Source organism: Ceratotherium simum, chromosome X (assembly GCF_057802395.1).
Source record: "Ceratotherium simum simum isolate JZ-2026a chromosome X, ASM5780239v1, whole genome shotgun sequence".
Lineage (NCBI taxonomy): Eukaryota > Metazoa > Chordata > Mammalia > Perissodactyla > Rhinocerotidae > Ceratotherium > Ceratotherium simum.
In genome coordinates, this window is record NC_141940.1 from 34,718,881 (window position 1) to 34,863,059 (window position 144,179).

The 144,179-nt window shown below is 36.6% G+C and overlaps 1 protein-coding gene across 1 annotated transcript; it reads right to left on the minus strand.

The window, feature by feature from the left end:
• Nucleotides 1-15,196: 15,196 nt before the first annotated feature.
• LOC147911815 (uncharacterized) lies at nt 15,197-112,306 on the minus strand. Its single transcript, XM_087426419.1, has 4 exons — nt 112,163-112,306; nt 99,643-99,709; nt 88,549-88,614; nt 15,197-15,355 (listed from the first exon to the last, which is right to left on the minus strand). The coding sequence occupies exons 1-4, from the start codon at nt 112,270-112,272 to the stop codon at nt 15,197-15,199; spliced, it is 402 nt and encodes a 133-aa protein (XP_087282545.1). The 5' UTR covers nt 112,273-112,306.
• Between the last annotated feature and the right edge of the window lie 31,873 nt (nt 112,307-144,179).

The following is a 144,179-nucleotide window of genomic DNA, read 5'->3' on the forward strand; positions in this document are numbered from 1 at the left end:
GGCTATTTATTAGGGCAATATCTGGAAATACCTTGCCATGGACTCTTAGAACAGGACAGATTTCATATATTTCATTGTCCAAAGAATAATCTAGATACCAGGTGATGTAAAGTGCTCTGACAGTTCCCTGATTTTATTCAAATGGATTTTAAAAGGCACTTCCTTTAAGATGGCTTTCCATTTTACATTTTATTACACATACTTGGACCTGTAAGCAGAGAATTAGTGCAACCTTTTGCATCTCAGTCAGAGCTTTTGAATGCCTGAACTGATTGTTGGATCTCTTGCAACATGCATTTTCTGTACACTGCTGACCTTGCTGTAAAAATCATGTTATGGATAGCATTAATATTTGTTAAGCTCAGTAATGCTCTTACTTTAAGCAGCTACGCTCATCCCCTTTAAAAAGATACCAATGAGTTATACTGATGGTAAAAAAAAAAAAAAAAAAAAAAAAAAAGCATATTACTACACAGCTCAGTATATTTCCTATGCTGTCCATTAGTTCCATTTTTATGTATGTCTGGTTTCTCAAACAATATATACAATCATAAAAATTACACTCTTTTGCCATTTTGCATGAAAATGAATTATTCATTTAGTATGGAATAATGGACAACACTTGGTAGATTATTGGGAGATTTGGGTTTTAATCCTGCCTCTAACACTGAAGAGCTTGTGACACTGAGTAAGTCTTTTCCATCTTATAAGCTTTGTTCTCCTCATTTCAGACTATAGTGTAGTTTATTAAGAGGCATGGGATATGAATCCATCTTATGTGGATTGAAATCCTGGGTCTGATATTTACCACATGTGTGACCATGGGTAGATACTTATGTGTGCCACAGTGGAGATAATAATCTTACCTTTCAGGGTTGCTGGGAGGATTAACTGAGTTTAAGGCAAAGAAATTTGAACACTGTTTGGCACTTACAAAGTGTTCACCAAATATTAGATATATTAATGTAAAAAATTAGGCTATTGGACCAGATAAGATTTATAAAGTCTTCTAGTTTTACAATTCTGTTTCTGTGATTGTGTATTATAAGCTCCTTAAAAACAGGGCCTGTGTGAAATTATTCTCCTATAGCATGAAGCACAGCATTTTCCATATAGTGTATGCTTAAAAATGTTAGATGAATTACATGAAACAAAGTAATAGAAAAATCTATATTAAAGCAAAAAGACAACTCTTTGTTATCTACTATTGCCAGGTAATTTTCACCTATTGGTCTTTCAAAAAATATATAGAATTTTTTAAAAGTTTCTGAAAGCATCGCTACCAATTAAGACAAACTGTTTTAATTTGTTTACAGATTTTCAAATTGCATATTCCAAGAGGGAAATTGATACTCTGTCATAAGTAGAAGTTAGATTGTCTGAGAAGCTGGGCACTTTTAAAATCTAGTGATAAGGACATTCTCTAAGCTATTTAGATAGTTCAAAATTGTAAGCAAAGTACATTTAGAAAACAATATACAATGTCAATAGATGGTAAGTCTGACATTTAAAACTCACTTTATCATTCACAGCCTCCTCCTGTGGATATGAAATTCCTTTGTGCTCTCTTAAAAATTTAAAGCCTTTGTTCTTATAAGTGACTAACTGAAGCTGGATGCTATGCAAAAAGACAGTGAAAAGAAAGAAGTTGATAAGATGATGATAGTTGAAAAAAGTTGACTACCAGGCCTTCCTTTCTCTGCACTCCCGTCATAACTAATATATATCTCTCACGGTAATTATCAAATACATTATAATGACATATGTATGTGATTTTCTCTTTGATGGACTATGAATTTTTGGAGCAGGGACTCTATGTTATTTATCTTTGTATCTCCAGTGTTTATTTCACTTCCTGATACATAGTAGGTGCTCAGTAAATGCCTGTGGACTAAATAATTAAATACTAACAGATAAGTGGAAGGAAAAAAGAATGAATAAACTCACCATTACCTTTTGTGTCTCCCAGAGTTAAGAAACCCTACTTAAAAGTTTCTTTTCAGGTGTTTGTCCTATTTTTTCTTCCTTAACAATTATTTGAATATTATCAGAAAGAGAATGGGTCAGTAGTTGGTATGGGTTCTCAGGACTGGAAAAGTAATTCTAATGATGACAAGTTAGCAGGCTGGAGCTACCAAAGAGGCTGACTGAATTCCTGACTTAAAGTCAGAATCGGACGTTGGGACACAAATGCTTGGGCATCCAGGTCAAGAATGGACTGCTGATGATTTGTTTCTGCTGTTTCCTCAGTGAAATATAATGGAGTGATTGATATTATTGAATTATAAGAGGTTTTGTGTATAGACCTCCTTTTGACTACTCTCACATTTCCAGAACTCACAGACTTCTGTGGGAAACAGAAAGGTAGAATGAATCCAAGATTTCAAAATTATCATTTTTAGAGAAAGAGGGTAGGTACATATAGGACATTAGACTTAAGGCAGGGCACATATTTCTAGTACAGTAGCTCTTAGTAAAATGGGTAATTCAGCCATTTTCCTCCCTTTTCCCCATTTCCTACACGACAACCTGTTTGAATAGCAAATAAACTGTAATTTCTTCTGGACAAGAATCTAGGTCTTAGATTTACTTATATATTCTCCAAGACCTAATAATGGTGCCTTACAGAGCCAGCCCTGATGGCCTAGTGGTTAAAGTTCAGTGCTCTCACTGCTTCAGTGGCCTGGTTTCATGTCTGGGTTGCAGAACCACACCACCTGTCTGTCAGTAGCCACGCTGTGGCAGTGGCTCACAGAGAAGAACTAGAGGGGCTTACAACTAGGATATACAACTATGCAGTGGGGCTTTGGGGAGGAGGAAAAAAAAAGAGAAAGATTGGCAACAGATGTTAGCTCAGGGTGAATCTTTCCCTGCAAAAGAAAAAAAAGAAAGGTTACTTACAAGGTGGGCTTTGATGATGGATTGATTTTAAACCAGGATGAGAAAGTTTAAAGAAAGGCTGCCTTTCATATTTCAAGCAACATGTTAAATTTTACATCTAACCTATTTGTGGAAAGTAGTTAAGGGCACTGTGGCCTGTGCATTCTGAGCTTTGGCAGGCCAGGGTAAGGCATTTCTTGCCTTCTCACCACCCTCCTACCCCTAAGTTATAGCCTTGTTCCTTGTAGGGCAATTTAAGGAAAATAGAGCAGTAACAGAAGCCTCTAGAGAGGAACAGTGACAGATGAGTTGCAGAAGACACATTAGGAGGGAACAGTGACTACAGAGGTGTGGTCCTAATCATTTCACCACTGGTTGTCAATACACAGACTATACGATGCATTACCTAGCTCCTATGTGTTGTTATCACAAATCAAATCTTGAGTAAGCTTTCCTTCATATTGCTTTGCAATTAGGAGATGCTTCAAAATATATCTTAAATGAATGAATGAATAAATGAATGAATGAATAGAGTGCTTACCTTTGAAATGAGATTATATTTGAAGTGAAATCTATAATTTCACTTGAAATAAAATTACCCCTATGAACTATTAAAGCTCTTTTTTACATACTATCATGATTCACCCATCTCACTCCTCATCCCTTCCCTTACTGAGAAAGTAGCTAATAACAAATGTTAGATTGCAAAAATATACGAGGGCAGGAATATGGTCTCTCTTGTTTATCATTGAATCCTCAGTACATAGCACAATGTTCAGTACACAAGAAGTGTTCAATAAACACCTAATGAATTTCGCATGGAAGCTTATCAAATAGTAGCATCTACCCCCTCTTCTTCCACAAAATGTTGCCATTGATTAGTGTACTTGGGACAACAACAACTAACTAATCACTCATTTGTGGAATTTGAAGACAATGTGTAAGATATCTGGTGTTGAGGACTTCCCACTGTCCCTCATATACGAGGACTGTTGTCTAATGCATCTGTTTGCACTGCCATTCTTCCATAGAAAACTTGCTTGGAAAGGCCACTATTATAAGAACTTAATTCAAATATTACTATTAAGATAGAGATCTAGAGGTTTCTCTTTTTTTTTCCTCCATACAATTATCTATCGTTTTGTGATACCATTCCTCCAAGACTTGATATAATATTCTAATATGTTTGGTTTTGCCCAAATTTATGAGTGACATTGTTATTCACTATTTCTCCAAAAAATCAATACTAACCTAGATATTGAGGGAAGAGGTCAAAGGGCTAGTACAGTATCTTTGGTGTTGAAGACTGGTTAAACACAGCCTACATGTAGATTTAACAAACATTAAAAATGCCTTTACCTCAAAGATTTGAACAGATGCTTTACTAAGGAAGACATTTAGATAGAAAATAAACTCATGAAAATATGTTCAATATCATTAGTCAAAAGGGCAATGCAAATAAAAACCACAATGAGATACGACAATGCATCTACTAGAATAACTAAAATTAAAAAGGTGACCATACTAAGTGCTGAAGAAGATACATAGCAATTAGAATTCTCATAAATTGTTGATGGAAATACAAAATGATACCGCCATGTTAGAAAACAATTTGGCAGTTTCTTATAAAGTTAAATATAAACTTACCATACAAAACAGCAATCCCACTCTTAAGAACTTACCCAAAGAAAAATGAAACATATGTCCACAAAAGTCTTATGCATAAATGTTCATAGAAGCATAAGTCATAATAGCTCAAAACTGGAAGCAAATGTCTGTCAAGTGGTGACTGAATGAACAAATTGTGATACATCTATTCAATGCGATACTACTCTACAATAAAAATAGACTGCTGATATATGCAGCAAGACAGATCCTAAGTGAAGTAAACTTGGCACAAAAGACTGTATACCATATGATACCAATTATATGAAATTCTAGAAAAGACAAAACTATAGCAACAGAAAGCAAACCATTGGTTTCTAGGGCCCAGGTGTGGGAGGAAGGGATTGACTGAAAAGAACACTGAAGGAACATTTGATGGTGATGGAATGTTCTGTATCTTGAGTGTGGTGATGGCTATATGACTGTATATACATGCCAATACTCATGGAATTATATACTTAAAACTGGTGAATTTTGTTACATGTAAATTATACCTCATTAAAGTTGGTCTAAAAAATGCTTTGCCTCAAGAGGTTTCCCTCAGCAGCCAGCCATAGTGCTTGAAAAGACTCATCATTAGTCCTTCCCTTTATGAAGTCCTTAAAGGCCTTTGATGAAATGTAAATCATACCTGGGTGATGTCATATATCAAGTTGTTATTCTTTATTAAAAATTTGTAAATTTGTTTTTCCATGTAGCTTTCAGTCGCCTGCAGTGATATATGGGAATGGAACATAGAGATACAATCGATTGGGAAGGAATAGATGTGAGAGGCCAAGAGCAGAGGGGATGGTAATGTGGTGGGGTGGGGTATCATTACAAAGGTTATGTGAAGCAACAGAGTCAGTATAGGACACGACATGATGGGGATGAGAAGAAATTAAATGAGAATGGAAAAAGGAAGGAAAAGCATTTATTGTGCACCTAATTATCAATGCTTTCCAAATTTAATCCTCAAAATAACTTCAGAGCAAATATAATCATCACCAGTCACAAGCTTACAGATGAAGAAATCAGGTACAGAGAGGTGAGATAACTTGTCCAAGATCACAGCCAATAAATGGCAGAGTTGGGATTTGAAACTACAGGTATCTCTCAAAATATGTTGAAAGACATATATGTTAAGTTCTAACCTTATCAATAAAGATGATCAACAGTTGCTACCAAAGATTCAATTTTTGTACTCCTGCACATGCAATTCCTTGTTTTCTACCTAAGTGACTCATGGACTTAAAACTGGAAGTGGCAAATACAATTTACTGCAGAAATTATCTAGAATTGAGATATATGAAACTAGGGAGCTAGCTTCCAATGGATAATTAAACCTAAAAAGTTACTGAGAAGAAGAAAGAGAATGAAAATGTATGGCATAGAAAGACTGTAATCTATGTTATTAGCTCTGGAATTGAATCTAGATCAAAAGAACTTTCCACAACAAACATGAAAAGCCAAGAAAAGCACTTTCCTTCCAATACATGGCCTACCTCAAAAAGTCATTTATTTTAAATTCTTAGTGAGTTAGGAAAAATGAAGGTTATATTTTTCATGAATAACATAAACAGTCTTCAGCTGCTTTGATACTCAGAGTTTACTGTCACCATTTCTAGGTAAAATTACGTGATGTTAATTAATTTTATTTCCTTATCCTGATATTTTCACTCTTTCAAATTTTACATCTGATTAGACACATGTAATTTCCTTAAAAATTTCACAAGTCAACAAAATAACCAAATCATATGAACAGTTGTACACCAAAAAATGATATTATTGCCTCATAAATATTTATCATGTTTAAATTATATTGCAAAACCATGACACACTAATTGAAATTAAGGGAGAGTTCCTATGGTACTTCTGATTAAAAGATATTAACTTCCTTCATTACTGACATTGCCATATTCTAATATTTAAAAATACGGTTCTTTATAAACTAATGTTACATAAACAAAAAAAAATAAATCTTTTAAAATAAAATAAAATAAAAATAGTGTTCAGTTCATTTCCTGACTGTGGGACAAATTTCCAGAGAGGACCCCACTATTGGCTTCCTGCAGGTTTTTTTAAAAATTGTTTTCCATAATCCCAAGCTGTACTGACATACTAGGTCTTAGCATTCTTTGTGGCCTGGCTACCATCTTAGCACTATCTAGAGAGAAAACTAGCTCAATAATCAGGAACTTCAGGGAAGCTGAGTAGCGTACTTCATCAGGAAAAACACGTGAAAAAAGAAATTTCTTAAATGCACAAAGTGCATTTCACAAAGTAACTACAAGATTTATTTAGCCCAAGTCAGGTGAGGTTGAAGCCTCAGGGGTAAATATTCAGTATAAAGCGACTGAAGAGGGCTTCCCAGTGTGCAAAAAAGGACATATAGATTAAAGAACTCAAAATCTTGCATCAAAAACAAGAAGATATAGGGGCTGACCCGGTGGTGTAGTGGTTAAGTTCGGCATGCTCCGCTTCGGTGGCCCCAGGTTTGCAGGTTTGGATCCCAGGCCCAGACCTACACAACTCATTAAGCCATGTCCTTGTGGCATCCCACATAAAAAATAGAGGAAGACGGGGGCGGAGTCAAGATGGCAGCGTAGGCAGACTCTGAACTCACCTCCTCCCGTGGACACAGCCAATTTACAACTACTCGTGGAAAAATTACCCCTGAGACAGAACTGAAAACTGGATAAGAGGAACTCCTGCAACAACGGACAATCCTAACTGGGGTAGAAGAGGCAGAGACTCCCTTCTGGAGAGGAAAAACGCCGCCGTCACAAGCCGCCAGCTTCACGGCCGCCGGGAGCAGCTCACAGGTACGCAGCCTCCCTGGAGGCGCGGGGCACTGAGCCGGGGAGCGCCCCCGCTGTGGGCATTTTGTGGACCCAGCACAATTGAGACCAGCAGCATAATATCTGACTTTGCCTGCTACTAAAGCATTGGGTAGCACCCCCAGAAAACCCGGTTCACAAAGAAACTAAAACTGGCTCTTAAAGGGCCCGCGCATAAACTCACCCGTTCCAGAAAGCATCCTAAAATCACCAGAAAGAAAGGTGCACAGTGCTTCGGTGACAAGAGACTCACCTAATAGGCCCTGAGTGCATCTCGGTGAGGGGTGAGACCTCTCCAGGGACTGGGACATTGGCGGGGGCCATTGTTGTGGCCTGGTGTGAGCGTGCTGACACAGACGCCATTGGAGTTCTCCCTGAGACCTGCTAGCCCAGGGTCTGCTCCACCCGCTAGAGCACCGATTTAATCCAGCTCAGCCAGGGCAGGCAGCCCACCCTAGAGACTAGCCCCACCCAACAACAAGCCCTCAGGCAACGTGTGGGCCTGCATAGATTGGTGACTGGATTCTCTGCAGCCTGGCAACTGAGCTGACTTGAGCGGGGCAGGGTGTGCACAAGGAGCGGGTGGAGAGTGTGGGGCGGTGGCAGAGTGTGTGGGGCTCCCGCCGTGGAGAGACTGGGTCCACTTGGGGAGGTCGGGCACTCACACGGGCAGGACTGTGTTGACTGTGTGTGTGGACCTGTGGGCGGCAGGGCTTCTCAGCCGCAGAAGACTTGTACTTCTCAAAGACCCACATAGGAGGTTTGCTCCACCTTCCAAAACCTGAAACAATTGGGTGCTCCTGTGCCTGAGGGCAGCCCCACCCAGCTGCAATCCTCAGAGAGCTGACAAGAGACCTAATAGGCTAGAGGCTTACAGCAATTGTAAGGCCCTGAGCCTAACAACCTGCCACGGTGGGGGCCTACTCACTTAAAAGAAATACTGCAACACAAATGTGGTATTAGAACTTGCAGCCAACTGTGCTGGGGCTCCCCACACCTGATAAAGAGACTGAAGGGCCCACAACAACTACAAGCAGGTGAGCATTACAACAGCTGGCCAGGAGCATAACTCAGCCTCCCTGGGCGCCTACAGGGAGAGCAAACAGGCCACAGCAGAAGGATACACGTAGCCCACATAGGGGTCACACTGGAACATTGAGAACTGAGGGAAGCCCACTGGAAGCCTCCTAAGCCATCACTTACATAAGGTCACCTATCCAAGAGCAGGAGACGTAGCTGACCTACCTAATACGTAGACACAAGCACAGGGAAAGAGGCAAAATGAAGAGGCAAAAGAATACATTCCAAGTAAGGGAACAGGACAAAACCCCAGAAAAGGAACTTAGTGAAACAGAAATGAGCAACCTACCCGACAGAGAGTTCAAACTAAGAGTGTTAAGGATGCTCACTGATCTGGGGAGAAGAATAGATGGACTCAGTGAGAATGTCAACAAAGAAATGGAAGATATAAAAAGAACCAATCAGAAATGAAGAATACAATACTGGAAATGAAAAACTCATTAGAGGGACTCAAAAGCAGAGTAGAGGATACAGAAGAACGGATCTGTGAGCTGGAAGAAAGACTAGAAGAAATTACCCAAGGTGAACAGGTAAAAGAGAAAAGAATTAAAAAGAGTGAGGACAGTCTAAGGGACCTCTGGGACAACATCAAGCGCACTAACATCCGTGTTATAGGTGTCCCGGAAGGAGAAGAGCGAGACAAGGGGGCAGAGAATCTATTTCAAGAAATAATAGATGAAAACTTCCCTAACCTAAGGAAGGAAACAGACATCCAGGTACAGGAGGCACAGAGAGCCCCAAACAAGATAAACCCAAAGAGGCCCACACCAAGACACATCATAATCAAAATGTCCAGAATTAAAGATAAAGAGAGAATCCTAAAAGCCGCAAGAGAATGTCAAGTTACATACAAAGGAAACCCCATAAGGCTATCAGCTGACTTCTCAGCAGAAACCTTACAGGCTAGAAGAGAATGGCATGATATATTTAAAGTGCTAAAAGGAAAAAACTTACAGCCAAGAATACTCTACCCAGCAAGGTTATCGTTCAAAATGGAAGGAGAGATCAAAATTTTCCCAGATAAGCAAAAATTAAAGGAGTTTGTCACCAAGAAACCAGTGTTACAACAAATGTTAAAGGGACTGATTTAAGGGGAAAGGGGAAGACCACAAATAGGAAAAATTATCTATTTCCACGATTAGAACGTAATGGATACAAATGCACAAAAAAGAGGTTGGATATGATATCAAAAACATAAAAGGAGGGAGGAGGGTAGTTAAAGAGTACAGCTTTCAGACAGAGGTCAAACTAAAGTGACCATCAATTCTGTATAGAAGAAGTAAGGAACAGAGAAGGACTACTAAAACACTGAGGAAAAAAAAAAAAAAAATAAAAAATAGCAGAAAGAACATACTTATCAATAGCTACTTTAAACGTCAATGGACTAAATGCTCCAATTAAAAGGCATAGGGTGGCTGACTGGATAAAACAACAAGACCCATATATATGCTGCATACAAGAGACACACTTCAGACCTAAAGACACTCACAAACTGAAAGTGAAGGGATGGAAAAAGATACTCCACGCAAATGGCAATGAAAAGAAAGCTGGGGTAGCAGTACTCATATCAGACAAAATAGACTTTAAAACAAAAGCTGTAAAACGAGACAAAGAAGGGCATTACATAATGATCAAGGGAACAATCCAACAAGAGGATATAACACTTGTAAATATCTACGCACCCAATGTAGGTGCACCTAAATATATAAAGCAATTATTAACAGACATAAAAACAGAAATAGACAGTAACACAATAATAGTAGGGGACTTTAACACTCCACTTACACCAACGGATAGATCATCCAAACAGAAGATCAATAAGGAAACATTGGCCTTAAACGACACACTAGAACAGATGGACCTAGTAGATATATACAGAGCATTCCATCCAAAAACCGAAGAATACACGTTCTTTTCAAATGCACATGGAACATTCTCCAGGATTGATCACATACTAGGCCACAAAACAAGTCTCCATAAATTTAAGAAGATTGAAATAATACCAAGCATCTTTTCTGACCACAAAGGTATGAAACTAGAAATCAACTATAGGAAGAAAATCAGAAAAGCCACAAATACATGGAGATTAAACAAAATGCTACTGAACAACGACTGGGTTAATGAAGAAATCAAAGAAGAAATCAAAAATACCTGGAGACAAATGAAAATGAAAATACGACATGCCAGAATTTATGGGATACAGCAAAAGCGGTTCTAACAGCGAAGTTTATAGCAATACACGCCTATCTCAAAAAACAAGAAAAATCTCAAATAAACAATCTAACAATGCACCTAAAGGAACTGGAAAAAGAAGAACAAACAAAGCCCAAAATCAGTAGAAGAAGGGAAATAATAAAAATCAGAGCAGAAATAAATGAAATAGAGACCAAAAAAAACCATAGAAAAAATTAATAAAACAAAGAGCTGGTTCTTTGAAAAGATCAACAAAATTGACAAACCTTTAGCTAGACTCACCAAGAAAAAAAGAGAGAAGGCACAAATAAGTAAAATCAGAAATGAAAGAGGAGAGGTTACAACAGACACCTCAGAAATACAAAAGATTATAAGAGAATACTATGAAAAACTATATGCCAACCAATTCGACAATCTGGAAGAAATGGATAAATTCTTAGAATCATACAACCTTCCAAAACTGGATCAAGAAGAAGTAGAGAATTTGAATAGACCAAACACCAGTAAGGAGATCGAAACAGTAATCAAAAACCTCCCCAAAAATAAAAGTCCAGGACCAGATGGCTTCCCTGGTGAATTCTACCAAACATTCAAAGAAGACTTAATACCTATCCTTCTCAAACTCTTCCAAAAAATTGAGGAGGGGAAGCTCCCTAACTCATTCTACGAAGCTGACATTACCCTGATACCAAAACCAGACAAGGACAACACAAAAAGAAAATTATAGGCCAATATCACTGATGAACATCGATGCGAAAATCCTCAACAAAATACTAGCAAATCGCATACAACAATACGTTAAAAAGATTGTACACCATGATCAAGTGGGATTTATTCCAGGTATGCAGGGATGGTTTAACATTCGCAAATCAATCAACGTAATACACCACATTAATAAAATGAAGAACAAAATCACATGATCATCTCAATAGATGCAGAGAAAGCATTTGACAAGATCCAGCATCCATTTATGATAAAAACTCTGAATAAAATGGGTATAGAAGGAAAGTACCTCAACATAATAAAGACCATATATGAGAAACCCACAGCTAATATCATCCTCAATGGTGAAAAACTGAAAGCTATCCCTCTAAGAACAGGAACCAGACAAGGATGCCCACTGTCACCACTCCTATTTAACATAGTATTGGAAGTCCTAGCCAGAGCAATCAGGCAAGAGAAAGAAATAAAAGGGATCCAAATTGGAAAGGAAGAAGTGAAACTGTCACTATTTGCAGATGACATGATTTTATATATAGAAAACCCTAAAGAATCCACCAGAAAACTTTTAGAAGTAATAAACGAATATGGGAAAGTTGCAGGATACAAAATCAACATACAAAAATCAGTTGCATTTCTGTACACTAACAACGAAGTAGCAGAAAGAGAAATTAAGAATACCATCCCATTTACAATTGCAACAAAAAGAATAAAATACCTAGGAATAAACTTAACCAAAGAGGTGAAAGATCTGTACACCGAAAACTATAAAACATTTCTGAAAGAAATTGAAGAAGACACAAAGAAATGGAAAGATATTCCGTGCTCTTGGATTGGAAGAATTAACATAGTTAAGATGTCCATACTTCCTAAAGCCATCTATAGATTCAATGCAATCCCTATCAAAGTTCCAACAACATTTTTCACAGAAATAGAACAAAGAATCCTAAAATGTATATGGAACAACAAAAGACCCGAATAGCTAAAGGAATCCTGAGAAAAAAGAACAAAGCTGGAGGTATCACACTCCCTGATTTCAAAATATACTACAAAGCTATAGTAACCAAAACAGCATGGTACTGGCACAAAAACAGACACACAGATCAATGGAATAGAATCAAAAGCCCAGAAATAAACCCACACATCTATGGACAGCTAATCTTTGACAAAGGAGCCAAGAACATACAATGGGGAAAAGAAAGTCTCTTCAACAAATGGTGTTGGGAAAACTGGATAGCCATATGCAAAAAAATGAAAGTAGACTCTTACCTTACACCATACACAAAAATTAACTCCAAATGGATTAAAGACTTGAATGTAAGACCTGAAACTCTGAAAGTTCTAGAAGAAAACATAGGCAGTACGCTCTTCGACATCAGTCTTAGCAACATCTTTTCAAACACCACATCTGACCGGGCAAGAGAAACAATAGAAAAAATAAACAAATGGGACTACATCAAACTAAAAAGCTTCTGCACAGCAAAGGAAACCATCAACAAAACGAAAAGACAACCTAAAAATTGGGAGAAGATATTTGCAAACCATACATCGGATAAGGGCTTAATCTCCAAAATATATAAAGAACTCATGCATCTCAACAACAAAAAAACTACCAACGCAATTAAAAATGGGCAAAAGACCTGAACAGACATTTCTCCAAAGAAGATATACAGATGGCCAACAGACACATGAAAAGATGTTCAAAATCACTAACTATCAGGGAAATGCAAATCAAAACTACAATGAGATATCACCTCACGCCCGTCAGAATGGCTATAATTAACAAGACAGGAAACAACATGTGTTGGAGAGGTTGTGGAGAGAAGGGAACTCTCATACACTGCTGGTGGAAGTGCAAACTGGTGCAGCCACTATGGAAAACAGTATGGAGATTCCTCAAAAAATCAACGATAGAACTACCATATGATCCAGCTATTCCACTGTTGGGTATTTATCCAAAGAACTTGAAAACACCAATTTGCAAAGGTACATGCACCCCTGTGTTCATTGCAGCCTTATTCACGATAGCCAAGACTTGGAAGCAACCTAAGTGCCCATCAAGGGACGAATGGATAAAAAAGCTGTGGTATATATATACAATGGAATACTACTCAGCCATAAGAAACGATGAAATCCAGCCATTTGTGACAACATGGATGGACATTGAGGGCATGATGCAAAGTGAAATAAGTCAGAGGGAGAAGGTCAAATACCGTATGATTTCCTTCATTAAGTAGTAGATAATAACAACAATAAACACATAGGGACAGAGATTGGATTGGTGGTTACCAGAGGGGAAGGGGGGAGGGAGGAGGGTGAAAGAGATAATTGGGTACGTGTGTGGTGATGGGTTGTAATTAGTATTTTGGTGGTGAACATGATGTAATCTATGCAGAAATAGAAGTACAATGATGTACACCTGAAATTTTTACCTTGTTATAAACCAATGTTACTGCAATAAACAAAAAATTAAAAAAAAAAAAATAGAGGAAGACGGGCACAGATGTTAGCTCAGGGCCACTCTTCCCCACTAAAAAAAAAAAAAAAACAAAAACAAAACAAAAAAAAAACCAAGGAGTTATATTCCAGGCCTATCTTAAAACTTGGGTAGTGGTAGGAATGGTCTGTGTGGGAAGCTATAAGGTAAAAATGAATAAATAGACTGGACACTAGCCAAAGTCCTAATCCAGAGACGCACATACTAACAATGTAGTGTGGGGGCAAATTATTAATTTCTCTGAGCTTTAGTTCTATAATCAGTTAAATGGTAATGATCAAATATAGGATTCTTACAGGAAAATATGGTATCTTAGTTCTAAATCTTTTCCCCCTCCATCTCCATCTCCTTGAAACAAAACAAAGCAAAAATGAGAATGGGGCAAAAAAAACCTATAAACTATATTTTCAGTGAACCTAGGAGACAGAAGAAACCTGCAAAGTCCAAAGAATATTTCAATTCTGAAAAAAGCAGCTGAAACCAGCAGAGCCATATAAGAAGCCCCCTAAGAAGCCAAAACAGGAGTTGCAAGGAAAAATGGGATTTAAGGCATCCTTGAGATGGCAGATCTCAAAAATCATCAGTAGATATACATTTTAAAAGAAAGAGGAGATTACAAGTATAACAGAAATACTCTAATATTAGAAGACTTTAATTCATCAGATTAAGTCCAAGACAGAACAAGTAGACACAAAATAAGTAAATATCTGGCACCCCAACAACACAATTAATGAGGTAAATTTGATGGCTACATACTGAACTCAGTAGTTCAATAATATAGAGTGTATGTTCTTTTCAATTGCCCACAGATGATCCAGGAATATTGACTCTATGTTTTTTCACAAAGACAACATGAATAAATTCTTAAAGGATACAAATGATACAGATATTCTACTAAGATACCATAAAATTAGAAATTAAAATCAAGGTCAGAAAACAAAAGTCTCCTCTTTCACCTATAAATTGATAGACACACCTCTCTCATACAATTCTTAGGTCAGAGAAGGTGTAGAATTTGGAGAAAATAGTGAAAACAACAACACTGTATTTAAGAATCTATGCAATACATCTAAAATAGAGATTGGAGAAAATTCAGAGCTTTAAATACTATATAACAATAAAGAACAAAGAATGAAAAGATAGTTCCAAAAGTTAAAAATAAAAATAACAAAAGAAATGAGGAAAATCTCTTAATGTAATTCATCATAACAATACTTTTAAAGAAAGAAAAGAATATGTGGTCATTTCCATAGAATGTGAAAAGGCACTTGATAAAATTCAATACCATTTCTCAACAAAATTTTAAAAACACTCAATAAAATAGGAATTGATGATTTCTTACTTACTGTAATTTTATATGGCCACAGTTAAAAAGGCAAGCTTCATCCTTAATGAGGAGATACTGAAGGCACTCCCACTGAAGACTAGGGCCAGGATGTCCACTATCACCATCTCTACTGAACACTGTACTAAAGTCATTACCCAACACAAATAAATCCAACTAGTAAAGAAAAACAGAGATGTTAAATTCAGAAACAAAACAGTGAAATTATCACCATTATTAATGCTTTTGTTTCTATACCTGGAAAAACCGAAGATAATGTATTAGATAACTACCATAAACAATAATAGAAATAAAGTAAATAAATAAAAAACCTTCATATATACAAATAAAAACTAGTTAGAATGTATAGAATGGAAGAGTAGGCCAACTTACAACTACAAAAAAGATAAATTACCTAAGAAAATGAGGTAGACTAAAAGTTTTTGAAGAACATTCAATTTAAAATACTTCTAAAGGATACAAAACTAAACATGAACAAAATTGAAAGACGTGCTATAGAAATAGTGATTCAACATCATAATTTTTGCTAAGCCAATTTATAAATATATTACAATTCCAATAAAAACATCAACAGTTATTTTTTTCTACCTTGGTACTAAAGAGTTGATTCTAAGAGTCATATGAAAAACTTAAAAATAGCTGGGCCATGGTGGATGTGTTAAGGGAGCGAACGCCGCGGCTGCTGATAACCTACCTGTAATAATGCTCTCCGCACGGGCGCTATCCACGCAAGGTCGCTGCGCTGCACTCCGTGGCCGCCCACGTACAGTGGCTCAACCAGCCCTTTTTGTCCTGCGACAGTAGCTACTCTGGGAACCACATCGAGGTGGTGGCGCGAATGGCGCAGAAGATACTCGCCAATCACCCGCGGCCTCAGCTGGGGCCGCGCGGTGGCGCTCATGACTTTTGCAGGAACCCTGCTGGAGAGACCGCTGCCGGGGAACAACGTACACCTTGAAGCCGGTTATAGGCTGCAGCTGAAGGAATGGAAGGCCAATGTTGGCCAGGACTGCCCGCATCTCGTGGCCTTGCTGTGTGCTGGGCTCACAGGGAGCACTGGGCCTGGCTGGAAGTGCATGGCGGCTGGGATGGCTTTTGTCTGTTCTTCACACCTCACTGCCATCTTTTTGAAAAAGACTGCTAGATGCTTTACAGGAACAATCTTAATCTATTTCTGGAAAAAATTATCATGAGTTCTAAGATTTTTAACCAATTTCTACCTGCCTAACTGTGACAAACCAAGTGAAGATTTGAGACGTTGAAAGAACAGAATAGTATAAGGCCCCTTCTGAGACATTTTAACCTGCATTCATACAAGGAGTCCTGCAGGGATTATTTGAGAAGTACTCACTCAGAGGCGTTAGGACAAAGGCACGAATGACTCTCCTTTGAGGGGGAGAAATGGGGAGTCCAAAGGCTTATTTCTTAAAAAAATTGCGGAAGAAACTGCATTCTATTAAATAGGAAATATGGTGCTATTTGCTACATTAGGATAAGAGTGAATACCAGTCTCCCATCTATCCATGATTTCATGTGCTACTGTGAATTTATCAAGGCAATGAGTCCGAGTGAAATGATACCAAAAGTGCTCCAAGTCTCAGTTTAGCAAAGAACGTAGCATTAAAACCTTTTATAAGATTATTTCTAAATCTTTTGAAATCTAATTCCTAGGACTTCTAGGTTTCTAGAGTTAATATATTAAGTATTTATTTCTCTGACTTCAATAAGTTGTTAAATATCTTCAAAGTTTAAATAAATGTATGCATTAAAAAAGGAGAGGTGATTCAAGATGGCAGTGTAGGAGGAATTTGAACTAACCTTCTCCTATGGACACACTGAATCTACAAGCTGAGAAACTCCTGCATGTCAGGCGGAATAAGAAAAAACCCATACCGAAGTGGGTAAGAGAGGCTGAGACAATGTTGCCATAAACTGCACCCCCAGCTTGACTCACAATTGGGAGGGAACTCAAAACCCGAAGCTTCTCCTGAGGAGTGAAGGGTTTGTACTTCACATAGGGCACCCCAACATTTAAGATCAGCACCTGAGAAATGAGCCCTCAAAACATTTGGCTGTGAAGACTAACAGGGCTCACACCCATGAGACCTACAGGGCTGTGGGGAGCTGAAGACTGACTCTCAAGGGGCCTGCGGGCATATTAACTCACCCCAGGGCCACGCACAGATGCAGCCCTTTGAAAAGCACCTAGACTTTATGTGAAATAGACTCATTTGCTAATTTTAAAGTGTTTGTCTGAGGGGCAGAGGCTTGTTAAGATACTTTCTTGGAACAAAGGCTGGTGGGCACCATCTTCCTGTTCTTTCTCTTTCTTCCTAAAGCCAGCAGGCACCATTTTTTTCCTTTTTCTTCTCTTGTGTTTTTCTTATTTTCTTCTTTTTTATGGAGGTGCCATCTTTGCACTCCCCCTCCATCTTGCTTCAGCCAGTGAGTGTCATCTTTGTGCTCTCCCTCTGCTGTGCTACAGAGTACCAGTATCTTCCAAAGGGGAGCTTCTACACATGTCTGGTGCCCCCGTTTTTACATCTGGTGACCTGGTTTTTGCAGCTGCCACCTAGGGGATGCCCCTTGATAGCCCAGCTTTGGAGGTGGTGGGGGTTGTGTTCAGGGGTCCCATGGGACTATAAAAATGAGAGAGAGAGTTTCTGGCAGACTACCATTCCCAGGGCACTGCACAGATGACACACTAAAACACACCCATTTTTCTGAGAAAGAGGCCTATTTACTTGTCCAGGAGATTCGGCCTGAGGGGCGGGCTTCTGGTTTGGCACACTTATAGGAGCCTACGGAGGTGCTCTCAGAGATTGGAAGCCAGTGGATGCAATCTTTGTGTTCTTCCTCTGCCTCACTCCAGCTCACTGGTATATTCCAGAATAGAGCTTACACCCTTGTCTGGTGCCCTGATTTTTGCGGCTCCTGCCAAGGGACACCTCTACATCACCTGGATCTGGTGACCAGTGGGGCTTATACTCTCAGATCCCACAGGACTGTAACCAAAAGAAAAAGAGTTCTTAAATGTCTATCACATCCAGGGCACAGGAAGAGGCAACAGATCCAGGAGCTCAGTCTTTCTGTGAAAGGAGCCTATTAGCTTATCATCATAGCCTGAGGGGCAGTCTTCTAATTAAACACATATCTAAGGGATGTATCTAAGGAATGTAAAACTTTCCTGAGACCTCGGAGGGTGGGCACTATCTTCACTTTCTCCCTCTGCTGTACTCTAGGGTACCAGTATCTCTTGGAGGGGAGCACTTATATATATCTGGTGCCCTGCTTTTTACAGCTGCTGCCCAGGGGGATACCCCTTGATATTCTGGCTCTGGTGGCCAGGAGGGCTTTTGTTCATGGGTCATATTGGGCTATAACAATCAGAGAGACAGTTCTTGGCAGGCTACCACCCCAGGGCACTGCACAGACAGCAGACTAAAACACACATCCAGCTTCTCTGTGAAAGAGGCCCACTTGCTTATCCTGGAGCTTCCGCCTTAGGGGCAGGTTTCAGGTTTGGCACACATCTAGAGATTACACAAGTGCTCTAAGGGAATGTAGGCTGGGAGAACACTATCTTTAAGCTCTCCCTCTGCCTCACTATAGCTTACCAGTAGCTCCCAGAAAGGAATTTGTACACTCATCTGGAGCCTCAAATTTTGCAAATGCTACCCAAGGGACAACTCCAGATTGCCTGGCTCTGGGACCCAGCAGGGCTTATGATTGCAGTCCAAGAGGACTGTATATATTCACATTCTTTAGAAACTGTTGCCTGAGGGTCTGGCTTCCAATCAGCCTGAATCTAGGTGCTGACTGATATTCTCCCTTTTGGGACACTAACTGGTCTTGGCACACCCTCAACTACTGGGAGCCATTAAAAATAAAATAGGCTGCTTGGAAAATCACAAAGATTTGAGAGACAACCAAAAGCTAGGGCAAGGTTGAATGATAAGTTTCATTTCCTACACACAGCCAATCCTTCAAGACTGGGGGAGGTGGCTATTTCATCTAATGCATAGAAACCAACACAGAGAGTCAAGCAAAAAGAAGAAATAGATGAATATGTTCCAAATGAAAAAAAAAAAAACCTCAGAAAAAAACTTAATGAAATGGAGATAAGTAATTTAACTGTTACAGAATTCAAAGTAATAGTCATAAAGATGCTCACCTAACTTGGAATAAGGATGGATGAACACAGTAAGAACTTCTACAAAGAGCTTGAAAATATAAGAAAGTTCCAAACATAAGTCATAGAGCTGAAGAATACAATAATTGAAATGAAAAACACACTAAAGCGGTTCAACAGCAGACTGGAGAAAGCAGAAGAAAGGATAAGTCAACTCAAAGACAGGGGCAAAGGAACTCACCCAATCAGAGCAGCAAAAAGAAAAATGAATGAAAAGAAGTGAAGATAGCTTAAGAGACTTTGGGACAACATCAAGCAGACTAACATTCACAATATAGGAGTCCCAGAAGGAGAAGAGAGAGAAAGGAGCAGAAAACTAATTTGAAGAAATAATGGCAGAAAATTTCCCTAACCTGGGGAAATAAACAGACATCCAGGAAGCCCAGAGATATCCAAATAAGATGAACCCAAAGTCATCCACACTAAGACACATTATAATTAAAATGTCAAAAGTTAAAGTAAAGGAAAGAATCTTAAAGGTAGCAAGAGAAAAACAACTAGTTACATACAAGGGAAACCTTGTAAGGCTATAAGCAGATTTTCAGCAAAAATTTTGCAGGCCAGAAGGGAGTGGCACAATATATGCAAAGTTCTGAAGGAAAAAAAAATTTCCAACCAATAATACTCTACCCAGCAAAGATATCATTAAGAATTGAAGGAGAGATAGAGTTCTCCAGACACACAAAAGCTAACGGAATTCATCACCACTAACCCAGCCTTACAAGAAACATTAAAGGGACTTCTTTAAGTTGAAAAGAAAGGGTGCTAATTAGTAACAAGAAAATATAAAATTATAAATCTCACTGGTAAAGATAAATATATAGTAAAGGTAGTGGGTTAATCACTTATAAAGCCAATATGAAGGTTAAACATCAAAAGTAGTAAAAATAACTGTACCTACAATAATTACTTAAGGGATACACAGGATAAAAAGATGTAAAATATGATATCAAAAACATGAAATGTGGCAGGGGAGAGTAAAAATGTAGGGTTTTAGAATGCATTCAAACTTAAATTGTTATCAACTTAAAACAGACTGTTATAACTATAAGTTGCTACATGTAAGCCTCATGGTAACCACCAAGCAAAAACCTATAGCAGACACACAAAAGATAATGAGAAAGGAATCAAGCAATCCACTAAAGAAATTCATCAAACTGCAAAGGAAGAGAGCAAGAGAAGAAGAAAAGAACAGAGGGACTACAAAACACTCAGCAAACAATTAACAAAATGCCAATAAATATATACCTATCAATAATTCATTTAAATGTAAATGGACTAAATTCTCCAATCAAAAGATTTAGAGTGGCTGAATGGATACAAAAATAAGATCTATCTATATGCTGTCTACAAGAGACTCACTTCAGATGTTAGGACATACACAGAATGAAAGTGAAAGGATAGAACAATATATTCCATGCAAATGGAAATCAAAAGAAAGTTGGGGTAGCTATATTTCTATCAGACAAAACAGACTTTAAAACAAAGACTGTCATAAGAGACAAAGAAGGGCATTACATAATAATAAAGGAGTCAATCCAATAAGAGGATATAATATTTGTAAATATTTATGCACCCACTATAGGAGCACCTAAATACACAAAGCAAATATTAAAATACCTAAAGGGAGAAATAGACAGAAATAGAATAATCGTAGGGGACTTTAATACCCCACTTACATCAATGAATAGATTATCCAGACAGAAAATCAGTAAGGAAACATCAGCTTTAAACGACGTGTTAGACCAGATGGACTTAACATATATATACAGAACATTCCATCCAAAAGAAACAGAATACACATTCTTCTCAAGTACACATGGAACATTCTCCTAGATAGATCATGCTAGGCCGCAAAACAAGTCTTAACAAATTTAAGAAGATTGAAATCATATCAAGCATCTTTTTCAATCACAATGGTATGAAAGTAGAAATCAATTAGAAGAAGAAAACTAGAAAATTCACAAATATGTGGAGACTAAACAACATGTTACTGAACAACAAATGGATCAACAAAGAAATTTTAAAAAATTCCTTGAGACAAGTGAAAATGGAAATACAACATATGAAAACTTATGGGATGCAGCATAGGCAGTTCTAAGAGGGATGTTCATGGTGATAAATGCCTACCTCTGGAAACAAGAAAAATCCCAAATAAACAACCTAACTTTACACTTCAAGGAACTAGAAAAAGAAGAACAAACAAAGTTCAAAGTTAGTAGAAGGAAGGAAACAACAAAGACAGGAACAGAAATAAATGAAATAGATACTAAGAAGACAATAGAAAAGATCAATGAAACCAAGAGCTGGTTCTTTGAAAAGATAAACGAAGTTGACAAACCTTTAGCTACACTCACCAAGGAAAAAAAAAGAGAAGGCTGAAATAAATAAAGTCAGAAATGAAAGAGAAGATGTTACAACTGATACCTCAGTAATACAAAGGATCATAAAAAACTAGTACAAACAATTATACACCAAAAATTTGGACAACCTAAAAGAAATGGATAAATTTCTAGAAACACACAACTTTCCAAGACCAAATCATAAATAAGTAGAAAATCTGAATAGACAAATTACTAGTAAGGAGATTGAATCAGTAATTTAAAATCTCCCTACAAACAAAAGTCTAAGACCAGATGGCTTCACTGGTGAATTCTACCAAACATTCAAAGAATTAATTGAACTCTTCCAAAAAACAGAAGAGGAGGGAACACTTCCAAACTCATTTTATGACGCCAGCATTACTCTTATACCAAAAGAAGATGAAGACACTATAAGAAAGAAAAATTACCAGCCAATATTCCTGATGAACATAGATGTAAAAATCCTCAATAAAATATTAGCAAGTTTAATTCAAAAATACACTAAAAGGATCATACACCATGATCAAGTGGTATTCATGCCAGGGATACAAGGATGGTTCAACATCCACAAATCAATCAACATGATACACCATATTAACAAAATTAAAGATAAAAATTATATGATAATCTCAATAGATGCAAAAAATTATTTGATTAAATTCAACATCAATTTATGATAAAAATTGTCAACAAAGTGGGTATAGAGGGAATGTACCTCAACATAATATGGTGCTATTTCTCCCATAGCCAGGATTTACAGTTCCAAGAATCAAGTGGTGGAAATGGAATTGCACCATACACTATTACTCCTAGTGCCCCACTAACAATATTTTTGCTTCCTGTTCTCATGACCTTATGTTCTGCTAGCCTAGAGGTCTTAATTCCAAAGGGAGGAATACTTTCCTCCAGGGGACACAATGATTCCATTGAACTGAAAGTTAAGGCTGCTGCCTGGGCACTTTGGGCTCCTTGTGCCTCTGAATCAACAGGCAAAGAAAGGAGTTATGGTGTTGGGTGGGGAGATTGGGGAAATCACAAGGGGAAATTGGACAACTATTCCACAATGGAGGAAAAGAAAAATATGTCTGGAATAGAGAAGATCACTTAGGGCATCTCATAGTACAGTCATGTGCCGCATCATGATGTTTTGGTAAATAATGGATCGCATATGTGACAGTGGTCCCATAAGATTAGTACCATTTGGCCTGGGTGTGTAGTAGGCTATACTATCTAGGTATTTCTACCTAGCAGCACTGTAACTGAGTCTCAAAAGGCCATTCTATCTTTATATCAATCCAGCTGCTTCAGTATGGTGGGGAACATGGTAAGACCAGTGAATTCCATGACCATGGGACCATAGCTGCACATCTTTTGCTGTCAAGTTAGTTCCTAGATGAGAAACAATGCTGTGTGGAATACCACAATGGTGGATAAGGCATTCTGTAAGTCCATGGGTGGTAGTTTTGGCAGAAGCAATGAATGCAGGGAAGGCAAATCTATATCCATTGTGTCAAGCAGGAAGATCCAAATACCAGTCTGAAGTGAGGATTCCCATTGTGTGGAGGACGGCAGAGATCATAACAATGCCAACCAATGGAAGTAGAAGCCCACAGACCTTAGCCCACTGAATCTTCTACAGGATCAGATTTGCCAAGGAGGACTCAACACACAATGCACCAGTTGGAATAATGCTTTACTCACAGAAAGGAGAAGAGATGCAGCAAGATCAGCATCTGTAGTGTGCATTGGTATCCCATAGCCAGTGATTCCTCCCAATAGCTGATGCAGGGCAATGGACTGCATGCACCCCCCCTCATACTGCAGGCAAAGACCTTGTCCCATTCCCACAAGGGGTAGGTACACTGGTGGGGCTGTCCAGGTGCTATATGACAAATATGCTTAAGCAACACATGGAAGTTCACTGTGTACCCAGAACAGGGGAAAAGTTTCTCCTAATAAGGAAGAAGAATTTGGAGCCATGCTACAGCTCAGCACCCGGCTTCCTTATAGGGGAAAGTTCCAGGCTCAGAGCACTGATTGGGCAATCCCAGAGAGGAGCATCTGGTTGCACAATGGCTGCTTTACTAACACACAGTTTATTTCGGTAAGAACAAAAAGCTGCTCCTTCCATGATGGAAGCGGTCCACTATAATTAATCTGCCACTGAGTAGCTGGCTGATCACCCTGGGGAATGGTGCCATATCAGGGACTCAGTGCTGTTCTCTGCTGCCTGCAGAATGGGTACTCTGTGGTGGCTGTAGCCCAGTCAGCTTGATGAGTGGAAGTCCATGTTGATGAATCCAGGCATAATCTCCATTCCTGCCACCATGGCCACTTTGTCTATGAGCCCATTTGGGCAGTGACAGTGGTGGCTGGGAAAAGAGACTGGCTGAGATCGACAGAAAGGGTTAACCTATCCACTTGATTATTAAAATCCTCCTCTGCTGAGGTCACATTTGGGTGAGCATTTACATGAGACACAAATATCTTCATGTTTTTTGCCCATTCAGAGAAGTCTATCTACATACCTCTTCCCCAAATTTCCTTGTCACCAATTTTTCAATCATATTCTAATTCCCTAACCATCCAGCCAAACTATTGGCTATGGCCCATTAAGTGGTATGTAATCACATATCTTCCCATTTCTCCTTCCAAGCAAAGTGAACAACCAGGTGTACTGCTCAAAGTTTTGCCCACAGGGAGGATTTCCCTTCACTATTATCCTTCATGGATGTCTCAGAAAGGGGCTGGAGTGCTGCAACTGTCCGCTTTCAGGTGGTGCCTTCATATCATGCAGAAACATCTGTAAACCAGGCCTGAGCCTTCTCTTCCTCTGTCAACTCTTCATAGGGAACTTTCTATGAGGCCATAGGTACAGGCTGGGAGAGAGAAGGCAATGTAGCACGAGTGGAGACCACAAGCATTTGGGTCACTTTGTCATGTAATGTATTTGTGCTTTCAGGGCCCTCTCAGGCCTGATCATGTATATATCACTTCCATTTGATGATGAAGTACTGCTGTGCATGTTCAATTTTATGGCTTGGTGGGTCAGATAACACTCAGTTCATGATAGGCAGCTCACATCACATGGTTAGGCCCAGTCTCTACCAAGGCCCAGCAGCAGGCTAAGAGCTGTTTCTCAAAAGAGGAGTAGGTATCCACAGAGGATACTAGGGCTTTGCTCCAAAATTCTAAGGGCCCTGCACTGTGATTCTCCTATGGGGGCCTGCCAAAGGCTCTAAACACCATTCTATCACTGACACTTCAAGCACTATTCGATCTGCTGGATCATATGGCCCAACTGGCAGAGCAGTTTGCACTGCAGAGTGGATTTGTTGCAGAGTCTTTTTTGTTCTGAGTCCCACTCAAAACCAGCAGCTTTTTGGGTCACTCGCTAAATGGACCAGAGTAACATGCCCAAATGAGGAATCCAGTAGCTCCCCCACCATCCGTGGTTTCACCTTCCACCATTTCAGTTGCCTGTGGTCAACCATGGTCCAAAAATATTAAATGGAAAATTCCAGAAATAAACAATTCATAAGTTTTAAATTGCACACCATTCTGAGTAGCGTAATGCAGTCTCAAACCGTCCCACTCCATCCCGCCTGGGACGTGATTCATTCCTTTGTCCAGCGTACCCACACCGTATCTGCTACCTGCCTGTTAGTCACTTAGTAGTTGTCTTGGTTACCAGATTGACTGTCACAGTATCACAGTGCTTGTGTTCAAGTAAGCCTCATTTTACCTAATAATGGCCCCAAAGCATAAGAGTAAGGATGCTAGCAATTTGGATATGCCAAAGAGAAACTGTAAAGTGCTTCCTTTAAGTGAAAAAGTGAAAGTTCTTGACTTAATGAATAAAGAAAAAATCATGATAAGGTTGCTAATATCTACAGTAAAAATGAATCTTCTATCTGTAAAATTGTGAGAAAGGAAAAATAAATTAATGCTAGTTTTGCTGTCGCACCTCAAATATGAATGTAGAAGACAAAACATAGATATAGATTTTGGTATTCTCTGTGGTTTCAGACATCCACTGGGGTCTTGGAATGTATCCTCCATGGGTAAGGGGGGATTATTTTATATTGCCTCCAAAATCCAAAAAGACTCAGTAGGCACTGTGCCTCTTTCTTGGTTGTAGGAGGGGCCAGATGCAACAACTTATCTTTCATCTTAGAAGAAATATCTCAGCATGCCCTATACCACTGGATCCCTAGAAATTCTACTGAGGTAGAAGACTTCTAAATTTTTGCTGAATTTATTTGCCACCGTCTGACACACAAACATCTTGCTAATAAGTCTGGAGTAGTTGCTACTTCTTTCTCAGGAGGTTCAATCAGCAAAATGTCACTGATATAATGGACCAGTATCTTGTAGAAAGGAAAGGTGATCAAAATCCTTGCAAACTAAAATACAACACAGGGCTGGAAAGTTGATATATCCCTGAAGTAAGACAGTGAAGGTGTATTGCTGGCCTTACCAGCTGAAAGCAAACTGCTTCTAGCAATTGTTATTGACAAGGGTGGAAAAAAAGCATTTGACAACTCAATAGCTGCATACTAGGTACCAGGAGATACGTTAATTTGCTCAAACAATGCAACCACATCTGGTACAGAGCTACAATTGGAGTCACCATTGGGTTAAGCTTTCACTAACTCACTGTCATTCTCCATGGTCCATCTGTCTTTTGCACAGGTCAAATAGGCAATCAAATGGGGATATGGTGGGAATCACCACAACTACATATTTCAAATCTTTGATGGTGGCACTAATCTGCAATCCCTATAGAAATGCAGCATTTGCTTAGGTTTACTATTTTCCTAGGTAGGGGCAGGTCTAGTGGCTTCCATTTGTTCTTTCTCACCGTAATAGCCCCCACTCCACACGTCAGAGAACCAGTGTGGGAATTCTGCCAGTTGCTGAATATGTCTATTCCAATTATGCATTCCGGAACTGGAGAAATAACCACAAGATAGATTTGGGGAACCACTTGCCCCACTGTGAGACAGACCTGAGCTAAAACTCCATTGATCACCTCACCTCCATAAATCCCTACTCCAACTGGTGGAACCACACTAATGTTTTGGGACTCCTGGAATCTGTCACTTCAAAGCCAGTGTCCAGTAGTCCCTGAAAGGTCTAATTATTTCCTTTTCCCCAATGCACAGTTACCCTGGCAAAAGGTTGTAAGTACTTTTGAGGAAGTCTGGGAGAAATATTAACAGTACAAATTTTTGGCAGTATACCAGGGTCCTTCCTCAAGAGGACTCAGCCTTCTTTCAAGAGGTTCTAGGTCTGTAAACTGACTCAAGTCTGGGAATTGATTGAGGGGTCACAGCTCTTTGTTTTTATGATTCGAGTTACACTTTTTTCACTTACCCTAGAACATTTCTGCTTCTATAGATCAAGTAAGAATTTAGTAGACTTTCTATCTATTTTACCTCTAGGAACACCATGATCAACAAGCCAATGCCATAGGACTGCATGAGTCACACTATTCTGATTGCTGCTTTGACATTACTGTCTATCACAGTAATCATGCCCACCTTGCTTTTGGAAACTGAATGCCACCACTTTGCCCCTGCCACCCTGGGATCCAACTACTCCCATTGCACTTAGTTTTCCTAATTCAGTGACTGCAGTTCTCTCTGAAAAATTTGGCCTGTAAAGAAGAGTAATCACAGAACTCTTCGAGGATGCCACGGCTCCCCTCACAAATTTATTTCTCACAGTTGTGAAAGGTTAGTCTTCTGGAATTTTCCAGAGTGGGTGAGTAGGTCTTAAATGACAAATGCACTCTAATGTTCCAATCTCCCTAAGCCTTTGAATCCCTTCCTCTGCATTAAATCAAGGCAAGTCCAGCATTTCTAACTCACTCACTGTGGTGGGCCATCTTTTAACCCAGGTTTCAGTCAACCAATCAAACAATTAGAGCTCCTTATAGCTCCCTGAACTGCGACATTAAATGTAGAATCTCTGCTTAGTGAGCTCATCTCAATACATTTGCTGTGATCCAATTTTATGATCCTTCCACTGCTATCCATTCCCACATAGGTTCCCTGTATTTCTGTCTGTATAAATTAGAAAATTCAGGTAGTTCTTTTGAAGTGTAGCATATCTCCTCATGGGTCACACTTTGTACTTCACCTTTAGGGCCCTGCTAGGATTTGAATCTAGTTATAGGCCTAGAAGCAAAGAGGAGTAGGAGTGGGACTTCAGAATAATCAGCATTGTCTTGCTTGGCAATACCTCAGGGGAGGCCATGACAGTTTCTTTAGGCAATGCAGGGTTAATTTTTTTAGATGAGCATGCTAGGGTTGGGAAAGCTGCTTCCGCTAGGGGTATAGAGGCCTCTTCTGCTGGGAAAGAAGACTCATCAGAATTTAGGGTCTTCCCATAATCCCCATTCCAACTTTCTGGATCCTATTCCTTCCCAATAAATACCCTCATTTTAACAGTAGGTACTCTGTGAGGCTGGGAATTCAACGTGTGTTGTAATTTAGCCAGTTGCAGGATGGGAGTCTGTGTTGGATTTTCAGTGATCTCAGCCTTGCACCCATAGGAGATAAGTGTCTTCTCAGACCACACATAGAAGCTTTCAAGTCATTTATGCCATGCTTGAGCTGGAAATTTGAATTTCTGACCTCATTCTTTTCTTGCCTCACTTTGGTCAGCAACATTAGAAGCAACCAGCCAATCTCATTGTATTCATTAGTTCGCCAAAAATGTTTGAAAGTATCATATACACAGTCACTCATGTCTTTGCTTCTTATAAGTGTCTGATAAGGAGTATCTAATGGTGATATTTTGCATATCTCTGTTGCCAGATCACGCCACAGACTATCATTTCCCTCTTTACCACAGGAAATAGAGTCATTAGTATCTTTAAATTTAATCAGATTAGAGTGCCAATTCCAGAAACCCCAGAACCAACCAATTCAGAAAACACATCCTTAGAATTCTGTTCCTCTAGAACCACTCTCAATATCAAAATTTGTGTTAGTCAGTGTTCTCCAGAGAACCAATACTGTGTGTGTGTGTGTGTATAGATCTACACACACACAGAGAGAGAGAGGGAGAGAGAGAGAGAAAGAGAATGAATGAGATTGATTGATTATGAAGAATTGGCTCATGTGATTATGGAGGCTGAGAAGTCCCAAGATCTGCAGTTGGCAAGCTGGAGACCCAGGAGAGTCAATGTTGTAATTTCAGTCCGAGCCCAAAGGCCTGAGAACCAGGAGAGCTAATGATGTAAGTTCCAGTCCAAAGCCAGAAATATTGAGGCCCAAGAAGAGCTGATGTTTCAGTTTGAGTCAGAAGGCAGAAAAAAGACAGATGACTCAGCTCAAGGCAGTCAGGCAGGAGGTGTTCCCTCTTACTTAAGGGAGGATCAGCTTTTCCTTTGTTCTATTCAGGCGTTCAACTGACTGGATAAGGGCCATCCACACTAGGGAGGGCAATCTTCTTTTTAAGCTTACTTATTCAAATGTTAATCTCATTCAAAAATACCCTCATAGACAAACCTGGCATAATGTTTGGCCAAATATTTGGTCACCCTGTGGCTCAGTCATGTTGACATATAAAATTAACCACCACATACACCACATCTCACACTTTACATCAGGATAAATTGAAAATGGATCAAAATTACACACACACACACATATATATACATACATATATAATAAGATATTGTGTATATAAGATAATATATATCAAGATATATATGTGTATGTATAATATCCTTTAAGATATGTGTATAAGATATTATATAAGTTAAATTATAAAATAGTAGAAGAAATCATAGTTGAGTACTTTATAATCTTGGTTTAGAGAAGACATTTATAGCTATAACACAAAACGCACAAACCATAAAGAACAGAATAATAAATTCAACTGCATACACACATAATGAAAAAAAAAGAAAAAAACCTTACAACCTTCTATATGACCTAAGAAACAATACACAAAAACACAGGATGAATTGGTGAAAATGTGCAACTCAAATTAGACTAAAATTCTAGAATTAGAATTCTACTTTTTTGGATATATCTAGATATATCTAGACTATCTTGAAATCAATAAAGACCAACAACCCAATAAAAAAATGAACAAAGAATATGATGGTTAATTTTGTGTGTCAACTTGTCTAGGCCACAGTACCCAGATGTTTGGTCAAACACCACTCTCGATGTTTCTGTGAAGGCATTTCTTAGATGATACTAACATTTAAATCAGTAGACTTCCAATAAAGCCAAGGGTAAGCCTTATCTAATCAGTTAAAGACTTCAAGAGAAAAGAAGATTGAAGTTCCCTGAAGAAAAGCAAATTCTGCCTCTAGACAGCCTTTGGACTTGAGCTGTGATGTTAACTCTTCTCTCTGTCTCCAGCCTGCTGGCCTACTTTGCAGTTTTCTGACATTCCAGCCCCTGCAATTGAATGAGCCAATTTGTTAAAATCTCTCTCTCTGTCTCTCTTTCTCTCTCTCTCCCTCTCTCTCTCTCTCTCGATACTGAAATAGATACACACACAGAGACACACACACTCTACTGTTTCTCTGGAGAACTTAGTTGAGTACGAAGGCCATGGCTAGAAAATTCACACACAAAAAAACTCCCATAAATGGCTCTTAAATATATGAAAACATGTTACATCATACTCATAATAAGAGAAATAAAAAATAAAACTACCCAAGATACCATTTTTGACCTCTCTGTTTGGCAAAATAATCCAAAAGTGTCACAACAGGAATTCTCATAAATTGTTAATGGGATCATAAAATGGTAGAACTTTTATGGAGGACAATTTGGCGATATCTATCGGAGTTGCAAATATATTTACCTTTTGAGCAATAATCTCACTTCTGGGAATTTATCCCAGTCCTTTGATTGTATACACACAAAATGAGTTATATTGAATGTTATTCTTTGCAACATTGTTCACAAAAGTAAAAGACTGAAATCAACAGAAGTGACCATGATTGAGTACTATGCAGCTTAAAAAAAAATAGGCAAAATTCTCTATTTACTGGAAAGTTATCCTAGATAGATAAGTCAAGTAAGAACAAAAGAGAACAAGGACAAAACAATGTAAATAGCGTTTTGTATTTTGTGTAAGAAAGAGGAAATATAAGAATATAATGTACACATATATATTTGTGTTACTTTGTATACATAAATACTGGAAGGATTCAAATGAATGTAATGGATGTGGTTATTTGCAGAGCATGAAAGTGGCATGAGAGAGAATGCATAAATATATATACATATATAATGGATATATATTTTTAGCATTATATATGTATATATATATAGTCATGTGCCACATAACAACGTTTTGGTCAACGATAGACTGCATATACAAGGGTTAGTGTATATATAAGATTATATATAAGATTAGAGCCATATAGCCTAGGTTTGTAGTAGGCTATACCACATAGGTTTGTGTAAATACTGTAGGGGAGGAAGAAATTTTCCTCTACCCTTCTAGGTCCTTCAGCCTGGTCTACGAATTAAATTGGCATGACATAGATTAACAGGAGAAAAACAAACACAAATTTAATAACATGTATACATGGGAGAAACTCAGGAAAATCAAGTAAGTTGCCAAAATGACTGAAGCCCTCACCTTAAATACCATCCTCAGCTACAGACAAAAGAAGATGGGGTGGGAAGAGTCAGGGACTTCAAAAGGAAGGAAGGCAATTCACAGAAAGGTGAAAAGGAGCAAACTTTTGGAAAACAAGCATTTGTCTGCCACACAGAAACAGAGGGGAGCCCAACAAACAGACTTTTCTAGGTTCCTCTCAGTCTACCACCTAGTTCATGTTATGCTAAGGCGATAGCTTGCTTCCAGGGACAGATTTTCTTATCCGAATTCTTTTAGGCAGTTAAGGGAGAGATAATAAGAAAAACTTTCTGAGTCTTTTGTTTCTTAAAAATAATCAGCCTAAAATAATCCTCATGTTAGAAGAGACACATTTTGGGGTGGCAAACTTTGTTCCCTTTCAGTACACTCTATGATGTTCACACAATGACGAAATTGCCTAATGACTCATTTCTCAGAAAGTATCCCTGTTGTGAAGCGACACGTGACTGTATATATAATGGAATAGGAGTAGTATAAGATTTCTCAATGTATATCTTTCACATCATTTTTATTTTTAAACCATATGTATTAATAATACAAAAATTAAAAATAAATAGAACAATTGTTACTTTTAATGGCAGCATGCTATTCCATTGTGTGTATGTACTGTAATTTAACCAACCCATTATTGATTGGCATTTAGGCTTTTCTCCTGATTTCCTTTGAAAGAAATACCATTTTAGTTAACGACCCTTTGTACAAATTCATATGCATGTTTGTTACTTTTTCTTGTGTAGAATTACTTGATTAAAAGTGGTATTATCATATTGACAATTTGTCCTCCAGAACACTTATAGCAATGGACTTTTTTTCCAGTAGTTGGTGAATCTGGCTCTTTTATTGCTTCCTGGCCAAGACTGATGGCTATCAAGATTATAACATTGCAAATTTGGTAGGCCAAAATTAGTGTTCTATTGTTGTTTACATTTAGTTGTTTTGATTGCTAATGATTCAGAAGTAGCCACTCAGCCTTGTGTTTAAGAGCACAGGCATGGGGATCACATAGACTTAGATGTGGGTTCTGGTTCCACTACTTATCAGCTCTTTGACCTTGGGCAGTTTAAATATCTTTTCTTATTCTCAGTTTCTCAAATTATAAAACAGAAATCATAGTATCTACTATAGAGACGTTTATTGTCAGTAGCAATGCAACTGTTGGCATACAGTACTCAGGGAATGTTAGTTTCCTTCTTCCCTACTAATAATAAACCTATCTCTGAAGTTCCTGGTAATTGGTAGTCTTATTTCTGGAGAGATAAAGATGGAAAAAGAAAGCGCTAGCATTTAAATAGTAGCAAAAAGGCAATGAAATGATGTACATATAACTTGATATGGAGGGCTTGACATCTCTAGGATCAGTAAAGCATTTGGGGTATAGCAAGAAGTACACAGAATTTATAGAGTCTGATGTAAGTTCATATACCAACTCCAGATTTTTGATCTGTTGGCAATGGAAATAGAGCTGAGCCTCCATTTTGTCATCTATAAAAATGGGGAGAATAATTTTATCTACCTATTGTTTGAGTCTTGGTCTCCAAGAGTACCCCAGGTTTAGTGATTCCCTTGAAGGACTCACACGACTAAGAAGTCATTATACCTATGGTTACAATTTACTACAGTGAGAGGACACAAAGGAAATCCAGCAAAGGAAAAAGACACATGGATGAAGTCCAAAGGAAAACACGCACAAGCTCCCAAGAACCTTTTCCCAGTGGAGTTGCACAAGACGCACGTAATTCCTCCAGCAACACAGAAGTGGAATAACATATATGAGTACTATCTACCAGGGAAGCTCAGTACAGACTCAGTGCCCACGGTTTTAACTGGGGGTTGGTCACATAGGTACATAGGCTTTTTTAACAATAAGCAGTTTCAAGTTTGCTATGTTATCATTTTCCTGCACAGTCCACTCCCTTGGCCCTTGGCCAAGTCATCTTTAAAGCAAAATTCTTATCAATAAGACACTATGTAGCAGGGTGAGTTCAATCTACCATACTGGCCTTAGTTATGCCCTCTAGTGTCCTAGATTTAGCAAGTTAAAACAAATCCCATCAACCATAAAGGTCTATCTTAAAAAGCCAGTGGCTTCCTCCTTGTTTCTATATTGACTGTTTTTACTTGGACTGAGACATCCATTCAAGCACAACACAAACGTGGCAGGTAAGTTGAAGCTGACCTGAAAGCATTCCCGGGCCAAGGCAGTCTCATGATAGCTGGAATTCACACACAAATCCAATCCCAGAGAAAACATGTTGTCCTCCTGGAAACAAGGATATTACATTGGTCGGGCACCCCAAGCAGGACATACATTAGCTAGGCAGGGCAGGTTAACAGGACCCTATCGTGGCCTCCTACTGTAGGACCTTCTGTCTGAGGGTTCTTAGTTCAGTCCAAACAATTTAGTTCAGTCCTTGGTTTCAGAGAGACTGAGTGAAAGGCCATCAGTTCCCAACAGTTCTACTTGTCGATGACAACAGTCTGTCTGCCTCATGAGTATGGCCTCTATGTGGAGGTGTTCTGTGTGGAGAGTGCAGGAGCTCTCTCAGTCTGTCGCACAGTCTGTCTCACAGTCTGCACTGTTCACACTGTTCGGTGTGACAGTAGGCCCTGCAGTCAGTTTGAATTCAAAGCACTTGCAGCAGTTTATGAAGGCAGTATGGGGTGTTTTTCCTTGGGAGGAGTAGAAGACTTTTAGGAGCAGTTTTGAAAAACAAATATCATCGATGCCCTTCCCCCTCCCCTGTACCTTCCCAGGTTCCTGTTTTTTTGTTTTTCCTCTGTTACAATAAAATCAGTGTGTCCCATTCAGTATTCATAACTTTACTTTTTTTAAAATCATCCCATAATCTCACATAGACCTTTCATCTGGAAGGGTTGTATGTATGTAAGGAAGACATAATCATTTTTATAGAAAAACATTTTCATGCAATTTAACTAGAAAGACACTTCATGGTCAGGAAATGGTCAGGATGAAATCTTAAATTTTTAATTTGGTTTTTCAAAATAAGTTTACCTAACACTCACCACCTCATGTATTTTATCCTGATCATTTATCCAGTGAGCTGCCAAGAAAAGATCAATTCATTTTTGGGGACAGCTACATTTAATAATTAAACTACCTTATTTTGTGTGTGCATTAGGAGAAAAGTGAGGGAAGTAGAGTCAGGCTATCAGTCCATTGTTGCAAGTTGCAACTAATCTAGAAATCCAAAAAATACAAGTCAATGGCATGAGGCCTCCCTGAGCTGAGGAAGAGCGTCCAATCTATCAGGAGTGGTGTAAGGGTCACCCTCCTGGTGATGTGTCCTCCCTCAACTTGTACCTTTCTCAGGAACCACAAATTAGAATGCAGTTAGTCTCTGTCGGAAATATAGAGCCCATGAACAGCTCGATTTTAGATGGTCCTATCAGAGAAAAAGCCTTTCCCATGCACATCTGCAAGTGACCTAGACAATCCAGCCAGCATCCATGATGTCATCATCATTTATAGGCTCACAGAGGGGTGTCTCTGTAAAGGTCCAAGAGTCTGAGTTCTGATCATTGAGTCCACGTTCAGTTCAGCACAGATCTTGCTGAGATGAAAACGGCCCACAGCCGACAGTAAAACGTTTCAGTTTAGAGTCAGAATCAGAAAATTAAGATCTGAGAATTCAGGATTCCAAAAAGCCAGTGACTTTTCTTCAGAAGCAGGAAAGCCTAGATATGGTAGGGCCAGACTGTGTGTTCCAAGTCTAAGAGCCAAAGCAAGGCTTCCCTAAGCCCATTTTATCTTTTCAGTCTTGGACTTCAAATTGACCCACTCTAAAATATGCACATCAGGCAGGAAAATCATCAGCCTCTAGGGGCAGACATCTAATTTTATAAGAGTTCATTAACAAACCAAAAAGTGCTTTTAAAAACTCCAAAAGTATATCGTCATGTAAAGATTACCTTTTTATCTTGTCTCTCTTTTACCAGAGGCTCCAATAGGCAAAAAAATCATAGCAAAAATCATCACTTATAGAGAATTGTTTCATTTCCAAAACTCAAAAAGTTTAAATTCCAATGCACCCACTAGCAGTAAAAAGCAAGAAAGTTGTATCCCACGAAATTGTGTATGGCTTTCCCTTTAACATTTATGAAATTACAAACATATAACATTTTACATTAATTTTTATCACACACTCAGATGCTATAGCCAAAAAGTACAAAGCCATTTATTAAAATCACCATTCCCCTCTTATCTCACTGCAAGTCTACTCAAACACCTAGCAGTAAATTTAGCAATTAAAGGATTAAGATGGTGGTAGGGGTGGCCCCTGCAGCAGTAACAGCAGCCAGGTTGGAGTGATTTCATTATTTTTTCTCCTCCAGTTTATCTAAAGCTTTGCTCCAGCCCTGTGAACTGATTTAAACTTTTTTCATCATACTTGGAGGAAAGAGCAATTCAGATTTTTAATAATTTTGGTCTATTCAAAGCCAAACTTTAGGATTTTTTGGATTATGTCCTCTGCCACCTGGAAAAGAGAACAACTACAAACTAATTTTTATTCACTTTTCCCCATCCAGAGCCCATTTGGGGGGATGTTTGAGTTTTTTCTCCTCCCACTTGGGAGAAATCAAAAACCAAAGGCATCACCTGGGCTGTGCTTTTCCCCTCACATTAGCTACCAAGGCCAAAATCAGCCAGAGGATCCAGGGAGACAACTCTCCTGGAGTTGGAGCCATCATCTGGAAATTCCATAGGTAACTTTTACCTCTCACCCAAGACAACAGCTCAGCTGCTGTTTCATACCTTGTATGACTCCATAACCACCCAGGGACTAGGGTTTTGTCATCTCACACCCCTCTTACTTTCTTTTCCCCAAATGGCAGTGTAGTCATATTTCAATGAGTCAGAATCATTTTAGTGAATCCCACCACTGCTGTGCCATCAGGGGGCTCCAAGACCATTCCCACATTCACAGAGTCACTATAAGAACTTATGGGACTCAGCATATAGTTTTCCTCACAGCTAAAATTTATTAAAGTGATATAGTAAGGTTAAAGAGTCAGATCATAATGAAAATAGGCAGAAGAGGAATCTAGAGGAAGCCAAGTGTAGGCTTCCTTATTCTCTCTCGTTCCCATGAGTGATCACACAGAGTGCATCTCCCAGCAATGAAAATGCAGCAATATGTGTGTGATGTTTCTGCACAGGGAAACAAACCCATTAGAGACTCAGCATCCAGATTTTTATTGGGGGTTGATTACTTAGGTAGCCTCTGCCTAGCATGTACTAAAATTTCAGATTCCCAGAAGGAAACCTTATCTTATCATAAACAGTCTAGGTATAGTGAACCACACTTACTTAGGGAATTATTTTTATCAGAATAAGGAACTGCTTACCAGTCAATTCTCAGAAACCAACCAAGGGCCAACTTTATGTTAATTTTCTTTCTTCCTCTCTTTCTTTCTCAAGATATAATTCACATATCATATAATTCACCCATTTAAAATACACAACACAATATTTTTGGGATATTCACAGAATACTGCAACCATCACCAAAATCAACTTTAGAACATTTTCATAACCTCAAAAACAAACCCTGTACCCATTAAGCAGTCATTCCCCATTCCCCACTCCCCCCAGGCCCTGGCAACTACTAATCTAGTTTCTATCTCTTTAGCTTTGTCTATTCTGAATATTTCATATAAATTCAGTCATATAATATGTGGCCTTATGTGTCAGGCTTGTTTAAATTAGCGTATTGTTTTCAAAGTTGATCTGTGTTGTAGTATGTATCAAAACTTCATTCTTTTTTATGCTAAATAATATTCCATTGTATAGATACACCACATTTTTTAAAAATTCATTCATTAGTTGATGGATATTCGTGTTGTTTCCAACTTTTGGCTATTGTGAATAGTGCTACTATGAACATCCCTGTAAACATATGACTGAACACCTGTTTTCAGTTCTTTGGTGTATATATCTAGGAGTGGAATTGCTGGGTTCATATGGTAATTCTGTATCTAAGCTTTTGAGGAACCAGCAAACTGTTTTCCACAGCAGCTGCACCATTTTATATTCCTACCAGCAATGTATGAAGGGTCCAATTTCTCCACATCTTTGCTAACACTTGCTATTTTCCTTTATATATATATATATATATATATATATATATATATATATATATATATATATATTATAATTTTTTATTTTCCTTTTTTTTATTATAGCCATCCTAGTGGATATTAAGTGGTATCGCATTGTGGTTTTGATTTGCAATTTACTTATGACTAGTGATATTGAGGATCTTTTCATGTGCTTATTGGCCATTTGTATATCTTTTTTGGAGAACTATTTAGATCCCTTGTCCTTTTAAAAAATTGGGTTATCTTTTTAATATTAAGCTATGAGTTCTTTTTATATTTTGGATATAAGTCCCTTATCAGATATAACGTTTGCAAACATTTTTCTCCCATTCCATGGGTGTCCTTTTCACTTTTTTTATGGTATCCTTTGAATCACAAAAGTTTTTAACTTTGATGAAGTTCAATTTACCTAATTTTTCTTTTGGCATTTACACTTTTGATGTCACATATAAGATGTTGCTTGTGTTTTGCCTAACCCGAAGTAACAAAGATTTACTCCTATGCTTTCTTCTAAGAATTTTGTTTTTTCATTTTTAGCTCTTACATGTAGAACAGCGATCCATTTTGAGCTATATTTTGTGTATGGTGTGAAGAAGGAATTCAATTTCATTCTTTTGCACGTGAATATCTAGTTGTCCCAGCACCAACTGTTGAAAAGACTATTCTTTCCCCATTGAATTTTTTGGCACCCTTGTCAAACATCAACTGCCCGTAAAGGCATGTGTTTATTTTTGGACTTTCAATTCTATTCCATTGATCTATATGTCTATACTTATGTCACTATCACATTCTCTTTATTACTGTAGTTTTATGGCAAATTTTGAACTGCGAAGTGAGAGTTCTCCAACTTTGTTCTTTTTTTCCAATATTGGCTTGGCTGTTCTAGATCCCTTGAATTTTTACATGAATTTTAAGATCAGCCTGAAAATTTCTACAAAAAAATCATCAAGGAGTTTTGTGAGGACTGCATTGAATTTGTGGATTGATTTGGGTAGTATTACAATCTTAACAATATTAAGTATTCCAACGAATGAAAATGGAATGTCTTTCCATTCAAATTTTATTCAGCAATATTTTATATTTTTCAGAGTATTAGTTTTCTACTTTTGTTAAATTTATTCCCAGGTATTTTTTATTTTTTTATGCTATTGTAAATGTAATTATTTTCTTAATTTCATTTTTGGATTGTTCATTGCAAGTATATAGTAATACAGTTGTATTATGTATATTGATCTTGTATCTTACAACCTTCCTGAACTTGGTAGTTAGTTCTAACAGTTCTTTAGTGGATTCTTTAGGACTTTCTATATACAACATAGTATCATCTGCAAATACAGAGTTTTATTTCTTTTTTTCCAATTTGGATGTCTATTATTTTATTTTCTTGCCTAATTGCCTGGCTAGGTTAACTTTTTTCTGTACACCTGTGCTCACAGGTTTTGTTGTTGAGCACCAGAGGAAATAAGGAATGTGAAACTGCTTTATAAAGTGTAAACTCTATATAGAAAAATGTGTTTATTTTATTATTTCTTATAAGTTTGAGTCACTACTGGGTTTTTGGATGAACAATAGAGGTCATGGCGAATCCAGATCAAGTTATTTTGTACTGACTGCCAGGGATCCTCTTGGATCCTGACCTCTCTTTGCTTAGGAAAAGATGCATTTTTCCATTTGTACAGTAGCTGCTTTTTCTGTCTCCATATATCAGGGAAGCAACCCTAGCTTCTATTTAAATCTGTGAAATCTCGACAGGACTGGTAGAGTGATTTGATACAGGCCAAATGCAGGAATGGAGAGTTCCTAGCATGTACAATCCTTTCCTCCACTACTTGCCACAACTCTAGGAAGTAAGGGTAAGGATCCATCTGCCATAGGTAAGATCTTAAATAAGAGATTCCAGAGGTCTTGGAGTAGGTCTAGGAAATGCCCACATTAAGGAAACAATATATACTTATTGTACCTATATATATGTGTGGAAAAACTATGAAATATGGGCTTTCACCTCTTCTTTTCCTATTCTCCAACTGAAATCTAAATCTCAGCAAATAAGATCTTGAAAACACAAGTAGAAAATGGACTCTTTTCCTGCAGAATATGTATATCTTTACGGTTTAAAAATGAATTATACAGAATAGAACTTTTAATATTATGCCAACCTACCCTGCTCATGTATGCACTATGACTCCAAAATGTGATTACAAGGCTAATTGGAATTAAGTTGAAGTCAAATACAACTTTTGCTTGATTGATCTCAACCAGATTAGAGGAAAACAGCCAACTTTGTCCATTAAACTTTCCTTAATATTTGGTAGTATGAAGTTTTGTAGATCTCATTCAGTCAGCACTTCCTTTTATTTTATCTTCATGGCCTATAACAGGAATATATGTTGAATTTTAGGTTGCTTAAGTGAAACATATTGGATAATACATTACATGACCTCAAGGTAATGGGATTCAAAATAAAATCGCAAGTAAAAGATGAGAATTAAAATGAAGTGTGAAAACTTGGCTCACTGAAGTGAATACCGTTTTTCACAGTAAGTGTCAAACTTAAGGGTTGAAAAGTAAGTAAAAATCGGAGAGAATGCCTGGGGCTATAAGCTAGAGTTAATGTTGCCCAACAAAAGTAGGAATTTTAACCTCTGTATGTTTATTACATATTTTAAGAAATAGATAAAAAATATTATCAAAATGCTCTAAGTATTTTTAAATATTAGTGATATTTTTCATCTTCTTTATATTACTATTAGAGAAAAAAAAAACTATAGCTAGGTTTTACAAAAGAGTTCTAATAGGAAAAGTTTACCATCAGACAAAGATCTTCTTGACACTTTAGGGAAGGGAAGAAAAAAACTGAGTTCAAAATAACATCCGTTCCCCTCAAAGAAATACACATTGTTGTCTATTAAAAAGCCATGAAAACAAAACAGTGTGCCTCATTTGCCTTGGAGGAAATGTGCCATAAACATATAGAATGAAAATATCAACCACAGGGATGCTATAATTTTTTTTTAAATTAGCGTTTATTCAGCACTTATTATATATAGAAAAATTGCAATTTAGCTTGCATATAATATTCTTTATTTTTAAATGTACTTCTCATGACAAACTTGTGGGGTAGGTACTGTTAGTAGCTCTAATTTTTCAGATGTGAAAACTGAAGTTTAGAATGATTAAGTAACTTGCTTAATATCTTATAGCTAATAAATGGAAAATATAGGGTTCAAACCTAGATCGCTATGACACCAGAGAACAAGCTCTTAAAGACATTATATTCCAGGGCCGGCCCCGTGGCTTAGCTGTTAAGTGCGCGCACTCCGCTACTGGCGGCCTGGGTTCGGATCCCGGCATGCACCAATGAACCGCTTCTGCAGCCATGCTGAGGCCGTGTCCCACATACAGCAACTAGAAGGATGTGCAGCTATGACATACAACTATCTACTGGGGCTTTGGGGGGAAAAAAAAAAAAAGGAGGAGGATTGGCAATAGATGTTAGCTCAGAGCTGGTCTTCCTCAGCAAAAAGAGGAGGATTAGCATGGATGTTAGCTCAGGGCTGATCTTCCTCACAAAAAAAAAAAAAGACATTATATTACAGTATTTGTATTACAGTATTACATGCTTCATTCTAGTGAAACATAATATTGACCATGGAGAGATTCAGAAAATTAAAATGAAAGTCATCTTTAGACCAGGAACGTTTATCAGAAACCACTTTTTATAATCAAGAATTTCGTATAAAGATGTTTTTTTCCCTTCTTGGAACTGCTAGTATTTTCTAATGTTTATACAGTTTTTTCTACAATTTTGAGATAAATTTGGCATCAATAAACTGCATATATTTAAAGGGCACAATTTGATAAGTTTGACATATGTATACACCTGTGAAATCATCACCAAAATCAAGATAATGAACATTTTAATCATCACCGAAAATTTCCTCATGCCATTTTTCAATCCATCCCTCCTTACATTGTCTCCTTCCTCTACCCCAGTTCCCAGGCAACCACTGATCTTTCTTCCATGGTAAATTAGTTGGCATTTCCTGAAAGTTTGTACATGTGGGATCATACACTGTATACTTTTTGGGGGAGTGTGTGACACCCTTAAAAAGCATAATGATTTTGAGACTTATTCAAGTTTGACTGTGTCAATGCTTTGGTCCATTTTGTTGCCAAGTAGCATTCCATTGTATGGATGTACCGTAATTCATCTACTTGTTGATGAACATGTGGATTGTTTCTGGTTTTGGGTACTACAAATAAAAACGATTATGAACACTTGGGTATGAGTTCTTGTGTGTACATCTTATATAAATATCTTGAAGTGGAATGATGGGTTTATATTTAACTATTTAAATAACTGTCAAACTTTTCAAAAGTGGTTGTACTATTTTATGTTCCTACCAACAGTGTAAGTCTCAGTTATTCCTTATCCTCACCAACAGTTTGTATGGTCTGTTTTTTTTTTTTGTTTTTTTTTTCATTTTAGCCATTATAATGGGTGTTGTTGCTTTGTTTTCTTTCGTTTTGGTATCATATCATGGATTTAACTTAAATTTCTCTGATAAATAGTGATGCTAAACATTTTTAGTATGCTTATTAGCCATTCATATATCTTCTTTTGTGAAGTGACTGTTCACATCTTTTGTCCATTTTTGATTGGGTTATTTTTCTTTTTGCTATTGAGTTGTAAGAGTTCTTTATCTATCCTGGATACAAGTTTCTTTTCTATTATATGTGTTGCAAAAGTTTTCTTCCAGTCTGTGATTTGCTTTTTACTTTTATTAAGATTGTCTTTTGTATAACAACATTTTTAAAGTAAATTTTATCTTTTATTTCCTTTATGGTTTGTTTTTTTGTCTTCTGTCAAAGAAACCTTTGCCTACATGAAGGTCACAAAGATTTTCTCCTATGTCTTCCTCGAGACATTTGATAGTTTTAGGTGTTATATGAGCCATTTAGATCTAATTGTTGCATGTGGTGTAAGATAAAGGTCCATGTTCATTTATTCCCATATGGATATCCAGTTGAGTCAGTACCACTTGTTAAAAAGACTTTTCTTTCGTCATTGAATTGTCTTAGCATCTTTGTTAAAATTGACTAATAACGTATGTATGTGGACTTATTTCTGGACTTTCTATTCTGTACCATTGAACTATATATCTATCATTTCAACAATGCCAAACTGTCTGGATTAATATAGATTTATTGTAAGTCTTGTAATCAGGTAGCATAAGTCCTCTAACTTTCTTTCTTTTCTTTTCTTTTTTTCAATTTCTTTGGTTATTCTAGGTCCTTTGCATCTCTATATAAACTTTAGAATCAGCTTGCCAATGTATAAACAAGAAAGCCAGCTGGAATTTTGTGTGTGTGTGTGTGATTGCATTTAGTCTATAGAATAATTCAGGAAGAATTGCCGTCTTAAAATGTTGTTTTTATATCCAGGAATATATTATATCTCTCTGTTTATTTAGGCCTTTGAAAATTTTTTAGCAATGTTTTACAGCTTGTAAGGTGGAAATCTTTTTTTTTTTAAATTTTTTAATTTTATTTATTTATTTATTTTTATTTTTTGGTGAGGAAGATCAGCCCTGAGCTAACATCCGATGCCAATCCTCTTTTTTGCTGAAGAAGATTGGCCCTGAGCTAACATCCGTGCCCATCTTCCTCTACTTTATAGGGGACGCCGCCACAGCATGGCTTGACAAGCAGCACGCCAGTGTGCGCCAGGGATCCAAACCTGTGAACCCTGGGCCACTGAAGCTGAGCGCACGCACTTAACCACTGCACCACCGGGCCGGCCCCATGTAAGGTGGAAATCTTGGACATCTTTTGTTAGATTAATTCCTAAATATTATATATTTTGATGCTACTGTAAATTGACATTTTATATACTGCTAGTATATAAGAATACATGATTTTTTATATTAGTATATATATTCACATCTAATTTGGAACATATTGCTAAATTCACTTACTAATTTTATTATGATATGATCTCTTTCCTCTTTTAAGAATAAAAATCTCTTTTAATCCCAGTTCTCTTCATCTATCTATTTTTCCCCCTTCATCATCAAAGTGATTTTAAAAATTGAAAGTTCCTTGCTTCCCCATCACCTCACATTCATCTTTCAACGAGTTCTAACCTGGCTTACTCCTGCAACGATCTGCTGAGATTCTCACATCTCTTCACCACAATTTCTAAAACCATGGCTATCAGGGTCCTTATATTTTTGCATTATACAATAACACCTTTTATTCATTATCTTGTTTGACCTCACTTTCATTTTTAACACTGCAATAATGTTAACGTACTGTTTTTCTGATTTAATTCCCACTTCTCTAGCAATTTCTTTTTAATCTTCTCTGTATGAACTTCTTCCTTTGCTCAGTCTTTTAAGTTAGGAATCCTGTGTTTGGCCCTCTTTTCACATCACACACACCTCTTGGGTAATTTCATATAACGTTTTGACTCCAATTACCATTGGTAGATTGATGACTTTGACATCTCTACCTCCAGGCCAGACCTCTTTGCTGAAATCTAGAGCAAAACCAACATTTACTTTTTTTCCTCACCCACTGAAAGTAACTTAGCTTAGACCAGTATCATCTCTGACTATAACCTAGCCCTGACCATTGTCTTCCATTCTTGTAACACTCAATGAGTATTTACTTTGCATTAAGAATGATTTTTTTAACACAAACCTGATCATGAATTATCAAATTACTCAATTATGTAACAAATAAGCATGTTGTTCAAACTGAAAATATATCAATGAAAATTATCCAATCTGAAGAACAGAGAGAAAATAAAGATTGAAAAAAAATGAACAGAGCCTCAGCAACCTGTGAGATACTAAAGTATTTCAAGAAATTTTTAAAAAGTATAACTGGTAATATATACAAAATCATGGATAAATTCCAATGGCATTAGTTTGAGAGAAAAGTGCCAGACACAAAAAAGTGGATGCTGTATGATTCCATTTATGTGAAGTTTCAGAATAAGTAAAACACATCTATTGTGGAAAAAATAAGAAATGTGCATGAGTTAATATTATTTTGAGAAAACTTAAGCCTAAAAAGCTATTTTTATTTAAAAATACTGAATCATACTAAATAGCAACAAAAATGATCTACACTTACACATGTAACAAACATACTATTGAGTGAAAGAGGTCAGATACAAAATCATAAATCCTGAAAATTCGATTTATATAAATTTCAAAAGTAGGTAAAACTAAACCATACTGCTTAGCAATACAAAACGTGGTGATCAAAGTATAAAGAAAGGTAAGATGGTGATTTCTACAAAAGTCAACTTTGCAGCTATTTTGGGGGGTGGAGACAGAAGGGGCTGTGATGAGAAGGGGTTGAGAATTTTGGTGCTACTTTATTTGGTTTGGGTGGTAGTTACATGGGTGTTCTCTTTATAACAATTAAGCGAAAAACATTGGGTCAATCAATAAGTGTGTATTTGCTAAATGTAAGTTCCATGAAAATATGGACTGAACAAAAGTGTTTCTTTTTTTCAGTGCTTTATCTCTAGCATCTAGCACAGAGTGACTGCTCAATAAATATTTCTGAGAAATGAATAAATAAATGAATGAATGAACTCAACATTCATTCTGTGTTTAGCATTCAGCTAGTGAATGTTGCAATGGATATACTCAAGTTACTGATATGTACTCTTTGTGAGAAATAGGAATATCTGCAACATGCATAGAACTAGTAAATTCACAAATTAACTTCTGATTTATTTTTCATTTTCCAAGGTTATTATTTAATTGTTATACTTTATTAATCTCCACCATAAAAACATACTTAGAAATTTCCTATTTTGTAAGGTGTAACAGGTTTGGCACTCCACTTTTGCAAATAGGAGTTTCCTATAGAGTAAGTTCTTTTCTTATGAAATAAAAGAGGTGTGAAATTCTACCGTGTTTGTGAAAATGCAATATCTTTTAAAATCAGTATCTATCAATGACTCATCTTGGTAATGCTAATAAAGGCATAACCTGACAGCTAAATAATCAACTTATTTGAATTATAAATAGATTCTAATTCATGATTCTATTAGTTATTATCTTTTGCTTAGTCAAAATTCTGTCCTTAGCTGTAACACAGTCCTCTGCTTATTTTAAAATAGCCAGATGTTTGCTCTCTTAGGAGAAACTATATCAAAAGATAAATAAATAAGTAGGATATTGTCAATAGAATAGTACCTATAAATTACATTAGATTTTCTATTTCATTTTCTTCTTCCTTAAAATGTTGCCAAAGTCTTCTTTATAATAGAGTTTCAAAAATAAACTCAATATCATCAAGCTCAACAATGCTAAATATCAATGCAGGAAATAGAAAATAAACAAATGTCATTTTAGTTCATAAACATAAAAATGTTCACCTAATAACATTTTAATGGATTTTTAAAATAGCTCTTGCACATATAGGTTTGTTCTCCAAAAGAAAGAGCAAGCTACAAGGGGCTGTTTCCATGTATTGTAAATTGTGACGTTACAAATCAGAAAGAGAAGCAAACATTCAAAAAAGCTTAATACATCTTAATGCAATTACCTCCCATATTAATATGTATTAAAAATAAAGCAAACATTACAAACTGCAAATATATTAGTAGTGCTTAGTTATAGAACTTAGAACAATGCTGTTTGTATTGGATTTCATAGATAGTAAAAAAAAAATAATTCTTCATTAAAGGTGAATATGATATTATTAGACATGAAAACATATTTGACAAGAAACCCCTCAATTACCCTTATCTTATTAGGTAAATGAAGTACAGGACAAAACCTTCATTCACTATGTCTCTAACTCTCATATTTACTCTGCCCCTTTGCTATAACCTTAAAGTATGGTTCTTTCTACATTCTGTTCATAGAGGAAAAGATGAGTAAAGGAAGACTGGGTTGCTGAGAGTGGATAGAAGGGTAGGTGGATACAAGGTCAATATTAGAAGAGATAGAAGAGAAACAAGCTATAGACTTTATCCAAGTTCAATTTAGTGAACATTGAGTACTCATGATATTTCTAGTATGTGCTTAATAAGTGTTTGTTGAACGAACAGATATAGTTTGTGGTGGAGGTCCTAAGGTTGGGTATTGAGTGGGTTGTCTACATCTTTAAGGCCAACAGAGACATCACAGCTGAAACTGTGAAGCCTGATTTCAATCCCCTTTGCATAATAGTATTATACAAACTGACATTCTTTTAAACTGCACAAATCCCGACCACTGTATTTTTGTTTTACTTCTGCCTTCCTTATCAAGGAAAGTACAATTTTTGCTTAAATCAGGTTTATCGAGGTATAATTTACATAGAGTAAAATTCAATCTTTTTCGGTGTACAGTTCTGTGAATTGTGAAAAATGGATAAAGTCAAATAATTATAACCACAATCAGGATATAGGATATTTCCATCACTTTTAAAAGACTCTTTTTCACATGTCTGTAGTCAGTCCCCTCCCCCATCCCAAGCCCCTAACAACCACTGATTTATTCTCTGCCCCTATAGTTTTGCTTTTATTCAGAACATCATAAAAATGGAATCATATGTAGTTTTTTGAGTCTGGCTTCTTTCACTTAGCATAATGCTTTTGACTTTGATCCATATAATTGCTTATTTCAGTAGGTTCTTCCTTTTTATTGCTGAGTAGTATTCCTTTTTATAGATGTACCACACACCGTTCATCCAGTCACTAGTTAATGCATATTTTGGTTTATTTCTATTTTTTTGTGATTATGAATTTAGCTGCTATATATATTCATGTACAGGTTTTTTTTGTGAGGACATATGTCTTCATTTCTATTGGGTAAATGTCTAGGAGTGCGATTGCTGGGTCATATAATAAGTGTATGTTTAACTTTATCAGAAACTGTCAAACTGTTTTCCAAAGTGACTTTATTATTTTGCATTTAGTTTTAGTTCCTCGACATCCTTGCTGCCACTTTTTCTCCCCATTCTAATAGGTGTGAATTTCTGGTTTTAATTTGCATTTCTCTAATCACGAGTGATGTTATCATCTTTTCATGTGCTTATTTGCTATTTGTATCTCTGCTTTGATGAAGTGTCTTATCAAGGAAAATACTCTTTAACTGAAAAGGGAGAAACGCGTTTGGTGTATGTTGGTGTTCCTGTTCAGCCTATTCTCCTCTTCTCTGAGAACTACTTTCCTTGCAGGGATGGCTCCTGGCAGCCATCTTGGTATTATGTGACCTCACTCTTCTCTTATCACAGATGATTGGACCTAACTCAAGGGAATGCAATCCAAGGCTGCGCTGGATAAATCAGAGCAATCTGTACTAGCTGGATCATTTAGCTACAGATGCTGAATTTGGAAGGGTGCTAAATACATTATTTTGAGACTGTTATTAGGGTCCATGTATAAATGGAGTCAGTCTGAAGAGAAAGAGAAAAATAAAAATAAAAACAGCTGCACAGAGAAAAATCATATCTGAGACAATGTGGTCCCAGAAAGAGAATGAGAGAGAGAGATGGTTTCTGGTAGCTTTCTAGTTTTGGAAAGTCTCTCATGAGGCCTAGATTCACTTCCTATCATAAATTCTTTGTGAGATAACCCTAGATCCTTCCCATAAATTTCTCCTTTTTATTAAACTAGCTTAGATTATCTTGGTTGTGTTTCTTTTCCAAAGGATCCTTGACTAAAATAACAAAAAGTTCTGAATGAATGAAAAGAAAAACAGAGAACAATTAAAATTCAAAAGGATTTCAGGCTTTATATGTGATGAATTGTTTATTAGACAAAAATATATCAAAGTATTGAAGGCTCCAGGCCCACAGCTCCTTTCTGAGCATTTTCCTGTACAATATGTTTCCCCATGAGCTTGCAACACTAAGCCACAGGTGGTTTGATGCTGATATCTGAAACAATGGCAACAATCTAAAAACTGGAGAGCAATCTATGGGGTAACTTGGATCATAATATGAATGAATAAAGATTCTCTATGTTGTATGATGATTGGCTAAAGCAATAAGACCCTTGTCTGGATGAGTTTAAATGTGAGAACAGAGGGAAAGCTAGCCAGCAGCTACAGGATCAGTGGAAGCAGAGACAGAGAATAGTTGAGTCACCATTATTTTGAAACACTAGTATAGAGAGCAGCAGGCATTCACTTCTGAGATGTCCACTGGATTTCAGGCACTAATGCCACTGCAGTAACTAGACAGTTTTCTTTCTCTCTTAACTCATGGAACCTTACAAAACACCACCAAAAATGAAGGTAATCTATATCTGTCTCTATTACTTCAGCTTGACTATATCCTTGCATCCATAAGGAGTGTAACTAACACTTCATGAAATCAAGAAGACAACATACAAGAGATAAATGTGAAGTCCTGTATTTAGGTTTAAATAATGAAATGTACAAAGCATATTCCTTTACCAATCTAGGTTCGAAAAATAGGTTAGATATTGAAATGACACTAAGCTCATATAAAATAGCAATGGGAAGTGGTATGCAAAAGAAAAAAAATTATTGTGATGTAAGGCTGCATCAATAGAGAAATAGTGTGCAGAAACACGAAGGTAATGAGCCTCCTTTACTCTAACTAGTCAGAGTGGGTCAGAAGCATTGTTTCAAGTTCTTGGTTATATATTTTAAGAAAACTCTTGACATATTAGAGGTGTATTCAGAGAAGGATGAACAGATTGGTAAATGATAAAGAAATCATGCCGCTTGAGAAAGAACTGAGGAACTGAGGGAGATTAGCTTCGGAAAGAGAAGCTTAGAAGAGTATATGGCTGGTGTCTTCATATATATGAATAAATAGAAATTGAAGATAAGCTGTATTTTGTGTATATTCGGAGAAAAGCGGACAGGTATAGATTAAATTATAAATAGATTTCACATCAATAGAATGTGTACTTAATAATTAGAACTGCTTAAAAATGGAACTGGGATGGCTTGTGATGTAATAACATTCTCAAACCACAAATCTCAAGAGAGGCCAGACAGGAATCAGTCTGAGATATTTGGAGAAGAAATTTCCTTCTAGCCCTGAAATCCTCATTTAAGTAAATATTACTCTTGGAACCAATTTTCTCTCCTCCTAGATGCTTAGCTCTTTGAGGGCAATAACTTGGCCTTTATGTGTTTTAAAAAGTATCCAAATTCTGGATGTAATCCTTGCAAACATATTCATTAATGTTTTTAAATGACCTTTCATTTTTGTGTCCTCTCTTTACTTTCTCCTATGCCAAATAAACACATCGTATAAAAATGCCAATGAACAGGAAATACTGATATCTATTCTTTTGAAAGAATAGATTATTTCTGTCATATTTTCCTTGAGGGTTTCCTAACATTCTTTCTTTTTCTCCAGAGAGGTCCAGTGAGAGCCTGCTGCCCAATCAATGGAATGCCATTTCCATAATACATCATAAGACATTCCACTGGCAGGAGCAGGAGGTCAGGAACTGTTCTTTTCAAAAACTTGAATGAAAAACAATATACCGATCAACTTTACATTAAACAGTCTCAGATGCAAAGCTAGGTCTCCACCTATAAACGAAAGATAAATTTCTTTCTAAATCCTCTACAAATCAGTGGAGTGGAGGAAAGAAATCATGTCTTTGAATAAGCGCAGGATTAGGAGTCAACAGGCTCTGGATTTAACATCAGCAATGACTCTAAACTAAAGGTGTTGTCTCAAGCAAATTGCTTCATTCCTTTGTGCCTCAGTTTCTTTATCTATCACCCAATGGCCCCCTAACATCTGACCTCATGTACTGGTAGATTCCTCAGTTCCACAACTTTGTAAGTGTAAAGAGAAGAAGGTTTCCCCAGAAAAAGAGAAACTCTGGTTCCACTTATAGGCACCCACCAACTCTTTTATCTCCTTTAGCAGTATTCCATTTCCCTCTTCTTGTCTACTATAAGGCACAATAATATACTATACCATACACTACACAGATTGGGCAAATAATAAGGCTTAATTAAAAGCTAAAGTAACATCAGCAACCAAACCATATATCATGGAGGGCTAAAGGCTTATTCTAACCGCATGCTGTTCAGCAGTCTTATATTCAGCAACACAATAATATATTCAGCAATAAGACTTACCATTGTTCAACACTTTTGCCCAGAAGTAATTGCTATTACTTCCCTGGAGTCCCAGGGATTTTCACTGGCTCATTAGAACACCCTCTCAATTTCATACAAATCTGAGTTTGAGTCTTGGATCAATCACGTTAGCTGTGCAAGCTTTGGTAAGTTATTTCACCTTTCTGGCTCTCAGTTTCTTCTCTGTAAAATGGGTATACTAAAACTCCATTCATAGGTATGTAAAGTACCTAGCACAGGTCTTTGTACTTGATAGCACCTCCCCACATGCTACTTCCATTTTTCTTGTCTTACTTTCAGGCCCTTGGATCCTCTATTTAGAGCTATTCCTATTTGACTCCTCCAAGGCCTTCTCTTCTATCTCAGGCTTCTCTTAAATATATTCCTGGTCTTACCATGCCTCCTTCAGACCCCTTTAACTTGCACCTGGACTATACGGCACTTTAATACACAATGGCATTTTTAAAAGCAGTCCTATTGATTTCTATTTCCCTTTTAAAATCCTTGAGGGCCATTTTAAATTTTGAAATAAAAGAAACAGAACATCTCTACAAAGATTCAACACCAGTCCCTTGGGGACGAGAAACATGTTCTCCCAAGGAATAACACTACCTACTCTTCCTTCCTACCTTACAAGGCAGCTGTGAGGACAAAAAAGGTAATAGAAGTGAGGCTTTGAATAACTTCCAGGAGTAGAGAAGAATTATTATTTAAATGGAAGGATCCGCTTTTCAATCAACTGGGAAACTTGATTTTTCTGACAATGAGTGTGAAACCTCACAGCAATTAAAATTATCTTTCTAGCTTGCCCCATCAATGTCCCTTCCATTGTGCCTCTGCATAGCCAATTTTGCTTGTATTCACTATCAGCAGCTAGTGATTATTGAACCAGTCATTGCAGTAAGAGACCCTTCCTCAGCTTTGCAGGAACTTAACAGCATGTTCCCCATTAGAGAGAGCAAATTCTGATCTTAGAAAAGATGAAACCACAGAGAAAATATATTTAATAGGGAAGAAAACAACAATGTTTGCTTTGTCCTCTGTTTCTCTGCATATATTGTTGTGACAGGACTACAGCAAGAGGACAGTGGATGTTTGTTTCCCATTCCAATGAGATACTCAAATAGGAATAAATCTCATACCAATTATAAGCAGCTTTATTGCTGAGAACTGCCATGAAAAGTACCAGGGGATCTCTTCACCCCAATTTTAATATGGGGTCTGTATATAAAGATGCTGTCACTAACTCAGTGATGGTAGGATATGCAGTTTGAGGTCTACTTTCAGTTGTGGCGTTTGGTTGTTGAGCCATCCACTTGCACTGTCTCCAACTTCATTCCTTACCTTAATGAATTTGTCACATTCCAGAATTAGGGGTGAATGCAACGGCAGAGAACAAAGTGACAACATCTGAGATGTAAAGTGACTTTGATTCTATTCGTTCATTCACTCATCAAACTTATATGAAACACTTATTATGTGTTATGCATTATACTAGGTGTTAGGATACAAAGATGACTTGGTGCCCCAAGAGATCACTTCTTAAGGAGGATACAGACATTTAATTAGTTTACTATGCAGTATACTAAGTCTATAAGCAACATTAATATACCTAAATATATAGAAAATGCAATGAAAGCTCAGAAGGTACATGTTGCATCTAAGTTGGCCTGAGAGAATCAGACGGGGCATAAAGGAATAGAGAATTATCAGGTGAATAGCAGGGACAGGATAGAGGAGTAGAGCATTCTAACAGAGATAAAACAAAATGTGCAGAGGCAGGCAGTCCTAAGAAAATACTGTATTTACGAAACTTCATCTAATTTGCTATTCCCATAGCATTACATAGTCCATGCTCTCACCCGATAAGTCAAATTAAATGTATATATAATGTCAGCCATGCAGAGTGACTCTGGCATAGTTCTCAGTTTTATAAAATTAGGTTCAGTTGAAATGAAATCTAATTGCAGATGAAGAGGAATTTTAATGACTTTCAGAGCTAAGAGAACTTGGGCTACTCATGTTTATTTTCCACAGGTACACTGGCACTGCCATATCTGTCAAAATGGAAACAAGTGGATAAAACTGTGCAGAGATGGTTAGCCCTGAGATTCTATATGTTATGAAATGGAATTTTATGAACTTGAATAAAAAAAATCATGGTAAAGAGATACAAGAGAATTGAATTAGAAAACAAATTACATTTGAAAATGGCATTTCTCCTTCTCCAATGGTATAAGGCTACCTTCTGAAAGCAAAGATAATGACTACTGCATCACTGTAAGGTGAATTAGGTATTTTGAATTGTTTTTCTTACGGTGAGATATATGTGAAAGATCTATTATCTCTAACATTTGTGGCCAATGGCAAATATTTACAGGGAAAGATAAATTGAATTGAACTAAGTTCACTATGTGCTAGGGTGTGTATGTTATGTATGTATGTATTTATCATTTAACCTTCACAATAGCCCTAGGAGATAGGTGTCGTTTGCTTGTTGTTGTTGTCAGTTAGTTTTGTATGTGTGTTTTGTTTTAGAAAATGGAGGCAGGGAGAGGTTGGGTCACTCGTCTAGTAATGGAAGAGCCAGAGCTTAACTTTAAGGCTATTCTCTTACTTGTCATATTACGCTATCAAGCTCTAATGAGACAAAAAGTTGGCCAGGATCAGGGGCATAGACAATAGCCTGGTAGAATACAAGCTAACATATTTTCAACTCTTTTCTCACAACCTTTTTATGTTAATGCTTCTCTGGAGTCATATTGGTTCAAAACATGCCTCACATAATCTTTGTTCTCTCTACTGCCCTGATCTGTTATACCTCCTACCTATAATCCACTTATCTAAGTAACATATGTTCTTTAAATATGCCCTACCTCCTCCCAGAAATATTGAGCCAGCCTAATAATCTCTCTTACTTCAGAATTCTGGTAGCATTTATTGTCTGTACTGCTAATTTGGCACTCATTATGTGTATGGATATTTATCAGTTTATTTGTATTGATTATGCGTACATGTCTTGTAATACATTGTATTACCTATATCTAGTCCAATGATTTACAGAGGTAAATATTCAGTATGTTTGCTCATGTTTATTGAAACAAAAGAATATTTAACTAGACCTTGACTTCCTTAGCACCAGGTACTAACTCATCTAGGAATACAATTCTTCTACTCGAGTATTTCTTTCTTTATAAATATAGTTCTGGAAAATGATATGCCATACATGTTTAACATATAACTGTAATTAAGCACACGAAAACAACTTGAGGTAGTAATACTAAAATGTAAGTAAAACTGGCCCAAAGCAAATAGTTGTAATTATTTCAGAATTGCATGGAATTGTTATCTTACTAGAGGATTTACTTGCCTTTTCCAGTTTCTTTTTGCATTTTTTTGTTATCCTTTTTGACAATGTCACAAAGGGGCTGGGGTCCAAATACGGCAGATGCTCTGTGTCTGATTAGATAGTTAGATGAGGAAAGGTATTCAGACTGTATCTAAAGATAGTACATGAACCAGACTGCGACATTGCTCGTATGTTCATTTAGACTGCCGACATAATGGATGTTGATGACCATAACCGAATCCATGGGGAAAACTGTCAAACTGAAGTAATCACCAGGATTTGGGCCATTTAGAGGTCATGAATATTTACTTTTTTCAGTAGTTTTAGAGAATTTAGCTCTTCTTTTGGCTCTACCACTATAATTTTTCCAATTTGAAACCTGTCTAGATTACACAACTCCATGTAAACATCCACAGAATAATTGATGTAAAGGAAAATATATAAATACATATATTTTTATATGTAGAACTTGCTTTTCCTGAAAGCTTTTATCAAAAGTGACTATTGACAACCAGTTAAGTCTAGGTCTATAGGAAAAATTACTCGAATATATAGCTTGACAAAAACTGTCTTTTTCCTACTACCTCCCTTCTTGTTTTATATTGAAAAACGTTCTTAAAGAAAAGGCTGGGTGAGAACTTGGCTTGCTGATAGTCAATCAATAGACTTTTTTTTCCTCCTGGAAAATTGTCTTTATACAACAGGAGACAAAATGAAAAGCATCCCAAGTATAACATTGCTTTCTTCAAGTTCTATGATTCAATTAAGTCCTTACTCTTAAGTGGAGACAACAGTAGGTGTTCATATGAAATAGAAGATTGCAACTTTTACTTCCAAGAGTATCCAGTCAGCTGGGGAGTGACAAGGCTAATCAAACTTTGTGCTTGACATAACTTTAGGCTGTTTCGACAAGGACATCTAGGCCCTAAACTTATGAGAACTTCCCACATTTTAACTTGTTTGCTTCATCTCTGGCTCAGACCCCCCCCCCCCCCATGTGCAAACATTTCCTGCCTCAGCTTTCCCGTTATTGCAGTATTTGATGTAATATTCTAACCTTCGAGATTCCTCTAGCAGTTTTTAGCAACTCCTCTTCCTCTTTCCCAGCCAACTATCCAACAGTCTCTGCTTATGTGCTTTCCTTGGCTTGGTCTTGAGTGTCTCCCTACTGCAGTAGCCACTCCCCCCCCCCATTGCAATAGCCTCTCTTAATCAAGTCTTTCCTTACAAACATCTGGACCTGTGTGTTTGGGGAGGGGGTGGTTTTGGGGGCAGCACTTAGACAAGAGAAACTATCATATTCTAGAATTTCCCCACAAATAATTACATAAACCAGGCTTCAGTTTTTCATCTCTAAAATAGGGATAATGATTTTTCCTGTTCCTCCGACATATTCAGGGTGACACATGAGAAAACATATTTTGCTATGAGCCATTTGAAAGTATGGTGCTGTGTTAGATAATTATGAGTTGTTACTACCATTTCCATTGATATCAACGATGTTTTCTTTTAATCTAGTGATGTTCCAAATGTGGTCCTTGGAGGTCCTTGGTCCAGCAGCAGCAGCAGCAGCATCACTTGGGAACTTAATAGAAATGCAAATATTTAGTTCCCACTTCAGACCCACCAAATCAAAAACTCTGAGGCTGAGGCGCAGTAATCTGTGCTTTAATAAGCCCGCCAGGTAATTTTGGTGCATGCCTAAGTCTGAGAACTTAACAGTCCATTAAATACATATCAGTGAGCTTGCAAAAAAAAAAACTTTGCCAAGAGCTTTGAAAACGTTTGTATAAGACACTAATTGCATTACTCACACCTAAAAATAATGCCTAAATGACTGGAAAGTCGTTCATTTTAAAGCATTCAATTATAGATATTCTTTCTGGTGGATGATGTGGATGTTTGACTCATTTCTTATTCTCTTCTTAAAAAAATGTGAATGAACACAAGAAGCACATTTTCTAAAACAGAGCCCTAAAATTCCTCTCACATCCTATTCTCATCATGATAAAAAATTCACTATTGATGGATGATTCCTATACTCTGTGAGACATCAAGCCCTATTAGTCACTCATTTACGCAATTTAAATGCTGGATTTTGTTCTTCAGTGCTGCGGACCTATTACCGAAGAGAGCCCAGCTGTTACTTTTTTGCTTCAGGGACATTCTCTGCAAATTCAATAGGTTTTGCTTCAATTCAGAAAGTGGAAAGCATTAGGTTTGTAACAATAATTATATATCTCTCCAGGGCTCTTATACTATCAAGCCAGAGAGAAGAGTAGTAGCAATTGGTTAGATTTATCAAAAGGGCAAATTTATTCTTACAGCATCTTTTTGCAGTGGGCAAGGGTCTATTGAACAGATGGGCCAACAGGCACACTATTAGAATTATATGAATACCTAACATTTGGGTGGCTGTTGAAAATAAATTCAATAACTATCTTTTTCATATTTATGTTCACATAAACTCTTGGATTAGGTAATACTGGTGACCCCGAGTTTGAACAAATAATATCCCTTTCCTTTGACTCAATATTTTCCTGCTAAAGTGGAGACAGTGGGAAGACTTATGTAATTGATGATAGAGAACAAATCCTAAAGTCTTTTCTTCTCATAGAGAAGGAAGATACTTCTTTGGCACACTTAACTCCTTCTAACACATCTCTAAACATTCTAACTTTTATTTGTAGCAAATGAGATTTTTCACTCCTCTTCAATCGCTCCAAGTCTACAGGATGGCTAGACCCCACTCCTATCATCAAGCAAAGTATCCTGGTATGAGGTTAAAATGAGAAAGAATGTGGAGGAAATGCTTGCATATTAGGAATGGATGAGGGATACCTATGGGATTAAAATACACAAGTCAAAATACTGAAAGGAAAGACAAGAGCTCAAGGTTTCAGGCCCTTTTGTTGTTTTCTATGTGCTAAGATTTCTTAGTTTTGGAGCATGAAACCTTTTTACTTTTTTAAAAGTCATACCTAACATTAAAGGATAGTGTTCACCCTTTTTCGGGGTTTTGGTAGGAGTTGCTTTTCCTGAAAGTTTTAAGATCACCAAGGGATTTAGTGTATGTTTATGGCCAGGGCAGGCTGAGGCATGGGGAGGGGCACACAACATCAACACCTATGGCTAAGAATAAAATCACTGACATCATGGGATGTGGATGCTGTTGCTGGCATGTTCCTTTGGCAAACTGGAGTAAGAGTGAGAAGCAACTTAAAGATATAAAAAAGATCTATTACATTATTTTTCTGGGATAGATTTACTAGCAATTTCAACAAGAAGGCGGAGCCTATTGTTAAAAGGCATCAGACTTTTCTAAAGAATTTAAACTTTCAGTAATGGAGTTCATTAAGCTATGGAGTCCATAACTTAATTGCTTGGACAAATTCATTAGACCTGCCACAGGAGAGACAAGATATGTGAGCAAGTGTGAAACCAACCAACAACCTACCTACATTTCTCTAGGTAGCTATTGAGATTTTCTTTTCAACCTGCCACAGTGTCTGACATTTCCAAATGTCAAATAGTAGCTTAAAAAGAAACAGCATTAACTTCATTTAAATGACTGAAGTTCAATACAAATTTCTCAAAGTGGTAGCAAGCATTTAAAGATAAATAATATGTACTCAAAGACAAAACTTCATCCAAAAAGTTCTAGTTTATTCTCACCCATCAATTTTTGGTAAGAAATAATGGTGCACAATTCTTACAAGGGTGAGAACCTGGCTCTACCATTTGATTCCTTCCTTGATTCTTTAGCCCACACTAATCTCTCTCTTTGAATTCGTACAGGACACAATTCTATGACACTTTGATCATCATTTCATCCTAGTAGTGAAAAGAGTTAAAAGACTATTGCTTACTAGTGATGGTCAAGTTACTAAAACTCTCTGAGCCTCAGTTTCTGCTTTTGAAAAAAGTGAATAAGAAAGAAGTCTTTGGAGTCAGATTGACCTGAATTCAAATTTTGGCTTTGCCTTTTTAGGTGAATCACATAACTTCCATGAACATCAGCGTATAATAGTACCTACTACATGTGAAAGTTTTTTAAGATTAAATGAGATACTGTACGTGACACACTTAGCACTTGGCATATAATAAATATTCACTTAATGTTAGCCACTTCTTTGATCATGATTGATGATGATGATGATGATGATAAAAGAGGATGAAGAGATGATCATGAGGATGGTGACAATACCTGTCCTACTTACCCCACTAGAAAGTGGAAAGCACTAAGCAAAAATAAAGAAGGATCAGTAATGATTTGCCAAGCAATATATAAGCTCCACCAAGGGAAGAGGCACATCTTTTATTTTGGATAAAGATATCCTCTCAGCTTCTATCACTGAACTGGACAAAAGGTATATGCTCAATGTATAGTCAACTCCATAATAATTACATAGCATGTCTGTATGCTGATGGGGATTACCCATTAGAGAAGGAAACATTGATGCTAAAGGTGAGAAGTGCTGGATTCATGTCCTTAAATAGGGAAGAGGGAATGGGATTTAGTGTACAAATGGAGGAGTTGAACTTATCTAGAAGCATTGACAGTTTATGCTAAAAGGATGGAAGATGGAGTATATGGGCACAAATGCAAGTAGGTGTGCAGTTGTGACAGAGGGAGCATATAGAGGTTCTCTTCTGGTAGCTTCATAGAAAGATTTGAAGATGATGGAGGAGGTGTTAGAGGTTTAAATAGAGAGATGAAAATATGAAATAATCACCAATTAGGATTAAGCCAACAACTAGAACTGAATATCAAGTTCTGGGAAAATATTGTTTTAGGATTATAAAGAAAACTATTTCCATTTGTGCATTATACCTAATTGTATACTGAGTGAAAATCCCATGTCATGCTCCTCATTAAAGAAGTGAGAAAAAGGCCAAAATTAGGTATTTTAAAAAGCATTAATTTTTACATAAAGTCTTTTTTCTAATGTTTCTCTTCTCAGTGACACATGGCTTTTGAAGTGTTCTTGGAGGTTTCAGCTTATTCATTTCATCTAATTTTTTTCTTAGCAGAGATGAGAAGGAAGGATGTAGTATGTCACAGTTTAGCAGAAGCTAAAACAAATTTATTGCATAGAGCTTAAGCTATTGAGGTGATATGACGGCCACTGGCTATTTGCAGTGGTGTGTTTCTGTGGCAGAAATTAGATTTTTGTTTCTGAAATGAAAATTGTGTTCTAATGTCACACTACCTAAAGATGAAAATGGCCACCTGGGGTCAAGATAACAGATTAGTGATAGAAATTAAAGAAAATATGTTTTAAGTGAAACAGTATATGTACTCCGATGTAAAGAATTTATAAATGTCATGGTTTCAAAATATTCTACTCATTTTAATTTTGTTTATATTGAACTGGAAAATATACCTTTATTAAGTGACTATTTCCTTATGCCATCATATTCACTCTTCATATAGGCATATTTTGGCATTATTTACTCATGCGGCTGTTTTTCAGTATTTAATTTTGTTTTATATTTGATTTCAGAGTTTATCTTTACTTCTTCCTCTTTCTTTTGTTTCATTTTATTATTCTTTTACTAGTTTTTGAAGTTCAATATTTAGCGCATTGTATTCGGTCTTTGTTTTAAACAATTAAAGTAATAAGACTAAATACGTTCCTCTGATTTCAGCTGACTCTGTATGCCACAGATTGATATGAAGTACCGCTATTTTTATAATTTTGTAAATAATTTATCATTTATGTTTTATTTTTACTTTGATCCAGGGCTTATTTAACAAAATGTTTTTAAGTGTTTAGGTCTGAGGGTGTGTCTTATTGTTGACTTCTAAATTTACTGAATTATAGTCAAAAGAATGAACTAACACAGTCTCCATTCTATGGAATAATTGCTTGGAATAATTTATTATTCTTATTATTTTATTCATTTTAATCATTATTATTATTAACATCTTTGTGGCCAAATGCATGATCAGTTTCTTTCTATTTGTATAGAATACACAAATATTCATGGCTATTTGTATTCTCTATTTGTAGGGTTCCAAGCTTTATATCAACTTGTCTTATTTTTAGTCTACTTAGCAAATCAAATATTGGAAGATACACACTAACATCTACTATAACTATGGTTTTATCCATTTCTCCTTGCATGTTTTTCTGCTATTTTGTATTTTGTTGCTATTTTTTCATGTTAAAATGTTTATAACTGTTACATCTTCTTTATTGCTCTTGTCCCAGAGTTATTAATAATGCCTCACTAAAGTCTCCTGTTTGGATGAAAAACTATATAGTCACCTTAATTATAACTATAATCATTCCACTCTTCATCTTATTTGCTGGATCTGATCTTAAATTCTACCATCTTTGATATTATACTGCCAATCTTATTCTTTTATTATTTGCATTTGCCTAGTATCTCTTTGCTTATTTCTTTATTTTCAACCATTTTTTTTCCGAGAATAACTTTTTATTTATTTATTTATTTTTTATAGTATACTTTATTTATTTTTTTTACATTGGTTTATAACATTGTATAAATTTCAAGTGTACATCATTATACTTCTATTTCTGCATAGATTACACCATGTTCACCACCCAAATACTAATTACAACCCATCACCACACACATGTGCCGAATTATCCCTTTCGCCCTCCTCCTGCCCCCCTTCCCCTCTGGTAACCACCAATCCAATCTCTGTCTCTATGTGTTTGTTTATTGTTGTTATTATCTACTACTTAATTAGGGAGATCATACGGTATTTGACTTTCTCTCTCTGACTTATTTCATTTTGCATAATACCCTCAATGTCCATCCATGTTGTCACAAATGGCTGGATTTCATCGTTTCTTATGGCTGAGTAGTATTCCATTGTGTATATATACCACATCTTCTTTATCCATTCGTCCCTTGATGGGCACTTAGGTTGCTTCCAAGTCTTGGCTATTGTGAATAATGCTGCAATGAACACAGGGGTGCATGTATCTTTATGCATTGGTGTTTTCAAGTTCTTTGGATAAATACCCAGCAGTCAACCATTTTTTGTCACTTTATTTTATGCGATTTTCTTGTAGAAAGTACTTTTTACACAATCTTGGAGGGTTTTTTTCTTTTGCTGTGGCAATTTGGCACATTAATACCCAAGTTAACAGATGATATATTTCTTATACATTATTTTTAGTATTTATTATATTTCATAGATTCTTTTCCCTTCTTTTTCAGATTCTTTACTTTGGCTGGACTGATCAAATTTCCTTTCAATGCAGCCCCCATACACCAACTGCCATAATAATTTGGAAGTTCTATGAATCTTAAGTGTTCGCCTTCCAACTCAGAGGGGACCTATACCTGCTCACTGATTGCCTGCAAATCCTTAAATGGTAAGAGGGATTTGCTGGTGTCCAAATTGCTGGGTCTTTAACTGGCCCTGTAGTTAAAAACAACAACATCCCCAAACCTGCACATTCTTCTGGATGACTCACAATCTCAGCTGCATCTGAGCTCATCTGCCAGTGCCAACAATCAGACAGGGTTATTTTAGTGATTAGCTGTCTAAGCAGTGAGTTAGAAGGGGGAGAGCACCAGAAACATACATTCAGGCTACCATTTTCTTCGTTCATTTTAATTTATATTGGATTGTCATGTTCTTAGACCTCCAACACTGAAATTATACATTTCAACTTCCCTAGGACCCAGTTTCACAGAACAAAAATAGTGATTTCTTCTCAATTCTAAATGCTGTGAAGGGACAGAATTTGGATTAAATTCTTGCATTTGTCTTTGCTTTTTCAAAATCAAACAGAAACAATCTGGTCACTCCTATCAAGAAAATATTTTTATTTAGGATATCAAAATAATTTTAAGTGCCTACATTTATATAATACTTTATAGCAAGGTTTATATATATCCATTATTTTAATTGCATTCTCATAGTTACTCTGATAGTCATTATCTCCACTTTACAGGTGATGAAACTGAGGCTGAGTGATGTTAAATGACTTGTCCAAGTTTACATAACTAGGAAGAGGCAGGTACTGTTTAGGTATTGTTACACTACCTTTATTGTTCTTTTCTCTACACATACAGTACCATAAAATATAAAGCCACTCTAATCTGTAAAACTGGACGGTATATTACTGTCCATTACTTCCCCCACTTGTTTTTGAGGACTAGAAAGAGAAATAGAATAAAGGTAAAGTAAAAAAGGGTAACACCGGACTAGGAAGGTAAAAGAAGGAGCAATCAGACTTTCAATCTCCCTCAAACACAAGTGCTGGAAATTAGACTTTTGATGTAACTTTCTCCAGGACACACATTATTTTCATACTAAGAAACTAGCACCCACTTGTACTCTACTTTACTCATCTCCCAATCACTTGTTTGTAATGTAGACATAGCCTGAATGTCAACCGATATTAAAAATGCTCCAAATCCCTGCAGGCTCACAAGATCCTTTGTTTTCAGTTGAAAAAATTGTTTCTCCACAATTCGTTGCCCTCAAGAATATTACATATACAGAAAGAAGAAAGAAAGACAGGTTCACTGGAGTAAAAACCTAATAAAGTAGAGAATTTCAGAGCAAAATAAAACTCCCAGAGAGGGTGTCATGGTCAAATGTGAGCTCAGGTAGGCATGAGGAAATGACTAATTGATATGCATTTGCTATGGTAAGTCCAGTCCTACATTTCCACGTCAGGCTCAAGGTGACAGCTGCCACTACCTCTTACCCACAAAGTAGAACTAATGCCTTGCATTTATATGGTAATGGAACTCTTCATAGCACATCCCCATAGGTTAACTTATTTGAGACTCACAACAACCCTAAGCTAGGCCAAGTAATAATTATGCTAGTGTTACAGAGGTACAAAGAGGTAATGTGATTTTTCCAAATTTACGTAGTTACTTAATGCCAAGATTAAACGTCCAATGATTTTTCCACTATTCCACTTTCTGTGATTATCAAAACTTTATATTCAATAAGTACAACCTTTTAATGTACAGTAAGTTTCTCAATATGTATGAAAATAGCTAACAGTAAAATTTATATTGGTTTATGGCCATTATTTAAAAAGAAAACACTTTATTGAGGTATGATTGACATATACAAAGCATGCATATTTAAGGTATACAATTTAATGAGTTTGAAGATAAGTGTACACCCTTGAAATCATCACCACAATCAAATGCTGTAAACATACCCATCATCTCAAAAAGGGTTTGTGGCTGTTATTGTTGTGGGAGGAGGTGGTGTCTGAAATACTCTTTGAATTCTGCACCTGAAATCTAGGCCTCTCTCAATATTTGACTCAATTTGTTTATTGAAATATTTTGGAATGTAAGTTCACTGGTAGTAGAAGTCTCTATCTCATTATTTTAGATAAGAAAGCTAATAGTGCATTCTCAGTTCTTCTCCAAAATTCAAGCTTCCCAAATATCACCAAAACATTTTTAAATGCCTAAATTACCATCCACCAAGGATTTCTGTGTAATATACAGCAGTTAAAATACTAGATGAACCCATTAGTGAGTCTGTTTGGGGCTATATTCCATGATATTGAACAGTATTCAACACTAGTCACATTTCCTTCTACATTGCAAAGAACAGGTACTATGAACAATGGACAAGCAAACACTGAGACTGACAAAGGGTTAAATCCTCTAAGAATGGGTGGGGAAAATGATAATGATAATGTACAACAGGTTAAAACAACTAGAACACAAGACACAATGTTATCAGGAGAACAGTTGAGATACTGTTGTAATATATATCCTCTGGACAGGACTTCTGTGCAAGGTAATCATTTTTGTTGGGGTGCCTGTGAGGTCTTTATATAGTAAGTTTATAATTTAAACTGTAAATTTTGAGTGAACATTTTTTGCAAATGGCTATAGCAATTATTTAAATGGTAGGACTTCAAATACTGAGTGCTATCTATATTGTAAATATTGTTTGACTGATCTGCTTTACCCACCTGACAGTAAATTTCTCAAGGTAAGGGTATCTGTCTTACTCATCTTTGTGTTCGCAGAAACTAGCACAGTTTCTGGCACAGTCAATTTATAACCAGTGCATGATGAATGGATGAATGAAGGAAGAATGCAGTGATTTGACCAAGGTTTTGCAGTCAGTTCTGCACATGGCATGGGTTTTGAATCGTCTGTCAAACTATTATGCTCACTTATTTGAACATGTTTTCCAACACTTTTCAGCATCAGGAGACAAGGATGTTCTCAGTTAAAACATTTAATTGATTAATTTACTTGTAAAACACCATTCTCTTTCACTAAAAGTACAGTATGATAACGTATAGTATAATAACTTATTGTCTGGTATACAAAGCCAGTATTATTATTTACAATCTCTATATCTCCAAGGAACTAATTTAACTCATGATTTGTAAAGTGTTTTATCTAATATTGCTAGAATGATTCAGTTTACTACAATGCATGAAGATCTTGGCAACAATTGACTATGTGGTACTTCGGAGACACAGCTGTAATCTAAATTGATTAAGATTGGTTTAGAAGTGAAAATATTACTATTGCCAATCTGGAAGCTAATTGGCTATATGATGCACAGATGTTGCCTTATAAAGAAATATTTCCATGGGAAATACTTAAAAATTTTGCAGAATGTTTTATAAATGACTTATTTATAAATAATGGCAAATAAACATTCAACTACCATAATTTTCTAAATATTACGTGAGTTATTTTGAGATTCGTTGATCATCATGGATTTTAAAGATTTAACTTAAAGAGAAAATTTATATAACAAAATGAACATCTAAAAAGACAGTCTTTTAGTCATTCCTCAAGAAAATTAACCTTAATAGATTTTTCGGAAATCTAGATTAGAGTCATTAGCAATTTGAGTTAGAGTTCCTCTTGGGAAACCACCATTAACCAATAAATAATATTTAGCATTTTTGTACTTAATCAGTAGCACAAATTTGATACTATATGGCAGCAAATATGAATAAACTTGGTAATAATTAGTGGCGCCATTTTTCAATACTCTGAGGGAAACCCTTTTCTCGTGGGTAACAAGTTTGTCCTGATGGAAGGAAATGGCAGCAGCTTTTATTTTGACACACCAAGTATATTTACAAATATTTCTAAGGATAGGTTTGCATTATTTCAATAATGATAATGTCAATTTGGCACAATCCATTTTTCAATCTTATACCCTGAAACTATTCAAGTATTTCCAACTTGGTTGCCAAAATCCTAGTTTAAAGCAAACTGAGAGAGATGTAACTTTGTCCATGTTACATTATTTTTGCTATCTGCCAAGTTGGTCAGATATCAAGGCCAGTGTTCTAATATGGGGCAACGTGAAAAGAAATAAACATACGGATTAGAATTTATTTATTAATGTAAGTGAATAAATAAATCCAGTGAAAAGCACTAAGAAAATCAAAGAAGTTGAAAAATGCCAGGGAGAAGTCAAGATGGTGGCGTAAGCAGACTCTGAACTCACCTCCTCCTGCGGACACAACCAATTTACAACTACTCGTGGAAAAATTACCCCGGAGAGAGAACTGAAAACTGGATAAGAGTAACTCCTGCAACAAAGGACAATCCTAATTGAGGTGGAAGAGGCAGAAACTCCCATCTGGAGAGGAAAAATGCTGCCTTCACAACCCGCGGTGCCTCACGGCCGCCCAGGAGCAGCCTAAACGTACGCAGCCCTCCCTGGAGGGGCGGGGCCCTGAGCCGGGGAGTGCCCCTGCTGTGGGCATTTTTTGGACCCAGCACAATCCAGACGAGTGGCATAATATTTGACTTTGCCTGATACTAAAACATTGGGGAGTACCCCCAGAAAAGCTGGTCCACAAAGAAATTAAAACCGGCGCTTAAAGGGCCCTCACGCAAACTCACCCATTTCAGTAGGCAACCTAAAATCACCAGAAAGAAAGGTGCACAGTGCTTTGGTGAAAAGAGACTCACCTGATAGGCCCTGAGTGCATCTCGGTGAGAGGTGAGACCTCTCCAGGGACTGGGACATTGGCGGCAACCATTGTTGTGGCCTGGTGTGTGTGTGCTGACACAGACGCCATTGGAGTTCTCCCTGGGGCCTGCTAGCCTAGGTCTGCCCCACCACTAAAGCACCGATTTAATCCAGCTCAACCAGGGCAGGCAGCCCACCCAGAGACTGGTCCCACCCAACAACAAGCCCTCAGGCAACTTGTGGGCCTGCATAGATTGGTGACTGGATTCACTGCAGCCTGGCAACTGAGCCCATTTCAGTGGGGCAGGGCGTGCACAAGGAGTGGGTGGAGAGTGTGGGGCGGTGGTGGAGTGTGTGGGGCTCCCGCCGTGGAGAGACTGGGTCGACTTCAGGATGTCGGGGTGCGCACATGGGGCAGGACTGTGTTGACCGTGTGTGTGGACCTGTGGGCAGCAGGGCTTGTCAGCTGCAGAAGACTTGTGCTTCTCAAAGACCCACATAGGGGGTTTGCCCCACCTTCCAAAGCCTGAAACAATGGGGTGCTCCCGTGCCTGAGGCCAGCCCCACCCAGCAGCAATCCTCAGAGAGGTGACAAGAGACCTAAAGGCTAGAGGCTTATAGCAATTATAAGGCCCTGATCTAACAACCTGCCACACTGGGGGCCTACTCACTTAAAAGAAATACTGCAACACAAATGTGATATTAGAACTTGCAGCCAACTGTGCTGGGGCTCCCCACACCTGATAAAGAGACTGAAGGATCCATAACAACTACAAGCAGCTGAGCATTACAACAGCTGGCCAGGAGCATAACTCGGCCTCCCTGGGCACCTACAGGGAGAGCAAACAGGCCACAACAGAAGGACACATGTAGCCCACATAGGGGTCACCCCTGGAACATTGAGAACTGAGGGAAGCACACTGCAGGCCTCCTAAGGCATCACTTATATAAGGTCACCTATCCAAGAGCAGGAGACGTAGCTGACCTACCTAATACGTAGTCACAAGCACAGGGAAAGAGGCAAAATGAGGAGGCAAAAGAATATTCCAAGTAAGAGAACAGGACAAAACCCCAGAAAAGGAACTAAGTGAAACAGAAATGAACAACCTACCCGACAGACAGTTCAAACAAAGAGTGTTAAGGATGCTCATTGATCTGGGGAGAAGAATAGAAAAACTAAATGAGAATGTCAACAAAGAAATGGAAGATATAAAAGAGAACCAAAGAGAAATGAATAATACAATACTGGAAATGAAAAACTGACTAGAGGGACTCAAAAGCAGAGTAGAGGATACAGAAGAACGGATCTGTGAGCTGGACGAAAGACTAGAAGAAATTACCCAAGATGAACAGGTACAAGAGAAAAGAATTAAAAAGAGTGAGGACAGTCTAAGGGACCTCTCGGACAACATCAAGTGCACTAACATCCATGTTATAGGTGTCCTGGAAGGAGAAGAGCGAGACAAAGGGGCAGAGAATCTATTTCAAGAAATAATAGATGAAAACTTCCCTAACCTAAGGAAGGAAACAGACATCCAGGTACAGGAAGCACAGAGAGCCCCAAACAAGATAAACCCAAAGAGGCCCACACCAAGACACATCATAATCAAAATGTCCAGAATTAAAGATAAAGAGAGAATCCTAAAAGCCGCAAGAGAGAGTCAAGTTACGTACAAAGGAAACCCCATAAGGCTATCAGCTGACTTCTCAGCAGAAACCTTACAGGCTAGAAGAGAGTGGCACGATATATTTAAAGTGCTAAAAGGAAAAAACTTACAGCCAAGAATACTCTACCCAGCAAGGTTATCATTCAAAATGGAAGGAGAGATCAAACATTTCCCACACAAGCAAAAATTAAAGGAGTTTGTCACCAAGAAACCAGTGCTACAAGAAATGTTAAAAGGGCTGATTTAAGGGGAAAAGAGAAGACCACAAATAGGAAAAATTATCTATTTCCATGATAAGAGGGCAATGGATGCAAATGCAAAAAAAAGAGGTTAGATATGATATCAAAAACATAAAATGAGGGAGGAGGGGAGTTAAAGAGTACAGCTTTCAGACAGAGGTCAAACTAAAGAGACCATCAATTCTGTATAGAAGGAGAAAAGAATAGAGAAGGACTACTAAAACAGTGAGAAAAAAAAAGTTAAAAAATGGCAGTAAGTATATACTTATCAATAGCTACTTTAAACGTAAATGGACTAAATGCCCCTATTAAAAGGCATAGGGTGGCTGATTGGATAAAACAACAAGACCCATATATATGCTGCATACAAGAGACACAATTCAGACCTAAAGACACTCACAAACTGAAAGTGAAGGGATGGAAAAAGATACTCCACGCAAATGGCAATGAAAAGAAAGCTGGGGTAGCAGTACTCATATCAGACAAAATAGACTTTAAAACAAAAACTGTAAAAAGCGACAAAGAAGGGCATTACGTAATGATCAAGGGAACAATCCAACAAGAGGATATAACACTTGTAAATATTTATGTACCCAATATAGGTGCACCTAAATATATAAAGCAATTATTAACAGACATAAAAAGAGAAATAGACAGTAACACAATAATAGTAGGGCAATTTAACACTCCACTTACACCAACGGATAGATCATCCAAACAGAAGATCAATAAGGAAACATTGGCCTTAAATGACACCCTAGAACAGATGGACCTAGTAGATATATACAGAGCATCCCATCCAAAAACCTAAGAATACACATTCTTTTCAAATGCACATGGAACATTCTCCAGGATTGATCACATATTAGGCCACAAAAGAAGTCTCCATAAATTTAAGAAGATTGAAATAATACCAAGCATCTTTTCTGACCACAACGGTATGAAACTAGAAATCAACTATAGGAAGAAAAGCCACAAATATGTGGAGATTATCAAAATGCTACTGAACAACGACTGGGTCAACAAAGAAATCAAAGGAGAAATCAAAAAATATCTGGAGACAAATGAAAATGAAAATACAACATGGCAGAATTTATGGGACACAGCAAAAGCGGTGCTAAGAGGGAAGTTTATAGCAATACAGGCCTATCTCAACAAACAAGAAAAATCTCAAATAAACAATCTAACAATTCACCTAAAGGAAGTGGAAAAAGAAAAACAAACAAAGCCCAAAATCAGTATAAGAAGGGAAATAATAAAAATCAGAGCAGAAATAAATGAAATAGAGACTAAAAAAACAATAGAAAAAATTAATAAAATCAAGAGCTGGTTCTTTGAAAAGATCAACAAAATTGACAAACCTTTACCTAGTCTCACCAAGAAAAAAAGAGAGAAGGCTCGAATAAGTAAAATCAGAAATGAAAGAGGAGAAATTACAACAGACACCTCAGAAATACAAAAGATTATAAGAGAATACTATGAAAAGCTATATGCCAACCAATTCGACAATCTGGAAGAAATGGATAAATTCTTAGAATCATACAACCTTCCAAAACTGGATCAAGAAGAAATAGAGAATTTGAATAGACCAATCACCAGTAAGGAGATCGAAACAGTAATCAAAAACCTCCCCAAAAATAAAAGTCCAGGACCAGATGGCTTCCCTGGTGAATTCTACCAACATTCAAAGAAGACTTAATACCTATCCTTCTCAAACTCTTCCAAAAATTGAGGAGGGGGGGAAGTGCCCTAACTCATTCTATGAAGGCAACATTACTCTGATCCCAAATCCAGAAAAGGACAACACAAAAAAAAGAAAATTACAGGCCAATATCACTACTGAACATGTATGTAAAAATCCTCAACAAAATACTAGCAAATCGGGTCCGGCCCGGTGGCTTAGCGGTTAAGTGCGTGTGCTCCGCTACTGGTGGCCCGGGTTTGGATCCTGGGAGCACACCAATGCACCGCTTCTTCAGCCATGCTGGGGCCGCGTCACACATACAGCAACTAGAAGGATGTGCAACTATGACATACAGCTATCTACTGGGGCTTTGGGGGAAAAAACGAGGAAGATTGGCAATAGATGTTAGCTCAGAGCCGGTCTTCCTCAGCAAAAAGAGGAGGATTAGCATGGATGTTAGCTCAGGGCTGATCTTCCTCACAAAAAAAAAAGAAAAAAAAAACTAGCAAATTGCATACAACAATCTGTTAAAAAGATTATACACCATGATGAAGTGGGATTTATTCCAGGGATGTAGGGATGGTTCAACATTCGCAAATCAATCAACGTAATACTCCACATAAATAAAACGAAGAATAAAAATCTCATGATCATCTCAATAGATGCAGAGAAAGCATTTGACAAGATACAGCATCCATTTATGATAAAAACTCTGAATAAAATTGGGATAGAAGGAAAGTACCTCAACTAAATAAAGGCCATATATGAAAAACCCACAGCTAATATCATCCTCAATGGTGAAAAAGTGAAAGCTATCCCTCTAAGAACAGGAACCAGACAAGGATGCCCACTCTCACCACTCCTATTTAACATAGTACTGGAAGTGCTAGCCAGAGCGATCAGGGAAGAAAAAGAAATAAAATGGATCCAAATTGGAAAAGAAGAAATGAAACTGTCACTATTTGCAGATGACATGATTTTATATCTAGAAAACCCTAAAGAATCCACCAGAAAACTTTTAGAAGTAATAAACGTATACGGTAAAGTTGCAGGATACAAAATCAACATACAAAAATCAGTTGCATTTCTATACACTAACAACAAAGTAGCAGAAAGAGAAATTAATAATACCATCTCATTTACAATTGCAACAAAAAGAATAAAATACCTAGGAATAAACTTAACCAAAGAGGTGAAATATCTGTACACGGAAAACTACAAAACATTGCTGAAAGAAATTGAAAAAGACACAAAGAAATGGAAAGATATTCCGTGCTCTTGGATTGAAAGAATTAACATAGTTAAGATGTCCATACTTCCTAAACCCATCTACAGATTCAATGCAATCCCTATCAAAGTTCCAACAACATTTTTCACAGAAATAGAACAAAGAATCCTAAAATTTATATGGAACAACAAAAGACACCGAATAGGTAAAGGAATACTGAGGAAAAAGAACAAAGCTGGAGCTATCAACTCCCTGATTTCAAAATATACTACAAAGCTATAGTAACTAAAACAGCATGGTACTGGCACAAAAACAAACACACAGATCAGTGAAATAGAGTCGAAGCCCAGAAATAAACCCACACATCTATGGACAGCTAATCTTTGACAAAGGAGCCAAGAACATACAATGGAGAAAAGAAAGTCTCTTCAACAAATGGTGCTGGGAAAACTGGCTAGCCACATGCAAAAAAATGAAAGTAGACCCTTACCTTACACCATACACAAAAATTAACTCCAAATGGATTAAAGACTTGAATGTAAGACCTGAAACTATGAAACTTCTAGAAGAAAACATAGGCAGTACACTCTTCGATATCGGTCTTAGCAACATATTTTCAAGTACCATGTCTGACTGGGCAAGAGAAACAATAGAAAAAATAAACAAATGGGACTACATCAAACTAAAAACCTTCTGCACAGCAAAGGAAACCATCAACAAAACGAAAAGACAACCTAACAATTGGGAGAAGATATTTGCCAACCATACATCTGATAAGGGCTTAATCTCCAAAATATATAAAGAACTCATGCAACTCAACAACAAAAAAACTACCAACCCAAGTAAAAAATGGACAAAAGACTTGAACAGACATTTCTCCAAAGAAGATATACAGATGGCCAACAGACACGTGAAAAGATGTTCAAAATCATTAACTACCAGGGAAATGCAAATCAAAACTACAATGTGATATCACCTCACACCTGTCAGAATGGCTATAATTAACAGGACAGGAAACAAAATGTGTTGGAGAGGATGTGGAGAGAGGGGAACTCTCATACACCGCTGGTGGGAGTGCAAACTGGTGCAGCCACTATGGAAAACAATATGGAGATTCCTCAAAAAATCAAGGATAGAACTACCATATGATCCAGCTATTCCACTGTTGGGTATTTATCCAAAGAACTTGAAAACACCAATTTGCAAAGGTACATGCACCCCTGTGTTCATTGCAGCGTTATTCACAATAGCCAAGACTTGGAAGCAACCTAAGTGCTCATCAGGGGACGAATGGATAAAGAAGATTTGGTATATATACACAGTGGAATACTACTCAGCCATAAGAAACGATGAAATCCAGCCATTTGTGACAACATGGATGGACATTGAGGGTATTATGCAAAGTGAAATAAGTCAGAAGGAGAAGGTCAAATACCGTATGATTTCATTCATTAAATAGTAGATAATAACAACAATAAACAAACACATAGAGACAGAGATTGGATTGGTGGTTACCAGAGGGGAAGGGGGGAGGGAGGAGGGTGAAAGGGATAATTCAGCACATGTGTGTGGTGATGGGTTGTAATTAGTATTTGGGTGGTGAACATAATGTAATCTACGTAGAAATAGAAGTATAACGATGTACACCTGAAATTTTATACAATGCTATAAACCAGTGTTACTACAATAAAAAAAGAAGAAAAAAAAAAAGAAAAATGCCTATGCAAACTCAGATTAAGATTAACATTATTCATTCTAGAAAGAGAAAGTTGTATGTGCTGAGAATGCCGGAGTGAATGAGTATGACTGGGTTAATGGGTATGGCTGTAATCTACCAAATCATGAAGTGTAAAACAGTCTCAACTCTAGTTAAAGGATTCAACTAAGACAAGGATATAACTTGATCTGAATGTTATATATCAGTTCCTGCCTACCCATCCCTTTACAGCAGCTGATTCTCTATTTGCTTAAATGTAATTATTTTAAAACCTTTAGTAAAGTATGTTAATAGCATAAGAATATAAGTTTTATGAGGGTAGGGCTTGTATATATCTTGATCACAGCTTTATTCTAGTGGCTAGTGCAATACCTGGGACATAGTAATCACTTAAGATCCCAATTAAAGAGATTTTTCCAAATAATTAGCGTAATGAAGACAGATTATCTTGCCTGTCTTTGCTTCTTTCCATGAGTTTGTATTATGAAATTAAAACTAACTTCCATTCTGAGAAATCCAACATCATGACCTACACACGCACACACACACTTTCCCTCTTTGTCTCACACATACACAAACACATATACTTACAATCCAGCTTTTGTCTTGATTAATTTATCATATAATCATTATTTTATCCTGAGAGGACAGTAGCAATGGAAGAAGTTTGAAATCTCTTCCAGGGATTATAGTTCTCACTGCCCATCAAGTGTAATAAGCACTCTGATGGTAGCTAAATATGCCCAGAAGCCTCCTCACTTCCTCAGTGATTTTGGCTTCCCTGACCTTGGTAGCTGTCTAGTGTGTAACCACTTACTATTATCGGTTAGATGATTTATCTCACCTCCTGCTTTACTTACCCAATGGTGTAACTAAGTTGATGACTTGGTTTCTTGATTGCTCCACTAGAACCAAAGCTTTACTGTTCATCTCAGTATTCTTAGCTCTAATCCAAGCATCAAGCTCAAGTCCTTCACGCAGACCACTTGGCCTATCTAAAGCTCTTGCTCTGACTATCACAACACTTAGTAAAACCAGTGACTTTCAATCCTGGCTGTATATTGGAATATCCTTGGTGGTGGGGTGCTTTGGATATCCAAACACCACTCCAGACCAATTGAATGAGAATCTCTGGTTGTAGGGCTTAGCATCAGTCTTTCAAACCTCTGTAGATGATATTCATGTGCAGCCAAGGGTTGAGAACCATTGGGCTGGATATCCCTGCTGCCTCACTCTGCCAACCACATTGGAAGACTTGCATAATGAGGCTATCCAGGATGCTGCCAGAGCTCACCAACTTCCTTTGGCACTATAATTTGGACTGACTCAGCCCTTCAGCCAGATTAGTGGCCCTAGCCCCAGCCTTGTCTGCCTATAGCTTTCTCTCTTTTCCTTATAGATACACAGGCAACTAAAGCCACATAATTTATGCCAAAAAATACTGTGTTACTAATTAAATATTTTTGTTGTTTCCCTTTAGTAACAAGCTTGCTTTATTTTCTCAAACTATTTAAAATTGACTCTACCACATAGCTTAAAAACAAATTATGAACAGAAAATTAACCTGAGAATAAACTGGATTAATGGCAAAAGCGTAATGTCTAGATTTTAAAGGTACAATTTGGAAAGAGAAAAATGATCATGGTAAAATATGTGCCAAAGCAAGTGCTGTAACTGGACTATCTATCAAATATAGTCTTCCAACTACTTATAACAAGAATTGAGGACAAAATCTTCATTTGGAACCTGCCCAAATTTAACTGCAGTATTTTATTTGATTTCAAATACAGAGGTAATACAGCTTATGCTGAAAACAAATCAACTTACTGATAGATGGACTTTACATGAAAGTAAAATAAGAAATATTAATATATTAAGATTTGTTTACTCTGTTTTTGTTCCATCCAACAGAATATAAAAAATCTGAAAATATATAAAACAGTAATAAAATTTGAGGTGGAAGGCCATAGAAATGTCTTCCAAACATTCTCAGTAACAATCAGTTTGCAGCAGAACACCCAAGAAACAAAATGGCTCAGTATCTCTCACTACATTTATACAGGTCAAATCCCATTATAAATTAACATTTACTACAGTGAACATTTACAGAATACTGATTTCAGGACCACTAAATTCACCCCTACCTATGGTCCAATAGCTAAATATGAAACAAATCAGGAAAACAAAGCTGAAAGGCATGTATCACTTCTAAACTAGACTTCAAATATATTGGGTAAGGAAGAAGACTCAAGAAAATGTTGGGCAACAAGAGGCAGCTCATATTAGAGGAGAGTGGAAAGCTTCAAATGCAGAGAGGTATCACTTAAGGAAAAAAAAATAGGTAAAGATGACTTTGGAAAAGAAAATGAGGACCAATTCACAGAGCCTGCAGCCAGTCACTAGGTTATATAAAGAATTGGTAAATATTAGAGAGCTACCATTTAAAATTAGAGAAATCATGGAGCAGAGATGATCTGCAGTACTGGAAAAGAAAAAAAAAGTGCATATATTTAAAAAGTAAAAAAGATGACCCTTCAAATGGCAGACTGGTTATTTTTACATTGTTGTTTTTTTTTTGTTTGTTTATTGCAGTAACATTGGTTTATAATATTGTATAAATTTCAGGTGTACATCATTGTACTTCTATTTCTGCATAGATTACATCGTGTTCACCACCCAAATACTAATTACAACCCATCACCACACACATGTGCCGAATTATCCCTTTCGCCCTCCTTCCGCCCCCCTTCCTCTCTGGTAACCACCAATCCAATCTCTGTCTCTATGTTTTGTTTATTGTTGTTATTATCTACTACTTAATGAAGGAAATCATACGGTATTTGACCTTCTCCCTCTGACTTATTTCACTTTGCATTATACCCTCAATGTCCATCCATGTTGTCACAAATGGCTGGATTTCATCGTTTCTTATGGCTGAGTAGTATTCCATTGTGTATATATACCACATCTTCTTTATCCATTCGTCCCTTGATGGGCACTTAGGTTGCTTCCAAGTCTTGTTATTTTAAAAATATATTAGGAAATGTGATATAAAAACCAGTTATAAACCACGTAGGAACATAGAATCATGCATAAAAATTAATGTAGATTTGGAAAAAGGAAATCATGGACTTAGTGGGTTTCACTGACAAAAGGAAAGATATATTTAATCAATTTAATTTATGCAAGGCTGTTGATTCTTTCCTACACGACATTTTCAAGATAAGAAGTACAGACTTTACTGTGGGGGCATTAATTGGACACCTCCTATGTGCTGGACATGAGTTAGGCACTATTATATAACTATGTCAACATAATCTTCTGAAAAAATTATTATTATCCACATTCATCTAATGCATAAACTGAGGCAAAAAGAGTTTAAGTAGCTTATCCTACTTAATTATATAGTTATTAAAGAAATTGTCATTGTAAAATTATATAATTATTAATGAAATTGACTTCAGATTCTATGTCTCTGGTTTTTCCATATACTCTTTATTTGTGAATTAGTCATGCATAGGAAAAGCATCCCCTTGCTGACTGGGCACCTTGCCATCTCCTCTCTGCCACCAGTGTTGATGTCACTATTATCTCCACTGCCATTGTTGCTGCTATTGTAAGAATCTCTGCCAATAGGGTCTTTACTCTGCTGCCAAAACTGCTACCACAGAGCTTCTATCTCTATCCTCATCATAACAGTGGAGCCTGAGGGACTTCTCTCTTTCACTGCTGGTGCCATGTTGGGAGATGAGATTTGCTGCTCCCATCTCTAAAGGAGCAGGAGCAGGTTCCAAATGACTCCTAGTATGGACTAAAGTAGAGGTGGGAAAAGAGATGTGCCCTGAGTATACTAAGTTAGAACTCTAGAGGTATTTTCCTAATATATATATACTTTGTTTAAAAGGTGGTTAGGTTTAAAATACAATTAGTAATATAGATCAGTTACTATGGAGTAAAGAAATTTTTTGTGGGCTAACTTGGGACCTGATCTTCATTTATAACGTTGTTTCTATAAGAAAATTCTTTCTGATTTCAAAACAACTTACTTTTAAATAAACTCTAATTTGACACAAAAGGACCCTAAGTAACAACATGAAAACCTATGACAGTATGTTTTAATTCACTGATTAAGATAAATATATAATAAAATTCAGAATACTCTAATACTGTAATGTTGGTGCATAAATCAGTTTTAACTCAAGTATAAAAGTTAAAAGACAAAAGTATTAAAAATAACTATAGCTACAATAACGTGCTAATGGTACACAATATACAAAGATGTAAAGTATGACATCAACAGTATAAAATTTAGGGAGAGGAAAAGTAAAAGTGTAGAGCTTTTGTATGTGATTGAAGTTATCAGTTTAAAATAGTGTTGTGGGATGTTTTGTGTAAACCTCAGGATAACCACAAAGAAAAAACTTTTAGTAGAAACACAAAAGATAAAGAGAAAAGAATAAAAGCATACCAAAAAAAAAAAAATCAACAAATCACAAAGGAAGACACTGAGAGAGGAAGAAAGGAACAAAGGAACTAGAAAACAGTCATAAAACAATTTAAAAGATGGCAACAGCAAATCCTTACCTATCAATAATTACTTTGAATGGAAATGGATTAAATTCTCCATCAAAAGACACACAGTGACTAAATGGATTAAAAAAAAACAAAAAAAACCTCCAAAAATTTGCTGCCTACAAAGACTCACTTAAGGGGCCAGCCCAGTGGCATAGTGGTTAAGTTCACGCTTTCCACTTTGGCGGCCTGGGGTTCGCCAGCTCAGACCCTGGGTGCGGACCTACTCACTGCTTATCAAGCCATGCTGAGACGGTGTCCCACATAGCGGAGCTATAACTCTACAACTATGATATACAACTATATACTGGGGCTTTGGGGAGAGAAAAGAAAAAGAGGAAGATTGGCAACAGACGCTAGCACAGAGCCAATCTTCCTCAAAAAAAAAAAAAGACTCACTTCAGCTTTAAGAACACACATAGGCTCAAAGTGAAGGGATAGGAAAAGATATTTCATGCAAATGGTACCAAAGAGAGCAGGGGTGGCTACATTATTTTCAGATCAAATAGATATTCAGTAAAAATCTGTCACAAGAGACAAAGAAAGTCACTATATAATGATAAAGGGGTCAATTCATCAAGAGTATATATTGTAAATATATACAATATTGGAGCACTTAAATATACAAAACAAATATTAACAGAACTGAAGGGAGAAATACACAGCAATATAATAATAGTATAGCACTTCACTATCCCACTTTGAACAATGGATAGATGATCCAGGCAGAAAATCAATAAGGAAACAGTGGACTTGAATAACACTGTAGACTAAAAGGACCTAACAGACATAAACAGAACACACCATCCAACAGCAACAGAATACACATTCTTCTCAAGCCTGGAACCTTCCAGGATAGATCATATGGTAGGACGCAAAACAAGTCTTAACAAATTTAAGAAGATTGAAATCATATCAAACATCATTTCCAAACACAATGGTCCAAATTTGCAAGTGAATAACAGGAGGAAAATTGGGAAATTCACAAACACGTGGAAGTTAAACAACACAATCCTGAACAACCGATGGGTCAAATAAGAAATCATAAGCAAAATCAAAAAGTATCTTGAGACAAATGAAGATGGAAACACAACATACCCAAACCTATGGGATGCAACAAAAGCAGTGCTAAGAGGGAAGTTTATAGTGATAAATGCCTACATTAAGAAAAAAGAAAGATTTCAAATAAACAACCAAACTTTACACCTCAAGAAACTAGAAAAAGAAAAAAAAAATAAGCCCTAAGGTAGCAGAAGGAAGGAATTAATAAATATTGGAACAGAAATTAATAAAATAGAGACTAGAAAGACAATAGAAAAGAAAAAAAAAAACTAAGAGTTTGTTTTTTTAAAAGATAAACAAAATTGACAAACATTTAGCTGGACTAAACAAAAACATAAAAAGAGAGAGAATTCATATAAATAAAATTATAAATGACAGAGGAAACATTACAACTGATGCCACAGAAATATAAAGGATAATAAGAGACTATCATCAATACTTACATGTCAACAAATTGAATAATCTAGAAGAAATGGATAATTTCCTAGAATCATACAACCTATCAAGACTAAATCATGAAGAAATAGAAAATCTGAATGCACCAATAATGATTAAAGATATTGAAGCAGTAATCAAAAACCTCCCAACAAAGAAAAGCCCAGGATCAATTGGCTTTACTGGTAAATTCTACCAAACATTTTAAAGAAGAATTAATGCCAATCCTTTATAAACTCTTCTAAAAAATTCCAATCTCATTTTACAAGGCCAAAATTACCCTAATACCAAAAACAGACAAGGATACTACAAGAAAAGATAATTATAGGCCAATATCTCTCAAGAACATAGATGGAAAAATCGTAAAGCAAATATTGGCAATGCAAATTCAACAGTACACTAAAAGTATAATACACCAAGATCAAGTGGGATTTATTCCTTTGGTGCAAGGATGGTTCAACACACATAAATCAATAAACATGATATACCCCATTAACAGCATGAAGGATAAAAATCATATGATCATCTCAATAGATGTATAAAAAGTATATGACAAAGTTCAACATCCTCACATGATATAAACTCTCTGTAACTTAGATATAGAAGGAATATACCTCAATATAATAAAGGCCATTTATGACAAGCCTACAGCTAACATCATACTCAGCAGTGAAAAATGGAAAGCTTTTCTTTTAAAATCAAGAACAAGACAAGGGTGCCCACTTTCACCATTTCTATTCAACAAAGTAATAGAAGTCCTAGCTAGAGCAATTAGGAAAGAAAAACCAAATAAATGGTGTACAATTTGGAAAGAGAGAAGTTAAATTGTTTCTGTTTGTAGATGTCTTGATCTTATATATAAAAACCCTGAAGACACCACCAAAAACTGTTGGAAGTAATCAAAAAATTCGGTAAAGTTGCAGGATACAAAGTCAATGTAAAAAAATCAGTTGTATTTCTATATGCTAAAAACAAATTAATCAAATTAAAACAATCCCATTTATAATAGCATACAAAAAATTAAAATAGTTAGGAATACAATTAACCAAGGAGGTAAAACATCTGTATACTGAAAACTATAAGACATTGATGAAAGAAATTGAAGAAGACACATAAATGAGAAGACATCCTGTGTTCATGGATTGGAAGAATTAATATTGTTAAAATGTCCGTACTACCCAAAGTGATCTACAGATTCAATGCAGTATATACAAAATTCCAATGGCATTTTTCACAGAAATAGAAAAAATAATCTTGAAATTCATATGGAACCACAAAAAACCTTGAATAGCCAAAGAAACATTGAGAAAGAAGCACAAAAGAAGCATCACACTTCCTGATTTCAAAGTATATTGCAATAGTATAATAATCAAAACAGTATGGTACTGGCATGAAAACAGACACATAGACCAATGGTACCGAATTGAGAGCTCAGAAATAAACCCACGCATATATGGTGAACCAATCTTTGATAAGGGTGCCAAGAACACACAATGAGGAAATGATAGTCTCTTCAATAAACGTTGCTGAGAAAACTGAATATCCACATGCAAAAGAATGAAATTGGACCCTTGTCTCATACCATACACAAAAATTAACTCAAAATTGATTGAAGACTTAAATCTAAGACCTGAAACCATAAAACACCTAGAAGAAAACAGGGAAAAGCTTGACATTGGTCTTGGCAATGATTTTTTGGATATGACCCCAAAAGCACAGGCAACAAAAGCAAAAATAGACAAGTAAGACTATATAAAACTAAAAAGCTTCTGACAGCAAAGGAAACAATCAATAGAGTGAACAGACAACATGCAGAATGGGAGAAAACATTTGCAAACCATCTATCTGATAAGGGGTTAATATCCAAAATATATAAAGAACTCCTACAGCTCAATAGCAATAAAACAAATAACCCAAGTAAAAAATGGGCAAAGGACCTGAATAGACATTTCTCAAAAGAAGACATACAGATAGCCAACAGGTACATAAAAAAGAGTCTCAACATCACAAATCATCAGGGAAATGCAAGTCAAAACCACAATGAGATATCACCTCACATCTGGTAGAATGGCTATCATCAAAAAGATGATAACAAGTGTTAGCAAAGATGTAGAGAAAAGCAAACCCTTGTGCACTGTTGGTGGAACATAAATTGCTACAGCCACTATGAAAAGCAGTATAGAGATTGCTCAAAAATTAAAAATACAACTACCATATGATCTAGTAATCCCACTTCTGGGTATATATCCAAAGGAAATGAAATCAAGATCTGGAAGCGATATCTGCACCCCCATGTTCATTGCAATATTATTCACAATAGCTAAGACATGGAAACAACCTAGACGTCCATCAACAGATGAATGGGTAAAGAATATATATAATTATATAATACATGTGTATAAGTATGTAACACAAGCATATAAGCATGTAACAAATATATATAATTATATAACACATATTATATAAAATTATATAACATATATATTACATATCATATTTATTATTCAGCTGTGAAAAAGAAGGGAATCCTGCCCTTTTCGACAATGTGTATGGACCCGGAGGATATTATGCCAAGTGAAAAAAGTCAAGCATAGAAAGATGAATACTGTGTGATTTCACTTGCATGTAGAACATAAAAAAGTTGAATTCATAGAAACAGAGTAGAAAGGGGTTGGGGTGTGGGGGAAATGAGAAGATGTTTGTCAAATGGTGCAAATTTTCAGTTATAAGATGAATACGTTCTGGAGATCTAATGTATAGCATGGTGACTACAATTAATAATACTATATTATATGCCTGAAATTTGCTGAGAGAGTAGACCTTGTGTCTTCACCATACACTAAAAAAGGGTAACTATGTGAGGTGATGGATGTGTTAATTAACTTGATTAAAGTAATCACTTCACAATGTATATATATATATCAAATCATCACATTGACACTTTAAATACAATTTTTCTTTGTCAATTATACCTCAAGAAAGCTGGAGAAAAAACAGTTATGTACGTTAAATTATAAAAAACAAACCACTTCTTGACAAGGGGAAAGAACACTGGACTATTCACTCACTCGAGACTACACACATTATTGGTTTTTCATTCCTAAGTAAACGACCACACTTTGATGTGAATGTATTAGCATTAACCAGGCTGCAAAGAAGGAACCAGAGTCAATGATTTCTTAAGGTCTCTTTCAATTCCAGCTTTCTGAATTTCTGTAATATAACCATGTATTAGTTTGCTAGGACTGCTGTAACAGAGTACCACAGACTGGGTGGCTTAAACAACAGAAGTGCATTGTTTTTCACAGTTCTGAAGGCTACAAGTTTGAAATTCAGGTATCTGCAGTGTTGCTTCCTTCTCCTTGGCTTGTAGATGTCCATGTTCTCTCAAAGTCTCTGTACATTGTCTTCCCTCTATGCACGTCTGCCTCTATGTCAAATTTCCCATTTTTATAAGGACACCAGTCATATTGGATTAGGGCCCACTCTGGTGACTTCATTTTAACTTGATTACCTCTGTAAAAACCTATCTCCAAATAAGGTCACATTCTGAGGTGTTGTGGATGAGGACTCTAACATCTTTTGTGGATGGACACTATTCAACTCATAACAAACGGTCTCACATATACACGTTCTTGTTACCACTCAATAGTATTATCTAACAAAATAGATTGTTACCCACAGAATTATAGCAGATTTTCTTACTGCTGAGGAACCTTGAACTCATCTTTAGTCTTATTTCACCTGAGACCTAGGCTTCTGAGATATAATGATGGATTCTGCAGCAATTATAAATGCTGCACCTTTACATACAAGGGGAAGAAAAGTTTCCTCTTCTCAATTTTGGCATTTGCTGAGGTCTCAGATATGTTTAGCAGACTTAAAACTAGAAGCTTCCATTGCTCTCTTCATTCATAATGTGAATAACTGGGGACAAGGAGAACATACCCTGGGCAGTTGCCAATATGTCCTAGACAATCAGGTCAACATTTTTCCTATATACCACATATTTTCATAAAGCAAATGGCACCTATATGACAAGAAGGTAGACTGTGCCAAAAATACAATAGGGTCTGGTGTTAGGTTGGTCTCCCAGAGCATATAGCACTCTTTAATTTGGAAGAATATTAATGTCCTATGAAACTAAGTTTTTGGTTCAGATTACATTGAGTTGAAAGAAGGAATTTCCCTAAACAGCTTCCTGAATTTGACAAGATTAATTCATTCAGCGATCATGCACTGGGTACCTATTTTGTGTTCTGTGCTATGCTAGGCACTATGAGGATATTCACTAAAGGTTGTAGTTCTCATTCACAAGGAACTTCGATTAACAGAGAAGATAAACATGTACACAGCCAACTTGAATGCAAAGCAACATGAAATAAGTGCTTTCATAGAGATAGAAACAAAGTGCTGTGGAGCCCAGAGGGGAGAGAGATTAATCATGTCTGGATTTCTTCTTCGGAACGTACATTAATGCCAATTTTTGTTCTTTTGCTTTAATTAAAATTCTAGAAAGTGAACTTGGGAAAACTTTGCAGCTGCATTTTGAGAACTGATCGTTGAAACCGGAGGGTTAAAACTGGGTACTGCAGCTGACAAACACGGAGAGTTATACGTCTGTGTGAAATGAAAATGCTGCTGCGTTAGATCAGCAATTCAATCAAATGTACCTAATCGTACATCAATCTAAACAGAACAGAGCCATACCTTTTCCAGTCCAAGCATACAAAAAACCTGCCGTGGGAATGGAAGTGAAGACGAAATCACTGCCATTTCATGAAATTTATGATGTCAAAAATGCAATTTAAGTTAAGCTGCTGCTAGAAAAATAAACGCATTTAATTAGATGTGTGGCAGACTATTCGTAGTTTTTTTGTAGGGTAGAGAAGGGTTTACTCTACACTACCCATTATGGTTGGCAACAGTTCCTCTTGGTGAATGAATCATTTAAAAATAAATAAATAAATAAATAAATAAATAAATAAATAAATAAATAAATAATGACAAAGAAACATAAATAAACAAATAAAACCAAGATGCTTTTCCTCATTGAAAAAGAGAAAAAAGATTCGAAAGTTAAGAGGACTCTGAAAGAAATTTCAATGTGTTTTTATGGTAATCAAAATCAGCAGCATGTGCCTATCATAACATATATTCCAAAGCTCACATAAACTTATACCTGAAATTCTATAGCTGCTAAAGAGAGACGATTAGAATGATCGTTATCCAAATCACATGAAGCATTTTCTGCGTAAATGCATAATAAAATTCTGAACCTTAAAATCTTAAAAATTATTAATTCTTATAATATTTCATAAAACCAGAATTGAAAAGGATTTTAAAATTATTTAGCTCAAACCCATCAGTTGACAGATCAGGAAAATGAGGTCCAGAGGGCAGAAAATTACCTGTCCAAGGTTCGCACAGCTAATAGACTCAGACTAGAACCCAGGTCTCTTGCTTCCCAGTCTATCTTTCCAATGGACTAATTATTTATTCCTCAAGAATACAGAATTAAAGATATTAATTCATGTTTTGCATATAAAAACAACAAGCCCTACTGCTATTCTAAGTTTAAATACATGGATTCTGGAACCAGACTGCTTAGATTTAAATCCTGGCATCCCCACTTACTAGTTGTGTGTTTAGTCAAATACCAAATTGCCCTCTGTCATGTTTCCTCATCTGTAAAATGAAGATGATAGCATACCCTACCTTTTAAAATTATTGTGAGCAATAAATGAGTTAAGTGTGAAATGCAGATATGTGCCTGAAACATAATATATTTTATTATTATTATTTATTATTATGTTATTATTATTTCAATCATCTAAATCAATAATTTGAACATCTTCCCATATTGGGAGCATTGCCTTCTACCAGTGCCTAATCTTAGCAAAATTTAAAAGCAGCTGAATTTATCTTCTCTGTGCTTATTCTTCCTTGCTGAGCCCTCTTTCCTCTATCTTTGGGTATCCAGTGTCCTGACTATTTTTGCTATATCCCATAATTGCAATGCCCTGTTTGGTTCTGTCCACCTCTGGAAGCAATTGCTATGCTCAAACTTGCCAACCATCTCTTCCTCACCAGAACTGTCTGGTTCTACTACCTCAGGGCCGCACGAAGTAATATCTGAAACATTAAATATCCTTGTTTAATACGTTGTCCTTTCTAAGGATATCGTGTTTATAGAAAAGATTGTCTAGTATTGTCACCTCAACAATAAGAAGAATATCTAATTAGGGAATTTCATATATTGTGGTAGGACAGTAGGAAGGGGAAAAGGAACCAATGGCTTTCAAGTATTTGTTTTTATCTCAGTTAATTCTCAAGCATGAAATATATTATTCTCTTCCATTTCAGAGATAAGGAGACTAAGGCTCAGCGAGAGGAGGTGACCTGCTTGAAACCATACAACTAATAAATTCAAATAGTAGGTTGCAAACTCTGATCTATGTGGCTCCAAAGTCTGTTCTCAGTACTTTTTGATAAAGAGTTCTGTAATCGGTGCTCCTCAAATCACACCATGTGTGCAAATGGCTCTTGTGCATTTCTTAAGACTGGCTTTTTTTTCTCTAGGAACTGCTGACCTGCCCTCAGGTTTGCATCACAATTGAAAATATATCCAGAATATTTGCTGTACTATATTATAATGTATGGAAAATTGAAGTATCCACCAAAAGGTATAATGTACCTCACATGGCAATTTTTGAATATACTATATATCAAACGCATATGTCACACATGTGAGATCTCTGTTGGTTTACCATGAAACAAAAAGATAAAGCAGAAATAAAATAGGTACAAGGGCATATTTTCAACAAATCAGTGGATCTTCTTGAATAGTTATTCCATAGTAGAAGGAAGTACAAGATGGTGCTTATATTAAACTAACAAAATACATTTTGCACTAATAATTGTTGACAGGAAATAAAAATGCATTACATGAAAACATAAATCCACAATGACTTTTCATTAAATCTGTGATATACTGGTTGGTAAGATGTAAGAACATAGCACATGTGAACTAATCTGCAAGCACATGAATTAGCGTAAATATGTCATGCGGTTCTCAAACTCTACCCAAAAAGGCTTAATGTCTTATATCTGGAAAAAAGCATTTTATCAGTCAATTAACTGAGCACCTAGCATCTACCTAGCAGTATGCTAGATGTCAGGGATACAAAAATAGTATGGAGCTTAGATGGGGCATGAGAAGAAAAGTCATCCATGTAAAGAAAGAAATAACAGCTAAATCAAGAACATATAAGCTAAGTGGTATAGACAAAGAGTGCTCTAGATCAAGGTGAATATTTTTGCTGGCTAGAGTATCAGGATGAAAATAGTTCAGGCTTTGTAGTGAGTTTATTGCACATAATTTAAGTTTTACCTAACTTATCTTTCGTCTGTCCTTATGAATGCACAATAGGGAAAGGTAAATGTACTTTCTCAAAAAACAATAGATAACAAAGGCTAAGTAAACCTGGTTCTATATACTGCAAATTGTAAACTCTGTGAAAGTAATCTAATAATTTGTAGCTTTAAAGCTCTGATGCTATAAAATACTTTATTGGATGCTAAAATAAAATGTGACACAAACCAAAAACATCCAAAACAGCAGAAAGCCAACTGAAAATAATAATCATTAACACAGACAGACTTTCCTCCACCTTGCTACTGCAAAATGGAGTATAGTATGGTACCAAGACACCCCATTCTTTGGATATACTTCAAGGTCATGAGCAACAATGAATAAGAGAGAAAGCCTATGAGTCAGCACCAGAAATATCAACACAAAGTATAGGAGAAAAGGGGAAGAATAAATAAAAAGAATAGTCCAACTATAGATTATGTCTAAAAACCAGAAGAAAGTGATGTAAGAAAATTTGAACAAGTATCCAAGGGGCAGGGATCACATAGAAACAAAGAATTAAGACAGAGCAATGGATCAAGGCCAAATAAGAAGAACAGAGGTAAATATAATGTTCAGAGAAGAAGCCCAGATTGCTGAAAGAAAGCCTAGTAGGCCAGCTTTGTAAGGCTGGGCTAGTCTTAGGCATGGATCCTGAAAACCAGCTGCAGTCTTAAAACTTTACAGACCTGGAAGATCCAGTCCTTCATTCTTCTAAGGGAGAATTGTGGATAAGAATGATACATGATTTGGGGGTTTGGAATCCTCATTTCTCATTTAAAAAGTTAGTTTGCTACTGAGTTGTTAAGCTAAAATAGTGGAGAAAATAGTCTTTAGGGTCAGGCCTTTGTTCCAGCTTAGATGTAAATGTTAGAGAGAACATTTTATTCTGATATAAGGTTCTTGAGAAGATCCATTTGGTAAGGTGTATAAGCCCTGGACACAACTACAAGGATTTTAAATGCTTTCTAGATTTGTAAAGCAGAACATGAATGGGTACTAAAATGGTTTCAAACTTTGAATCTGGGCAAAGGATCCTGCTTGTGGTTTAGACAAATGCTTTTAGAAATGCTTTCTCTCTGAATTCAACTCAAGCATGATTTAGTTAATTTATCACCTAATTGATTGTCATGCTGTTGTCATATTTAGAAATATTCCCACTGAAACACAGCATAACACATCAGATGGCTTTGTTGCTGTAGTGACTTGGTGAAGATAGCATTTCTAGGAATAATTTCAAAACAGAGCAGCTTTGAATTGGATTTGTAGGAAGATAATGTGACTTTTTCTTAAGGAATGTGCCAGCACTTGGGAACATTCATTTATCTTTAGTATACTCTATCTGCACTTTTGTCAGGCATGGAGAAACAAAACAAAACAAACAAAGCACAAAACATTCATAGAGGATGGTATAAAAAAGAATACTACCCTACCCCTACCTTCTAGGAGCTTACAACACCAGAAGAAATATTTACTTTACTACCCCCAAATTGGAAGAAACCCAGCTAAAATCATTCCAATGTAAGTTAAAAGAGTAACAAAGTACGGTTTCATTCACTTTGCTACTTTTTTAGCAAGCACAGAGCCAAAATAAACTCTGACTAATTTAAATAAACTTCAACTCCAGCTACATATTCTCTCCATTTCACCTCAGGATGAGGGTCAGATTTAACGAAGGTGTTTACTGCCACTCCAAGGAGGCAGAGTGAGAAGTGTTCAAGTCTTTGCCTCCTTCATGGGACTAGAAAGAAGTGTTATTTGATATACATTCTCTGTGATTTTGCTGAGAAAGAAGAGGTTTTCAGGAGCAATCTATTCTCATCACCAGCGTCAGAAACCAGTGAGCCTAATCCTGCCTTAAGGTAAAGAAAATAAAATATAATTCTTCCTAAGATGGTATTTCTTTTTTCAGGGAACCAATTGACTTAGATGGGCACTTGGCTCTGATAAGAAAGCATATTTCACTCTTTTACCACTGAATAAAACTGGGCTCATAACTTTTAACTTGGAAAGAACACACGTATAATTTAATTTTGTGAAAATTACACAGGTGATTTCTCTCTATATATAGTATTAACTTTGTAATAGGAAAAAGGAAGCCAATCTAAGATTGCCTAATACATCGTTTAGTCCAGTAGTGTCCTCAGCTGAGTTACTCGGGTGATATGCTATATTTTATCTTAAACTTTAGAAAATCAATTCTCTCCTATGTACCATATTCTGAGCGAACTACAATCTTAGGATCAACACTCCTATTCTTACCACTATTCCTTTGTGCCTCCAGAACATTCCTATTCAGGAATGAAGAAGTTGCCTCAAAGCAGTAACATGTTTATCCCAGCACATTGTAGTACTTATTATCTAAATCCAGTTTGTCAGACTAGGGCTCTAAAACAGTATTTTTCAAGCTATTCTTGACAAAAGACCAGTTCTCCCACCCCCAGCCCCCACATTGTTATAAAGTTTTCTAAATGCCTACTCTCCATTTCTGTATTTATCTGGTCCAGTCCTGAACCAGTACCATTCTACAGACTATATTTTGAGTAGCACTGCTCTAAATGAAGAAGATAATCAGAAGGTACACATTTTGTCAAGAGAAGGGGAAAGCAAAAGTTTGCACTAGAGACTTACGTGCTGTCTGGTGGGAGAAGGCAGATCCAAGAAGGATGCCCCACAGTCTGGTAGAAAGGACATCTCCTAAAATGGGAAAGCATGCCATGGAAGATTAGTAACTGAGAAACAAAGTGAATCTCAGAAAGAAGATTCTGTCAATATTTTTAGAATTCTACAAGTCTAAGATGCAAAAAGTTAGGAACAACTTTTGATGTAGTCATAAATACCAATAGTAACTGTTCCAAAGTAATTAGTGGGATGCAGAAATACTAGTTATCCAATTTTACAACTTTGTAAAAACCTCTTGAGCAGCTGTTATGAAATTTTAAATTTTTCTAGCACCTTTGGACTATAATCTTGCTAGATTTCAAAAACTCAGCAGAGTTGAGCTTAGGCAGAAACTAAATAAAAAGAATAGAAAAAAAATCCTCATACGTTGGTGTATAAAATATTTGGGGGAGATTCAATTATGGAGTTTCTTGTTTCTGAGCTAAAACATAAACCAGCTTTAGGGATACAATGTTTTCCGATAAGGAAGAGATGCTTTGTTTTGAAAGAAAGGATGATTTCAAATATTAATGACCATGCAGTATCTTCAGAGGAGTAGTATATTAGCTGATGATCCCAGAAAATCATCCAGTGAGCAAATTTTGATTTAGCTTTCTACTGAGATGCCAAAAATGGCATGATTCTGCTGCCACAGGTATTAGGTAACTCATCCAAATCTAAAACCTGATGAGAATAAAGAGAACAAAATGAAAATTGCATTATAATTTAGGGTGGTCAACCCCAGATGGAGTTATTTCCACAGGGAGATTCTCAAAGCCAGGGCTAGAGAGGTCAAAAGGCAGAAGAGGACCCAAGACAGAGTAGGCACCACCAAGAACCAATTCGTATTCCTTTGATATTTTGTTTGACGAAAGGTCTGACCCTTGTTCGTAACTATGAATCCTATGACTACTGTCATAGTTTATTTCAACACTCAGAAAGATATTATTTTTGTTTGTTTTTTATTGAGATATAATTGACATATAACATTATATTAGTTTCAGATATATGACATAATGATTCAATATTTATATATATTTCAAAATGATCACAATAAGTTTAGTTAATATCCATCACCACACATAGTTATAAATTTTTGTGTGTCTGATGAGAACTTTTAAGATCTACTCTCTTAGCAACTTTCAAATATACAATACAGTACTATTAACAATAGCAATAATGATTACTCTTAGCATTCACACGGGGCACAATTCCATGCTTACTTTTAATTTTTGACTCAACTTTTTGTTTGAGAAGCTAATTTTGTGTGGATAATGTAGACTGTGTTGTATACGAAGTGAATTCATTTATATTTAAAATTGCTCATTACTAAGGCAAAAAAACAGTCTCAAACACTGAGGGTGAATTACATATACTATCTGGACATTCTAGATTATATTTATTTTCACCTATAGCTTATTTTGCCACATGTGTAGCTCATAAAAACTAAATGTATAGTAAATGCATTTTCCCCACCATGATTTAGAGTGAGGTTGCATTATTCAGTAAAAGAGAGAAAGCCCGGTGGCCTAGTGGTTAAGTTAGCGTCCTCTGCTTCAGTGGCCCAGGGTCCACCAGTTCAGATCCCTGGAGTGGACCTACACACCGCTTATCAGCCATGCTGTAGCAGTGTCCCACATACAAAATAAAGGAAGACTGGCACAGATGTTAGCTCAGGGAAAATCTTCCTCAAACAAAAAGAGGAAGATTGGCAACAGATGTTAGCTCAGGGTGGACCTTCCTCACCAAGAAAAGAAAAAAAACAATTCCAGATGGTTGATTTCACATATCTGATGGTCACAGGAGTTTTTTTCTTTTTAGCTCAAATATAAACTAGAAATTTGTTCCTGGAAAGAGGGAGCAGGGAAGACTCACATACACAAAGCAGCAACCAGCACCCTTTCGTTTTTCACCAAGAAATCAGGTAAACTTTTAGTATTAATTGCGATTTCTATGCAGAATTTTATTTCAGAAATTCCAACTTCCATATAGCTTTACAATGTCTTTCCTGTTTAATTAAATCCTACCTTTTTAATTAAGAATGCATGCTTTCATTATATTTGTCAAAGGAAGAGGAGATACATAGGCTAATTCACAACAGTCTTATTTGTACTCTATCTGCAACTGAAACCATTTGTTTGTCTGAAGGTCTTCTTAGTTTAAGAAAGTTATAGTGTCTTTTAGTAAAAGAAAATATGCAAAGCATTTGAAAATAAAGTGAATTTTTACAAGTCATATATTTTCTAGCAGAAACCTAAAGTCTTTCTTCTCATAGTTTAACAGATTCAAGGCCCTCAGTTTTACTTAAATTCCACAAGAAGATGTCACACAATAAGGCTACATATTCGACCCTATTGTATATGCATTTCTAATCTTTTTCTCTTCATAGACATTAGCTATCTTAGATGGTACTAGGCAGAATAAATGCCATTGTAGGGTTTCAGGAGAGACCCATTATATATTGTGGCCTAATAAGTTTAACAATTAGAGTGAAAAAAATCCTACCATGGAATTAGGGTCAACTAAAACAGCAGATAGACTAAGGGTTGTGTCATTCCCACTTAGCCCCCTAATGCTGCTCTGACTGGCAGTGCTAATGCAAAGAACTCACTCCCTCCTCACCCCCACCACACACATATGCCAAATGATTCCCTTTGAAATGCTGCAAGCAAATCAACTATACTTGTGGAAAACACATGCAGATTGAGATATGTAATTATTTCTCACATTTAGACCTTAATTACTATTAACTTCAATCTTGTTATTTAACTTCATCTCAATCTTCAGCTATGTGATTTTCTTGATATCACTTAAAGGTGAATTATCCCCCAAAAGACCTATATTGTCTCATTCATTAATCCCTTCCATTCTGTCCTGTTTGAAATTCAATAAATAATGGGAGTGAACTATCCAGATTCATAACCACAGTTCACAAACATTGCTTCTTCTACAAGATGATATTTCTTTCTAATAATATCTTACATTTATATTTGGCTACATAATTTGTGGGGCCATGTGCAAAATAAAAATGCAGGGCCCCTTGCTCAAAAATTATTCATTTAAAGACAGTGACAACAGAGCATTAAACCAAGTGTGGGGCTCTTCTAAGTGTGAGACCTTGTACAACTGCACAGATTACTGCCCATGAAGCCTGTCCTGCTTACATTTATACTCTATTTTATAGTTAAAACACATTAACTCATTTGATTCTCATAACCACTTGTGAGGTAGGCAGAGCAGCTAATATTGGTCTCAATCTTTTCCTCTGACATTTACAGAATTTGATGTTGAAAAAACTTGTGTGACCACCCAACTGGTAAGTGATGAAGTTGGAAGCATAACTCTGGTCTTCTGACTTTTATTCTAGTGCTCTTTTCACTCTACTGTATTGCTTTTTTATGAAAACAGCATCCCAAAACGTACCTGTCTATTAATTAATTATGCCTTGATAGTGCCTCGATAATATGCAACTTCAGAATAATTGAAAAGCATTCATAAATAATCACAAATTGGTATCCATTTGAAAATCTGTCATTAACCCAACTGTTATTCAATCTCTATTAAACTAATACCTGGGTGTTCTTTTTGCAGCGAAGAAACAAACAAACGAAGCAAAACAAACTAATAAAAATAACGTTACTTTTTCTCACCAAGAGTGGTTCCAGGCAATGAAAATCTTTGTGCCCTTTGCCTGTCCACAGCCTTCAGCAAGCCGCTCACAAGCTGAACACTAAATGTCATTATAGTACGTTCTCCTTCCACCTGCGATTATTGAGGGTTACTAATAGTAGACCTCAGCCAGGAAAACAGCTTCTTTTTATTAAAACAGATGATCTCTCTCCTGAAAGAGAACTCCCTTGCTAATCTCAGTGAAAAACACAAAATGCCTTTTCTATTTACCCATTAACTCATTTCCTAAACAGGAAAAAAATGAAGACAAGATCATGCTGCTTCTCTCCCCTCTCCCCATTCTCAGTTTGTGTAAAATCTGCTCTTGAACCTCCTATGATTCCTTTCCAATCAGGAAAAAGGTTGCCATAGCAACCAATTTACTAACTCAGTCAATAGACTTTGCTCAGCTTTTTCTGAATGCTTAATTAACATAGATTGTTTCATTTATCCAGAAAATTGTTTTTTGAGCTCCTGCTATTTGCAAGAGACCTTATTCAGTCTCTTGTCAGAAATCAAGGTTTGCAGGACCTAAAGAGAAAACTGCTAGGCTGACATTAAAGAGCTAATGACATGAAATCACTCACACACACACACACACACACATATACATTTATATTCTATATAATGTACAAAATGTACATATTATGTATACTTATATAAAATACCCTCATTTTATACATTATATTTTTGTTAGTGCTGTCAAGAATCCTAGCAACCCTGTGTACAGCGGAGCTGAATCCTGCTCAGTCTTTTGCACATCCTCTCACCTTCTGGTGCTATATCAGAGAATGCTCCACTGATATTCATAGGGTTTTCATGGCCAATTTTTTTGAAAGTGGGTGGCCAGGTCCTCCTTCCTAGTCTGTTTTAGTCTGGAAGACTCTGCAGAAACCTGTTCACCATGGGTGACCCTGCTGGTATTTGAAATACTGATGATGTAGCTTTCAGCCTCACAGCAACATACAGTCCTCACAGTATGACACCTGACAGATGGGTGGTGAGGTTCTCTGACCAGCAAACAAACCTGGGCCGTGGTGGTGAGAGCGCCGAATCTTAACCACTAGACCACCATAGTTATTTAAAGTTTTGAGATCCTTTTGATTTGGGGGATTGTGCATGGGTGATTTGATTCTAGGGACTTTGGGTGGGATTTTGTTTTCTCCTTTGAAATGTCGGGGATAGGAAAGGAGGCTGGCTCACATAATTCAAAAGTAATTGCTTCTTGAATGCATAACAAAAAATATTAATAATTTAGTTTAACTCAGTTTCCTTTCAGATCACAATATAGTCTAGTTCATTCATTATAGAGAGCAATTGTTACAGGGACAGAAACCAGAGAAACTCCTTGTGCAGGCAAATTCATTATGCAGAATGTAGTAGATCAATAAACCTTTGTTTGAATAATAATAGTAATTATTATTTTTGTAATCCCTTGCATTTGCACAACACTTCATACTTTGCGAATTGCCCTCCAGGATCTTTTAATCTCATATAACTCTTCCAAATCTTATAGGTCATAGGAATGAGCTGCAAGACCACATTTCAGAGGAGTTTATTTTGGGCTCTAAGGGAACACTTATTTTCCTCCCCTGAAAGTAGGCTGTATTTACATCATTGCTAAAGGATAGAATCCCCAACCTTCCATCCTTTTTGTTGGGAGGGGGAAGAAAGAGAGAGAGAAATATTTTAGGGATGAGGGTGAGAGTATCAACATACACTGCCCTGAAAGATAGCAATTCGGATTACAGCACTTCTCTCTTAGGATATGGTGGAGGATTGGAGTAGGATATTGCCTCTTACATCTCCTTTCAGGCCAAGCATCTGGCTTACATTCTATTGCCAAGTGTTTATATTTGTGCATTTGATTTCTCTATGAGTTTCAAGATGCTTCCTATAATTTTCAAGTTTCTCAAGGGCAAGGACTATGTCCATCATATTTCTGTGTACTCTGCAGAGTGTATCACATGAGGGGTGGGGGTACACAATAAATGTTTGTTGCTTTTTTGTCATTAAATGCCATAGACGTATATACACACATACACATTTATTTATTTGTTTGTTTACATAAAATTTCCCTAGCTTCTTTGCTTTAAGCAGTTGAGGAAATATGGCCTAGCTCTTTCTTATCAATTCCTACTACCCTACAAGAATGTCAGGATCCTTTAGAGCAGACTTAATCTCCTGGGTCCCAAGCAAAATTTTATACCTTTCATTTTCTCTACTGGCCAAGATCACCTTTGCCATATTCTTTGGGGATACCTTAAAATAGCAGAAAGAACCCAATTTCTAGTTCCAAATTAGTTTTGCAACCTTGGAAAAGTCACTTAGCCTACCTGGGCCTCAGTATTCTCAACTGTCAAATGAGGTTAATTAGGCCTGCCTTACCTATTTTATTGGTTTGTAGCAGCTATCAAACTAATGAAGAATATCAAGTGATGTCACTGCTGAAGGAGACTTTAGAAATTGTCTAAAGCAGCCCTACATTTTAGAGGATCACTGTTATTAATACTTGCCCAAACTCACATGGTAGGAGAGCCAAGCCTATATTTCAGGTTTATACTCTAGTATTAGTTGCACTACTTTCTATTAAGATTCTGAAAGTGCCTGGAAAGGTACAAATGCAGAATATTATGATTAGTATTCACTATATAACTCCTTCAAGCCCTGCAAGGACTCATGAGGATGGTGAAGCACAAGATAGGAATGCCATTATCAGTGGTCATGATAAGAAACGAATACCTCAGCTGCCAATGAAGGGAGAAGAAATCAGCCAATGTCCTTAATAAAATAAAATCAAGGTCTTCCAAGATGCTAAGGAAAGAAGAGTCTGTTCATAGAAAAGGTGACTAGACCTATCGACCTGGCTGTTGTTCCCCTAGACTCGTCTTTCTCTTGGAGGTGTTACTAATCCATCTTGCCATCCCCATAAAGGCCACAAGATTGTGACAGTTAGTAAGAGAGAGATTGTTCCCCCTTTATCTCCATGAAAAAATTATAGATAACAAAATATTCACCTTAACGTTCTGCGGCACCGTTGAAACCAGGCTTTTATTTTTATACAAGATGAATAAACACCTGGGAACAGTAGGAGGGAAACAAACTCTAGGAGCAACATAGAACTAGATAGTCTTGTTTCTAAAACCCAAGATACTCATCCTCAGCTTGTCATCTCCCAAAGGGTATGTTCAGACCAAGCTCCCAGAATGCCCCATGTGTCCATTGTAATCACTGTTAACTGGACAAATCCTCAATTATGTAAGGGTTCCTCTAAGCATAGATCCAAAAAAGGGGTGGCCAAGAGGACTATACTTTCCCTCTTGCTGTTGCTTAAGACCTGCCTTATAAATTTTACTTTCCTATCTGAAGATTTGCTTCTTCCTCCAAATGATTGACTCTGGAATCTATTCCCTTTAAGGGAGACCTATCTCCTCCTCAGTTCCAACTTTCTCAGTGGGACCATGAAAAGCCTTGGTTGAGACTGCTTCATAGATCACTCCCTCCTTCTGTACAATCCTACTTCCTTTACTTCCCCACAGGTGTTGATCCCAAGATCACTGTCCAATAAACGTCCTGAATGCAAATCTCTACTTCAGGGTCTGTTTCCTAGGTAACTCTATCAAAGAGGGATGGCTCTAGGAATAGTGAAAGGAAGCAGACTCTAAAATGGGATTTTGCAGCTGGATATCTTGCTGACCAGCTAGCAATTGGGGTCCTCATCACTACGTATAAGCGAAGCACTGATAACCCCTGGCATGTGTATAATTATTAAAACTTTAATGGGTGGTAAAGTAAGATGGACTACCAATAGAAGGGAATAGAAGGTGCAATATCTTAGGTTTTTGAAAGGTTTGGGTAGAGTACTAGTAATAAGAACAATGTAATCAAATGGTTTTTGCTAAGTGACATTGATTCATTGAAGAAAAACAAGGAAAGACTAAGGGTAATTCATCACCAGTTGAATGTGAAGTGTGAAAGTCATAGGAATTCTTTGGGAGTATATAAACAGAAGGTTATCTCCTGAGGTTAGAGGCCAGAAAATGCTATGGATTACGTAAATCCAGGACTTAATTATAAGAGTAACAGAGGTCCTGAGAAGATCACACGCTCACCCCTGAAATGTCTGGTTGCCAAAGTCAGGGTCTTGGTTAGGAAGCACAGAACTCTGATACTGGGGGATAGGAACATTTGTACTGATCCATCAGAAACATTGAAATCCTAGATTCCCCTGAAGTGACCCATTCCTCCCTCTTAGAGGCTCTCTCTTCCCCTTGCTTAAAGACTATGCACAGGTCTCTGCCTTGCAAGTCAACTTGCACCTATATCAGGATCTATTCCCACCTCCCCTCCTGGCCACTAGGCCAAAACCTAGGGTCAATTTACAAAAACCTGGCTGGGGAAGTTATGGGCCTGTTAAGGAAGGAAAGGTAGTACACTTCAAAAAGAGCTGAAGGACCTAGTCAACATGTACTATCAGAAGCTGGGAGAATATATGTGGTACTGGATCATGAAGGTAGATCAAGGAAAGAAAGAAGATAAGGTTGGATAAGGGTGAATTTATTGATGAGAGCACTCTCCCATATAGGATATAGGATCTAACTCCCTGACATGAACTCCTGTGTCATGCGTCTTTCACTCATACTTCATAATCAATAATAGTGGGACTCTTCTCTTAGCTCTCTTACACTCTTATAAACTTCACTAAACTGCTAAACTGTTGCTCATGTTGTGCCCACTCTGTCTGGAATTCCATTACCATATTTCTTCACTTGATTAACTTCAGCTCAGCCTTCATGATTCAGCTTACCTCCAAATCCCCAGCTTTGTGTGTTTTCTTAACTGTCTTATAGCCCCCTTTGCAGATCTCTTATATGGTGAACTTATTTATTTATTGGACTCTTTTCCCACACTTCATTCTCAAAACCAAGAACTAAGTGTTATTCATCTTTTTATTCTTTATATCCATCATGGCTCCTTTCACATAGAGGCACACAACAGATATTTGCTGAACTGCATGAAACTCACTAACAATTGTCACCTGTCTATGAGAATTCTCCTCCAACCATAAGCAAAGCTCTGCTCACAGCCATAGTCACCATTACCAAGTTACAGACTGAGGCTACTGCTTTTATGGAGTGGTCAGTGAGTGAGTTTCAAAGTTTTTGTATGAATATAGTTTGATATGTGATATACATTCTGTGAGAATAACTCATTTCTGATCAATGTATGGAAGGTTTGTTTCTAGATGGAGAAACAGGGTACAGTGAGTAAACTGGGTAAATTAGCTTCTTGACTTTGGTGCATCTAATTTACTAATTCCCCTTCCTGCTTACAATACATTGAAAGTGATCCAATTCTATCTGCTCCAAATATTCTAGCTCCAGAGAGATCATTTGCCTTTCAATTAATAAGGGTTTTGGTAGCATCAAGAAAAATTGATTCAAAACTTATCTACTTCAAAGGATGAAGCCAAAACTTACAGTTAAAAAAATAAATGTAGAAGTGTTCCAGCATTTTTCTCCTCCTAATGTTGGTAAAAGTAAACTTCAAAACTCTGGAGTGCAATGCTTTGCTATTTAAACTTTTTAATTGAAGCTAAATTAGCTAATTTGAAATCATACATTTCTCAGCTTGATAGAGGAATAAGGATCACTATGCATAAATGAGGAAGGTGGCTGCCCTCTTATTATAAATCAATTGTGCCAAGAAGGCCACCCACACCAAAACATTGCTACTCATTGGAGCTTAAAATTCTATTTAAATTCCAGCAGGCATAGCATAATTATCTGCCTGCAGATTGTATTTATGCGTTTGTTGAGCATATATGTGCCAAGAGCAAGGCAAATTCTCCTATGAGAAGTGACACTTGCATGAATGAGCTTATCATGTCAATCAAAATGAAAGAGGAAGTGGCACTTGTGAAGAAGAGAGTGGCAGCAAAAGAAGGAAAGTACAGAAAGTGAAGGTTGATGCTGCAGAAACTAACTTGGATACCTCATAATTTAGCTGAAAGCTTTTCCTGATTAAGAAAGTTAGTCTTAAATACAGTTGGCTCTCTGTATCCCCAGGTACTGCATCTGCAGATTCAACCGACCACGGATTGAAAGGCCTGTGATGGTTGCATTTGTACTGAACACGTAACAGACTTTTTTCTTGTCATTATTCCCTAAACAATAGAGTATAACAACTATTTACATAGCATTTACATTGTATTAGGTATTATAAGTAATCTAGAGATGATTTAAAGTATACAGGAGGATGTACATAGGTTATATGCAAATACTATTTCATTTTATATAAGAGACTTGAGCATCCATGGATTTTGGTATACATGGGGGTCCTGGAACCAATCCCCTGTGGATACTGAGGGACGACTATATATATATATATATATATATATATCTTAGGTTTTAAAATATGATGGAGTCCTGCCATTGTTAGGTACTTTATAATGGTCACTGTCCATAAATCTAGGGAACCGAAAGAAGGTCCTGTAAGCATATCTTTAGAAGCATATCCCTCATATGGTTAGGAGGAATGTCAGAATATCTAGTGTTATGATAGGGACTTTCAAGTAGCAGGTAGTGAACATAATCATATAGTAATTGGTAACCCTTCAGAGAGCAAAAATGGATGCATGATTAAGCAAGGCATGTGTAGGAAGAGCATAAAACTTGTGAGAGTTAGAATGTACAATGCCCATTTGGGAGATTGGAATCAGTCTGGAGAGATAACACTTGAATGTCTTGTTAATGAGTTTATTATTTATCTAACGATTTTGAGCAATGATATGACATCATATCCATATTTGATTAAAAAAATTTCTGAATGGTACGTAGAAAGGGATAGAAAGAGAAGAATGTGGAAGTCCTGGAAAGTAGAGTTGTGATCCAAGGATCGTCTACATCAGAATTACTTGGGGAAAAGGGGAAAATGCTTACTAAAATTCCAATTCTCAGGTTCCATCCCAGATCTACAGAATTAAAATCTCTAAGAGCAAGATTTACTTTTTCAAAGATATCCCCAGGAAGATGTTAGATCCACTAAATTCTGCTCTAAGGAGCTAGGTTCTTATACTTTAAAGCTAACCAATATCACCTGTCCATAACAATGTAGATTCCTGGCTCCCACCCATAGAAATTCTGATTTTATACATCTGAAGCCCAGGAATCTTCAAAAAAGCTTCTCCAGTGATTCCAATAATTTATCAAGTTTGAGAACGACAGAGGTAATGAATTAACATTAAGAATAGAAAGAAGAGCATTTTTTTCAGAAGATATATTCATGATATAATAGATAAAATATGGCAGTTTTTTTATGTTGAATGTGAAGAAAGAGTCAGAGATAGAATGATATAATGGAAAGAATACTGTGCTAGGATTCTGGAGACCTTACTTCACATCTTGATTCTGTTCCAATTAGCCATGTGATCTTGGGCACATTATTTTCCCCCATTTGAATTCTGTAAAATGTAAAATAAATGAGTTAAACTTGATATGGATTCTCAAGTATGTTTCACAGGTGTTATATAAGTGTGATACACATGCACAATAATGGTTCAGTGGCCAAATATATTTGGAAAATAATGACTTTAACAGTGAAACATCGTTTACAGGGTGACATCTCAGAGAACTTAATATGTTTATGTGTACTGTGAAACTATAAAAAGAGAGTTAAAAATTCAGTGTTTCACAAACTTATTTGACATAAAACACTTTTTTAGGAGTACTTTACTGACAATGTTTTGCAGAACACACTGTAAGAAATACTAGACTAAAACACAATACCATTTACATTAGCACTTCAAAAAATGAAATGGTTAGGTATAAATCTAACAAAACATGTACAAAATCTATATGAGGAAAACTACAAAATTCTTATGAACAAAATAAAAAAACTACATAAATGGAGAAACATTCCATGATCATGGATTAGAAGATTCAATATTGTAAAGACATCAGTTCTTTCCAACCTGATCTAGATTCAATGCAATTCCAAGCAAAATCCCAGCAAGTTATTTTGTGGATATTGACAAACTGATTCTAAAGTTTATATGGAGAGGCAAAAGACCTGGAATAGCCAACACAGTGTTGAAGGGGAAGAACAAAGTTGGAGGACTGACAGTACCCAATTTCAAAATTTACTACAAAGCTACGGTAATTAAGACAGTGTGGTTTTGGCAAAATAATAGAATGATATAATAATGGAACAGAATAGAGAGCCCAAAAATAGACCCACATAAATATATTCAACTGATCTTTGACAAAGGAGCAAAGACAACACAATGGAGCAAAGATAGTCTTTTCAACAAATGGTACTGGAACAACTGGACATTCATATGCAAAAAAATGAATCTAGACATCAACTTTACACCCTTCACAAAAATTAACTCAAAATAAATCACAGACCTAAATGTAAAACAAAATTATAAAACCCCTAGAAGACAACACAAGAGAAAACCTAGATGACCTTGGGTAGGGCAATAACTTTTTAGATATAACACCAAAGGAAAGATCCATGAAAGAAATAGGCTAGACTACATTAAAATTAAAAACTTTTGTTCCATGAAAGACAATATCAAGAGAATGAAGAGACAGGCCAGCACAGAGAAAATGTTTGTGAAACACACATCTGATAAAGGACTGTCATTCAAAATACATAAAACTCATAAAAGTCAACAATAAGAAAACAAATAACCCAATTTAAAAATGGGCCAAAGACCTTAACAGACACCTCAACAAAGAAGATATACAGATGACAAATAAGCATATGAAAAGATGCTCCACATCATATGTCATTAGGGAAGTGCAAATTAAAACAACAATAAGATACCACTGCACACCTATTAGAATGGCCAAAATCCAAAACACTGACAACACCAAATGTTGGCAAAGATGTGGAGCAACAGGAACCCTCATTCATTGCTGGTGGGAATGTAAAATGGTACAGCCAATTTGGAAGACAGTTTGGTAGTTTCTTACAAAGCTAAACATACTATTACCATACAATCCAGCAATCATGTTCCTTCGTATTTACCCCAAAGAGTTAAAAATTCATGTCCACAAAGAAACCTGCACATGGATGTTTATAGCAGCTTTATTCATAATTACCAAAATTTGTAAGCAACCAAGATGTCTTTTAATAGGTGAATAGATAAACAAACTGTGGTACTTCCAGACAATGGAATATTATTCAGCACTAAAAAGAAACAAGCCATCAAGCCATAAAAAGACATGGAGGAAACTTAAATGCATATTACTAAGTGAAAGAAGCCAATCTGAAGGCTATATATTGTATGATTCCAATTGTATGACATTCCGGAAAAGACAAAACTATAGAGACAGTAAAAAGATCAGTGGTTTCCAGGGATTGGGGTTGGGGGGACATGTGAATAAGTGGAGCACAGAGGATTTTTAAGGCAATGAAAATATTCTGTTTGATACCATAATTATGGATACATGTCACTAGATATTTCTCCATACCCATAGAATATAAAACACTAAAAGTGAACCTTAACATAAACTATGGATTTGGGGTGATTTGACGTTTCAATGTAGATTCATCAATTGTAACAAATATACGACTACGGTGGGGGATGTTGATAATGGGGGAGGTTATGCCTATGTGGGGGTTGCGGGTATATGGCAAATCTCTGTACTATCCCCACATTTTTGTGATCAACATAAAACTGCTCTAAAAAATAAATTCTTATTTTAAAAAAAGAAAGAAACACTGGACTAAGTAATTTTTAAGCATTCTTTTAATTCCAAAGTGCTTTGTGTCTTGTGGTGTCTACTAAAGGTAACTAGGACAATGGTGAAGCCACTAAGTAGGGTAGGGAACGCAAGAAAAGGCACAGGAAAACGTGCACTTAGGGGCCTATTGAGTCTGAAGTATCTTGGTTCATTTATGAGAGCATGTTGTTTACATGATAATGGAATTGTAAATCCCTCTAGAATATTTAGCAACTTTTCAAGAGATATCAAAGATGAAGCATTAGGAATCTATATTTGCAGTTTAGTGTTGTCCAAGTAGCTTATCTTGCTTTCATGTTTATTGTAGTTTGAAATAGCTGCCCTTAGTTTTGAAAATTCATAATCTTGCGATCATGCTCCTTGTTCTGCTTCTCTGTCAAATATTACTGTTTTCTCTTTCTGTACTCTGGTTAGTGTAGAGGAGTAGAATTTTACACCCCAAAATATGTCTGTTTGGCATAAGGATTATTTTAGGCTGGTTATTTTTAAGAAACAGCAGACATCGGAGAAGCTCTGAAAACTGAGTAGAAATTACTCTTTGTAAAGGACATTTACATTAATAAGGAAAAATCTCCTTTTGTAAGGGTGTTTCCCTCAGTGTACCAGGAAAAGGGGATAACCTTTTCTCTAGAAACTCTTAATGCAGAAGGCCATGACCTAAATCTGCTTAACAACCTTACCTTTGTTTACTATGCATTTCCTGGAAACCTCCGGAAACTGACTCCACCCAGCCCCAATATCTTCTCTTGTCTTTAGTTGAACATGGTATTTAAGGTGTAGCTTTAGCCATTTTGGTGAGTTACTCAGTTTTTCTGTGTCTCTCCCATCTATACAGGAGGCATACATGTTATTAAACTTTTGTTTGTTTTTCTCCTGTTAATCTGTTTCATGTCAATTTAATACTTAGACTAGCCAAAAGAACTTAGAAAGATAGAGGCGAATTTTTTCCTCCCCAACTGTTACCAACCCAACCAGAAAGATACTTCACTGGCTAGTCACTACTTGCTCTTGTCACCAACTAGGTGCCCCGAGGAACTCAAGGGTGGGTTTGGAAACATTTAAATGTTTTTCCAAATTGATTTTTTCCCTTTTTGTTATGTTAAGGAGATGCAACCACCAACCACCCTGAACCAGACCAAGCCTCACCACAAGATCTATGCCCATGACCTTTGCCTTATTTTATTTTATTTTTTTTAAATAACTTTTTTTTTTGTGAGGAAGATCAGCCCTGACCTAACATCCATGCCAATCCTCCTCCTTTTGCTGAGGAAGACCGGCTCTGAGCTAACATCTATTGCCAATCCTCCTCCTTTTTTTTTTCCCCCAAAGCCCCAGTAGATAGTTGCATGTCATGGTTGCACATCCTTCTAGTTGCTGTATGTGGGACGTGGCCTCAGCACGGCCGGAGAAGCGGTGCTTTGGTGCTCACCCAGGATCCAAACCCGGGCCGCCAGTAGTGGAGCGCGCGCACTTAACTGCTAAGCCACGGGGCGGCCCCTTTGTCTTATTTTTAATGCTAAGATCTCTGCAGGAGGAGCTTAGGCCTTATCACTGTAACCTGCAGTATATGTGGAAGCATGTTTTCCAACTGAGCCTGCATAAGCAAATACCAACCTCTCCCTTTTGAATATTCATTCCCCATTCAAAATAAAACGTCCTTGCTTCCCTTTGTCGGGGAGCACCATGACTTTGGAAATGATTCCTCATGGTCTCCTATTTGTTGCAAATACACTTTGTGAGACAACTTCCACTGGTGTAGAGTCTTATTTAACTCACCAGGAGGTGAACCTACTTGATTTGGTAACACTCTGGGACTGCTGTGGCTGAGTCCTGGACCTCTGACAAGAACCAGCAGACGGTAAGAGGTCTTGTCACATCAGTCTCTTGGATCTCTGCCTGCAAAGTTAATGGGAATAAGAGTGGTGAGTTTTTACCTTTCTAAGTTTAGATTAGCATGTGAAAACATTCATGGAGCTAGTTCCTTGGACTTAGTGATTCTTTTAAATTTGGTAGAATACTCTTGGTTTTATTGATCCTTTTCCTCCCAGAGATGGTCAGTTTTTGTCTCCGTCTGTTGTGTTGTTTGTCTTATTCTAAGTCTTTGGAGCTTGGCTTTGTGACCAGTGAGAACATCCTCTTTGGTCTCTGTCAGCTGGAGGATGCACATACTGACATGCATCTTGGCAGTGAATTGAATAGATGGGGCTTCTGAGACACACAGCACTCTCTTTGTCCAACTGTGCCAGGTCTCAGGGGAATTTGCCACAAGGAGTCAGTCCCTAAGGGGCTTTTGTTGTCTCAACCTTTGTTGCTTTGTTAGTTCTGGGAAAATCCATTCCAGTAGCACCTACCCAGTGTCACAAATTAGCAGGTTTGTGACTAGATGCATCTCACATTTTTGTGGGTGACCAGAGAAACCATTTTCACTCCATAATCCTTATCACCTGTTCAGTGAAGGCCTTTGCTTTCTTAGACTATTATAGGAATGAACTATCTGGATCTTGTGAGGGCTGCTTCCTTTGCACTCTCCTTTGGGGATGCCTCTTGCATCCATGGTTATACAGTAAAAAGGCTTATTGGGGTTTGGGTTGCTATTGAGAAGATCCTACTCATCAATGGCCAGAAAATGGATGCTTTAAATTGGAAAAACTTCCAAATTGAAAAAAAATTTTTAGAGAGCTTTCAGACTAAATAATTGTCCTAAAGTTCTAGCATAGAAATCTTTTTATTTCATCTTAGTTGGAAATCTTCTTGATGTAAAGAAGCAAGTTTAGTTGAATGAGTGGGTCTTGAAGTCAGGCTACAACATAGTTCTTCAGGGAATTGAAAATAACTACCTTTGTCTTGCAAATCTCTACAAAGCCAAAAATGTTGCTCTAAAAACAATTTGAAATCTCACCTATTACCATCCCCTAGACCTCTCCTATTTATCTCAAAATGCTTGTAGATATTGGGAGGTTAGAAACAGAATTGTCCTGCACTTTAAAATTTAAATTTCCCTAGACCTCTGATAATCGGCAAAAATGACCCCAAAACTCCATCTTGGAGAAAACTTGAATACTTTTCTCTGTGCCTTTGTAATATAGATTTTTTACTACCATCTTCTCTAGGAACTATGAGTCATTCTTTGAAATACAAACTTTAGGGAGAAGTTTCTCATCAGATTGAAAAAAAAGTGAAAGAAGTATTTGGAAACTGGGCAAATGAAAAAAAATCTTAAATCTCTTCTCCACAAATATTAGTAAAAAGCTTAGCAGGTGAACATTTTCCAACTACCAAAACAAAATTTGGATCCAACTGTTTTTATAAACTAGTGAGTTTTGTACTATTGTACACATCTCATGATTATTTTTTTTAAATGAAAGCTATAAAATCTGATTGCATCTGTCTGTATTTGTGTATGTATGTCTATATGTGTATATTGTAGATATGTGATTTTTTTTTTTCTTTTTTACCTCTGGATGGTATTACCAAAATTTAACTTTAAAAAGAGCTCTATTTAATTGGCTTAAAGTAAGCATGTATATAAACTATTTCTAAACGTAGAAATTAATCTAAATTTTTTTTTCAAGTTAACATTATATAAAATAATCTTTGGTAAATAAAAGCTTATTTATGTTTGTTGGCTTAATTAAAATAGTCATGTCCTCAGAGTTATCAGCATTAGATATAATGCAGACATGTAGCTTTTATTCTACCTGGGTTATTAATCAAATAAGTTCATATTATATCTTTTACAAAATTTGTCAGCAAAAAAATATAATAGCTTAGAATGATGCATGATTTTGTCTCACATCTCATAAAGTTTTCATGGGTAACCTAATTATTGGTAACAAATGATTTAGATAGATGTAAGAGGGACAAGAGTTTACAGATAAGCTTTTTGGCAATAATTATGTGTTGTTATATGTACTTAAAAACAGCTTCAAAATCTTTATGATAACTTGAAACCTTAGAGTTTTGCTAAATTAAGTTAAATAATGGAAATTCATCGAATATCTAGATCATTTCCAAATAAGATAAAAAATTGAATATTAATTAATAAACATAGGTTTATCTACTTTTCACTTCTTATTACAGTGAAACAAAAAGATAAATTTGGATCTGTTAATAAATGTCTTGTGCTTTATTGAAAAATTGTATTATACAGAAGCACATGTCTCTAGAAATTATAAAATGTATCTATAAGTTTGCCAATAAAAAATACTGGTATAATAAACCATTCACAATTGCTTACTTCTTAGTTTCCACAAGAAATCAAGATTTCTAAGGGTTGAAAATTTGAATTAATATATGTAATTAAAACTACTAAAATAACAAGGAAAACATCTTAGTAAAAATGTGTGTTTTCAGTAAAAAAAGGTATAAGAAACAGACATGCATTTTGTTAAGAAATAAAAGTAATTTTGTCCTAAAGAGAGGTCAAAGAAAAAAAAAAAGAGAGTGAGAGAAAGCATAGGACAAAATCTGAATATAAAAAAGGAAGTTATAGAAGGTTTATGAAAAAGGAACCTTGAGAAAGAAGTTTTATGTATGGTCAACATGGCTAACATTGGAATGAATTTAATTAAGTAAAAGAGATTTAATGTCAAAAGTAAGCTGGTGCAAAATTAGAATTTTATTTTCTCTCTGTTAAAGGACAAAGTTTTCTTGGACTTTGGTCTTCTCTAGATAGGTTATGCAAGTTTTGTTTTTTGTTTTTTGTTTTTTGTTTTTTTTTACCTTTTAGTAGTCTACCTAAAAAGCAGGGATTTTATGTTTCATTAAAATAATTTCCTGTGTTTCTTTATAGAGTCTTTGATTACAAAAGCTAAGTTTTACTGACAACTATTTAACTTTCTGTATTTGCCAGTCAAGTCTTTAATTGTCACCATGGTTAAATGGATAGCTAAGTATTGTTTCACAGTAACCTGTGATCCTATTTGACCAAATGTTTTAAAACCTTTTATATTTTGACAAACTTTCCAAATCAAATCCTTGATGAAGTCCTTTTGACCTCCAGCTAACTTTGGGATTTGTTTTTAGAGGGCCCCTGAAACATCGCAAAGAGAGACATTAAACTAATCGGGCTTATCTGGTATGTTAAATTGCGTGGGAAGTATTGTCAAATAAGTGATGATAAACCTTCTTAAGTTATATTGGATGGATGAAGGTTATTAATGTAAGTGTTCTAAAAATTCTATAAAATTCGTAAAAAATTTGCTTGTGTCTTGGTATAATGCTATCAGTCATAATTCTAGTCACTATTTTAAAATATGTATTACAGAAATAACCAAATTTCCTTGTCAATTGCATTATAATCAGATCTTTAACTATGTCATTTTAAGTCTTTTTTCATTTATAGACAGTTCTTATTTTACACTCATGCTTTTTCAAATATGTATCATCTTCAGAGAGATTCATGGACAGGACTCTGACAATTACTCTAGAATACAGGTTCCTCATAAACTTTCAGATCATTCCATTGAACTAGGTAAGAATTTACAAAACTCTAATGAAGAAACTGATGGCTTCATAAAACTACTAAAGATCAAAATCAAAAATTAATTACTTCAGACTGAATGAATAGATGAGGATGATTATAATTTTTTATGACTTTTTTTGTTTAAAACTATGCTGATTTTTTTCATGTTTTGTATTTCCAAATTTAAGGAAATCATTTTCTCCTAAACTACCTGTGACAGAACAAAGATGACACATTTATCATTTTTCTCCCTACCTGACTCCTCCAGAATTCAGAAACCCTCAGTGAGTATTCTTAGATTTTCATGGAAATATAGTTATTTACATAAGTTCATTAACAATCTGTTATCATTGTAACAGGACACAATTGAAAACATTGGTTATATTACCAAGGCTTTGACTTGAATGTCATGTTTGAGAAAGATATGCATAGACTCAGACATGCCCAGACAGCTTTAAAGAACTAAGATTGACTTTATGGAAGCCAATAAAACCCCCATGGAAAAATCGGCCTGGTACCTTGCTTACAGGGTTCCTGGCAGCCTTATTAGGTGAGTAAAGAAAGTCGCTTCCTGGCAGTCTCAGAAACCTCAGGATATTTAGGGGACATCAAGAAGAGAAGTTAACCCAAGTCTAAAGGTATTATAGGCAAAGTCTAATGTCAAATATTTGACTTGGCTTCTTAGCCTCAAGAGCCTGTTAAATGTTCAATCTGGAGATTCCTTACGAAAAGTTCTAGCAAAGCAGATTTAAAAAAGCCAATATAATCAATTACTATTCTTACTACATTTAGGTAAATAATCAGGCCAAGTTTACTGCAACTAGACTTATTTTACAAATAAATTAGTCTTAATTGCTATCTTGGATAAAAATGAGGGTTATTTTAGAGAGAAAAAAATATGTTTCAATAGAAACTATAATACTAATGGATATAAGATTTTAGTTCTGTTAATTGTCTGAGGCTTTTTTTTCCACCTATAAAATGGACTGTATCCTGTATTCTTGTTTTCTCAATATTTTGCTACAGCTCGCCAAACTAACATTTCCAATTTTTCTCCCACTTCTGAATTGTAATCACTGAGAACTAGAGCTGCCCTTTTCCTCAAGCCCTGCAAACTGAAGCTGAACAACTTGATGTAAACTTAAGCGTGAGGCTGGCCCAGAGGCGCAGCGGTTAAGTTCACGCGTTCCGCTTTGGCAGCCCAGGGTTCCCCGGGTCGGATCCTGAGCGTGGACCTACTCACCGCTCATCAAGCCATGCTGAGGTGGCGTTCCACATAGAAGAACTAGGACCTACAACTAGGATATACAACTATGTACTGGGGGCTTTGCAAAAAAAAAACTTAAGCGAGATCACTTTAATAGCCCAAGTATAGACAATCTTCATGCTTGTGCTGTAGGGGCCATTCAGAAAGATCACCAGAGACATTCAAACTGCAAACTAGGAAAATCTGTCAGATTGCTACTGCTAGCCATCACTCCATCTGAAAGCGCTTTGAGCCAGACATCTAGAAATCTTCTTGACTGGCCGCCCCCTGGGCTCGGAAACTGGTTTCTAGTCTGCTCCAATCACTAATTTTTGTTTTTCTTTTGTTTCCATATAAATGCCTCTTATTAAATACCTGATTTATTACACAATATAGGCCTTACTTTGGGAACCCAGATGCATCACCACCTAGTGAAATGAGACACAACTGTTTAACTGAACTGACTTATTCTTAGGACTGAATGACTGGTTCAATGAGATGAAGCAATCTACCAACTTAGCTTCTAGACTGTGAATCTTCTTGTTTGAAGTTTCAAAGGTGGGACTGTAGGAGAGCAGAATTTTGCACTCTAAAATACATCTCTTTGGCATAAGCATTATTTCAGGCTGGTTATTTTTAAGACAAAGAAGACATGAGAGAAGCTCTGAAAACCAAGTAGACGTTATTCTTTGTAAAATACATTTACATTTGTAAGGGAAATCACCATTTGTAAGGGTGTATCCCTCACTGTACCAGAAAGAAGGAGATAACTTTATCTCTAGAAACTCTTATCAATGGAGAAGGCAATGACTTAAATCTGTATGACACCCTTACCCTTGTTTACTGTGCTCTTCCTACTAACCTTCCATAACCACCGACTCCTCCACGCCTAACATCTTCTTTTGTCTTTAGCTGAAGATGATATTTAAGGTGGTGGCTTTGGCTATTTTGGTGAGTTACTGAGTTTTCCTGGGTCTTTCCCATGTATATAGGATATATACATGTTATTAAATTTTTTTTTGTTTTTCTCCTGTTAATCTGTGTCATGTCAATTTAATTCTTAGAACAGCCAGAACTTAGGTAGAGGAAAATTTCTTCCTCCCCGACACTAGACATTAAGAACATCAATTGAGTACAATGTGTTGACTAGCACACGAGACCCTCTACCTTCCTTTTTGCTTCCCATTCATAGATTTTTTTTCTGTTCACACCAGGTTTCTTTGCCCCACTCCATTTCTGACTCATTGTCTGATTGCAAGCAAATCACTAATCTTTTGGCAGATCAATTTCTCTGTTTATAGAACAAGGATGATATTCTTACTTCCTCCTGAACTTGGATGGATGGCGTAAGGATTAATGGAGTGAACCACTGAAAAACAGTTGAAATTCTTAAGGGAGAAGAACCCTAGAAGTATAATCCATTGTCCTCATTATTATGTTTTGGATCTATTGTAAAATAAGCCAGCATCCATGTTTTATAACCAGATATCTTAGCATGCACGTGGGTACTGTAATAATTTTAAAAGTGCATATGTTTGATATGTAGTTTAACTATTTTTCCCACAGAGTCACAAAATTATAGTTCCAAAAAATGTCTTTACAAGTAGTTACTTCTATTCTCAAGTTCCTAAATGTGTTCATGAACTGTGTTTTTGAACACAGTTCTATTTTTCTAAACTTTGTTGAAATGATGGAGAGACTATTTTAAAATTATATTAGGTTTTCAAGTCTTAGTGTTAAGTGAATCAATACCAACATCTTTCTTTCTTCTCTAAGATGGGAAGAGATGTTATGTGCAACTGAAGTTTTAGGAAGAAATTCTGAGTTTAGGCTGTTGGTATTATTTTGGCATAATGTATAAATCAAATAAAATTCTTGACATTTCTGATAGGTGCCTTCCTAGAGATGAAGAGAATAAAGCTATTTTGAGTTTTCATATGTCTGTTTATAAATCTGAGTAGAGAAATATAGCAAAAGAAAAAAGAACTTGGTAGGGCCACAAATCCAGAAGGGTAGATTTGGAATTTGCGAAAAGATGTTTTAATTACAGAACTCTGAATAACAGATTCACTCATTTTAAAATATTTATTGAGTACTTATTCTGTGTTACCATCTAAACTTTGCTTTGTTTAATGAAATGAATTTTGTATAGGAACATTGCTACTTTAGCACCTAGCACCAAATTGTTGGGACTATTCAGTGAATGTCAAGCTAATTAAAATTGCTAATGAACAAAAACAGGTTGTGCAACAGAAGATATCTAGCTCAATTTCCTTGTTTTAGGACTGTTCATTCTGTTTGGAAACATAAGAAAGGAAGCCAATGACATTAAATGTTAAAAATGCAATTAAATTACACTAAGAAATATGTATTTCTATTGGTACATGCAAATCACAGCAACTATCTCACTTTCTATATGAGATACATTCATATTGCCAAGTCAGAATATTTCTGTCAAAAAAATCTCAGGCTGAAAAAAAATTTCCAGTAAGAGCACTTTTGAACTTTGGAATTTGCTTCCATTCTGCTGCCAATTTTCATACTATTTTGTTCACAGAATATTGGTTACAAAATATTTTTAGACACATAAGATTTAAAACATTTGTTTTTCTTAATTAAAATTACTAAACACTGTAATTAAAGAGCTTTTTGACAAACAAATGAACAACACAACAAAGAAGTGGTATTTATAAGACACTTTGGGTTCCCTTCAATGGCTTCCATGACAGTAGCATCATTCTCCTTAGTGCAATCACTGAGTTACTATGTTTGCCTTTAAATCTTTTCTTTATTCTCAAGTTGGCAGCTCTGAATTAGACCAATTGTACTCTTCATTTGTCATTAAGCACGCTGTAATAATCATTGGCTTGGATTATAGTTATATAGTTCCACTTACCTTCATATAACTTTGTGAATGAAAGATAAGAAAGAAACAGAGAGGAGGCGGAGTCAAGATGGTGGCATAGGCAGACTCTGAACTCACCTTCTCCCGTGGACACAGCCAATTTACAACTACTCGTGGAAAAATTACCCCTGAGACAGAACTGAAAACTGGATAAGAGGAACTCCTGCAACAACGGACAATCCTAACTGGGGTAGAAGAGGCAGAGACTCCCTTCTGGAGAGGAAAAACGCCGCCTTCACAAGCCGCCAGCTTCGCGGCCGCCGGGAGCAGCTCACAGGTACGCACCCTCCCTGGAGGTGCGGGGCCCTGAGCCGGGGAGCGCCCCCGCTGTGGGCATTTTGTGGACCCAGCACAATCGACACCAGTGGCATAATATCTGACTTTGCCTGCTACTAAAGCATTGGGTAGCACCCCCAGAAAACCCGGTTCACAAAGAAACGAAAACTGGCTCTTAAAGGGCCCGCGCATAAACTCACCCGTTCCAGAAAGCATCCTAAAATCACCAGAAAGAAAGGTACACAGTGCTTCGGTGACAAGAGACTCACCTAATAGGCCCTGAGTGCATCTCGGTGAGGGGTGAGACCTCTCCAGGGACTGGGACATTGGCGGCGGCCATTGTTGTGGCCTGGTGTGAGCGTGCTGACACAGAGGCCATTGGAGTTTTCCCTGAGACCTGCTAGCCCAGGGTCTGCTCCACCCGCTAGAGCACCGATTTAATCCAGCTCAGCCAGGGCAGGCAGCCCACCCTAGGGACTGGCCCCACCCAACAACAAGCCCTCAGGCAACGTGTGGGCCTGCATAGATTGGTGACTGGATTCTCTGCAGCCTGGCAACTGAGCCGACTTGAGCGGGGCAGGGTGTGCACAAGGAGCGGGTGGAGAGTGTGGGGTGGTGGCGGAGTGTGTGGGGCTCCCGCCGTGGAGAGACTGGGTCCGCTTGGGGAGGTCGGGGCGCTCACACAGGGCAGGACTGTGTTGACTGTGTGTGTGGACCTGTGGGCAACAGGGCCTGTCAGCTGCAGAAGACTTGTGCTTCTCAAAGACCCACATAGGAGGTTTGCCCCACCTTCCAAAGCCTGAAACAATTGGGTGCTCCTGTGCCTGAGGGCAGCCCCACCCAGCTGCAATCCTCAGAGAGCTGACAAGAGACCTAATAGGCTAGAGGTTTACAGCAATTATAAGGCCCTGAGCCTAACAACCTGCCACGCTGGGGGCCTACTCACTTAAAAGAAATACTGCAACACAAATGTGGTATTAGAACTTACAGCCAACTGTGCTGGGGCTCCCCACACCTGATAAAGAGACTGAAGGGCCCACAACAACTACAAGCAGCTGAGCATTACAACAGCTGGCCAGGAGCATAACTCAGCCTCCCTGGGCGCCTATAGGGAGAGCTAATAGGCCACAATAGAAGGACACACGTAGCCCACATAGGGGCCACCCCTGGAACATTGAGAACTGAGGGAAGCACACTGGAAGCCTCCTAAGGCATCACTTACATACGGTCACCTATGCAAAAGCAGGAGACGTAGCTGACCGACCTAATACGTAGACACAGGCACAGGGAAAGAGGCAAAATGAGGAGGCAAAAGAATACATTCCAAGTAAGGGAACAGGACAAAACCCCAGAAAAGGAACTAAGTGAAACAGAAATGAGCAACCTACCTGACAGAGAGTTCAAACTGAGAGTGTTAAGGATGCTCACTGATCTGGGGAGAAGAATAGATGAACTCAGTGAGAATGTCAACAAAGAAATGGAAGATATAAAAAAGAACCAATCAGAAATGAAGAATACAATACTGGAAATGAAAAACTCATTAGAGGGACTCAAAAGCAGAGTAGAGGATACAGAAGAACGGATCTGTGAGCTGGAAGAAAGACTAGAAGAAATTACCCAAGGTGAACAGGTAAAAGAGAAAAGAATTAAAAAGAGTGAGGACAGTCTAAGGGACCTCTGGGACAACATCAAGCGCACTAACATCCGTGTTATAGGTGTCCCGGAAGGAGAAGAGCGAGACAAGGGGGCAGAGAATCTATTTCAAGAAATAATAGATGAAAACTTCCCTAACCTAAGGAAGGAAACAGACATCCAGGTACAGGAGGCACAGAGAGCCCCAAACAAGATAAACCCAAAGAGGCCCACACCAAGACACATCATAATCAAAATGTCCAGAATTAAAGATAGAGAATCCTAAAAGCCGCAAGAGAATGTCAAGTTACATACAAAGGAAACCCCATAAGGCTATCAGCTGACTTCTCAGCAGAAACCTTACAGGCTAGAAGAGAATGGCACGATATATTTAAAGTGCTAAAAGGAAAACTTACAGCCAAGAATTCTCTACCCAGCAAGGTTATCATTCAAAATGGAAGGAGAGATCAAAATTTTCCCAGATAAGCAAAAATTAAAGGAGTTTGTCACCAAGAAACCAGTGTTACAAGAAATGTTAAAGGGACTGATTTAAGGGGAAAAGAGAAGACCACAAATAGGAAAAATTATCTATTTCCACGATTAGAACGTAATGGATACAAATGCACAAAAAAGAGGTTAGATATGATATAAAAAACATAAAAGGAGGGAGGAGGGTAGTTAAAGTGTACAGCTTTCACACAGAGGTCAAACTAAAGTGACCATCAATTCTGTATAGAAGAAGTAAGGAACAGAGAAGGACTACTAAAACACTGAGGGGAAAAAAAAAAAAAGTTAAAAAATGGCAATAAGTACATACTTATCAATAGCTACTTTAAATGTCAATGGACTAAATGCTCCAATTAAAAGGCATAGGGTGGCTGAATGGATAAAAAAACAAGACCCATATATATGCTGCATACAAGAGACACACTTCAGACCTAAAGACACTCACAAACTGAAAGTGAAGGGATGGAAAAAGATACTCCATGCAAATGGCAATGAAAAGCAAGCTGGGGTAGCAGTACTCATATCAGACAAAATAGACTTTACAACAAAAACTGTAAAAAGAGACAAAGAAGGGCATTACATAATGATCAAGGGAACAATCCAACAAGAGGATATAACACTTGTAAATATCTATGCACCCAATGTAGGTGCACCTAAATATATAAAGCAATTATTAACAGACATAAAAACAGAAATAGACAGTAACACAATAATAGTAGGGGACTTTAACACTCCACTTACACCAACGGATAGATCATCCAAACAGAAGATCAATAAGGAAACATTGGCCTTAAACGACACACTAGAACAGATGGACCTAGTAGATATATACAGAGCATTCCATCCAAAAACCGAAGAATACACGTTCTTTTCAAATGCACATGGAACATTCTCCAGGATGGATCACCTATTAGGCCACAAAACAAGTCTCCATAAATTTAAGAAGATTGAAATAATACCAAGCATCTTTTCTGACCACAACGGTATAAAACTAGAAATCAACTATAGGAAGAAAATCAGAAAAGCCACAAATACATGGAGATTAAACAAAATGCTACTGAACAACGACTGGGTTAACGAAGAAATCAAAGAAGAAATCAAAAAATACCTGGAGACAAATGAAAATGAAAATATGACATGCCAGAATTTATGGGATACAGCAAAAGCGGTTCTAAGAGGGAAGTTTATAGCGATACAGGCATATCTCAACAAACAAGAAAAGTCTCAAATAAACAATCTAACAATGCACCTAAAGGAACTGCAAAAAGAAGAACAAACAAAGCCCAAAATCAGTAGAAGAAGGGAAATAATAAAAATCAGAGCAGAAATAAATGAAATGGAGACCAAAAAAACAATAGAAAAAATTAATAAAACCAAGAGCTGGTTCTTTGAAAAGATCAACAAAATAGACAAACCTTTAGCTAGACTCACCAAGAAAAAAGAGAGAAGGCACAAATAAGTAAAATCAGAAATGAAAGAGGAGAGGTTACAACAGACACCTCAGAAATACAAAAGATTATAAGAGAATACTATGAAAAGCTATATGCCAACCAATTCGACAATCTGGAAGAAATGGATAAATTCTTAGAATCATACAACCTTCCAAAACTGGATCAAGAAGAAGTAGAGAATTTGAATAGACCAATCACCAGTAAGGAGATCGAAACAGTAATCACAAACCTCCCCAAAAATAAAAGTCCAGGACCAGACGGCTTCCCTGGTGAATTCTACCAAACATTCAAAGAAGACTTAATACCTATCCTTCTCAAACTCTTCCAAAAAATTGAGGACGGGGGGAAGCTCCCTAACTCATTCTATGAAGCTGACATTACCCTAATACCAAAACCAGACAAGGACAACACAAAAAAAGAAAATTACAGGCCCATATCACTGATGAACATCGATGCGAAAATCCTCAACAAAATACTAGCAAATCGCATACAACAATACGTTAAAAAGATTATACACCATGATCAAGTGGGATTTATTCTAGGTATGCAGGGATGGTTTAACATTCGCAAATCAATCAACGTAATACACCACATTAATAAAATGAAGAACAAAAATCACATGATCATGTCAATAGATGCAGAGAAAGCATTTGACAAGATCCAGCATCCATTTATGATAAAAACTCTGAATAAAATGGGTATAGAAGGAAAGTACCTCAACATAATAAAGACCATATATGAGAAACCCACAGCTAATATCATCCTCAATGGTGAACAACAGAAAGCTATCCCTCTAAGAACAGGAACCAGACAAGGATGCCCACTGTCACCACTCCTATTTAACATAGTATTGGAAGTCCTAGCCAGAGCAATCAGGCAAGAGAAAGAAATAAAAGGGATCCAAATTGGAAAGGAAGAAGTGAAACTGTCACTATTTGCAGATGACATGATTTTCTATATAGAAAACCCTAAAGAATCCACCAGAAAACTTTTAGAAGTAATAAACGAATATGGTAAAGTTGCAGGATACAAAATCAACATACAAAAATCAGTTGCATTTCTGTACACTAACAACGAAGTAGCAGAAAGAGAAATTAAGAATACCATCCCATTTACAATTGCAACAAAAAGAATAAAATACCTAGGAATAAACTTAACCAAATAGGTGAAAGATCTGTACACCGAAAACTATAAAACATTTCTGAAAGAAATTGAAGAAGACACAAAGAAATGGAAAGATATTCCGTGCTCTTGGATTGGAAGAATTAACATAGTTAAGATGTCCATACTTCCTAAAGCCATCTATAGATTCAATGCAATCCCTATCAAAGTTCCAACAACATTTTTCACAGAAATAGAACAAAGAATCCTAAAATGTATATGGAACAACAAAAGACCCCGAATAGCTAAAGGAATCCTGAGAAAAAAGAACAAAGCTGGAGGTATCACACTCCCTGATTTCAAAATATACTACAAAGCTATAGTAACCAAAACAGCATGGTACTGGCACAAAAACAGACACACAGATCAATGGAATAGAATCGAAAGACCAGAAATAAACCCACACATCTATGGTCAGCTAATCTTTGACAAAGGAGCCAAGAACATACAATGGGGAAAAGAAAGTCTCTTCAACAAATGGTGTTGGGAAAACTGGATAGCCATATGCAAAAAAATGAAAGTAGATCCTTACCTTACACCATACACAAAAATTAACTCCAAATGGATTAAAGACTTGAATGTAAGACCTGAAACTGTGAAAGTTCTAGAAGAAAACATAGGCAGTACGCTCTTCGACATCGGTCTTAACAACATCTTTTCAAACACCACATCTGACCGGGCAAGAGAAACAATAGAAAAAATAAACAAATGGGACTACATCAAACTAAAACGCTTCTGCACAGCAAAGGAAACCATCAACAAAACGAAAAGACAACCTAACAATTGGGAGAAGATATTTGCAAACCATACATCTGATAAGGGCTTAATCTCCAAAATATATAAAGAACTCATGCATCTCAACAACAAAAAAACTACCAACCCATTTAAAAAATGGGCAAAAGTCCTGAACAGACATTTCTCCAAAGAAGATATACAGATGGCCAACAGACACATGAAAAGATGTTCAAAATCACTAACAGGGAAATGCAAATCAAAACTACAATGAGATATCACCTCACGCCCGTCAGAATGGCTATAATTAACAAGACAGGAAACAACATGTGTTGGAGAAGATGTGGAGAGAAGGGAACTCTCATACACTGCTGGTGGGAGTGCAAACTGGTGCAGCCACTATGGAAAACAGTATGGAGATTCCTCAAAAAATCAACGATAGAACTACCATATGAACCAGCTATTACACTGTTGGGTATTTATCCAAAGAACTTCAAAACACCAATTTGCAAAGGTACATGCACCCCTGTGTTCATTGCAGCCTTATTCACGATAGCCAAGACTTGGAAGCAACCTAAGTGCCCATCAAGGGACGAATGGATAAAGAAGCTGTGGTATATATACACAATGGAATACTACTCAGCCATAAGAAACGATGAAATCCAGCCATTTGTGACAACATGGATGGACATTGAGGGTATAATGCAAAGTGAAATAAGTCAGAGGGAGAAGGTCAAATACCGTATGATTTCCTTCATTAAGTAGTAGATAATAACAACAATAAACAAACACATAGGGACAGAGATTGGATTGGTGGTTACCAGAGGGGAAGGGGGTAGGGAGGAGGGTGAAAGGGATAATTCGGTACATGTGTGTGGTGATGGGTTGTAATTAGTATTTTGGTGGTGAACATGATGTAGTCCATGCAGAAATAGAAGTACAATGATGTACACCTGAAATTTTTACAATGTTATAAACCAATGTTACTACAATAAACAAAAAATTTAAAAAATAAAAAAAAAAAAAAAAGAAAGAAACAGAGAACGTTGAGTGACCAGGTTTCCTTTTAGGGAATTACAATTTCTGCTTGCGACTTCGAAAACATTTTAAAATATTTCTCTAAAGAATCCTCCATTTTTGGGGGGATTCTAATTTTAATTTGTTCTTACATAGGGATAGGCCTAGCAGAAGATAGCTGTGTCACTTTTCCATTTTGCAAAATTCATCTTGGCCAAATGGTTTATTTCTTGTAGTTATTTTGTAGTTTGAATCACCTTCATCTATAATTAGCTTTCACATATCCTCTCTCTCTAATCAGGTTCTTTATGGGTCCTTAAACACAGCTGGTATCCCTTGAGGACTGGTAGAGGCAGTGAGATCATTAAAAAGTTAAAAAAGAGAATAAGAGTATAAATACAATTTTCTGACCATATTAAGTGCTATTGGACTTAACAAACATGGATCACTATTTCCCTCAGAAGAACAAGTATAGGCAAGCAGTATATAAGAGTTTCCTTGAAAGTTCTTATGTATGAATTTCTTGTGGATTTTTAGTGATGTTCTTATTACATAACTTCACTATGATCTAATGAATTCCTTTGATATTTTGTCCCTCATTCAATAATTATTTTGGAATTTTCATAGGGGTGACTGCTTTTCTGTTTGTATTGGGTTTGTGATTGAAACATGGTGTTCATTGAGTGGCTCATATGTAATGGGGTTTGAAACAGAAAAAAGAGAAATTAGTTTAGATTCAGCAACGTGTGAACCTGGTATATAAATGTTGGGCATTTGGACACTCACTTGTGTTCACTTATTTTGGTAAGGAAAGCCTGTACCAGTCGTTAATACAAACAAATAAATATACAAAAACAAAAATAAGCAAATAAACACAATTAGCTTTACATGGAAGTAAAATATGCTATGATTTGAAGGATGTCAGGAATGTTCCCTGACTCCAAACATCTTCCTGTAACACCTTTAATTGCTCCAGTAATATTTATTTTATTAGGTTTAACAATTATATAGTAATTCTCTTTAGCTCCAAGTTCTCTTTGAATAGCAAGTCAATGATTCTTTAGAATTAATGAGTCTATCAGACTATTATCACAGATGTAGCTGAGAGAACATGAGAATACTGAATGCCTGGGGATGGAAAGGATGTTTTTAGAAGGAGAAGAAAAGAGCATCTAAGGGAAAACACCTATTTTGTATGTTCACTTGACACACATTCTTCAGCCTTCAACTTTCCTTTAGAAGCTCACGCTCTAGTATTAGTTCAGAGTTGTATGAATATTTCTATGGTGATTATAAGTCAAATGAGAAACAATTTGGAAGTCTGAAATTTCTGAATGCCTTGACAAAATTGTATATTATGAATTTGTTCATTTTTGTTCTATCTTTATATGAAGGACTCATAGAGGTATGTCACTTGGTGACGCTTCTAGCTAAGTTGCTGATTGTTGTTTGTGCCACTGATGTCCCAATGGTCAAAATAAATGTAGAATGTGCCTATTTGAAATGACCCAGCAGGTGTCGTATTGGTCCTGACAGCTGGAATCTGTTTAGTGCAGCAAGTAAACCCCAAATACCAATTTCTATTTCTATATTTTTGGTAGTTATTTGTTTAACGCCTCAACAAGGCAAAATTTTACCCCTTTATATCTAAGAGGACTGAGACATGATAGCTTAGCACCATTATGGCACATTATAGGGTAGAGACCCCGTTCACTTTCTATTTGCTTCCATAATTACATCAGAATACTACATTTCTTATACAAAGTAGCCTTCCAAATATTAAAGAAAGCCCTTTAAGACTAGTAATATCTTCAGAAGTGAACTTTTATAAGTGAGCATCTGCCAATATTTCAGCAAAGTCTCAGGTATAATTTTGATCAATCATATCTCTTTAAGTATAAGTACCTAAGAGTATCAGAAGGCAAGTGCAAATCTCAGCAAAGTTTTGATTGGTCAATTATGTAGTGAGGACCTTAAAAAGATTTTAGGATTCATTAAGTCTTCAAAACAGTCCTTTCTGATGAAGAGTATACACTCTGAGATGAGCATGAATAAACAGATATACAGAATTAAACTTTCATGAGGAAAAATTCTCTAGACATGTATATTGACAATCATCTATTTTTTTTCTTAGTGAGGAAGATTAGCCCTGAGCTAACATCCATTGGCAATCTTCCTCTTTTTGCTGAGGAAGATCGGCCCCGGGCTAACATCTGTGCCCATCTTCCTCTACTTTATATGTGGGACACCTGCCACAGCATGGCTTGATAAGCCGTGTGCAAGTCTGTGCCTGGGATCTGAAACTGCAAACCCCGGGCCGTCGAAGCGGAACATGCGAACTTAACCACTACGCCACCGGTCTGGCCCCTACAACCATCTATTTTTGATAGTAAATCTGCAACTCATAACTTTCTCTCTGAAATTTCCAATTGCTGAAAATAATAAGAGAAAATTAATAACCTGGAGGACATTGAGCCTACTTTTGAACTAAGGATCTACCCATGAAAAAGGACATGGTGGAGGTTAGTACTAAATGTTCCAGTAATTGGGAAACATGAGGTCCTTTGGATGATCAACCACCTCAGTGTAGAGGAAACAAATGTTTTAACACTCTGAGCCCTTCTTGCCTTGTTAAATGACAAAGTTACTACAAAACACAAAGATATAACTTCCACTGGGACTAGTTCAAACCATAGTGAACACTTTTGGAGGATGATGTTGTTTGTTTCAGATAGGGAGAGATTGGAAATTAGAAATCTTGTTAAGGGTTTCACTAAACTCACAAAGTAGAGAAAGTTGAAGCCTAGTGTATTAACTAGGGTTAGATCAGGAAATGAGAGTCACTCTATATATTCAAAGTATGAAAGTTTTAATTGGGGAAATTACAATTTATTCAACTTTTAGAAGGAAGAGCCAGGGGAGCAGAGGTCAGGGAAGTCATGACCAATTATCTCATCCTTCAGTACTGAAGCAGGTGGTTCTTCTAAGTTGATCCTCAAACCACAGAAAATCCTGAGAACATTTAAAAGGTTTTCCAAGTACTTCAATCAGCGGCACTAGAGTGGTTCTCAAGAATGCTTCCTCAATCTTCTGTGAATGCCAGGAATGTCTGGAGGGTTCTAACCAACTCTACAGGTATGTAGCATGGATCTGAATGATTCTTAAGAAATTCTCCTGCAAGTTTCTTCAAATCTCACATCTGCCCACTTGTCTAACTGCAGCTGCTTCCAGAGCTTAATGATCTCTCCTTCTCTTCTGCTTTCCAAATCTTGTGTGTCTTTCATTAAATTTTAACCAGGAAAAAAAATGGAAAGGGAATTCTTGGAAATGTGGTTCTCAGCTCCTCCTCTATATGGCTTAGGAGATTTTATGAGGGTGGTTAATGCAGAGTTAAAAATAAACAATACAGCATACCTATTGAGATGCAGGTAATGATGAATTTTTTTTTCTATTAGCACAAAGGGCAGCAGTGATAGTAGACAGAGAGGCCCAGAATGAGAGGGTAGGGATGTCTGGGAGCTGAGATATCACCATAATGAAACAAGAAGGCCACTAGAGAGGCAACATTCAATTAAGTGAGGGATGGATTGTTGTCGTACTTGTTACCAAAACAGATTCCTTTTGGTGTTGGCAATATCTTAGTATGCTATCATGCCAAAGTGTGTTTAACTTAGCACACATGACAGGTGGAGGCAACTTTCAATAACAAAAAAGATTTAAGGTGAAAAGAAGAAATAAAAGAAGACAGTAAACCCTAAGCTTTAGAAGAAATCCTACATATCTGAGTGAGATCTCAAGCTACAAATCATAACCTGAAGAGAAATTTCGTTGTTCTGACTGGTGGTTTAAAAAAGACTTTCCCTGCTCAAAGATTTGAGTTTCTAAGATTAAGAGTGGAAAGCACCCGTTCTATTTTTCTTCTCATTCACAAACTAGAAGCAACCCGTTGACTAGTAGAGAGGGACAGGTCCTCACCACATTTGGTTCCACTCTCTCTGAAGATCCACTCTCTTCTTCCCTTTAAATGCACAGAGGAGAAGAACAATGTTGTTGACAGATAAATGGTTTAAGAGAATGTGTGTAGTTGTAACACTTGTTGAGACTAAAAGGAAATGTTTTGCTTTGGTTTCCCTATACTCCAGCTGACAATCCCAGGACATATGCCCAAATGTTGATTACAACATTATTTGGAATTTTATTGTTGCAGTATATCATTTAGAAGTATTAACCAATATGTTTTCTAATTTTCTAGAATGTCCTTTTACCTTGAAGCTCTATCCATTTCAAACAAGACCTTGACATTTATTGCCTCAGGACATAAAGGTTATGGAAGAAATGCAGAGAGAAAAATCAATTTAAAGTCTATTTTGGAACTAGTGGCAGAGAAATTGGCTAGAGAGAAAGCTTTTTGACTTCCAAAAGCCCAGGCATTGAGAATCAGAAGCCAAAGCCATAAAAAATTGATTTGAAAGAATTCATAATGATATACAAGCAAATTCTCCCACACCAAAGGAAATAAAAGATCCTCTGAACTGGGGAAAGACAGAAAATATATGAAGGAGAAGCAAGGTAAGAAAACTCTGGTTAGTACCTCTGAGAAGTGATTCTGAGAATTCTTTTCCCCAAGCTGTGTCCCTGGGGTGGGATGGGAAGAATAAAAACTGCAGATAAATTTAGAGATCTGAGAAATGAAAGGACTGATGCTTTGTACTTCAGGTGAAGCCCAAGTTGGTCACAGACCTTGGAAAATTCTCTAGTGCCACATGTGTCAGCAGCAGTACCGTAGAAATGGTGATATGCTGTGTCTAGGATAGAAGGCCTCAAACTGTTCCAGTGATTTCCTGAGGCCCAAGAGAGGGATGGGAGAACACTCAAATATTTCCTATTTTCCATGAGTGGAGAGCATGGTAGTTGAGAAAGGGATGACAGACCTAAAGATAACAGAATTAGGAGGATACTGTGTCCAGCATGGACCATTAACTGGATATTACATGGATTTCAGCAGATGTCAGAAGGAATATTTGCCAAGAACCAAGAAACAGACACTCCTTTCCCAACAATGTTGTGGCATTACATGAACCTGTTGAGCTTTGATGTAACCCTGGGGAGAATTCAGGGTATGAGGAGGAAACATAATTTGACTGAGTAGGCTTATATTTATTGAGTTTAGTTTGAATCATGTAAGATGTTCAACCACAGGGAGAATGGGGCTTCAAGAAACAACTTCAATTTTAGGGAAAAAACTCATCTTGCACGCTGGAGTTTGTATTTCATGAACTTTATACTGACTGCATCATATTCTACTCTATGAACAGAGGACATACATGACATAAAATATGAGAAAGCATCAAAATGATTTAGTCTAAAACCATTAAGTATTGTGGAATTAACAAAAACATTATCAACGAGATCCAAGTAAACAGTGAAAGAAACAAGCTATATTTTCTATTTCAAAGGACAATAGACATAGCACATTAGTGGATACCTAATGGGCCCTTTTTTTGCCCAGTGCCTCAGAAATTAGGCTATAATGTGATCTGACTTACCCTATTTCTCAGTATGGATTTCCTCTTTAAAATGTGGCAGAATGTGATAGTATTTTTAAGATAATTTACACAAATATTGAAGATTGTAAATTAAACCTTTGAGAATATTTACCTGATATACCTATATGTAGTTCTTATTGAATAAGAATTTATATAATTAAATATTATATCTGCCTTTATATTATAACTTGTACAACAACTTACATTTCCCATCATTTTGGCGAAGTGGCCCCAAAGCTTCTCATATTGGCTAATTCAGAGACCAGGCACTTGCTCTGCTGTACCTTAGGAACAGGAGATGTTATGCGGTAAGCTTTGGCCCAAGTTGGTCTAGGAATATAAACATTTTATTTTATTACATTTACATATTATGTTTAATTTTAAAGCTTTGAATGCGATTAATGCATTTCTTGCAAAATTTCTTTCATTACTGAAGAGTAAATTAAGCCTTGGCTATGTAAATTGGTAAGGAGTGACAATTTATATTTTTGGTTGGTGTAGTAAGAATTATGATAAGCCTTGCTATCTGTAGATATCTCAAGAACTCTGGGATATTCACACAAGTCACCAGGAATCTTATTTGCAAGAGTACTCCAGGTCCCAAGAAAGAAAACGCGAAGGGGATTGTAGTAGTATATTTATCAGGTCTCTGAACCCTCCAAATTAAGAACTGTGCACAAAAGAAAAGAGAAGGCTTCCAGAACTTTGAGCGACACTATAGGCATAGGACTTGAAAATTCAGGGAACTACTTCTGTTAAAAAACAACAACAGCAACAGTAGGACTTCTTTGTGATACAATTTCAAGATTGGTTGAGAAATGTTAGTGCTACTGCAGTTTCTGAATTTGGCAGATCTTTCTCAACAGAGGATGTTGTAAACCTGAAACATGAAGGCTAACTTCCAGGGTGCAAAAGAATTTTGAGCTCTTAGAAGTTGAGTCCTCTATAGTTGACTGGAAAAGTTTCTTCTGGCCAGCACAGAAATCACTGTAAAACTGGCTTTAGCAGTTGGAGTTTGGTGGCCAACTCAGAAGCTGCTATATAAAACAACTAAGGCCACAGCAACAGCAGGGAGAAGTGGCCACCCTATGATCAATTTCCTATAGGAAAACAGAGGAATGTCTCATTTCTGATCAATTCCCTGTTTTCAGAGGGAAGTAAAAGGTAGGAGCAGGGGGCAGAGAATGTTCCCAGTCAGAATTCCAGTAAAATTTAAATTAGGTAACATCAAGGACCAAATACATCTGTGACCATAACTGAAATCTTGGGCTTTTTCAGTAATAAATATAACCTTGGAAGTCAATTTGTATTTTGAAAAATACCAAAGCAATCACTTTTGTAATATTAAAAAATTCTGTGCAAAACGGATGCTTTGGAGAGGGTGAAGGTAAGGTTGGAGAGTGCCAGCATAATGTGCTCTGCAAGTTATTTCATGTGCTTCATGCTTTAAATCATGAAATAAAATCCAAATTAAACAATTACTATCATTCCCTCGTTCAATCATATATTGAGCACCTTTGATGCATCTGCACCATGCTAGGTACCAGGAATACACAAATGATTTAGATGGTTTTGCTACCTCTTCTAAAAAGAAAACTAAATCATGATATTGCTAACTCTTCTCATTGTAGCCATTACTTGAAGTTTCATCAGTCGTCAAGACATAGAGACATAAATAAATATGTACACAAGTTTTTCCTAAATATTTTTATTTGTATTTCTAAGAAGTGATAGACACCAGGGAAATTTTGCAACCAGAGATTTTTTAGGTATTTTAGAAAATTCTATTTCAAGCATTCATGCACAGTACTACAGAAAATTTAGGGAATTTTGGTTAAAGACTCATAAGTGGTAGAACTGAATCTCAGCTTTTCAAGTTTATATATCCTCCCACCTTGTTTAGTGGTAATGAATGAAATTGTTCTCTAAAGCAGATAACTGAATTTCTGTGTGTTGGGGAGGGAGAGGTATCCCATTACTTGCTTGACTAGTAACAAATATTTATCTTGGTAATTAGTAAAATTTTATTCTTTGCAATGTATTCACCTTGTGAACTAAGTACAATATAAAAAATATTCTTCCAACATAAACAAATGAAATAGTATGGCAGAAGTCAAAAAAACATCTTTTCAGACCTACTTTAATACCCTATGTTAAGAAAAAAAGGCTAATTTTCAATGGCATATCTCAAGTGATGGGCTAATTCTAGAGATAATCCTCAGCCTGTATAACAAATCTCTGTTAATATTCTTAGGTGTTTAGGTGAATGGAAATCCATAAACTGGTGATTGGATTGGAATGTTAATCTTCTATCACCCTAATTCATCTTAAAAAAAAACTAAAGAACAATAAAAAGCACTCAGTCCTACTGTTCTGATTTTTTAACTTCTAGAAAAATTGCAGAGACCATAAAACAAGAATGATGGGAGAGTTTATTACAGTTCTCCTTGTCACTTCAATTTGTATTTTTCTCCGCCTGGTAAATCTGTCCAAAAGGGGAATACCCTGTAATCTATCAAAAGTTAACAGTGGTATCATCAGCAGAAGGAGCATATACACTTAAATGGGTTTGTTTAATCTCATATCCTGCATGCAGAGTTATACCTTGAATAAGGACTCACCAAACAGATATTATTTCCCTCAAAAATTTCAACAGGGAAATAATTGAAAAAACTCTTTCACATAGTGATAGAAGTGCATCATCTAGAGAGTGATTGAGCTAATGCAGAGTATTTTAATCTGTTTAATTCCTATCTCATAGATTGTTTCAGAGGGTGCATATACTACAGAAGTAAGCGTGAGAAAAGGAAGCTTCAAGGTAATTGTCACATCTTGAAAAATCTCACCATCTTGATTCAATAGACCTATAGTGCTGGCCAGAACTAAGGTGATGGCAGTGGTCAAAAGAAACAAAGGAAGATTAGAGAGGCTGTGCAGATAGGCAGCTTTCAGTCCCCTTTGCTGGTCCCTCCTTCTCTTCCTGACCACTGAATGCTGGAATGTCACAGTGCTCAGTTCTGGCATCTCTCCTCTATCTATACTCTTTCTCTGGGAGGTCTCAGTCAGTCTTACGGCCACAAATGCTATCTATAGCCCAAATTTCCCGAATTGCTATACAGTCATGCATCGCTTAACGACGAGGACACGTTCTAAGAAATGCATTGTTAGGCAATTTCATCATTGTGCGAACACCATGGAGTGTACTTACACAAACCTGGATGGTATAGCCTTATAGTATAGTAAATACATAAACTAGTAACATAGTTGTTTATTATCATTATCAACTACTATGCACTGTACATAATTGTATGTGCTATACTTTTATATGACTGGCAGAGCAGTGTGTTTGTTTATACCAGCATGACCACAAACACCTGATAATGCATTGTGCTACAATATTGTGACAGCTAAGACGTCACTAGGCAATAGACATTTTTCAGCTCCATTATAATCTTGTGAGACCAACATTATATATGCAGTCCGATGTTGATGGAAACGTCATTATGTGGCGCATGACTGCATACATCTGTGAGCTATTCTTGGAATTTCTAGATTTATATTCCTTCTCCTTACTTGATATCTCTACTTGGATGTCTCATGGGCATCTCAAATTTAACTTCACCTCCTACCCTCACCCACCTTTTCTGTTTCAGTCTTTCATATCTCAGTAAATGGCAGTAAAATCTACTTAGTTTTTCAAACCAGAATGCTAGAGTCATCCTTAGTATTTTCCTCTCTACTACTTCACATGTATAATCCATCAATAAGTACTGCTATTTATAATTTCTAAATATATATCAAACTTGTCCATTTCTCTTCATCCTTACTATCACCAACATAGTTTAGGCTACCATCATGTGTCTTGGAGGCCACTGCTCGAGCCTCCTAAAGGGTCTTTGTACTTCTCTTGCCCCTTCTAAACATTGCTACACATGGAAGTCAGAGAGGTCTTTTAAAAATATAAAATTATGTCACGTTGCTCTATTGAATTTCCCTGGCTTTTCTTCATACTTAGGATAAAACCCAAATTAAAACTCATAGCCTACAAGGTCTTAAATGGTCTGTCCCCTAACTACTTCTCCAACTCAATGTAGGCCACCCCCAACCCCCCTGCCAGCTCACTTCTCTCCAGTCATGCAGGCTTCCTTTCAGTTCATTGAACACGATGGGCTTTTTCCCACTTCAGGGCTTTCATATATGCTCATCCTTCCCTCTAAAATACGCTTCCCTCTCTTGCTTGCATGAGTGGGTCATTATCATTCTTCAGGACTCACCTAAAATGTTAACTCCTCAGATGCACCTTCCCTGATAGCATATCTAACATAGGGGGCTCACTATACTCCATCACCTGTATATATTAATTTCCTTCATAAAACTTATTTATTTTAATTATACAATTATTTGATTCTTTAGTTATTTATTTTCTGTCTTCCCTACCAGAATGTAAACTCCATAAAATCAGACATCATATTTGTTGTATTCACCAATATATATTCATAACTTAATAGGTTCTTAATAACTATTAATAAATAAATGAATAAGCCAGGACCAGACTTTAATCTAGTGTTTTTTGCACCACATTATTTATATTTGAGTGCAGTCTGGCTCCACAGCCTGGGCACTTAACTACCGCACTATACTCACTAAATGTAGATTTTATAATAGTTATAGGGCTTGGAGTTATCACTGTAGTCTGGAATACTCAAGGATCATTTCCTTGAAGTTTGGAGTTGCTCTATCTGGGCTACCTGGGATGGACCTCATTTCACTATGGCTAAGTCATCTGTCTTAAGGTTTTATTTGTCCTCTTCATTACAAAATACCTCCTTTTTGTAGGGAGTCATGGCTGTGTACTCATATCCAAAAAAATATATAGGTGTTCATTATTTTTATTCTGTGGAAGGGTGAAGTAAAGGCCCAATGAAAGTTTTTTGATAACTACCAGCATGACTAGCTAGTGTCCCAACTGAATTTCTTAATTGTCTACTTTGAAGAGATAGACATAGGTTTTTATGGATGTTAGAAACCAGTGTCAGTGCAGTGCACTGACTCCAAGGAGCCTGAACTTTTAAAAATGAGTATTCAATGGCTGACAAATAGAGTGTTGAACTAGGAAACTCATCACTGTTTACCAAACTCTTCTGCTAAGGAAAGGCAAGATATCACAACTATAATCATCCTTCCATTAGAAACAGATATGTTGGTGGACAAAGAAGTTAATGGCTTTGGCAAAGGCCACACATAGAATGAAAATTAAAAACCATGAAAGACACCACATAGTTGTCTAGAAGACCCTAGTACAATTGCTAACTATGTGGTACCTTGGACACTTAGTTGATTCAGGTTGAACTACATTCAGGAGAGACTGCGAAAATTGTTGAAATAAAATCTAAAAAGATCTCAGAATACTACAAGATCGTGACTAATAATAGCTTGATATAAAATCCACTGCAGGAAAATTTAAGAAACTTATCCGATTTGACTGGGTCCAAAGAGGAGCCAAAAGATCTTATTAAGACACAGGCTATACCATAACTTCTCTCCTAAGTTCCAGATCTATTTTCCCAAGACATTTTCACTTAGTAGCCGTATAGGCACTCCATATCAAAAACATTTAAAACTAAAGTAAATAGCTTTTATTACCCATTGCTCCCATATAGGCTCATTCGCTGTTTCCTATACGAGGGTATGGAAAAAATATCCAAGTTAAAACTTGAAATGTCCTTACTCTCCATACTACGGATGTACCACAACCATTCCATTAAATAAACCCTTGAGTCCTCCTTCTCTTTCACACTTACATTCAATCAATCAAAAAGTACTGCTGACTTTACCTCCTTAATATCTTTGTATTCCCTCCGCTTATCTCTAGTCCATTGCCAGTACAATAGCCAACAATTCCGCTTATTCTCAACACCTTTACCATATTACAGCTCAAGTAAACACTTTAAAGGGTAAATGTGATCCAGTCATTCTTCTGCTTAAAACCCATCAAAAATTCCCTTTGCCTACATAGTAAAGTCTAAATTCTTGATATGTATTTCAAGGACCTTTGTGATCTTTCCTGTCTGTGTCAGTATGACCCATCATCAGCCATATTGAACTTCTCTCAGTTCTCTGAACTCACCATATGTTCTCTTGTCCCATGGGTGTTCTCTCTTTTTAAGAACACTGTTACTCCCATAACATGCCTTCACACTCTGCCTGACTAACTCCTACTCATCTTCCATGTCTAATTTTAGAATCATATCCCCAATGAAACTGTCCCTGCTTCCCCTGAGAGCTGGCTAGTTACCTCAATGATCACACAATATGATAACTGTTTGCCTCCTCTACTTAAAAAATATTTTCATGTCTGTACTTTCAGCTTCCAGCAAAGAGCATGATATATAATAAAATTAAAAGCCATAGTAATAATAAATAACATCAGTAATTTTTATGTGTTCTAGGTATGTTACATGTATTATTTAACCCTCACAAAAGCTACATGCAGTAGGTACCATTACTATCTGTTTTTAAAATAAGGAAGCTAAGACATGGAGATGTTAAATTACATGTACCACAGGGTCAAACTGCAAGAAATGGAGCAAATATTTGAACCAAGAGAGTCTGGCTCCACAATCTGGGCACTTAACTACCATACTATACTCTCTCTAATCTAGTGTAGATTTTATAATAGTCCTTACCTGGGTGAGGGATCCTGAACTCCTGTCAAGTTAGACACAGCAGGACTTCCAGAACAAGGAGATCCACATTGGTATGTATAGATCATTTGTATTAACTAATATGTTAGATTTCAATAGTTATCAATAAATGCTTATTGAATAAGTGGGATTATGGGGTTTGTCCCACAGCATGGAGCCAACAGATATCACAAGGGATATAAGGCATTGGTTTTACATTCCAGGCTCACAAAAGGCAGTTGAACCACTTCAATATAGGAAACATTCATGAGAACAAGTGACTCCTTTGCCCATCAAAGTAGTCTGACAAAATGTCAGGTTCTAGTTTAGAGTCAAAATCCGTGCTGAAGATGCAGCAGGTGAAGGAAAAGGTGAAACATATAGAGAAGAAAGGCAAAAGGTATACGATATTACTGACTTTAGGCCAATATAATTTTTGAAGCTGCCAGTCCAAAGAGCTGTCCAGAGTGTAACTGGAATTTAGCATAATTTGTAGCAAGGCTAGATTTGAAATCCTCAGGGTATGGTATTATGCTGAGAATGATAGAATAGACTCTCAATGAGTGGAAACATTCTCTCCGCGTTGCACCATTAGTGTTTCAATGATGTGCAACTACTTGCCGTGCAGAATAATACACCAGAAGAATTGGTCCTAGTTAAGAATTCTGAATGTTAGATCTTTCACTTTCTTTATTTCTAAGCTTGAGCAGACTTTGGTACTTTTATAAACAGAAACTATAGTGCATGTTTGAATAGAGAGAGATGCTGTCTTGAAGACCGGAGCTATTGTATGTAGGAAATCACTTTAGTTGAGAAGTTTTAAAGTTATTTGTCTTTAAAATTCAAGAAACATGTATTATTTACCTGCAAGTACCAAACACTGTGATAGAGCTAGCACACCAGGGAGCCTAGCACAAAGGCCTCCACATAGAAAACACCCAATAAATGCCAGCCATCCTCTGCTTGCATCACTGCTCTTTCCCTTCTGAACTTTTTACAAAACTATAGCTGGCTCTTAGCAAAATGTAAAGAGTTTTCAGTGCATTTTCATTATCTCCACATACTACATCCACGTCCCAAATTATGTAATCCAATAGCTGTCTAATTGCTACCTAGAGTTTCCTAATGCAGTGTCTCGTATTACCGCCATAAAGAGTGCCTCATGCTCTGTACACTGTTTCATTTCTTCACCAAAATTTACCTCTCTGGTCATCCATTCCCACGGGACCTGCCATCATTTAACTCTGGGAAGCAATGTGACAAATTAAGACCTCTTTTAAAAAACTGAATACTTTTTTTAACTGAGAACTCCTGGAGAGACAAATAATTTTTTTGATAGTGGTATTTCAGATATAATGGGAAATATTGGGGTGGAATGACATCAGCAAGATAGCAAAATAGTTTTCTTCTGCCATTCCCCCACAGAACATCAATTTTAACAATCACCCATGAATGAGAGTGACTTAGTAGGAGTCCAGGAGTCTGGTGGAAAGGTTCCAGCATGCTGTTGGAGAAATAAATCTGAGATTGGATGCACTGAAGAGGGTAAGAGGAACAGTTTTGCTTTGCCCTTGTCACGTCTTCCCCAAAGTAGAGGATAAAGAATACATAATGGAATATGATTCAGCCGTAAACAAGAAGGAAATCCTGCCATTTGTGACAACATGGATGAACCTGGAGGACATTATGCTGAGTGAAATAAGCCAGACAGAGAAAGATAAATACTGTACAATCTCACTTATATGTGGAGTGTAAAATTTTTTTAAGTCAAACTCATAGAAACAGAGAGTAGAATGGTGGTTGCCAGGGGCTGAGGGGTAGGGGAAATGGGCAGATGTTTGTCAAAGGGTACAAACTTTCATTCATAAGATGAATAAGTTCTGAGTATCTAATGTACATCATGGTTACCATAGTTAATAATACTGTATTATATAGTTGAAAGTAGCTGAGAGAGAAGATCTTAAGCATTCTCACTACAGACACAAAGAAGGTAAGTATGTGGGGTGATGGATGTGTTAATTAACTTGATTGTGGTAATCATTTCACGATATATACATGTGTCAGGTCATCACGTTGTACACTTTAGATCTATATAGGTTTATTTTTCAATTATACATCAATAAAGCTGGGGAAAAAATGGGACATATTGGTGAATGAGATATTGCAGGGCAACTTTTACCACCTTTGCCTGATGCCTAACCTTTCACCTTGAATGCTATTTTTAGTGTAAATGACTTTTCAGTGTGTGTTAACAGTAAGGCATTTACGTTCTCTCAACTTATGTAGTAGGTTGTGTCTCTTGTCTAAGTACTCCTGCCTAGTCTGTGCTTTAGAAGTCTAGAAGACCAGGTTTATGTCAGAGCATATCGCTTTGTTATCAAGGGGAAGGGATTATCTACTTTTCTGTCACGTAAAGAACTTTGGTATAGAAGAGGAAATACTGACCTGGGACTCAAGCTACTCCTTTTTGCTAGTTCTTCCCCTATAATGTGAAGGATTCGAATTAGGGGATTTCTAAAGCTTCTTCCTGCTCCAATATTTTACTAAATGTCTAAGGCTTATTTCATTGAATAAATGTGCTCACATATATGGTTACATTAAGATTTGAGAGGGCCGGCCCCATGGCTTAGCGGTTAAGTGCGCACGCTCCGCTACTGGCGGCCCGGGTTGGGATCCCGGGAGTGCACCGACGCACCACCTCTCCGGCCATGCTGGGGCCGCGTCCCACATACAGCAACTAGAAGGATGTGCAGCTATGACATACAACTATCTACTGGGGCTTTGGGGGAAAAAAAAGGAGGAAGATTGGCAATAGATGTTAGCTCAGAGCCGGTCTTCCTCAGCAAAAAAAGAGGGTGATTAGCACGGATGTTAGCTCAGGGCTGATCTTCCTCACACACACACAAAAAAGATTTCAGAAAGATTTAGAAATGGGAGATGTTGGGGTTTACCCAGAAGTATCTGCATTTAAATAGGAGAACCTAGAAGATAGAAACATGTTTAAAATCCAAGGCAATGTATATCTAATGGTGTAATGTTACACATTATAACAAATGTGCATGTGTGTGTAAATTCTGGAGAAACTGAGCACCTCAAATTTGACCACATAGTAGCTTTTGTCCATCTGTAAAGATAGCTTTATTTCATCAAGTTCTACAAAATATACAATGTGCAATTTTGGGGTAATTTTTCTAAAGCAAATACTGCACAGGTACTTTGTGTGTTATTTAAATGGTATGCATGTGCCTTTGGAGAATAAATATGTGGGGTAGAATTTTCAATTTTGCTATTAAAAATCCCTACATTATTAGAGGACAAAGAGACATGAGTGTACTCACAGATGGACTGTAGGAATAAGGCTCAGAGAGGCAGAGAACAGCTTCTCTTATGGTTTTTTGATTAATTTATGTTATAATATTTGTAATGTACACCTAGAGACTCATCGGATATTTTATAAATTAATAAGAAGAACTGATGGCAGATTATAGTTCTTTTTATGAGGAAAAATGGGGTTTGAGCAAGGAAGAAAATAAATGAAGACAGAAAAGGGACATTTTTATAAAAGGTGTTTTTTTTTTAAAATCAATAGCAAATATTTTTTTTTGAGTGCTTTTTTTCAAAGTGTTGTCTGGAAAGTGAGAAGGAAAATGAAAAAGCTACAGACACCTGAGACCAAACTATCCAAGTACATTATTATCTAAACTGTTACACCCAAATATGTTAGCTGGTAGAGAGAAGGACTGTTGAAAACTCTTCCCTTGATCACACCTACCAACTCATGAAAATAGAGTTGGTACATTTAAGAAAAGACAATGGGCAGAAATGAGTTTCCTGGTAATCTCTGTTGTCCATGGTATACCCTTCTTTTGGCATCAAGTACATAAACCATCAGGAGGTCCTTCGATGAGCAAAGGAGCTGCAGAATCTTCTATGGATAGTTAATGCAGATAGTAAAACCTAGAGAATTCTCCCTATTTCACTATAAAGTAAACTTTCTGTAGATGTGTGAACAGAAACATCGCATCTGCCGAATATAGCCTCTCACTCTCCCAGACAGAGCTGAATCGACATTAATTCAGTCTTACTCTAGATTTCCCTTTCCTAAACTCTGCAGACAGCTCTACCACCAAAGTTTTACAACACTATGTGTCATAGCTTGATGGAATTTATATTTTAGTCCTCTTGATGAAGTGGGGTGACAGTGCATCTTTTATGGTGGAGGACTTCTGTATATGACCAATCTAATCTATTTCATATTGATCGTAATCAGTGTAAGGTTTGAAGGATGATGTTTTTCTGACCTTCTCTCGTAATTTCAGAGCTACATCCTAATTAGAGTCTGTAGCCCCCATCTGCAATAATTAATCAGCCATTCAACATTTGAGCAGGTGCTTTGAGTTTTGTATATTCAATGACGAGGATTGATTTTTATTCAGAATCTGTCATAGTCTTTAGCCATGTTGCTCCAGACAGCTAGCTGTGGTTACAGTGGAATTAGTGGCCCTGTAAGAGAGTATAGCAAGCCTCTGTTATGGCAGGTTTCTAAAAATCACTAATCACCAGAAAATTTAATCATACTACAACTAAATCTTTGACTTAAGACTTCACAAATAATTAGATCTTAAATTTGTAATGTCTGAATATCGAGTGAACATCTGTACAACTGGCAGGACAATGTTATTCATCCCCCGTATCTGCGCTTCCACCTATTGGCTTATGGCAGCAGTAGAAACAGAACAGATTATTCATTTATTAGGAAATCTGTATCAATTCAGTTCCATAACCACTCTTGATTGAGGTTGGATATACCAATTCTTTAGAACCATTTTTACCTAACATCAGTACCAAAAGTGAATTAAATTTATTCATTCGTTAGGCATAGATTTTTTTATACAGCACCTACTCTGTACCAGGGATAATGCTAGGTATCAGAGCTATGGAATAAACAAGGAAAACAAAAGATACCTACCTTTTAGTTGAACACAATCCAGTTGGACAAATAGCAAAATTAGAACAATTACAAATGCTGGAAAATAATAAAAGTTAAGTTAGAGTACATAAAGTATGATGTGTAATGATAGAGGATGGTTACCTAACTCAGTTTTGGAGGATAAGATATGGCTTCCAATGAATAAGGGTAGACCCTGAGATCTAAACAATGTCAAATTTGATGGGGAAAATCCATTTATTTGAAGGAATTGACTTGATACTTCAGTCAATGTAACGATCAGACCTGTAGCCCCACATAGACAGTCGCAGGAGTTATTCAGGCCCTTTGGAGAAAATATTCTAGAGAAGCAGTGTGGTTCAATGAAAAAAGGAATGGAGTGTGAGAAAAAAGACTTGGGTTCAAATGCTAGATGCTTTACATGCATTATCTCTAAACCTCAAAACTAATTTGTAATATATACATATGTTTCTATTGCTATTTTACTATGAGTTTGGGTAAGGCACATATCATTCTTACCCTCTGTCTCTTTTATAAACTGGGGATGATACTAATATTGCTAGTAATCACTTTGTAAAATTTAAATTGCTGCTCAAGTTTTAGGTATTATTATTATTATTACTTGTGAATTTTTGGGTAATGCTAACTAAAGAACCAAACAATGTACACATGAATGTTTTTATTTGTTTGCCTTGGGGTTATAATATATCCTTTAAAAATCCTATATATTAGAATTATCTGAAGAGAGAAACAAAAATTTCTTCTTCAAGGAGACTAAAAACATTAAATTTAGGGACAGATTAAGGTGATTGAGGTTTAATTCAAAGGCTAGTCAATAAATATAAATGACCTTTCAAAATCCTTTCCAACACAATGATATTATAGTGTTTAGTTAGCCTTTGGAACTTCCCAACATAATTTATCACTATCATCAAGGAGCATATTCCAAATAGTTATTTTCTGATACAGTAATATTGACACTTGTCAGGCAGGGACAGTGACAAAATAGCTACAGTCTGTTTTTCACAACATGAAACTATGATAAACGCCAAAACATTGAAGTAAAACAAATGACAGCTTTGGAAATTCTAGTTTTAATGTGTCCTTTGAAAAATTATATTGTATCAGGATTATACACCACCTGGTGGACTAATGCCCCAAATGATGATTGAGTAGTTATCTATCAACAGATGTGCAAATATCCTGCTACTGAGGAGTATCTGGTGGGAATAAATTGACAATTATAATATGACAATCATAAATTGGTTCACTGGTTGATAACACCTATCAGTCAATGTACTTGAATTTATATTTTCTGACATTGAAAATTAGTTGCAGAGTTTTCATGGTGGGGCATTGAGTTTGAAAAATGACAGTAATTTCCTTGCTCTTGCAATTGAATAATCATTTGCTTTTTAATATTTAAGAATATTATCAATACTTACTCTTGTGAGCATAAACACATTTGAGAAGTTAGATTAAGTCTACATTCATCTCAGAAGTATAATCTTCTTTTAATTTTATATTATAATGTGGTAATAATTAACTCTCTACATGTAAAATATAATTTACTGCCATTTACTTTGCATCTTAATAAATGCAAATCCGTTAGTGCAATCGTATAAGGATTGTTTTAAAGGTGAAATCAGTGGTAAGTGGGCTGTGAGAAGATTAAATTTCTATTGCATTTTGGATAGGCATCTTGTTTGAATATATTCAATAGCTATCTAAAATACATACATTATAATGGGAGTTACCACCGTGCAGTCCTAAAATTTCCAACTGATGTATTTGCAGCAAAGTTTTAAGGCGTGAAGCAGAGGTTGCGATATTCAAGGGGGATGTTAGTATATGAGAGGGGAGGGGGCCTAATGTGGCTGAAATAGCCACTGGCTGAGCATGAAGAAGACTGACTTCTAGTCCAGATTACTGTCACCACATGCTTGACCTCATTGCTTAAATGAGAAACTTAGGTTAGATGATTTCTAATATAATTTCAGTAGTTATATTCTATATTTCAATCGCTAGAAATTTTTTTGTGAAGACCCATATTTTCCAATGATGAGGGATAGAAAATCATGTACAGAGTATCTTAAGGCTCTATGAACTGACAGAACTACCTTAGAGGGAAAAGTGCTTCTGTCTTAGATAGGAAAATGCCCAATGTACAGAGATCTTAGCAGAAAGTAGAATTTATAAGATAGAAAGAACTACAGACCCCAGAAGACAAGGGGTAACATAATTTTTTATTTCAAATACAATCTCCAGGAATATATATATATATATATATATATATATATATATATATATATATACACACAATGTTTTTGAATGTAGATTTTTGTTTTGCCTAATATAATGGAAACCACTTCAAATTTGGAAACAAGAATCTAGATCTTATTTCTAGTTACACTAGAGCTCAGGCAAGTAAATAAATAAATGGCTATTCATTTTTATTTTTCTTTTTGTAGTATAAAATGGGAACCTCAAACTCTACAAGTTGTATAAATATTGTATATTCCAACATGTAACATTCTGACTCAAAAAATTTTTTTATATCATACTTTAACTTCTGTTTCAATCCTCCTCACGTAAGAACATAATAGAGGGTTATTGCAACAACTCATGCACCATGTTGGCATTAACACCAATTTTGAGCTGTGTGAAAATTTACTTGTATGCATAATGGGAACAATTTTCAGGTTCAGAGTAAAATACTCAGAAATTAGAATAATTTCTTTCCCATTATCAGTGTATGTAAAGACATATACAAAAATGGATCATTAAATTTATTATAAGGCTATATCTTAAACACATTTAAGCATTTCATATGTATGACTCTTTTGAAGTAAAATATCTTTTTAAAACTTTAGCCAGAGAATTCTGGGAAAGTTTGTATAGTACTAGCAAAGTTTTGAATGATCCCAAATCACTCCCACAAATCTAGAAAAACTAGATTAACAAAACAAATACCTCATAGCCAACATTTACTATATAAAAACCTGATAATACATCCCTTTAAAATAAAACACTCTTAGAGACAAATAAAGAAGCAGAACCAGATTGATCGGTATTATCAAATATGAAGAAGAAGTAATACGAAGAAAATGGAACTTCTGATGGCTCTAAGAACCAGAACACTGAAAACAGAAATGACAACAGGTACTCACCCTCAAAATTAAGGATTATCACTAGGCATGGGAAGCTTGATGGCCAATCTAAGAACAGCATCTGAAGATGGGGGGGAATTATACAGGTTCTGGTTTCCAGAGAGTACAAAAGGAATCATGTAAAAGTCTAATGGTGAAGGACACCCTCTGACCCTATGAGCTCAAGATAAACCAAACAGATCTCAGCTTTCCCCACACAGAGGAGAAACTACTGGGAGTATAATCTAATCTGAACAGGTCATAGAAACTCAGGGAAAAGTAAATTGAGGTTGAGATCAATATGGGGGAAAGCAGCAGAGAAGGCTTATCCTAGCTTATCTCAGTCCATTTGAGCTGCGATAACAAGATAGCACAGACTGTGTAGCTTATAAACAACAGAAATCTATTTCTCACTGTTCTGGAAGCCTGCAGTCCAAGATCAGAGTACCAGCATGGTCGGGTGAGGGCCCTCTTCTGGGTTGCAGACTTCTTGTATCCTCACATGGTGGAAGGGGCTAGAGAGCTCTGTGGAGTTTCTTTTATAAGTGTACTAATTTTATTCATGAGGGATCTGCTCTCATAACTTAATCACTTCCCAAAGGCCCCCACCTACAAATGACATCATCTTTGAGGGTTAGGATTTCAACATATGAATTTTGGGGGGACATAAACATTCAGACCTTAGCCCAGGGCAAAAAAGTCACATTATTTTAACATTTCATGAAAATAGCAAAGAAGGAATCTTAGAATTGAGAAGCTAGGAAAGCTTTTAGCTTCCTCTTCTAAGAGTACAGGAAGATTATCTCACTCAAACAGAGAGAGAAATATAAGGATGGTAGCAGATTTCTCTTTGGAAAAGTGCAAGTTAAAAGGCTGTAGAGAAACATCCTTAAAGGACTAAAAATAACAACAAAAAAAAACCCTGAAAAACTGGAGTTCTATAACTAGTGAAAATATCTTTGTAAAAAGACAGCAAATTTTTTTTCAGACATACAAAAGCTGAAAGATGTCATCACCAGCAGACCAACGTGGTAAGAAATGATAGAAGAAGTCCTTTAGACAAAAGGAAAATAAAATCAGATAGAAATCTGAATCTAAAAAAAGGAATGAAAAGCAAAGAAATGATAAATATGTGAGTATATATAAAAATCATTTTTCCCTAAATATCTACATAAGAGATAATTGACTATTTTAATCAAAATAATGACAATGTATTACGGGGGTTATAGAAATAAAGAAGCAAACGTATGACAGCAATTGCCCCATGACTACATGAGAAAATGGAAATGTACTCTTGTAAGGTTCTTAAAGTATACATGGAGTAATAAAATATCACTTGAAGATACACGATAACAAGTTAAAGAAGTATACAGGCATATCTCATTTTATTGTGTTTCGATTTATTGTTTGTCACAGATACTGTGTTTTTTTTTCACAAATTGAAGGTTTGTGGCAACCTTGCATCAAGCAAGTCTATCAGGACCATTTTTCTAACAACATTTGCTCACTTTGTGTCTCTGCGTCACATTTTGGTAATTCTTGCAATATTTCAAACTTTTTCATTATTATTATATTTGTTATGGTGATCTGTGATCAGTGATTTTGATGTTACTACTGTAATTGTTTTGGGGCGCCACAAAATGCGCCCATGTAAGATGGCAAACTTAATTGACAAATGTTGTGTGTGTTCTGACTGCTACTGACTGGCCGTTTCCCCATCTTTCTCCCTCTCCTTGGGCCTCCCTATTCCCTGAGACACAATAATATTGAAATTAGGCCAATTAATAACCCTACAATAGCTTCTAAGTGTTCAAGTGAAAGGAAGAGTTACACATCTCTCAGTTTAAATGAAAAGCTAGAAATGATTAAGCTTAGTGAATAAGGCAGGTCGAAAGCTGAGACAGGCTGAAAGCTAAGCCTCTTGTGCCAAGCAGCCAGGTTGTGAATGCAAAGGAAAAGTTCTTGAAGAAAATTAAAAGTGCTACTTCAGTGAACACACAAATGATAAGAAAGTGGAATAGACTTATTGCTGATATGGAGAAAGATTTAGTGGTCTGGACAGAAGATCAAACCAGCCACAACATTCCTGTAAGCCAAAGCCTAATTCAAAGCAAGACCCTTACTCTCTTCAATTCTATGAAGGCTGAGAGAGGTGAGGAAGCTGTAGAAGAAAAGTTTGAAGTTAGCAGAGGTTGGTTCATGAGGTTTAAGGAAAGAAACCCTCTCCATAACATAAAAGTGCAAGATGAAGCAGCAAGTGCTGATGTAGAAGCTGCAGCAAGTTATCCAGAAGATCTAGCTAAGATAATGAAGATGGCTACACTAAACAACAGATTTTCAGTGTAGATGAAAGAGTCTTATATTGGAAGAAGATGCTATCTAAGACTTTCACACTTAGAGAAGTCAATGCCTGGCTTCAAAGCTTCAAAGGACAGGCTAACTTTCATGTTAAAGAAAGGGGCTAAAGCAGCTGGTGACTTTAAGTTGAAGCCAATGCTCATTTACCATTCTGAAAATCCTAGGGCCCTTAAGAATTACGCTAAATCTACTCTGCCTGTGCTCTATAAATGGGACAACAAAGCCTGGATGACAGCACATCTGTTTACAACGTGGTTTACTGACTATTTTAAGCTCACTATTGAGACCTATTGCTCAGAAAAAAAGATTCCTTTGAAAATATTACTGCTCATTGACAATGCACCTGGTCACCAAAGAGATCTAATGAAGTACAATGAGATTAATGTTGTTTTCATGTCTGCTAACACAACATCCATTCTGCAGTCCATGGATCAAGGAGTAACTTCAACTTTCAAGTTTTATTATTCAAGAAATACCTTTTGTAAGGTTATAGATGCCACAGATAGTGATTCCTCTGATGGATCCAGGAAAAGTAAATTGAAAACCTTCTGGAAAGAATTCACCATTCTAGATGCCATTAAGAACATTAGTGATTCATGGGAAGAAGTCAATATATCAACATTAATAGGAGTTTGGAAGAAGTTGATTCTAACCCTCATGGATGACTTCGAGGGGTTCAAGATTTCAGTGGAGGGCCAGCCTTGTAGCTTAGCGGTTAAGTGTGCGCGCTCCACTACTGGTGGCCCAGGTTTGGATCCCGGGCGCGCACCAATGCACCACTTCTCTGGCCATGCTGAGGCCGCGTCCCACATACAGCAACTAGAAGGATGTGCAACTATGACATACAACTATCTACTGGGGCTTTGGGGGAAAAAAAAAAAGGAGGAGGATTAGCAATAGATATTAGCTCAGAGCCGGTCTTCCTCAGCAAAAAGAGGAGGATTAGCATGGATGTTAGCTCAGGGCTGATCTTCCTCAAAAAAAAAAAAAAAGACTTCAGTGGAGGAAGTAACTGCAGATGTGGTGGAAATAGCAAGAGAACTAGAATTAGAAGTGGAGCCTGAAGATGTGACTGAATTGCTGCACTCTAATGATAAAATTTTAATGGATGAGGAGTTGCTTTTTATGGATGAGCAAAGAAAGTGGTTTCTTGAGATAGAATCTACTCCTGGTGAAGATGCCGTGACGACTGTTGAAATGACAACAAAGGATTTAGAATATTACATAAACTTAGCTGATAAAACAGCAGCAGGAAATTGAGAAGATTGACTCCAATTTTGAAAGAAGTTCAACTGTGGTAAAATGATATTAAACAGCATTGCATACTACAGAGAAATCATTCATGAAAGGAAGAGTCAATCAATGCGGCAAACTTCATCGTTGTCTTATTTTAAGAAATTGCCACAGCTACTCCAACCTTTAGCAACCACCATCCTGATCAGTCAGCACCCATCAACATTGGGGCAAGACCCTCCACCAGCAAAAAGATTTGTTCAATGAAGTCTCAGATGATGGTTAGCATTTTTTAGCAACAAAGTATTTCTAATTAAGGTACTATTTTTTTTTAGACAATGCTATTGCACACTTAAGAGACTACAGTATAGTGTAAACATAACTTTTATACACACTGGGAAACCAAAAATTTCATGTGACTCACTTTATTATGATATTCGCTTTACTGCAGTCGTCTGCAATGGAATCCGCAAAATCGCGGAGGTATTCCTGTACGGTAAACTCTAAAACAAGCACAAAAATCCCAATAAAACAATAATTGGATATTTCTATACCTATTGCTTTTGCTTCATACCATATACAAAAATTCACTCAAAATGCATCATAGATCTAAATACAAGACTTCTTAACATACATCAACACCAAACCCCCCCACAAACTATAAAAGAAAAGATAAACAAATTGGACATTTTCAAAGTTAGAATAAACCTTTTACTCTTCAAAAGAAACTGTTAGAAAAAAATTTTGGAGAAGGAGAAATACATAGAAAACTTGTATCTGACAAAGGACATGTATCTGAAATATGTAAAGAACTTTTTAAACTCAGTTATAAGAAGACAAACAACCTAATTAAAACTAGACAAAATATTTTAACAGGTACTTAATCAGATAAGATATATAGATAGCAAATAAGATTATGAAAATATATTTAATATCATTGGTCATTTAGGAAATGAAGGAAATTTAGGAAACTAGAACCACAAGGAGAGAACATTAACTCCAACTTGAGTGGCTTATATTTAAAAGCTTGATGATAGTAAGAGTTAGCAAGGAAGTGGAGCAACTAGAATACTCCTATAATGCTGATAGGGATGTAAAAGGCCACAAACACTTTTGAAAATAACTTGGTAGTCCCTTAAGTATTTGAATGTACACCTACCATAAATTTACTCAAGAAAGATGCAATACTGGACAAAGAAAGAATTTTCCTTTGATATAAATGACTGAAAACCCAGTGTAAAAAAAGCAATAATCAACTAAAAATAGTCTGTATTTTGGAGTTTATAGCATATGTAAAAGTGAAAAATTGCACATCACTAGCACAATGATTTGGAAAGGAGCAAAATGTGTTATACCCTTTTAAGTTTCTAACATTGTAAGTGAAATGGCATAATAAGGATTTAATGTATACTAAAGTAAGTTGAAGATGCACATTGTAATCCATAAAGCAACCATAAAAAATAATTGTAGGTAAAAAACAATGGAAGAGATAAAATTGAATTTAAGAGGACCTAAATAAATGAAGAGATATAATATTTTCATGGATAGGAAAAATTAATATTTTTAAGATATCATTCTCCCTACATTTATCAGTAGATTCAACATACTCCACCCAAAATTTCTGCATACTTCTTCTTTAAAAAGAAAATTGACAGGGGCCGGCTTGGTGGCATAGTGATTAAGTTCGTGCACTCCACTTTGGTGGCCCAGGGTTCACAGGTTTGGATCCTGGGTGCGGACCTATGCACTGCTCATCAAGCCATGCTGTGGTGGCATCCCACATACAAAATAGAGGAAGACAGGCACAGATATTAGCTCAGGGCCAATCTTCCTCACAAAAAAAAATTGACAACTTGACTCTAAAGTTTA

Excerpts from the sequence above, each read along its gene's own strand:
- LOC147911815 (XM_087426419.1), bottom strand. The coding sequence starts at position 112,272 with ATGGCCTCTGTGTCAGCACGCTCACACCAGGCCACAACAATGGCCGCC. Across the intron at positions 99,710-112,162 it reads ATGCACTCAGGGCCTATTAG|AATTCAAATGGGGGAAAATA; the intron begins GTGAGTCTCTTG and ends TACATTTTACAG. Across the intron at positions 88,615-99,642 it reads GAACAGAATCAAGATGTGAA|GAGATGTCCTTTCTACCAGA; the intron begins GTAAGGTCTCCA and ends TTCCCATTTTAG.